General features: G+C 57.5%; 1 protein-coding gene across 1 annotated transcript; it reads left to right on the forward strand.

Annotated features, from left to right (window-relative positions):
- The first annotated feature begins 2,860 nt into the window (after nucleotides 1–2,860).
- Nucleotides 2,861–112,183, forward strand: LOC119239464 (protein Daple-like). The gene is made up of 29 exons (XM_037504040.2): nucleotides 2,861–2,920; nucleotides 3,264–3,367; nucleotides 9,977–10,085; nucleotides 47,234–47,303; nucleotides 60,697–60,755; nucleotides 61,518–61,601; nucleotides 63,316–63,456; nucleotides 63,884–64,068; nucleotides 64,687–64,768; nucleotides 65,131–65,289; nucleotides 71,136–71,282; nucleotides 71,865–72,009; nucleotides 74,531–74,715; nucleotides 78,990–79,127; nucleotides 80,403–81,473; nucleotides 83,591–83,715; nucleotides 84,749–84,890; nucleotides 85,709–85,897; nucleotides 87,110–87,271; nucleotides 88,477–88,754; nucleotides 89,826–89,969; nucleotides 90,519–90,705; nucleotides 92,389–92,534; nucleotides 95,005–95,094; nucleotides 96,309–96,541; nucleotides 101,503–101,691; nucleotides 103,987–104,055; nucleotides 108,541–108,830; nucleotides 110,097–112,183. The coding sequence occupies exons 1-29, from the start codon at nucleotides 2,861–2,863 to the stop codon at nucleotides 111,057–111,059; spliced, it is 5,946 nt and encodes a 1,981-aa protein (XP_037359937.1). The 3' UTR covers nucleotides 111,060–112,183.
- Nucleotides 112,184–138,979: the final 26,796 nt, after the last annotated feature.

Consider the following 138,979-nt stretch of genomic DNA (forward strand, 5'->3'; position numbering starts at 1 on the left):
GAACATACTAGTGCATCTAGGACGTCTCACCAGACTTCTCAGCAGAAAAGCAGAGTGGAATGACATGTTTAAAATACTCACAGATAAAAACTGCCTGCTAAGAATACCTGGTCCTGCAAAACTTCGCTTCGGATATGCGAGAAAAATAAGAACTTTTCCAGACAGAAGCTGAAAAAATTTTCAACGAGGCATCCCTTACAAAAAAACATTGAAGGGGGCCTCCCTTGTGGCACAGGAGTTACGTTTCAGCTCTGTGAGGCGATCCGCAGCCACCGCGGCGTGAGTTGGAGGCCGGGCCAGGGAGCTACCCACAGGGCGCGGCAGACCTCTCCTGTCTCCCCGCTGCTCCCCTCGGCAGTGGGTTTCAGTCAGTTGCCTGTTTTGTCCCCCACTCTGTCTCTGGTGAATCCTCTCACTCCCTACCCCTGTGGCCTGTTCTTGTATGCATAGATTGATAAATCTTAAAAAAGAAAAATATGTTTGTTTGAGCTTCCTGGTTTTCAATGTAATCTTTCGACTTCAGCTTTGGTAACTATAGTGAATTGTTTTCTGTTCTCTGAAAAAAAATTCTTTTTCTTTGAAATAGTTTGTTGAAACATCTCCCAACGTGGCATTCTGCCATGCGTGAAGAACAGGTGGGAACACTCTCTTGTGCATTAAATCCCAAAGCACCCCATGTTCATTATTTTATTCCTGAATTTGACAATATTATTTTTTTGAGAATGTTCCGAAATGTTAGATCTGTGATGGAATATAAAATTATCAGAGAATATAATTTCTGCTCCATGTGTTTATATTTTATTATTTTATACTGATTTATGTGGAAATATATTCTTAAAGGGCTGTATTTAAATTAAACCTTTAAAATTCAAAGGGAGGCACAAAGTTAAATTCCACTGAGAACTGACCACTTAAAGAGCCTATGTGACAAACCCCGCAGGAATATTCGACATATATTTTTCAAGATCAAGTTTTTGTGTTTTTTTTACGATTTTCTTTATTTATGTATACAAGAAGGGGGGTGTAGACCAGAAGTGGGGTGTGTGTATGAGGGGATTCACCAGAGGCAGTGGGGAGCAGCACAGGGGGATCTACTGAATACACTGCTGAGGGGCGCAGTGGGCAAGACGGGTCTGCTGTGCCCTGTGGGTTGTTGGCTCCCTAGCCGGGGATCGAACTCATGTTGCCGTGGCTGGCCGTAGCTTGACAGTGCTGTGTCTTCAACCCCTGGGCTACCAGGGAGGCGCATCAAAAGGAATAAAATACTTGGGAATTAACCAAAGGGGTGAAAAAAGACTTGAAAACAACAAAATATTCTTGAAAGAAATTAAAGAAGACATAGTAAGAGGGAACACGTAACACATCCAAGTGATGTGTTAAAAATATTCATATTGGGGCCTCCCTGGCGGCGCAAGCCCTTGAGCGCAGCGCTGTGAAGCCGTCCGCGGCCTCTGCAGCGCGGGTTCAATCCCCGCCGCGGGGGAGGGTCCCGCATGGTGCCGCAGACCCCTCCTGTCTCCCCGCTGCTCCCCTCAGCGGTGTCCTTCTGTCCTTCTGCCTGTTCTGCTCCCCGCTCTGGCTCTGGTGACTCCTCGCACCCTCCCGCGCATCTGGCCTGTACCCAGCTCTTACATAAAAAGAAATAAATCTTTAAAAAAAATTTAAAAATATATATTAATATTGGGCCTCCCTGGTGGCGCAACGGGTTAAGCACCTCACTGTGAAGCTGCCCGCAGCCTCTGCAGCGCCGGTTCGATCCCCAGCTGCCGGGCGAGGGTCCCGCATGGCGCGCAGACCTCTCCTGCCGCCCGCTGCTCCCCTCAGCAGTGTCCTTCGGTCCTTCTGCCTGCTCTGCTCCCCGCTCTGGCTCTGGTGGATCCTCTCGCCCCCCTGTGCCCCTGGCCTGCACCCCGGTTCTTATAAATCTTTAAAAAAAAAAAAAAAAAAGCGCGTCTGGAAGTGCCCTGCACAGACGCATGGAGTCGCCCGACCCCGAGCCACGCGTCCCGGGTTCCCGGCCGGCGCCTTCCCCGCGCGGCCGCCCAGGCCCCGCCACGCCCCGCCCGGAGCCCGCAGCCTCTCCCGGCGGGGAAGCCGCCGCCGCGGGGCGCGTGTCCCCGGCCTTTCGGGGCGAGAGGACGCGGCTCTCAGCGGGGCCCCCCTGTTTCTCTCGCCCGCCCGGGGCGCCGCGGGGGAGCCCGCGAGTTTCTGGGGCCCGGGAAGCCGCCGGCGCGGGGTGTCAGCCCGGCCTCCCCCTCCCCGCCCGCCGCCCCGGCGCCCGGGGAGCCCCAACGCCCGCTCAGCTCGGGGCCCCGGGGCGCGCGGGCTGCACCTGCCGGGTCTCGGGGGCTCCGGGCGCCCCGGGCGCCCCAGCGCGGCGGCGGCCGGGCGGGCGGGGGCGCAGGTCGCCCGGAGGCGCGCGGAGAGCCACGTGCCGGGGCGCGCGGGGGCGGGGCGCGCGGGGGGCGAGGGGCCGCGGGAGGGGGCGCGCGGGGGGCGGGGGGCCGCGGGAAGGGGGGGAGCGGGGGGCGGGGGCCGCGGGAGGGGGCGCGCGGGGAGCGGGGGGCCGCGGGAGGGGGCGCGCGGGGAGCGGGGGGCGGGGGCCGCGGGAGGGGGCGCGCGGGGAGCGGGGGGCCGCGGGAGGGGGCGCCGCGGGGCTCGGGCCGCCGGGGGCCTCGGGGCGGGGCCGCGCGCCGATCCGCCCCGAGCGCCGCCCCTCGGGCCCGGGCGGGGCGCCGGCTCCCCGCCGCCGGGAGGCCGGGCCCCGCCTTTGTCTGGGCGCCGCCGCGGCCGCCGGGGCCGCTTTGTGCCGCGCGGGGCGCCGGGCGGGCGGGCGCGGAGCCGGCGGGGCGCGGGCGGGATGGACGCGACGGTGTCGGAGCTCCTGGAGCTCTTCCTGCAGAGCCCGCTGGTGGCCTGGGTGAGCCCCGCCCCGCGCCCCGCGCCCCGCGCCCCGCGCCCCCGCGCCCCCCGCGCCCCGCGCCCCTCCGGGCCGGGCGCTGCACCTGCTCCCGGGGCGGCGGGCGGGACTCGGGGGGCCGCGCCCCGGCCCTCCCGCCGCGGCTGCACCCCGAGACGGGCGCCGGGGGCGGGGCGGGGGGGCGCGCGGGCGGGGGCGCGGCGCTCCCCGGCGTCCCGGGACGGGGGCACGGGCAGGCTCGCCCAGGGGCCGCGGGGCGGCGAGGGGGCCCCCGCGCCCCGGACCCCCCGCGCGGGCCGCCCGGGGACGCGGCCGGCCGGGTGACCCCGCGCCTCCCCCGCAGGTGAGAACTTTCGGGCCCCTCGGCGGCGGCGGCCCCGCGGACAAGCTGGCCGCCTTCATGGACCTGGCGGACGGCGTCGTCCTGAACCAGATCATGCTGCAGATGTGAGTCGGGGGGCCCGGGGCGCTGCACGCGGGGTCGTGGCACGTGGGCCGGGCCGGGCCGGGCGTCTCCTGCCGCCCTGGGCCGGGCGTGGGGTTCCCCGAGGAGGGCCTGGGGTCGCGGGCTGCTCGGAGCTTCCGAGTCAGGAAGAGAAAAGCCGCCTTGGGGCGAGGCGGCGTCCGGGCAGGAAGCTGGGGGGCCCCGGGCACCTGTGGGCGCCCTCGGGTCTCTCCAGCCCCTTCCTCCGTCCTCACCCCCCGGGCGCTCCAGGCGGCTGGTTGGGAGCTTTCCCAGGAAGCGGATCCAAACCCACCCCCTCGGGGAGTGGGGGCAGGCGGGGCGGGCGCCCCGGGCCCTCTGTCTGGGGAGCCGAGCAGGGCCCGGGGCCGCTGCAGCTGCTCGCGGGTGACCACATCCTCCCGCGCGTGTCCCCACAGCCCGCCTGCGCCTCCGGGCCGCCGGAGCCGCCCGGGGGAGCTTCACGGGCACCTGCAGCAGTGCGCGTCCTGGGGCTCCGGGCCAGCCCCCCTGAGCTCACCTGCCCCGGCCCAGGCCGCTTGCCACCCGCGAGCCCGAACCCCCGGCCTAAGGAGGCGCTTCCTCTGGGGCGGGGAGGAGCAGCAGCCCTTGGCTCGGGCCTAGTCAGAAAGTGGTTCAAACAGACGCCCCTCCGCGGGGCTGCTGCAGAATCCCCCAGAACGCAGCTCCTTGTGGTCCCCCGAAGTCCTGCGGCGCGGCGCTGTGGGGGGACGCTGGGTCTTCATCTCGTTGCCGGCACCCGCCTGCCCCAGCCCGGTGCTGGATCAGCTTCTCCCTGGACACACCTGCCTCCGGTCCGGGCCTGGGGGAACCAGGTTCCCGGGGCGCACGAGGGCACAGTCCGTTCTGGCCACCCCCCCCCATTCTGTTAGACCCCAGGATTCCTGGACTCCTCTGACCGGGGAGCCGTCCACCTGTCCTCTCCCAAGCCCAGGACTGTTTAATTAAAAAGCCCAGCAGCGTCCCAGCCTTTCATGCAGCGCTTCCACCCAGGCAGAGGGGAACAAAAGCTTGGGGCTCTTTCTCTTTCTCCCCTGACCTTTGGAATTCCTCGGGCCTTTGCCACTTGCCTGTAAATCAGGGGAGCCTGGTGGCTGCTCCTGTGAGAAATGCCAGCTCATGCCGCTCGCCTTGGCCAGGGGCTGAGCCGTCCCAGGGCCCCTCTCCTCCCCGTGGCAATTTGTTATTTTCTCCGGGTGACAGGCCAAGGTCGTCCTGCCCAAGTGGAACCAGATAAGTTTGCAGCTCTAAGGCCTCCAGCTGGGCTTCTGTGTCCTTCTGGGGGGTCAGAGGAAGTGGCTCCCCGGGGGGCTTTCCAGGTGGAAGAGGAAGGAGCCAGGTGCTGGAGCAGCCTGGCTGGGGGTAGAGTCAGGTGGTGGTTGCCTGTGTGTGTTTGGGGAGCGGGGAGCTGCCTCTTCATGGGGGCAGAGGATCTGCAGGTGGTGGGAATGTTCTAGAACTTGACAGGGAGGTTTCATTTTTCAAAACCCATTCAGCTGTAACTTCAAATCTATCATTTCACTCTAGAAATGACCTCAATTAGGAGAATTCAAAAAAAAGAGCTCCCGGGCCTCCCCGGTGGCGCAGGCGGTTGAGCGCGCCGCGCTGTGAAGCTGTGGGCAGCCTCTGCAGCGCAGGTTCGATTCCGGTCGGTCGGCTAGGGGGAGTCCCACGTGGGGGGGCAGACCTCTCCTGGGCCTCTGGTACCAGCCCCCGTCTGCAGTGGCAAGTGGAGAAGCTCCCTGAAGAGAGGGTTGTGCGGACAGGACGGGCCTCTCACTTGCCTGGTGTCTGTTTGGGGTGTGCCCCCTCAGCCAGAAGGGACTGGAGGCACCCCAGTAGGTGTTTCTCCCCCCCAGTCTAACAGTCTCCCCCATTCTTAATCTCCTGGGTTTCTGTGTGAACCTTAGCCCTCTCCCCTTCCCTCGGTCTAGGGGCTCCCGGACCCAAGCCCCGGCTCCCCCAACACTGAGTTCAGCCCGTTTTCACTGGTGCGCACTGGAGAGATGGCAGGCCGACTAGGGTCCTGGGAGATCGCGCCGTCCGCCTTATCTCGAGAAGTTCTGTGTGCTGTGGGCCTCTCTGATAAATTCCCCCCAACTGGTTGAACCTGAGAAAATTGCAGGGAGCAGAAAGCTGGCCAGGCGTGCAGATAAAAGGCGCGTTACCTGACACTTCAGCGCCATATGGAAACTGGCTGGCGGTCACGTGACTATACCTGGGCCATTGTCTGGCACCTGAGGAAGGCTGCAGGGCCCGTCTGTCCCGCTGACATCAGTGCCTGGCAGCAGTAAAGCCCAGTGGGCTCAGCTTTCCGGGGAGGCCCAGGTCTAGAATTCCCGAATGAAAGTGAGGCCTTGAGTGGCGTGCATGAGGCTGCCTGGGGAAATGTGCTGGGAAGTCCTCTGTGCACCCCGGGTCTCCGCGTGTCTGCTGGTAGGGACTCGGGGAAAACAAGGTCTCTGAGTCACTCTGGACACATGTCGCCGTCTGGCAGGGCGGTCATGGCAGCGCGATGACTCTGGCATCAGGCGGACGAGTTCAGATCCTCTCTCTGCCACTTACTGGCCCTGTTACCTCGGGCAAGTTACTTAAACTCTCTAAGCCTCAATTTCCTGATCTGTAATAAGGGGATGGGTTTTTTAATAGACTTGGAGGATTAAACCAGATTACGCCTGTGGAAAACGCCCAACCGACGTCAGTCATCAGCATCGTTGGAGGGAGCCGGGCGCTGGGCGTCCGTGTGCTGGCGTCGTCCATCTGTGAGCGTGGACACTTTCTGACTGGCTGTGACAACTGTGGGGTGCAGCCGGGGACGTGGGGAGGGAGCCGAGAGCTGTGCGCACTTACGGCTCCCTGAAAACCCAGAGCTGTTTGCTTCGTCCAGGCCCCCTCCTAGCCCCTGCACTGCTGCAAAATCCTGGAAAGCCTAGTCACTATCCAGCAGGGGAGCTCCGAGCTTCTGAAGTCGGTTGAAGGGCAGTTTCTCCGCAGCGTGTGCGGGAGGAATTGTTTCCATTCTGCACGTGTCAGAGTTGAGGATAATAAGGGCGAATAATTGTTAGTTGAATGGGAGTGTGTGGACACAGAATGTTTGGAGCCAGAAAGATTTTATTTGGCAACTTCGGTGGTTGCCTTTTTTGATCGCGGCCCGTTTTTTTGATTGTGACGGTTTTTTTAAGGATTTATTTGTTCGTTGCATAGAAGAATTGGGGTGTAGGCCAGAGACAGAGCGGGGAACAGAACAGGCAGACTGACTGAAACCCACTGCTGAGGGGAGCAGCGGGGAGCCAGGGGAGGTCTGCCGCGCCGTGTGGGGAGCTCCCTGGCCAGGGATTGAACTCAGGCCGTAGAGGTGATAGCACCGAGACTTAACCCCTGTATCACCAGGGACACTCTTTCTGGGTGTCATAGAGATGAGAGAAATATATATCACTGTAGTCTGATGGTGTAGAGGTGGCTATGCTGATATTCTGGGGCCTTCCGGATGTTGCTGATGGTCTCCATGATACTGTATGTTCCTAATGTGGTTTTCTACGAACGGCACCCCATGCTGCAGCTTTTGAACGTCTTTCTTTATCGACTTCTGGTACTATAGACACCCCCTTTATCTGTGTTAGTACGTAGTTTCTGGATTCAGTTTTAACTTTAAGAAGTCTTTGGAACAGGATTGAAAACTTGGGGACTGGCCTGCTTGGCATAAGCCGAAATTATAACTTTTGCTTTAAAAGTTCTAGGAAGGGTTGAGCGCCTGCTGTCTAGTTAGACACTTTTATGGGAAGGAAGCCCGAGGGGCCCCACACTTTGGGCTTGGGTCTCTGAGTTGGGACAAGCCACCAGATGCCCGTCCCTGTGTGTCTGCTGTGCCAGCAGCCTGCTGCGGGACTGGAGCTTTTGTGTTCCGGGGCTAATTGTGAAGAAGGTCCTTGTGAATGACGGCTCGGGGGGGACACAGTTGTACTTGGTCATAACGATGTCCTCTTCCTGGAGTACTGGGCCAAGCAGAGCCCAAGCTGGCCAGTGCAGACCTGGCCTTTTAGGGCTGGGAGGGTCCTGTGGTCCTTTTGCAGAAGAGCACACTGGAGTCCAGAAAGCCTGGGCCAGTACCGGAACCCCTGTCTCCTGTCCAGCTTCCTGGAGAGGTGGGGAGCCCATGGTGCGGGCCACAGCGGGGCAGCCCGTCCTTCACACACTTGGCTTTTGCTTCAATTTGTTTCCGAACAACCTGTCTTTACTATGAGAGCCTTAGCGACAGAAAGGAGCGTAGTAAATGGTGAGGCTCTCGGGAGTATCGTTCCTGCTGGCTTATTGCTGCCCCGAACTGGGGAGGAGCAGAGGCAGGGCCTTCGGAGGCTCCCCTGCTGTCTCTGGGATGCCCAGGACCGGGCGCTGGGTGTGTGCTGGGCCTTGGCACGTGCAGGGAGTCCCCCGGCTGTGCCCAGGCCCCCTGGCTCCCGGCGGCCCTGGGGTGGTCCCACCTGGCTGAGCGGGAGCTGGGGCTGTGACCACAACAACGACGCGGAACAAGCCTTGCTTGTTCTCTAAGTTCTGCTGCTTGAAGACGCGCATGGGCCACTTACTGAAAGTGCTGCTCGTCTGTTAAGGTGGCTGTAGTGCGGGGAGAGAACTGCGTCTTTCAGATAAATTGTTTTGTTGTGCGGCTTGGTGCGATCTGTAGCTTAAAAATGCCTTTGCAGTTTAGCCACCGAATGCCGCCTCTGTTCCTAAATTAATTTCCACTGAACTCTTAACCTTTATTTTCTCAGGGATGAATGGCTCCAAGAGCAACATGTAACGTGCAGATGGCTTGGCCAGGCTCCATTACCGTGTGGGGACAATAAGAAATGTTGGCACGTGACAACTGAAAAGGGTCCTCTGGTCGTGCCAAAGTACCTGTGCGCCTGTTGAGGGGTGGATGCAGGGTGACTGTGTTATAGAGCAACCCCGATATTAAACGGGTTCCTGGCTGTGGGTCCTCACCCGCGCGCTTTAACGGGACTTATGAATACTCTACTACAGACACACGCCAAAGGGTTAATAAAAGGTTTATTTACAAGAGAAAAGGAAATAAGGAAAATGGACAACTCAGGGAGAAAATAGGGAAATAAAGTCTTTCATGCGTCCTCCCCGATCCGCCGACCTGGAAACCCAAAGTCACTCTCAGAGCTGGCCGGACGCTGCGAGCTGGCCGAGAGCCAAAATGGGGGACCCCCAAAGCCCACGTGTCTGCCTTTTGTATCCACCTGGCTGCTGAACCCCACCCTCAGGTCCCAGCCCCCTTCCCTTGGGTGGGGATGGGATGTGGAGTTCCCAGTGTCTTTGGCTTTGGCCTGGGGTGGGGGTGGAGTCCACAAAGCCTATATGGAATTTGCTTTGGGACAGCCTTTTCCCCCTAACAACTGGAGAAAATTCATGGCCGATTATTGAATGTAAAGCATAGAGGGGTTTGCAGACACAACGCAACGGAGGGACTCTGCGTCGTCATCCAATATTTATTTAATGGTTGACTTTTAAATAACGTGTGTTTCCAAAAATGAGAATTGTCCTAGTACATTTGCAGTGGTCTCTCATTTGGCAGTTGTGCGTTCTTCGTTGGCTTTGGATGAGCCAGCGCTGGGATTGCATTCCGCTCCCCAGGCTCACCCCTGCGCTCTCCCTCCGGGAACTTCGTGACTGTCTCCCCTCCTCCAGCCCTGGCGGCTCAGCACCCCAGGGCTCAGCTGACAGATGAAACCCTGCAGGCAGGTCCTCATTTGAATTCCTTCACGAGACAGGGAAGGAGAGCTTTGATGTGAAAAGCATCATTGTGCACGAGGAGGTGGGATTTGAGCTAAATCCGTCTGTTCTCTTCAAGTGGGAAACAGTTTTTGGCAGAGAATTTCAAAAAATGTCCTGATGAGTGACATTATGCATCACTTCATTCAGATTGCGAGTTTCATCTCAGCCGGTCCTGACTTTTGCCTGAGATTGGAAAATAAATGATACTTTGGGGGTTTCCCACATGAATTATTTGTGTCTTTACTCGTAGCATTTTTTCGAGGGTGCATTGTGCGCCCTGTGGTGTCAGACTGATGATGTCGGGTTGTCAGGATTGCATTGTGCCCCTGGAATGTAAATTGCAGGCAGGACCAGCAATTTGGTGACAGGAGGGGGGTGCTGCGAAATGGAACCTTTTCATCTTGCTTGTTTATTACACCAGCGAGTGCACCTTCCCTCTCCACTCTCTAGCTTGACATTTCACATGCTTTGGTTTGTTCAGCTTTTCATCCTGGCATGTTTTGGGGGGAGGTTAGTGATCTCTTTATATAATGTAACTTTCGGGGTCTGCTGTGACATGGTGGTGGTTGGCAGGTGCTGCTAACAGTAGGAATGGACTTAGCACTGATCATGGGCTTGGGGGCGTGGCGGGGGAGCAGGAGGTGCGGTGGCTGAATTAGGATTTGACTTCACCCACACTGGGCCCAGCCTCATGGGAGTCTGGACTCAGAGAACTAAAGGCTCCATCACAGCTGGGGGAGGAGGTGGGCAGGTTCGGGGAGATGTAATTTTCACTGTGGTGTTTCTTCCCCTAGAGACCCCAGGCCGACAAACCAGCGCATCAACAAGCATGTGAACAATGACGTGAACCTTCGCATTCAGAACCTGACCATCTTGGTGAGAAACATTAAGACCTACTACCAGGTAAGGACAGATCTCGGCTCCCCAGGAGCGGGGCTCTGCGTCTGGCCGGTGGCCCTCGGATGATTTCACCACAGGGAGCCCAGAGGGAGTGGTCAGGGCCTCTGCCTGCTGGTGCTTGGCGTGTGCTCACTTGAGTCTGTTTTGGGGGCACCAGAGAACGGTCAGATGTTGGGTGGCTTTGTCCTGCGGCTGTTCTTGGGCTGGAGCAAGGCATGGTGTAGTGCCTTGGGGCCCCGGAGAGGTGCCTCGATTTGCAATTGGGGCCCCAAGCCTGCATTCCGTTGGAGACTTGCTGGACGGGCTCCTGGAAGAGGGGCGTCCTGTGGGGGTGCTGCCTGCAGCTCAGTGCCTCTGTCCACGTGTCGTGCCAGGACAGGGACATAGCAGGTTCTCTCTGATCCGAGCAGACGGTGAAGGAGAGTCCTAGAGCCCTCGGCGGCTCTCTCAGGCTTTTATTGAGCTTTTACATATAGTGCAGTAACCAGGTACACGCCAGGCAGGGGTGCCCCGGGGGCCAGGAGGCTGGCAGGCCTCCCAGCCCCTGGCGAACCTTCACTCTTTACTGGGCTGGCTCTCCTCCTGCCTTTTTCTCTCACCTGCCTCTGCTTCTCCGGGCGAATATATCAATACTGCTGCCAGGGCCCACAGAAGTAAACAACACAACTGTCGGCAATGTGACAAATGCAGGCAGGGCAATCCTAAGGGCAGGAGGGCAGAAAAGCCTGACAACCATTTACCCTACACTAGGCCAATCTTAGGCACCACAGAAGGGCTGTCTCTGGGCTGAGAACATCGTCAGAGGGCCCCTGCCTGCAGGCGGGAGCATGGGGGCCGCGGGTGGCATGAGGACTGGCCATGCCTCAGAGCGGGGCGGGCCCGCAGGCCTGCAGGGAAGGCCTGCTAAATCCGCGTGCCAGCCTTGGGGGTTCTGCCGAGAGCCCGCGTGGTCGTGATCTTTGTCGGCCCCGCTCTGATGGGAAATGCACTGAAGCTGGGCGCCTCAAAGTGCGGCTCGGAGTCCTGGTTTTCAGGCTTTTTCTTAGCAGTGACACTGTTTCAGTGAACGTGTGCATTTCCTGAGACCCCTGGTGGAGGCCCAGTGACTGACTGGCTTGGTGGTGGAGGGACCCTCTTGTCCTCTGCTCCCTCCAGATCTGGGTTCCCAGGACCCCAGGGAACACCGCTGGAGAACCGCTGCTCTTCCTCTCATGCCGGGCATTCACCTTGGCCAGACTCTGTCTCAGCGCCCTGGGTTTAATCTTGGTTCTGGGATTCGGGGCATCTCCAGGGTCCCGAGCTCCCTGCAGGTGGACGGAAGCCCTGGGGGTGGCCGCCATGGCCCGCGCTCTGCCTCGGGGCGGTCTCCTGGGGGCAGTGCCCGATGGGCTGCCGGCGGCGTCTGCGCTTTGCCGCCGGGCTGCGTGCAGGACCAGCTTCTGCCCAGGGCCGCGGTCTCTGCTCCTGTCCTGATTCCACAGGCATTTGGGAGAGGATGGGACAGGGAGGAGACACGGCCGGGTTTTCTGAGATGGCGGCTTCCATCCTCCTGCTGTTGGGGTCAGGTTGCTTGGGAGGGTTTTAGGGTTGGGGGTGCTTTGCCCGCGTGCTCGTTCAGTGAGCGGCCCGTGGATGGTTGGTGGCCCACACCGGGAGCTCTTGAAGCAGAGCCTCTGGGAGGCTGAGAGCAAGCCCCAGCCCGTGAGTGACCAGTGCCCACTGCACCGAGGACCGGGGTCCGCGGGAGGCTGCGAGGGCTGGATCGTGGGGCTGTGACTTTGTTTCCTTGTCCCGGCCGGACAAGCTGTAGGCACCTGGTTTCTGCAAGGGCTTCCCTCGCAACAGCTACAGGCCCGGAAGCGGGTGAGGGTGGCATTGCTGCCCACTGGGGTCTGAGCGTGGAGGGGCTGCTGGTGGCTGTGCAGCGGGTGCTCGGCCCTGTCTGTAGGCACCTTGTGTGCTAACCAGCGGGTGTGTGCCCAGGACCAGGGGGAGCGGGTGGTGCTGACGGGTCAGACACAAGTTGCCCAATCCAGTCTGCGGGGGGGGGTGGGGGGGTGGGAAGGCTTCTTGGAGGAGGTGACACCTGAGTGGGGCTTTGGTGAGCAACTGAATTTCCAAATGTGAGGGCCGTGGGGAGGAGCAGAGGTGGAGGCTGAGCGCTGTGCTCCGTCTGCCCGGGTAGCGTCTCCACGCCTGCTGGGATGCGGGTCTGCGTCACCAGGGTACAGACGAGTCAAGGCCAGGAGGCGAGAACACCAGCCCGAGAGTGGCAGGAATCACAGGGGCCGCGCAGGGCCAGGGCAGGCAGCACTAACGCCAGCAGGGGTGGCTGAGAGCTGGTGTCCTCTGAGGCCGCGGTGAGGTCCGGGGCGGGGATCTGCAGCTCGGCGTGAGCAGCCCGGGGCACCGGCTTGGGTCGCTTGACCTCACACGTGCCCGCCTGTCCTGCGGGCTGTGGGCCAGTGGGGACCCGCACCTCTGATGGCTCCTGTCTAGGCCGGGCAGCAGGGCCTCACCATCCCCTTTGGACTGTCGCCTTGGGGCTGGTTTGCTGCTCTTGGGGCGCTCGGTATCGTTCCAGAAGGTGGGAAGCCTTGTGGGGAGGAAAGGCGGACCCCCAGGCCGAAGGGGAGCTACCCCTTGTTTCTGCTGCACTGTCAGCCCTTGAGGGCGGGGCAGGCCCCACAAGCACCGGCGGCCTTGGCCCCCACCCCGCCCCCCATCGGTGTCCCCAGAGGCCCAGCCGCTCCGGCCCCGTCGCGGGGCCAGTGGGCCGCCTCCGGTAGGTGTGGGCCACGTTCCGCTGTGTATTTTTTCCTTCCGATTTATTGTCACGTCCAGTTAAGTTCTCGCCTCCTTACTCAGCGCTCTTTCCGTGCAGCTTGGGAAACAAACATGCAGCGAGAAAAGAAAGAAACACCCTCGTCCCAGCGCCCAGAGACAATCCCTTAAATGCGTTCCGTGCTTCCTTCCGGGTGTTGCGTGCACAGTTTTTGTTTGGCGCCCTGTGGTGCTGCCCTGCATACAGCCGCACATCCTGCCTTTTTGCCTCCCACCTGACGTTGTGGCGTGAACACAATTGTTGTTATTGTAAAGAGACACTCAAGAGAGTTCTCCAAGAGAAGGGCCACGGGGCAGCGAGGCCGCTGGCCTTTCTTACTTGGATGGGGGTGACTGCCCCCCACCCAGTGAGTGGGACTCCCTCTTACTCAAGGCTTTCCATAGACAGGGTTTGGCTGGTCCCCCCGACCGGCCCCCGTGGGGCAGGCTCAGCTGGGAAGGACAGAGACCTTCTTGGATAGCGGGGCTCAGCTCACCAGGAGCTCACGTTTTGCCTCCAAAAACCCATGGAGTCGAAGGCTCCTTGACCTTTTCCGGGCAGAGGGCGGGCAGTGGGCACACACCTGGCCAGGTCGAGTCTGACACCACGTACCTAAGCCAGACACGTGGGGTTCCTCCCCGAGCTGCTGCAGGGACTCTTCTGGAATCGGCATTTTCAAGTTTCCGGTGCGTGGGCTGGAGCAGGGGTGGTTCTCAGTGTCCGCCCCAGCCCAGCAGCAGCTCCGGCCTCCAGAGACCATGTCAGAATCAGCTCGTGTCCCCCGGCCCCAAATTGGCTGGTGAGAGGCTGGGGCTCCTCCAGCCCTCCAGGTGATCCTGATGGGGGAACCCCCAGAACGTAACTCGTGATGTCTGCAATGGACCTTCAGCCAGGCACAGAGCCCCATCCTTACCAGGGCACCCCTCCCCACCACTGCTGCATCCGTCACACAGGTCATCTGCCCTGCGACCGGAAGGCCGGGCCTGGCAGCCTTCCAGAACGAGGGTGCAAGGATGAGAAGGTGACCAGAGGCCGGGTGCAGAGGGCGGGGTGTCAGTGAGTGGACAGGTCTCGGGGAGAAAGCGTGTGGACCACACACTGATCAACTCGAGGTTGGGGCACCAGCTCCGGGACAAGCACCCCCAAGGGGGACATCTGCTGAGAGAGGCTGGACCAGAGCTGCAAGCTGCCTGGGGCTGCCCTGCCGGTCCGTGCTGCCTGCGCAACGCCAGCTCTCGGTCACCCGAGTCTTGCTTGGAACGAGACGTTGGGTTTCTTCAGTGCTTCATCTTTACCCAGTGCCTCACCTTCCACATGCAGAGCCTGGAGTATCTGCACTAAGTGCATTTTCCTTTGCTGGTGGGGCTCATAGAGCAGAAACACACACACACATGCCCGCTGCCCCCGGCAGCGAATAGCTGGTGCTGTTTATTCTTGGGGCTCGCGCATGGCGCCCCCCGGCTGCTGCTCCCCGTGAAGGCCTGCTTGCCCTGTGACCTTCCTGAGGCTTCTCTAGCTTGAGCTGCTGGGAAGTCCTTCAGGCGGCCGCCTGGGTGAGGCCAGTGTGTGCCGTGGGGATGCCTGTCTGCTGTCCAGTGCACAGGCCGTGTCCTCAGAAATCAGGGCCCTTCGGGGGCTGCCCGCGGGGCCTCTGTGAGGTGGGGAGTTGGCCTAGTTTCCTTGAGTGTCTCTCAGCCTTCTCCCCGCCCTGGCTGTGCCCTCTGCTGGGTCTCCCCTTCTCTGGGCTCCTGAGCTTCCCTCTGTCAAGAGCAAAGACCCCTCTGGGTCTGAAATTTCCAGTCCAGTGATGATCTGAGAAGACTGAGAATTAGAGTTTAAGATCAATGGGAGAAAGATTTTTTTTTTTTCAAGATTTATTTATTTGTGCATACCGGAGCTGGGGTACAGGCCAGAGGTGTGGGGGGGTGAGAGGACTCACCAGAGACAGAGCGGGGAACAGAACAGGCGGACTGACGAAATCCACTGCTGCGGGGAGACAGGAGGGGTCTGCTGCACCATGTGGGCAGCTCCCTGGCCGGGGATTGAACTCGTGCCGCAGTGGCTGAGAATAGCTTCATAGTGGCCCAGTGTTGGGCGTTTCTAAGTGTGACTCATCGCGCCCTCAGAGGCTGCTTCTGGCTCAGTGCTGAGCACCCCCACGTCTCTAAATAATTCCCCTTCACTCTATGCATTTGCGTGTCCTCAAGGCATCTCCCCTCCGGCTCTACCACTGTGGTTGATGCTTATTTTTGTCTCAAAATTATAAATAATCCCAACACAAACAGACGAGTATGTAAATCTTTCAGCAGATGTTTTTATTTCCTTAGGATAAATTCCTAGCGCGCAGTTCCTGGGTCGAAGGGCAGGAATACTTGGAGGACTCTCGCCTTCATGGCCAAGGAGGCCTTTGCAGGCTCCTGTTTTCCTTTGCTGAGCTGCCCGGCCGCGCAGCGTGGAGAGGTTGGTGCGAGGCCGAGTCCGCCGGTGCTGCAGGTCTGTGTCTTCGCCACGTGGCTGGAGTTCCAGGTTATTCCTGCTCCGCCTCCTTGCCTTGGAGAATCGCGGGGGCTGACGTGGAAGCTCAGGCAGACCAGCTTGCAGGCTTGTTGTGTTGAGAGAACAAGGCGGGGAGCCCCCTGCACCCCATCTCCCCTGTCAGTAGTGGGAACCCCGTGTCTGCCAGCGGCCTTGATCCAGGAGCCTCCCGGCTTCCCTGTGAACGCCGCTGTCAGCCAGGGCTCAGAGAGAACCTTCCAGACTGTTGGGAAGTGAGCCCGAGGGAGGCGGGTGTCGGTGTGGACCCCGCCTTTTCGCTTTCCTTCCTCTGGCTTCCTGTCCCCCGTCCCCTCTGCTGTGGAGAGTGACCTGTGGGAGGAGGAAGCTGGTGACCCAGAGGAAGGGCGTGACTCTGGGGGGTCACCCAGATCTCTTTCAGTTCTGAAGCTGGGCAGGGAGCTCAACTGGCGGGGAAGGGGGCCTGGGGGCGTCCTGGGGTGCGCCTGCAGAGCGTAGACAGAACAGCCTGAGCACAGGCCTCCAGCGGCTGGAGCTTGGGGTGTCTGGGAGTGGTGGTAGGCGGCGCTGGACAGGCGGGTGGGCGCGCCCATGAGCTTGGACTTCACCCTGAAGGACGAAGGGGGGAGTTTGAAAAGGGAAAGTTAAAACAAGGAAACTGACACCCGCGTGGCGTCAGGACAGGGTGGGGAGTCGCGCTCCTGGGGGCCTGCACCTCACAGGCCGGTGCGGGGGGGGGGGGGGGGGCTTGCGAGAGACACTCGTGGCATATTGGTGGGTGGCGGCGGCTGGCTGGGTGCCCCCCAGGAACTGGCAGCTGAGGGAGGGTCAGGAGGGTAAGCCGAGCTCCGCGGCAGGCCTGCCCCTGCCAGCCTCCAGGGCCGGGGCTCCCGGTCAGCGGGCCGCACCCGGAGGGACCTGCAGGAGAGCCGGGACTTTGACTCGGGGCCCGGAGAGCTCCCCTTCCCCTCTCTTAACAAGAAGGCGCTGCTGCTGCCCCGCGACCCTCCCTGCCTGCTGGCCCTGGCCGCGCTCCTGGGGCCACGCTTCTGCAGGACCCGAGGCCCCCCAGCTGCTCTGCGCCTCTTTCTCCTGGTTGTTTCCACCTGGAGGAAGCACGTGGAGGGGAGCAGCCGAGGAAGGCCCGGGGCCCTGGGGCGGCTCTGGGCGGGGCGGAAAGGTTGGGGAAAGGAGGATGGGAGGAGGCGGCCTTGACGGGGCGCCCGCTGGGCCCCAGGCACTGGCTGGCAGCTTCTGGCCTTATCACGGTCAGGAAGAAATTGCCGCCCCATTTTACAGTTTAGGGGCGAGGCTCAGAGAGTAAGATAAGGAGCTGGCCCCAGAGAACTGCCAGTTTACCTGGTCACCGGCTGCCCAGGGCAGTGTCTGTCTCAAATTCGAGTTCTCTATGCCGCTGGGCAGGGCCACGGCCCGCCGCGGGCAGACTGGCAGCAGTGGGCAGTGGGCGGAGCCGTCCGCAGCTGCACCCCCGCAGCAGGCCGGGGATCCTGGGCCAGAGGCCTCATGCGTGGGCCAGGCCCGGAGGGCGCTGCCCAGGTCTCTGCGTGGGCACTCCCTTGTTAACCAGATTTCACACCAGCCGGGGACAGTGGAAGGGACTGGATTGCTTCAGGCACCTCTGAAACCCGCTCTTCCGGGCTGGGGGTGGGGAGCACAGAGGAGCAGCTGGAGGCAGACCTGGTCCCCAACCCCCAGCGCAGCAGGAAGCAGAGAATGGGGCTAATTGGGGCGGGGAGGGGTGAAAGGTGGGTCTGATGTAATTAGTGGAGCTGGCATTCAGCCAGGCCTGCGGGCTGAAGGGGAGGGCAGGGCCGGGCGGGGGAGAGAGTAGATTCTTCTGGTCTCTCTGGGCTCCTCCCAGCTGTTGACTTGCTGGGGTTTCCCTTCCACCCCTGGAACTGTCTCACTCTCCTGGGGACGCCAGCAGCTCTTGCTCCAGGGTCTCACCTTCTGCTCCCAGGTGCTCGGGTCGATGAGCCTGGCACGCAGCCCAAAGCCCCTCACACAGGTGGCCCAGAGCCCCTCTCACATCCTGACATTTACAAATCTGGGCGCCTCTGGGCGCCTCTCCTCCCTCGGATGGCATTTCTCTGCAGCGACGTTCTGAGGTGTCTTCAAGTCCCGCTGTCCATTTACTTTTCCATCTTTTGCTCAAGTTTTCTCTGAACTCAGGGCCACGCTGGAAGGCTGAGCACTTGAGTGCGGGAAGCGCGGCTGTGAGCTAACAGCGCTGCTGGGCAGCTGGCGCAAGGTCCGAATTTGTGCTTCTAGCAGAATTACAGCAAAAGTCAGAACCGTGACGCCTCCAATGCCCAGAGTCCGCTCCCAACGTGAGGCCAGGTCTCAAAGGACAGGCTTCACTTCAGACTCGGGCCGCTCCCCGATAAGCATGTGACGGGAATAGGTTTTTCCTGGGGAGAATCCACATCACGGTGTGAGCGGACAGTTCTTTTTCTTTTTTAAGGTGTGTTTATGCATACAAGAGCTGGGGTGCAGGCCAGAGGTGTGGGGGTGGGGGTGTGTGTGACAGGATTCACCAGAGACAGAGTGGGGAGCAGAACAGGCAGACTGACTGAAAGACCAGCGGGCGAGGCAGGAGAGGTCTGCCGCACCATGTGGGTTCCTCCCTGGCTGGGGATTGAACTCCTGCTGCAGTGGCTGCGGAGAGCTTCATGGTGCTGAGACTTAACCCCTTGCGCCACCAGGGAGGCCCTAAGCATATAGTTCTGCTGGCAGCAGAGGCAGAGGGATCCCAACCACAAGACTTGCCAGGAATGCCCCTTTTGGTATCAGCTTGTGGGGCAGGGCAGGGCAGGGCTGCTTCTGGGCAGAGCCTCTGGTGGCAAATTCCAGACCTGGAGAAGCCTCCAGCGACCAGGGCGTGCGGTCCTGATGCCCCTGATGGAGCTTCTGACCCAGCCCCTGGGGTGGTGCTGCTCTCGGGCGTGAACGAGGGTTTGGGCCTGTGCACTCAGCTCTGTCCTCACCACGCGCCTGTGTCTCCATCTCTTCACGAACAAGTGGCTGCGTCTTAACTGGAAGCTGAAGTCACTTCGCAGTGGCCCCACCTCTGGACCTGCGGGGCCTCGGTGGTGCGGCTGCAGCTGGCCCGGCTGTGCTGCTTCGGAAGGTGCTCCTGGGCCTCGTTTTCAGTCAGGCCTTGTCCTCCCATTCAGAGCCGAGCATCTGGGCTTGAGCCTCAGGGGTGGTGGGTGTCGAGGGTCAGCAGCACAGCTTACCTCCTAGTACCCCAATACCAAGAAGCGGGGAGCCCTGATTGCTGCCAGCTCCTTTTGTGAGAGAAAGAAGAGAAGTGGATTTCTCGAGTTTTTGAAAAGGGAAAATGTCCCTCCTTGGCCTTGGGTTTTGGTGTTAAATGCCAAGCTCAGGGTGTTTGATGTTATAACTGGTTTGTCAGAAGGCGCCTGAGCAGAACTTGCCCGGGCAGGCTGTGCCCTCGCCCCGCGGCGGCCTGGCCCCCGCCCAGGGCTAATCACCATTCTCGTTACTCAGCTGTTCCTTTTGGAAAGGCAGTTTCCTGCCGCTTTGCTCCGGTGTTCAGGGCCTCGGACCTTCATGAGACGATTTCAGTCTTTATTTTTCTAGCAGCGAAGGGAAGAGCTGAGCGGTGCGGGGAGGAAAAATGTTTGTCTACACTGGTGGGTTCAGCCCGGACCCCGGTGCTGTGGAGGCCACACCCCGAACCCCCCATTCTGGCTTTGTTGGCGATATTTGTGGGGGGAGGCGGGCGTTTCAGAAAGGTGAAGAACGGCCAGCTTGCTCCCCAAGGGTTCCCTTGGTCTGGGTGTGAGCAGGCTGAGGGGACAGGGTGGTGTTTTCTATAGAGCCTCCCTCTCTGAGAAGAGTTGGCTGCAGTGCGGCTTGGGGGCGAAGCCTCCCTGGCTTGTCAGCTGCCCGCTGGCCCTGGTGTGGGCTGTGCGGGGAGCAGCTGGTTGGCATTCTCGGTGGGGGGTAGGCGCGCAGCCTTGCCCATTGGAAGTGCCAAAGCCAGCTCCGCTCTGTGGGGTGGCTTCTCAGAAGGCCTGGAAGGTGGAGCACAGACTAGGAGGTGGGAGGGCAGGGTCATGGGGCGCTCCCCCACTTTGTCTGGGGCCCTGAATGCTTTCAAGGGTCTGACCTTCACCTATAAACTACAGGTGGTGCTGAGCGTGCCACAGGCTGTGGTGAGACACAGATGAACCATGCAGTTCAGATCCCCGCTCCCGTGACTTCGCAGGGACTGCACTGGAGTCTGTGCAGCAGCGGGAGGGGCCCAGGACTCGGGCACAGGAGACACAGCGCTGTGCCAGGAAAGGTGGTGCAGGCTGTGCAGAGGCCAGGGCGTGGGCTCCGTGGCTCACCGTGCACAGGGGCGGCCGTGGGCGAGTGGCTTCCTTTGGATCTTATCTGGAAAGCCAGGATATTAATAGTCCTGCTTTGAGGACTGTCCAGGGGTTGGCTCAGGGCAGTGTGTGGGTACCGGGGGACGGTCTGGCAGAGGTGGTTCCAGGTTGCTTTGCTCACCAGCGAGCAGTCTTGATCCAGTGGGTGTGCACACGTTTTTCTCTGTATGATCTTTCTGTCCTAAGCTGTGAGCTGACAGTGTCCCGAGTGTCTTACGTGTTATTTCTCGGGTGTCTGGCGATTTTATCTCCCACCAGCAAGGAAGCTCCTTGAAATGGGCACCGATCTGTCTCCTGTCAGGGCCCCGCAGTGGAGACTCCAGGATCGAGTGTTTGTGGCAAGGTGCCAGACAGCAGAAGCCATGACTCAGTGAGGTAGTTCTGGGGATCTCTCATTCCCTTTGGGGAGCATGTCAGGGTCTGGGTCTGGGCTGAAATGCCCCTGTGAGGATCCCGATGGGTCCGTCTGCGGAGGACAGGGCTCTGCCTTGAGGGCCTCACAGGCATCAGCAGCTCAGGACCCGGCTGTTCAGAAAGTCTCTGAGGCAAAGCAGGGTGGAGAGGCCGTGCTGTGGGGTGGGGCCCGGTGGAGAGGCCGTGCTGTGGGGTGGGGCCCTGGAGCTTTGAATCCCGCTCTTTCAGGGGTCCCCCGCTGCTTTCACACCGACCTGCAGGCTTTTCATGTGGCGTCTGCTTTGTTGATGGCCATGCCATATGTCAGGTGCCGCCTGCATCCCTGGGGGTGGAAATTAAATTGATTGTTTTCAACTTTGTCTGGGCAGCCTGGCTCTCCTGAGCTTTCTCACGTTTAGGCTTAACTTGAAAGGTGACAAATAAGTGCTCACCAGAGAGGCTCCTTTTCCTCCTGGATTGTGGAGTTGTGGCTACTTCAGGGGCAGAAGCTCGGAAATGGTTTTGATGCTTTTTGTGCTCGGTTGGTCTTCAAGCCTCCATGCCCGCGGTCCTCGCCCGCTGCCCGTTTTTGGGGTGATTTTGTGACGCTGGAAGCGTAGAGCATGGAGCTTACAAAGAAGGGTCTTCCAGATCCGCTGAGCTCAGTGGCCGCTGTGCCCGTCCCGAGCTCGAGACGCCAAAGAAAGAGGAGCTGGTGGCTTCTGATGCCTCGAGGCCTCCTGGGCACTGAATCCAGAGCAGCTCGTCCAGACACCCCGGAGAGCAGAAGGGGGCCGAGGGGCGTGTCACCTTTGGGGGGGCAGGTGCTTGGACCTGGTGTCTCTCATCACCTGCCGTTCCCCTGCTTTCCTCTTCGGGGAGGTGATCTCTCCGCTGCCTGTCCCTTGCGGGCATCCCGGGGAGCACCCTGGGGCTTCAGGACCCCGTCCGCCTCCATCCCACACTCAGCTGCCTTTTGCCCACGCTCAGGCTCCTGTTTTCCTGTACACATTGGAAGCCCCGACACTGGTGTGGCCTGGGGCAAACACTGGACCCCTCCAAGCCTGCCTGTCCTTTTTTCTGCTGGCAGCAATAACAGCCGGACGCCACGCGCTGCGACGTGACCGTGCAGGCGAAGGAGTGTGCGGGACGTGCCCCCAGGCCGCCGGGGTGGAGCACGGTTGCCCTCTGGCCTGCGCCCTGGTCTCTACACTCAGACCTGCCTTGTGCTTTGTCCTGCCCACGGCCTGCCCCTGTGAAGCCTCTGCAGATCCTCTGACCCTAGTCTAATTCTTTCCATGATCACCCCGTCACCTGCTGTCTCTGCCGCACCCCGTCTGCGGGCTTTCTTGGGGACGGAGCTCCGGCCGCCGTGGCCTGGCTGTTTGAGTCTCGGTGCACAGTAATTCATGGCTGAAGATTTCCTCTGCCTTCCCGGGCTGTGGTGGCGCGAACTGTCTGAGAGAGCTGGCCAGGCCCTGCCTCCTGGCCGGGGGCTGGGCAGCCTGGAGCGCTCCCCGGGCCGGCGCGGAGCTCTCGGAATGTCCCTGCCTTCACCGCATCGCCTGTGTTGAGACTCCGGGCCTCTGTCGGCCAGGAGGCTCCAGAGGTGGGATGCTGCATGGATTTCTAAAGGCAGAGCCACCTTGACAAGCCTTTCAGTCTCGTCCTTTTGCACTGCAGCAGCCTGTCTACGCCCGGCAGAGGGACCAAGGCAGCCTTCCTCCGCCCCTGCCCGTGGAGAGGGCCTTGCTCCTCTGGCCCCCGCGGGGCGCCCTTCCCTGCTCTGGGAGGTTGAAGTCAGGACCTCAAGGTCCGTGTCCATAACCATCTCCACCTCCAGATTTCCTGGGCTGTGCTTTTTGGGGGGAGGGGGAGAAGCACGTGGTAGGAAGGAGGGATCAGATGCCAGAGTTCATCGGTCATGTTAACTCCCTGGTCTCTTTGAATTCCTCCTCCACACTCACGAGGGGAGAGCGTCAGCCCTTAGAGGGGGCCGGGTCTGCACAAGCAAGGTCAAGTGGGAGCAGCTTGGAAGTGTGGGTGGCTGCCCCCCGATAGGCAGGCCCTGGAGGGTTGGACGCAGCCAGATGGAGCCAGGAGGTGAACTTACTTGACTTTGAAGTTCAAGTGCGTGTTCAGACTTGGTTAGAAGGAGCTTAGAAAGTGTGAGGGGAGCAGGCCCAGTGGCCCCGTTGGTTGGCGTGGCGCTTATGAGAGTGTGTGAGGGACAACTAGAACGAGGTAAATAGACCAAAAAATTATTTTAAAAAGGAATATCATGGGCCCTCCCCAGGGGGTGCAGCGGTTGAGCGCTGGGCTGTGAGGCTGCCTGCAGCCTCTGCAGCGCTGGTTCGTTCCCCAGCCACCGGCGAGGGTCCCACCAAAAAAAAAAAAAAGGAATATTATGTGCTCAGGAAATTTAACTCTTAGTCTTTCAGGATGCTGCCTGATCATACAGTCACCTTTGATTGGAACCTTGTCCAGGCAGAGGACAGTCATCTCCCTGTGGGCCTCAGTTTTCCCCGGGTATGATGCTGGTCTGGCATCCACACCCGTGTTCCTGGCAGCACTGTTTACGAAAACTGAACCCCAAGGGCCCATCAGTGAGTGACTAGAAAAACAAAATGCACTATGCCCCGCAGTGGAATATTACTCAGCCCTAAAGAGGAAGGTAATTCTGACCTAGGCCATAACGTGAATGAATCCTGAGGATATTATGTTAAATGACATGAACCAATCACAAGGACCAACTCTGTATGGGTCCCCTCACATGGGGCTCCCAGAGGAGTCAGAATCATAGAGACAGAACGGTAGGTGTCAGGGGCTGGGGGGTGTGAGGGGGACAAATAGGGGTTATTGTTTGACGGGCACAGCGTCTTGGTATTGTAAGATCAATCTAGAGATTGGTACAACATTGAGATTGTAAGTAATGTAACAGGGGGGTCCCCAGGAAAGGAGGAGGTTCCAGGTTCCCTGCCCCACCCAAGGGAGGGTGGAGCTGAGCAGGGAGAGAAGCTGCAGAGGAGACGGAGGAAGGAAGGAAGCAGGATGGAGCCAGAAGGAGACCTGGGTGGGGCACATGGGGCCGAGAGACGCGTGAAGAAACTGCACTTGCCTTTTGGTCGTGGACGGGGTGACACAGATGTGGGTGAGACCCGTGGGGAGGTGACAGTGGCAGCTTTTATCTTGATGTTGATGTTGCTCTTTTCCTCCCAGACTCGGCTGTTGTTTCTGACCCTCTTCTGTGGGTCCCGCTGGAAGGTGCTTTAGACTGTGGCAGCTTTGGGGCCTTGCTCTGGGCCAGTCCTGCTTGGGTGGACTTTTACCCACGAGGGGGCGGGTGACTCTGGGTGCTTGATTTAGAAACTAGATCCTGTGTCTTTCCTGTCTTGTTTCCTAGTTGTATTCAAGTTCCTTCCCATTAAAGTCTCATATGTTCGGTGCTGGTGCGGCGGATGGCAGAGCCCATTTAGAGCAGGCAGGTTTGTGGGTCTGGGCTGCCCCCCTCCCTGCCCTGTAACAGTTACTTCTGAACTATACCCTTAAAGGTGGTTAAGAAGGTCGAGGCCTCCCCTGGTGGCACACGGTTGAGCGCTGTGCTGTGAAGCTGCCTGCGGCCTCTGCAGCAACGGTTGGATCCCGGCTGGCCAGTGAGGGTCCCACATGGCGCGCAGACCTCTCCTGCCGCCCGCTGCTCCCCTCAGCAGTGTACTTGGGTCCTTCTGCCTGCTCTGCTCCCCGCTCTGGCTCTGGCGAATCCTCTCACCCTCCCGAGCATCTGGCCTGTACCCCGGTTCTTGTATAAATAAATAAATAAATCTATTTTAAAAATTTTAAAAATTAAAAAAGAAAAACCCATGGTTAAGGTGATCAGCATCCGTGTATAACATGTGGCCTCATGATGTGTGCATTTTACAAAGGATTATGTTGCTTTGCAGTAAGTGCAGTAAACACGGCTGGGGCAGTGCCTCCATGGAGCTGCTGGTGAGCTGACAGAGCTGGGCCGCGTCCCGGTCCAGTGTGAAGCCCAGCACCCAGTTGCTAATGACTGGCCTGGCTTGAGGCTTCCAGAACTCTCCAGGTTGTGACTGCTGCTGTCTTAGCTGCTGGATATTGGAGGCACTGGCGTTAGGGGGTGCTTCTGGGGGCCCTCACGTGTCTTCCCTTCTTCACCTTCACAGGTGGCATTTTTTCCATCTCAAAACCCAGGGAAAACTCGGGGCACCTTGTCACAAAGCCCAAGGCCTTACAACAGTGAATGCAAAGCCTGGGGGCTGGGCCCCGTCCTTCTGCCTGTTACTCCTCACTCAGCAGGGAGCACGCTGGGGTGTTGGCTGAGGTGGGTGGGTCCCGCCCTCTCTAATTTGGTGATGAGGTGGAGCTGCTGGAAGCAGGAGGGGTAGGAGGTTTTTACGGAGCATGTGGCTGTGTGTGCCTGGTGCCAGCCTCAGAGAGTTTTTGAAGGGATGGAGTGGGCACGAAATAGGAGTGTACGTGGTGTGAGTCACAGAGGGCTTGTGTCCCCTGCCCCAACCACGCTCAGCAGCTCCAGGCCCCCGGGGCTCCCTGAGCAGCATCCACTAGCCTTTTCTTCCCCCTCCCCCTTTTCTTGTTTGTTTTTTGTTTTTAAGATTTATTTATATTTATTTATGCAAACAAGAGCTGGGGTGTAGGCTAGAGGTGCTGGGGGGGTGAGAGGATTCCCCAGAGACAGAGTGGGGAGCAGAACAGGGGATCTACTGAAATGCACTGCTGAGGGGAGCAGCGGGGAGACGGGAGAGGTCTGCTGTGCCCTGTGGGTAGCTCCCTGGCCGGGGATCGAACTCAGGCTGCAGAGGCTGTTGATAGCGTGACTGTGCTGAGACTTTAATCCCTGCACCCCGGGGGAGGCCCCTTCTTGTGTGTTTTAAATGAAAAGTCTTTCACATGGAGTCAGCGTAGGGCTTTTCCTACATCGAAGCCATTAATCTTCCCTCTCTGCAGCCGGGGTAGTCCGGTGGCTGATGGATAGTTGTAGGATAGGAAGCCTTCTTAGAAGTTCTGCTTAAATCAGACCGGAATTAAACTGTCAGACCAAAGCCTCCCTTTTCCCTTGAAGCCTTGGGTCGAGGTCAGTGACTTCAGCTTTGAACTTGGAGCGACTTTCCCTGAAGGAGCCGGAAGGGGAGGGCGAGGGTGGCCCCAGCGGTCAGGGTGTGCTGTCCCCCGCCCTCCTTCAGTGGGGAGGGCCATGCAGCCGCCTCTGCCCTCTCACCTCACCTGCCTCTGCCTGTCCTGTGGGGGCCCCGCTGCATTTGGTTGATGCTGCTGGGGCCTTAGAGGCCAGTGAGGCCTTAAACGATGCCTTCATATGAGCTGATCGGACCCTGGTCCTGGTGGAGGTCAGGCTTGCTCCCGTGGGCCTCGGTTCCCCTCGATCTGGGCTGGTCTGGCACCCGCACTCACATCCTACCTCGGGCTGGTGGACAGTTAGTTGCTGCGGGGAGAGGCCCTTCTCCAGCCGCCCACCCCAGGAGACCACTGCCCCCAGTGGGGAGCAGGAGCCCGGATGGTTGCTTTGTGCTTCCAGCCAAAGGGAGGCGTGGAAATAAAACTGAACGTGACGAGAGAGACGCAACTCCTCAGCCTCCGTCCTGCCGCCTCGGCAAGTTCAAGTGGCTCAGAGCTCGTGAGCGTCCCGTCCCGCGGCCCCTCCCTGGGAGGGAATCTGTGGCTTTCATGGGGACAGCTGTGGGCTATTAATACCAGAGAGGACGTCCTTGGGGCCGCGGGGCAGGCCTGAGGCCGCTCCCCACCGCTTCTGCAGCCAGCGCCGTGGGGACAGATCTCCAGAGCGCCCTCTTCATTTGGTTGAGATGTCACGTGTTGGAATATTGGGATCCTTTTTTAGTCCTTTTCTTGCCATGTGTGTTTTGTTTACCGCTCACTTAGCTGAGCGGGAGGGTGGGTGGGCCTAAGTAGCACGCCCGGTCACGGTCTGGCCTTGGAGGGCTCTGCAGCTCCTGTAGCCCAGGAAGGCGGGATCTTGAGCAGGAGTCATGGCAGCGGGAAGAATACCTTAGCCTGGGGCAGTCCAGAGCCAGCGCCCCTTGGGCCTACCTTGACCTCTCAGTGCCTAAGGCCCGGCGGTCGAGGGCTCCACAGCCCAGGCCCTCACTGTCCCAGGAGGCGGGCTGGGCGGGAATGGGGATGTGGTGGGGGGCTTCGCAGCTGCCGCACAGTTTGAGCAGCGTTGGGGCTCAGTTTCCAACCCCTCCTCCCCGCCTGCCGGGACATCCCTGGGGCTTGATGAATGTGCGAGTTGTGAAGGCTCAGGTGATCTCAATGAGGGGTCATTTCAGAACAAGTCCTGACAGGGTGCTGCTGGGAGAATGGCACCTGGAAGGTACAGACCACAAAGTCAGGAGATGATCCAGGCCATCAGCAGGGCCTCTAGATGCTCATCTGGTCAACATGGGGTCTCTGCACTTGGCTGGCTCCTCCAGGGCCCCCACGGAAGGGCCAGGAAACCCACACCTGTGTTAGAGACCTGGGCGGCCTTTGGTTGCCACCTGGTGTCATTGTCTTGTTCTGAGGCTCAGCCACCCAGAGAGGAAGTTCCAGAGATCACATGCGGCTGCTCCTGTTGGACCCCTTCCCCGCCGGAGGCCTGGATGCTCCTGCGCTCCAGCCCCCACTCAGCTGCAGGTGTTAGGGGGAAAAGGATGTCTGGCTGCGTCTCAGCAGGCCCGCCCTCCTCGAGCACCCGCTGTGTGCCCGGCGCCCTTCCGGATGGGCCCGAGGGGCTCGGTAACATAACTCAGCCGAGGAAACCCCTTCACCAGATCAGCCCCCCAACTGTCTGAGGGCAGCTCCACGACCAGGCCTGTGGCCTCTGCCTCCCCACGTGTCTGGGACCCCGAGCTGCACGTCCTTTTCTTTCTTTTTTTTTTTTTTTTTTAGTTTATTTTTTTTAAAAGAGGCATGAATTTTTATTTATTTATTTATTTGTTTGTTTTGTTTGTACATGCACTGGTACAAGTCAGAAGCGCGGGAGGGTGAGAGAATTCACCAGGGCCAGAGCGGGGAGCAGAGCAGGCAGAAGGACCGAAGGACACTGCTGAGGGGAGCAGCGGGCATGGCAGGAGAGGTCTGCGCGCCATGCGGGACCCTCCTCCGGTGGCCGGGGAGCAGCCGGGGATTGAACCCGCGCTGCAGAGGCTGCGGGCAGCTTCGCAACCCAGCGCTCAACCGCTGCGCCACCGGGGAGGCCCTGCACGTCCTATTCTAACACGAGTCCTTGTGTGACGGGCCACGCACTTTTGGCGTGAACTGTTGCCCGACGCTGATGCAGGTCGGACCAGATCCCCCTAATTCTTTGCTCCTCGGCTCCCTCATTGAGAAAATGGAATCTCCGCGGCTGGGCTGAGGCGAATAGTCAATACGTCGGAAATCCTCGGCGCGGTGCCTGGACACGCCTTCTCTGGCTGAGGCGCCATAGTGGGTTCCAAGCCCCTGGCGAGGGTTGGGACGCCAGCCTGGCTCCCTGGGTCATGTGGGCGCGGGGCCTGAGGCAGAGGGTGCCAGCCTGGCCTTTGAAGCCATGCCCCCCGAGGGTGTGGGTGCGGGCATCATGGAAACTGCGGTGTGGACAGCAGGCCGCGGGGTAGAAAACACTGAGAGTGGCCTCTGGGCCGGAAATTCTGGAGCCGGGGCAAGGGGTGAGCATGCCGGGGCGGGGGGTGGGGGGGGACGGGGGTGGGCGCCGTGCACAGATGCCGCGGCTCGGTGGCTTGGCGTGTGTGCCAGCTGCGTTGACATTTAATTGTAGGTTCGTAGAGAGCGGGGATTCAGTCATCAGGCTGTGGAGAAGGTGTGCGGTGGGTGCATCAGGGGCCATTACCCTGTTTTGCAGATGAGAATGGGAGGCCCCGGGTGCCGAGTGGCTTGCTCGCGCCGCACACCCCTCGTGGGCGTCACACTCCAGACTGCGCTGGAGCCCGGGCCTTTGCCCCCACGCGGCGTTTTCCTCTGTGCTGAGTGGCCTCGGGAATAAAAATGCCCGTGGCTAGTTTGCTAGCCGAGGAAGAGGGTGGACATGTGCCCTGAGCAGTGGGCCCTGCCCCCCAGTTAGGACACACGGACCTTCAAACCCCAGGCTTCCTGGCGCCCCTGTTTGGCGCCCCTGGTCCACCTGGCAAGGGCACCAGCCTCTGGCTTCAAAGCCTGGCCCAGGGGTGTGCCGAGGCCCACCTCCAAATCCAGGCTGGCTTCCCTGTGAGCCAAGAAGGGGGAACCCGCCCGGGGGACTGGGCAAGTTGCTCGTTCCCACCTGTTGACTCCCTTTCTCGTTGAGACTGAGGGAGACTCTCACGTCCACGGTGCTGCCCCGGCACCAGGGTCAGAACTGGAGGTCACGGGATGATGAGGAGAGCGGCCGAGTACAGCCATGGGTGGGGGGCGTTTCTGGTGTTGAGAGTCCTGGTTTCAGTGGTACAGAACTCGGGGTGGGGTGGGAAGGCCTGGCGGGCCCCGACTGGTTGGACGGTGTTCGCAGTGGGGGCTTTTCCAGGGGTGCTGGAACTGCCCGGTCCTGTCGGTGAGTCCTGGCCGCCCGGCTGCACTTTGGTCCTGGGGTCCTGATGCTTTGGGGCGCTGCAGAATTGATCGCCAAAGCAACACCAGCCTCAGCCACTGTGCTCCTTAGGGACTTTGTGTCATCACAGAAATGGGGGATTTGTGGGTGCCGCGATCACCGGGCACCACACTGTGGGGGATTGATGAGATCACGTTGCCCGGCTTTATGGGAGACGGTACTTTGGAAGAAAACAAGACAGACAGTTGCTGCATTTAGAGAGGAGGGTCCGTCTTGTCCTGTGATGCTGGATGGAGGCGACCTGCGCGCCCCCCACCCCCGCGCTATGACTTCAGGGGGCAGGTGCAGCGCTGTCCTCTCCTGGGCTTCTCGGGTGATGGAGGACGCGCGGCAGACCGGGACCCACCTGAGGCTGCCTGTGACCAGGTGCGCGCACTCTGGCTCCTGGGCTCGCCAGCTGGCCCTCGGAGCAGCCACAGGTGGGGGAGGGTAGCTGGTGGGGCCTGAGGTGTGCAGTAGGGCTCAGCGGGCCCCCCTTGCCTGGGGGTCCGTGCACTGCTCACCGCCCAGCAGGGAGAATCGGGGTCTTCCCAGCTGAGAAATTCGGTCACTCTCCTGGCTTGGGTTCTGGTGCGCGGCTCCCAGGTGTGCAGTTGCCCTTTCTCGGGGCGTGAGGGATGGCGCCTCCCTGCAGGTTGCTTGCGGGGAAAGTGCATGCAGATCCGTGTGGCCTGTCTCCCTGCGCCTCCTGCGCCTCCTGCAGCCGCAGGCACATGCCTCGCGTCCCCCTCCCCGCAGGGACGGACTCCGGGACCTCGCTGCGCTGACAGGGCTTGTAACCTGTGTCTCTTCTCAGTGCCTCATCTCCCCAGAACGGCCCTGTTCCCAGGGGTGTCTGGTTTCCCCCGCCATTCATCCAACCCCACACCGTCCTTAAGCAGCAAAAACTGGTTTTGCAAAGTAAACCGAGACTCTGCGGCGTCCTGGGCAAGTGAGGATGGGGCAGGCGACTTAATAAGTTACCAGCAGGCCTCTGCGGCGCCTAATGACCCGGCCGTCCTCTGCCTCCCGCCCCCTTTTCCTCGGCTCCTTAACACTCCAGTGGGCAGGCAGAATGGGGGAGGGCCTTCCCCTTCCAGCAGACAAAGCCCGTCTTGCCTTGGGCCCCTCCTGGCCAGACCCCCAGCTGGAGGAGGGCAGGCCTGGGCTTTGAGCTGGCTCCTCTGGGAGATGAGCCTCCTGCCCAGCTGACCCTCTGGGCACAGGGTCCTGGCAGAGCCTGGGCAGCGGGGTGAATCTTTTGTTCTTGCCCCGACTCTGCAGCTGATGGTGGGACCCGTGGGCTTCCGTGAGGCTCCCGTGGGCTGTTGAAAACGTGCTTGCTTTGGCAGGAGCTTGCGTTTGGCAGGAAGGCCCGGGGCTGGGTAGCCTCTCCCTGACCCTGAGACTGGCGAGTGTCTGAGGAGCACAGGGCAGGAGGACAGAGCAGCTCCCCGTGCCCCAGCTTGGTAAAGAGGCTGGTAAGATAATGCCGTGTCCCCCCCGTGGGCAGCCCTTGGGGCTCCCCGCGCTGAAGGCGTTCTCAGCGTAGGAGACCTTAGCACGCGGCGGCCAAGGCCAAGCTGGGGCTCGGCAGCTTTGTAAGGGCATTGCTTCGAGGGGTCCCTCAGAGCCTGCTATTCCACAGAGAAGGCCAGTTGGAAGGATGACTTGTCCCCACTGTCGCCGTGCTGGGGGCCCCACGATATTTAGTGTCCTTAGGAGCCCTCTAGTCCGGGGGGAGGCAGACAGGTCTCACCCCTCGGTGCAGGTAGGAGGACTGTGGCTGCCAGCGTCCAGCGCTGAGAGCCGCGGAGGCCCGGCCCACACCCGGGAAGGATGCTGGGATCCAGCGGCTTGCCTGCAGCGGGGGGGCTGGGGTGGGGGGGGGACACAGGAGCTTTCCCTGCAGTAGTTGTCATCCCTGCTCTCACAGATGAGGAAACTGAGGCCCACGGAAGTTGAGACTCGCCTCTGTGCGTGACGGTGGGTGTCAGATTAGAATCCAAAGCCCGGAATCCCAGCCGACCTTGACCCCAGGCTGCGAGAGGGGCCGGACACGCAGCTGTGCGCCATGAGGGGGAAGTAGCAGGCGGGCCGACCCGACCCGGTGGGCCCTTGAGAAAATGCACCAGATTTTGGCCAGACCTGGGGAGGAAGCAGGGAGGCGGCTTGGACTGGAGGGAGGAGAGAGCGGGGTCTGGCGGGAGAGGCCCGTGTGGACTGGCCGGGGGACAGGCCTGCTCCTCCCTGGACCTGCCTTCGCACCTGAGCAGAAGGCGTGGGATACACCTGCCCCCGGCTCTCTCTTTCCATGCCGGGTTTTAAAGCACTTTCCTTCAGTGGCGGGACAAATGTGTGACGTCACTGCACAGCTATAAGGTCAGGAACAGGACCCAGGGCAGGTTCTCTGATCCAGCAGACCGGGTAAAGGAGGAGTCAGAGTCCTCAGTGGTTTTGCAGGTTTTTATTGGGGTTCAGCGGGTACGTGGCAGGCAGGGGTGCTGGGGGGCCGGGAGGCTGGCAGGCCTCCCAGCCCCCAGCAGGTCTTCACCCTATTGCTCTCCGGCCTTCTCTCGGCTTCTCTTTCGGCTTCTCGGCTTCTGCTTCGGCTTCTTCTGGCGTCCCCGTGACGCCGCCCTTAAAAGCACAGTCTTAGCGCAGGTGGACCCACTCCAGGTGCCGCCGTCAGGCATGCATTCAGGATCACAGGGCTCCCTCATCTATCCTGATGGCGGGAGGGCAGAAAAGCCGGATTTTTTACCTTACCCTACAATAGCGAACAGGAGAAGATAAAATCCCAAACCCCAAAGAGCCCTCCAGGGCTTGCCCGCTGCCTGGCGCATGTGCTGCTCCGCCCCCAGCATCCAGCTGCTGGTGTTTCTAGGGGCTGCTCTCCACGTGCCCCCTGGGGGCCTGCCTTGGGTCTGGTGGGTCACAGGCCCCTTCAGAAGACGGGCTGGGGCTTGGGAGAGGCGGGCCCTCCGGGGAGAACGCCTGCGCCTGTGGGTCCTTCCCGTGAGGCTCTTCTCTGGGGTCATGGCGTGAAGCAGATGAGACGCTGTAGGGCAGGACCGGGCACTGTGCCGGTTTTCTGATCCCATGCAGACCGGGTAAAGGAGGAGTCAGAGTCCTCAGTGGGTTTTTGCAGGTCTTTTATTGGGGTTCACCAGGCATATGGCAGGCAGGGGTGCTGGCTGGGGGGCCGGGAGGCTGGCAGGCCTCCCAGCCCCCAGCAAGTCTTTACTCTATCTGGGCTCTCTGGCGTTCGTTCTGCTGCTTCTCGGCTTCTCTTTCGGCTTCGGCTTCTACTGCTGCTGCTGCTGCTGGCGTCCCCGTGACGCCGCCCTTAAAAAAGCACAGTCTTAGCTCAGCTGAATCCCATCTACCTAGGCCCACACCCTATTCCAGGTGCCCGCCATCAGGCATGCACTCAGGACAAGGATCCATCATCTATCCTGATGGCGGAAGGGCAGAGAAGCCTGACATTTTCTTTACCCTACAGACGCTTTCCAGGCAGGGAGCAGCCGCTCTCCCCAGGTGAGCACAGGGCGGGTGTAGACAAGTCCAGAGTCATGTCCCGGTTTTTAGCTCATGTTCTGTCCGGGAGGGGACGTCAGTTTGGCGCTGCAGCGGCAGCTTGGCCAGCCGTGTCACTGTCCCCGGCGTGTCCTTGGCCGGTGGTTCCAGCAGTGTGGGGACAAACCTGCTCGGGGCATGGTCATCGGACGGTCCCTGGCGTCCCGGCAGGTCTCACCGCAGGGATCCACGCCCCCTCTCTCACGCCCACTCCTAGCCTGCTCTCCCCCCACCCCCCGCGGCCTCCAGAAACAGCGAGCTTCGCTTTAAGAGGCACGTGGGGAAGAATTTCCCCGAGCATGTAGCTGTGGTTGTGCAGGAGAAGGCCAGTGCTCTGCTGGGGCGCGTCCGGGTGGAGGCGCAGGGCGAGGCGATGCCGGGGATGGCCCTGGCGCGGTTTCATGGCCAGGGGAGGAGAGCCGGCCCGCCCCTTCCTTGCTCTCTGTCAAGTGCAGCGGCGGGTGTGCGGGGCCTCCTCTGTTGCTGGCTCCCCTTCGGCTGGCATTTGAAATCTTGCACATTCAAGCACAAGAATGTCTGAAAGCGATCGGGGTTTTCCTGGAAAATGCTTTGTCTTGCACCTACTGCTTGGGGCGCTGCCGGCAACCTGGCCCGCCTGGGCGGGGAGGCCTGGGGCTCATCCTCCAGCACTTTGTTCTCGGGGCTCGCCCCCCACCTCCTGTTGGCACTGGGGCGCTGCTTTATGGCTTATCAGTGTGACCCGATCTCGAGCCTGCTGCCAAGGCGCTCGGATGCCCTCGTCTAAATAGGGGCAGGAGTTTTGTTCTCACCACACACTTGCTGAGCGTCTCCCTGGGACACGACGAGTGGGAGGCGTGTGTGGTGTGGGGAGGAGCCCTGTCATTCTGAGGATCCTGCACCCGAAGCTGGGGTCCCACCCCACAGCACGGTGGGCCGGCACAGAACCCCAACATCTCGCCCTGTTTGGGGAGCCCGTCCTTAACGCCTGTGTTCGACCCCACGCCCCTGCCTTCGCCCACCCTTTCTTATCCTGCTGTCGGGCTGGACCCTTTCTCGGTAGATAACGCTTGAGAGCGGAGCCGGGGGGCAGGATTTTCGCGCTGGTTTCAAGCAGGCCCTGCTGGTGTTCGAGGGACTCAGGCTCGGGGGGGGGGGGCCGCCCCAGCGTGGGTGCCGGACCTGGCCCTGGAGCCACAGAGGAGAGGAGGTGCTGGAAGGGCGAGGACGGAACTCTCCTGCCGGAGTCCACTTGGCGCCGTTGGCCGCCTGCTCTCCGGGGCCGCTGCTGCGAAGAGGCGCTGGCATGGGGTGGCAGGTGCTGGGGTGGGAAAACACTGGCCCGGCGAGACCCGCCAGGCCTCACGGCTCTGGCTCCGGGGGTGAGGGCATTCCTGTGGGCTGGTGACAAAGGCTGCTCCGCAGACTGGCCTGGGGGTGTCGGTGGCCCTGAGCGTGACCCTGTTGAGGCGTCCTCCTGGATGTAACCCCTGGCCCCCGTGTCATCCTCGCCCTGGCAGCCTTTGCCCTCCGGCAGGAGGAGCCAAGTTGAGTGGGAGGCCGCTTGAGTCAGGCTTAGAGTCAGGTTGCCAGGGGCAGGACGTGGCTCTTCCACACAGACGTTGTGGTGCAGGAAGGGGAAGTTGGGAAGATCTGTGCTCGGGGCCCTCGACTATGTCGCAAGTGTCGTGTTTCTGTGCCGCCCAGTCTGGTCAGGCTCCTTGGAAAACCGGCGCGAACACCTGAGCTCAGCGCCCCTGCCCTCGGGCCCAGCTGCCTTCGTGCCTAGGTGTGCAACGGACAGAAACCCCTGTGCTGGACGCAGGGGGCTGCTTCCAGAGCATTCTGTTCACAACAGTGGAGACCTGGAAAGGGCCCAGATGCCGCCAGGGGTGGGTGAATGGGCCGGGAGACCCCGCGGTGGACTGTTACGCAGCTGTCCAGGCACATCAGCTACAACGCGCGGCCGTGCGCATGCGTTCGGCAGCGTCACAGACCTGATGTTTATCGTGTAACGTGGTGTGTCTGACCGTGTAAAAGCGTTTGCTCCCAAGGTGAGTACCAGCCCAGCTGCTTTTCTTGCGAGGCTAAGAGAACACATGAACGCAGCCTGCAGGAATAGACAGACACAGCGCTTCGTTTCAGGCCGACTGTTTCTGGGACTGGAGGAGGTGGGGGGGTGCCATGGGGGTGCCATCTGGCTAGATGGAGGCTATTGTCAAGGCCCTGGGCTTGGGGCGGCGGGTGTGCAGGTCACATCGTAAGCAGTAACTCATCGTAAGCAGTTGCGCCGAGAGTGCTGATCAATAATTAACCCAGTTCTGTGTGTCTCAGGCCCAGCTCCCCCCACACCGCACCCCCAGGTTAGTTTTAGCCAAGGCTGGGGTGGCCCAGATTGCTGGGGCCGGGCTCCAGCCCGCTTTCCCCTGGCTGCCCTCTGGCCCTGGCCTCCCGTCAGCCGCCTGCCGCAGCAGAGACCTCCTGGCTCGGCCACTCGTTTCCCGCCCGTGTCACACACCAGCGCCTGGCTCTGGCGGCCTCGCCCTGGCCCCTTCCACACGCGTGCGTCCGCCCGACGAGATGGTGTTCCCAGGCAGCCAGGGGTCTTGTTTCATCTGCTCATGTTCGGCAGAGGACTCCCCAGCTCCTGTTCACTCACCCTTCCTTCGTGACAGCCCCAGCCTCCCCTCCAGCGGGCCTTGGCCTCGTGGCTGCTTCTGGGAAGACTTTGGGGGGGCCTGCCTGCTCCCCCTCCCCGGGCCCTGACGCGGGGCAGCGGCATGGGCTCTCCTGCCCACCCGTCTTCTAGTAATTGAGCTGTGCGTCTCGAGGTTTCAGGTTCACAGGTGACGGCACACTCGGGGATACAGCATGGGCCCCCCATTGTCACTACCACCACCCCAGGCTCTGCACTGGAGGGACATGGTGGTTGCATCAGGCGTTTTGTGCACTAGAAAAGTCGGCAGGGCTTGGAATCCTCGGGACCAGCTGCCTGAGGCAGGAGATCCGGGCCCCAGGGAGCTGGCTTTGGGTCCTGTGTCCACCCATCCACAGAGGACCCAGCCGAGACACAGCTGAGGTTGGGGAGGTAGCCCCGAAGACCCCACCCACCCACCTCCCACCGCGCCAGGGGTGCGGGCTCAGGGCGAGAAGTGGGTGGTGTTTAAGGATAGTGCTCCTCGGGCATCAGCCTGATTGCTTGGGGTCCTCCCTGGCCTCTGGGCCTGTGGGGACCCCTCCATGCTGTGGACTGCCCAGATTGCAAGGTTTCGATTCCAGCCCCCGCCTGGTCATCGCTGGTGACCTGGGTTTGGCCTCGCCATGTACATCTCAATTTATCTCCGTGTAAAGTGGGCACAGCCCAAGCCCTGAGCACAGCTCATGTACGGGCTGCAGCGTGCCCTTCACACCTGCCCCCTCGCGCCTGAGCGCTCACACACAGTAGGTGCTCAGCTAATGGACACCATTGGGTCTTTCTTCTTCTTCTTCTTGGCTGGCGCTGGGAGGGTCCCCCTGCCAGGGTGGCGGGAGGGGCACAGATGTCCTCCTGCCGGGTTTGGGCTCGGGGACGGCTGGTGAGTGTGGGCTCTCAGCTCGCCCTGTGTGGGCCGGAGCAGCGGCTGCCCTGTGCCGGGTGCTGGGGCGCGTCTCGTGTCCGCCTCCTGTCCTGCCTCCGAATGGCCTTGGTTCTGGTGGACCTGACGCCGCTTTCTGCTTTTTCCTGCCATCAGAGCCCCTCACGGTAGGAGCTTGCTGGAAGCAGCTTTTCTGACCCTGCCCCTGAAGATCCACATTCATCAGCTTTGACAAGTGCCGAGAAGCCCCTCCTGTGCCAGGCCCTGGGGCTCTGGGGGCCGGGACAGCAGTCCGGGCCCCCACAGCCCAGTGGAGAGACGTGGAAGGCGGAGTTGGTTTAGCAGAGGAAGCTCAGAGGTCCTGTAACTAGAGACTCGCTGCTGACAGGAGGCTTCTTGATCCCGTCCCCGGCATGTTAGGCCCATAGTGCTGCAGCGCTTACCACGCTGGCTCACGAGAGAGCGGGCACCGCGTCTTAGCTCCTGGCCTAGACAGATGCCACCTGTGATCCCGGCACTCTCCTCCGAGCCTCAGACTCCCGGACACGGCGCGTCCCACAGCCCCCCCAGCGTCCTGCGCCCGGCGCCCGCCCTCCCTGTAAGGGCACGGTGCCCCCCGGGGCTTCGCCGCAGGAGCTGCGGGGCGGGTGGACGTGACTCAGAGGCCAGACTGGGGACCCCGGCCCTCGTCTCCCGCGGGCTCACGCGCTCTCTCCATGGTCATGTCCTCCGCGGCCCCCGAGCACCGGGCGGCTCTGCTCTCCTCCACTGCCGGCCGCCCTGCCCCTCTTGCTTCTCTCGGGCTTAGCGTCTCCAGCACAGACACGTGCCTTTCCGTCTTGCCGCCTCCTCCCTGGCTTACCTCAGCGTCCCAGCTCGCGGGAGTGCTTGGGGGTTACCCGGGCCTTGCGTGGGCGCACAGCGGCCAGTGGGCAGTACCGCCTGCCGGTGAGGGTTAAATGAGATCCCGCACCCAGGCCCCCAGGCAGGGGAAAGTGCTCCCTGGGGAGGGCGTGTTCGGGGCGACCTCTGTTCCCGGCAGCCGCCCCGCCGTGCCCCGCCTCCGCCGCGTGGTCAGCCGGGCAGCAGCTGGCGAGCACCTGCTGTGGGCAGCGGCCAGGGTGGGGCTGGCGGCAGGTGAGCGTGCACCTGTCCCCCGAGATTCTGAGGTTCCCCTTCACCTCGGAGGCCAAGTGTGCGGGCCGGGGCTAGGGGAGGGCAGGGGACTAGACAAGAAGGGATTATTTCCAGTTGGGGTGATGGGGAGGTGGTGGCAATGGGCGTTGGGTGGGGGGGTGATTGTAGCAGGTGTTGGGGCAGGTCAGGCCACCCCTGCCCCCCACTGTGGACAGCTGCCCTTGCTGTGATACCATCTGTTGAGATTTTCACTTCCTGCTGAGATATTAGTCGTTGCAAACTTGTCATTTCTTAACCTTCCTCCACCCCAGTTTTCAACGTGTCCTCCATCGCCTGCTCCCCTCCCCCGTTTCCTGCTAGAGACTAAACTCTCGGTGGTAGAATAAAAGAACCCGCCAGAGTTTCTTGCTCTCTAGATGAGTCTGGTCATTTGGTGGAAACTCCAAGGGGCAGGCCCAGCCCTAGGCCCCACCCTGGGTGCCCTCCTGCTCCCTGTAGGTTTTGTTGAGCTTGCCTGTCCCTTCACGGTTCCACGGTTCCTCCATTAGATCAAGTGGGTCTTATCTTTGTAACTCCCCTGCCCCCGCCCTCCCGCACCTCCCCAGCACACCCTGACACCCTGCATTGGTGTCCAGGAGATACTGGTGCAAATAGGAAGGTGCACACCCAGCCACCAGCCTCCTGCCCTGGGGCGATGATCTGGAGACCTGGCTGACTCTGCCTGGCTGGCCACCACCTGCTGGGGGCTCCCCGCACACTCTGCGCCTGCTTGTACCCCAGGAGTGACAGAGCTGGTGCCTCTCTGGCCCGCCATGGGAGAGGGCTGCCTGTGGGTGCCCTGTGACCTGGGGTGAGGGCTGGGGTGGAGTGGAGCAGAGTGGGTCCCGGTGGATGGGGGTGTAGATGCCACATTCCCCCCAACGCAGCTACTTGCTAGGAAGCGGGGAGGCCCTGCCTCTCCCAAGGAGCACTGTGCGCATGCCCAGGGCAGAGGATGCCGGGAAGACCAGCCTCCACCGCCCCACCTGCCTGGAGGGTGTGGGGAAGTAGTTGGGGGCCCACAGACCTGGGGGTGTTAGCGCCTTCTCCAGCACCCGCCCTCTGCGGACACCCCCCGCCCCTGCGGTCTGCCAGCAGGCTGTGCACACTCCCTGGCCTGCCCCCCAGCAGCCTGTTGACTTTCCCAAGAAAGGAACTCTGCAGTGCTGAGTCACAGTCGTGTGGCCCTCGCTGCCGTGAAATGTGGCTCCTCGCATCCACCCCAGGGCAGGCGCTGAGGGTGAGGACAGGGCCACCCCTCCTGGGACTCGCCCTCTGAGTCCTCCCTAACCCTGCCCCGCTGAGGCCCCACCCCAGTCCCTCCCCCAGCAGGGTCGGCCTCAGTGGACTCTGTCAGATGCACATGAGCTCCTTGGTGTTCCGGGCCCAAGCGCAGGCAGCCCGGGTGTCCCGACCCGATGTGAAGTGGCTCCCTGCGGTTTTCTCCTCCCGGCCTCCCTCGGTTTCCTGCTCTCTGAGGAGTGTCTAAGGCGCTTCTGAATCGAAAGTGCTGAGTGCCGGGCTGTGTGCACGGGGTTGGCCCGGCTCCCTCCCGCACCTGTGGTTGCTCTTTGTCCCTGGAGCCCAGCTTCGGCTGCCTGCGGCCAGGCCTCTATTCGCCACGTGAAGTGGGTCCTGAAGTGCCTTGGCGGGGTGCCCTGCCTGAGCTTCGGGGGATAGGGGCTGCCCCACGGCTGCCCACCAACGGTCTTGGCTCAGTAGGGGACTTCCTAGCATCAGATAAGCCGACTCCGCCCCCAGAGCAGCCCCAGACTGCACAGCAGCCCTCAAGGGAGGGTGCAGCGCTCTGGGCACCCTGCGCTGTGCTCAGCCCCCCTCCTGTTGGGGTTCCCCAAGCGCCTCCAGGATGTGTCCCGCTGGCCATGCTGTGCTCCCTGCCCCAGCACCTCGTCTCCTTTGCCAGACTCCCCCCATTGCGAAGGAGCCAGGGTCCTTACAGGCTGCCCTGGTCCTATTGCAGGAGAGCAGTGGCTCAGAGAGGGCCGTGGCCTGCCTGAGGTCGCAGGGCAGCCGCTCGGCCGTCTCCTCTGCTCTGGGGGTGTCGGGTTTCCAGGTGCCCCTTCCCACTGGTCTCCTTGGGCAGCTCAAAGGAAATATTTGTTTTCCTCTCCGTGAACAGAGAATGGAGTCATGCTTGTTGCTGTGAACAAGGCCAGGAGGACAGGCGGTGGGGAGTCTTGGGGAGGGCCCTCTCTGGTCATGCGGCTGCCTCATTAGGGGAGCCGGGGCTCCCGGGCTTGCGCAGATCTGCGCTGGCTTTGGCCCTGGGGACCCCAGGATTAATTGAAATGAGGTGGAACAGATGGATTGAATCTCTCCGCAGCTTTATGTGACAGCCTCTTGACATAAAAACACTTCATTACCCACTCGTTTTGCCAGTGCTCCTGCCCCAGGCCCGGGCGCAGGGGGAGCGGGGGGAGCTGGGAGCCCCGTCCAGATGGAACTACAAGCTCGTGGCCCATGGGCCTGGGCTTTGAACAGGCGGCCGAGGATAAATCATCAGGCTAACATCCCCTTTCAGCAGCTAAATTAGGAGGTCGTGTTCCTGGCCTTCACATCCCAGAGAGTGGGCTGTGGCGCTTGCTTTTGGGGTCAAGTCCCTGCTGCTCTCAGATGGTAACAATGTGGGAGGCGTGATTGTTGGGGCGGGCAGGAACCACGGACTATAAACACCCCAGCCTGGAAGGCCTGAGGCAGGCATCCCTGCAGAACTTGGCCCGGTTAGGGCCACAGAGGAGTGGGCGAGGCCTGCGGGCAGCTCAGCAGACCAGAAGCTCCGACTCCCATCCATACCCCGATCCCACCAGGCAGCCCCATGAGCAGCGCTGGGCGAAGACCCCTGAGATTGGGAATTTCAGCCATTCTTGCCTTGACCACCTCACCTGGGCATGGGGAGGAGTGACAGGACCTCCTGGTGTGTGTTTGCCATGCCAGGTTGTCGGGCGGTTTTTTGGAAAGATTTATTTATTTATACAAGACCTGGGGTACAGGCCAGAGGTGTGGGAAGGTGAGAGAATTCACCAGAGACAGAGCGGGGAGCAGAACAGGCAGACAACCAAAAACACTCCTCAGGGGAGCAGGGCGAGACAGGGGAGGTCTGCTGTGCCATGTGGGTCTCTCCCTTGCGGGGCTGGGAATCGAACCCGCGCTGCACTCAACCCGCTGTGCCACCAGGGAGGCGTAGGCGGTTTGTATATGGGGCCAAGAGGTTGTTGAGGGCATTTGGAAATCTCTCTTGCCCACATCCAGCTGGGAGGCTTTGCGGGGTGTCCCAGGAGCAGTGCTGGCTGAGGCTGGAGACAAACTCCAGGAGGTGGCAGAGCACCCCAATCTCCTTTGTCTCTCTGAGGAGCTGTGGGGCTGTGTCTTGCCACCTCCTGGGGTGCCGGGGTGGGTGCTAGGACCGTTTCTGGGAGACCTGCCAGGCCTGAAGTCCCTTCTGTGGCTTAGGACTTAAGATGACCCTTGTCTTGCTTCGCTTGCTTACACAGCTCTCACATTAGGGGTCTTCCAGGCAGAGGGCGGGTGTGCGCCACCCAGCACTGGGGATCGAGGTGCTCTTAACTTTGGTTAACATCTACAGGCTCTGAACTCTTAAGGCATATGGGGCCGATACTGCCAAGTTTTAAGGCGTCTAGGAAGGAACTCAGCAGAGGAAACAGCTGTCCTGTGGTGTGGAGCAGAGACTTGATTCCCAAGGGGGCAGAGGGAGAGACTCCTCCAAGAAAGAGATGCTTTTGAAAACCTTACTCAATTTAAAATTCGAGGCGTTTTCTGCTGCCTCTGAGTAGGGGTTGATTGGCAAGTCAAAGTGTAAAAGTGCCCCAGAAGTGGGCAGATGGGGCATCAGGCGTTCAGGAGAAAGAAAATTTTATGTTTAAGGGCATCAAGGGTGGCTGCCTGGAGGAGGGGGCGTTCTCGCTGCATTTTGGAAGACGAGTAGGGTGGTGGTCTATAATCTCTGTCAGAGCTGGCGATGCGTGAGGAAGCGAGCTGAGGTGACAGGGTAAACGGAGGTCTGATGTGCTGTTCCCTGCCCCTCCCCCATCTCTACCTCTCCCTGCCTCAGAACCCTGGGACTTGAAAGCATTCTTCAGGGCCCAGCCCAGAAGCTGCCTTCTCTGGGAATCCTTCCTAGGCTCGCGTAGGCAGGGTTGGACTGTCCACCTCCCTGCTGTCCCAGCCAGGCCCAGGGCTCTCTGCTCACAGCTGGGTGCTCGGCCTGTGTTTTGAATATCTGAGCCTCAGACCTGAAAGCACTGCTGGGTGTCACGCCTGCTTCGCAGTCCTGACTTGGGCGCAGCCCCAGCCGTCTTCGTCTTCGCTTCTCCACGTGCTAAGCGGTTTTTGCTGTCTCGGCGTGCCCTGTCTCCTTGGCAACCGTGAGCGTCTTCATCTTCCAGCCTCTGCTGGGAGTTTGTCTTAACTTTTCTGGCATTTTCCTTCAGTGACTTGCACTGACAGCTCCTACTCAGGCTCCCAAGGAGCGGCATTGCATGGACCTGAGGCAAAAGTTCGCCTTTAGCAAGTTTTTTTTTTTTTCCTTCCTGGCAAAAGGTCAAGCCAGCAAATTCAGTTTCATCTGCAGCAAGAAAAAGATTTCTTCCTGCTTTTGTGAAATCATTGTCTTGATCCAACAAACCCAGGGTTTCCAGTGGAAACTGAAGATAACATCTCTCTCTCTCTCTCTCTCTCTCTCACACACACGTGCAAACACTTCCTTGTTTGCACCCTCGGGGAAGATGACCTTTCTGTTTGTGCAGGCAGAGGTCCAGAGAGGCCCTGGGGCCTTATTCTGTGAGGACCTCCTTGCCTCTGGTGGTGCTTTCTGGGATCCCTGAGTGTCTTCAAGGGTCTGGTCTCTGGGCGCCCACCCTTCCCTCAGGCCTCCTGCCTCAGCTGCCCCCGCCCAGCGCGTCCCCTGCTGGCCACCTGGCGTGTCCTGGCCGGCAGCTCCTCTTCCAGAGCAGCAGAGCTGCATGCTTCTTGATTGGGGGGTGGGGGGTTGTTTGGGAGAGAGGGGTTAAAAATGGTTGTGCACATCACGTCTCTTCTTGGATACGTGACTTTGCCACAGATGAGAGGGTAACTTGTTTTAAAATGGACATTTTTCAGTGCTCCATTCACCACAGTTCAGGATCTGGTAAACAGGTTACCGAGAAGCTGCACCAGGAGGATTAAAACTTCTGATTGAAAGTGATTTGATCACATCGCTGAATCTCTAGAAAATGCTGGGAAACCTGCTCTTTCTCATCACTCCAATACAGTTGTCTGGGTACATTTCCTCCTCTTCCCCCACCCCCGAAATGAACCACACTTGGGTGTCCTTTTATTCATTCTTAAGCACGTCTTGTCTTCCTGCCCGTGCTCCAGTATCCACTGCACCTGGAGCGTGAGGCTGCCCTTCCCTCCGCACCACCCGTGCGCTCGGATTTGTATTTTGAGGTCTCGTTGGGAGCGTTTTCAGCTTCCAGCCAGCCAGTCCATATGCTGCTGCTCATGGTCCCCCCTTCTGCTGTTGACAGTTTGACTGTGAAACGTGCAGCTTACTGAGAGTTTGGGGTCCACACCCTTGTTCTCAGAAGTGAGTTCAGGGATCGTTTTAAGGGGCCTGCCCCGAGTCCCTCGGTGGCCAATTCATGGGCGAAGCCCACGCTCATTGGAATCCAGCGCAGGCTCATTGGAATCCAGGTTGAGCGGGAGAGAGACTGGCTGAAGGGGAGCTGCACGCGCGTCCCCGAAGGCCCTGCCAGCTTAGTGGAGGCGACTGGACAAAACGCAGAAGATGAGCTTCACAGGCAGCTGACCCCTGAACTGTGCGGGCCACTGGCCCTCGTCCTCCTTGTAAACAGATTGTGCAAACCTGCAGGATCTGCGCTGGGCGAATTCTTTTCTCTTCCATGTTTGTTTCTTACAATGTGTTTTTTCTTCTGCTGAATTTATGAGAATAGACATGACAGAAAAAAGTGTTCACCGACTGTTGCGACTCTTTGGGGTGGCCTGCGCAAAGGCCGGGGGACGGGAGAGGGGCACGAGGGCGTGGGGTGAGCCCCTGGAACCAGCCTGGGGATGGCATCTTGGGATCCGTGAAGCCAGGGCCCGGGCAGCGGCCTTCTTCCCTGTGGGGCGACTAAGAGGCCCCAGTGTCCACCCGGCTGGCCGCTCCCTCTGCAGTGGTCAGGAGCGTGCTGCGCATGGCCAGGTGCCCCTGGAGCCTGCTTGTCGCCCTCTCCGTGGTCCGCGCCCCGCGCCGTCACCAGTGGGGCTGTGGACGGCAGGGGCTCCCACCCTGTCCTGGGTTTTCCGGCCTGGAGCCTACGAGGGCTCTAACGGGACGACGGAGTTTTCCTTCCACCGGGCTTCCTGGCTCTGCTCTAGAACTGCGCGCTCGGCGGCCTTGAGAACCCACGCCGCAGACCTTGAGACCGGCCGCCCGGACTCCCCCGGTCACCCACCTGGAAACTGGGACCCCCAGGGCTGCTGGCCGGACTTGCTGACACAGATGCAGCCCCCGGGACCCGCCAGCTGGGGTGACAGACGCTTCCTGGACCGTGTCCTCTGGCTGCCCCGCCTCCCGGTGTGGGGCGCCTTCCACCCCGCCGCTCTGGGGGGAGGTTCTTGTCGATAAGATCTTGTCTTCGGGGTTTGCAGCCATGTGTGTCGGGGTTCTCTCCCCTTTGCGCGGAGGCCTTTCCTGCCCCAATGCTGACACCCGAGTACTCCGACCCGCTGCAGACAGATTTTTTTGCAGCTCTTTTGGTTTGTTTAGAGCCGTTGCCAGCGGGATCCTTCTGGGGTGCGGTTAGTGCTGTTCGTGAGTGAAAAGGCAAATCTGGATCTGAGAGCAAAGCTGCAGGGGAGGAGGGGACGGGGCTTCAGAGCCCCCCTGCGTCCAGGTTTCCCACCCCGTCTCTGCCCTCCAGAACACAGGCCCTGGAGTCACTGCAGCTTTTGCTTCTGCTTTTGCAAAAGACCAAATGGCAAGGGGTGGGGGCTGCTCAGGCCACCCCGCGGGCTTGTGCGCTCCAGGCTTGTTGGGACACACCTCACACAGCCCCAGGGTGACCAGGCGCCCACCAGCAGGCTGGTGCTAGCTGCGCCTCCACAGGGGCTTTCTGTTCCGAGTGCCAGGCAGGAGGTCCCCTCATCTGCAGCCTCCTCACGTCCCCTCTAGACTGAGGGCCTGGCCTGCTGCCCCGGAGGCCCCGCTACCTTGAGATTCGACTTTCCTCTGGGAGGGCCGAGCCCTGAGGCGACTGGCAGCTGTGTAAGGAGCAGCCACCAGCCCACGCGCAGCAAGTGTGAGCAAGGAAGCGAATTTTTTATTTTAATGAAGATTTAAAACCTACTCCCATTCAGTTTCCAGGAACCCTTAGTGCGTCTGGAACGACTTGCGTGTGCAGGCCTGCTTTTTAAGGTCAGGTCCATCCAGTGAAAAATGAGCACCTGAATGGATGTGCTGGGTCAGCCACATCTGGGTTTCAGAGCTGGGTGTGAAGGCAGAGTGGGGGGGAAGCTCCTTCATGATGCCATGTCGCTTATGTGGTGAAATGATAGCTGGGTGCACTGGCTTCATGGAAGTGTATGTAGTGTTGTTGCTTTTTTTTTTGCATAGAAGAGCTGGGGTGTAGGCCAGAGGTGTGGGGGGTGAGAGGACTCACCAGAGACAGAGCGGGGAGCAGAACAGGTGGATCCACTGAAACCCACCGCTGAGGGTTGCAGCGGGGAGACAGGAGAGGCCTGCTGCATCATGGGGTAGCTCCCTGGCCAGGGATCGAACTCATCCTGCAGTGGTGATAGCACTGAGACTTAACCCCTAGGGCTCCAGGGAGGGCCTCATTAAAGTATATTATTAGACTGTTTCCACCTGTTTCTTTTTACGTCCACTAAGGTAGCTACTAGAAAATCGGAGCTTTTCCTGCCTCGCCTTCCCTTTCTCCTGGAGAGCTGTGGCCACACTCCTGCCGCCGAGCCTGCTTTTGCTGGAAACGTGATGGATGGTCCTTTAGGGGGATGCTTAATGGCTCAGAAGTGTCCTGAGCCATCGAATTAGGTCTTAGGAGAACTGTGGTGTTTTGAAAGGAACAACTTAAGAGAAAAGCCCTGCTCATAAAACAGACACAGTACTTCATCGCACATGACACGTGTCTCCTGTGGGAAATGCGAGAGTCCTGAACTGATGAAATTAAACATCCTGTTTCGGAAGGAGAATTACATGGGTTTTCTGGCAATAATTTCTAGCATTGTTTCTAGTAATCTCTTGCTTAGAATTATCATTAGTACAAAAATGCTGCTTTGCATGATTGCAGAGGCTTTCCATATGGTCCCACATTCCCCTTTATGAAACTTGTGCACCCTGAGAAAGGGGCTGAGTCGCCCAGATGCCTCACTGCTGGCCCAGACCCCGGGAGACTTGTGAAGGTCAGTGGCTGGCTGGGCAGCGGGGCCCTGGGGTTAGTGCTGAGGCAGGTTTGGGACCTGAAGAAGGGCTCGTCTGGCTGGGAGGCCTTCCCTTTGCTGAATGGTGGGTTTTGCTGATTTTCCTGGTGGTGTGTGTTCTGGCCTGGGCAGCCCTGAGGAATCCATGGCTGAGGCCGCCATTGAGAACCAGTGTGTGGGGTTGACTCTTCCTGAACTCTGAGAGAGGGCGGAGGCTGTGTTGCAGCTCAGAGTTAATTCCCACACTCACATACGTTCCGCCCACTGAGATGCATTTGAGAAACATTTGCCATCTCTCTTAGGGTGACATGCCCGCACTGGACAGAGACCTAATCCAACATGCAACAGAGAGGTGGCTGGGGTGTTTGGGGCCAGGTATACCTCATGGCTTGGCATCTTCTTCCCCCAGTTTCTGGTGTGGACAGGAGCCTTAGAAAGCCTTTGGTGTGCACAGGAAGGAGGCTGGTAGCTTTCCTGGGCTACCCTTCTGAGCTGGTGGCTCTGGGGAGGCCTGCGGTGTGCAGACCTGTGGGGTTAGCCCATCTTGTGATGCCTTTGCCTCTCGGCTCTAGTGCTGAATACAGAGTCCTCACTTGGGCCATCGGGTGACCCCTGAAAAAAGATGGGTGCCAATGGAAATTTAAAAAAGGGCGTCAGGGGCCTCCCCTGGTGGCGCAGCGGTTGAGCGCTGGTTTGCAAGGCTGCCCGCAGCCTCTGCAGCACCAGTTTGATCCCCGGCCACCGGCGAGGGTCCCACAAAAAAAAAAAAAAAAAAAAAAAGCATCAGTGGGGCGCTGCTGGTGAGGAATTTCTATAGTGGCCACTTTGTAAGACCAGAAATACGTAAGCAACTTCCCTCCTTGGTTGTCTTCCATAAAATGTAATTTTTATCTTCTGATTTGTGGAAAAATGAGACCCGTCCAGGCAGGGAAGACCCGCGTGCCTGAGAAGGGCTCCAGGACTTGGTGGTGGGGCTGATCGGCACCTCCCAGAGTCGGTGACAGACGCCCGACAGGGCCCTGACGCCTGGCTGGTGCCTGGGCTGGTTTCAAAGCCCCTGGTGTGAGGGCCAGAAGGCAGCTCGTTCCTGCGGCCACCTCGGCGACGGTGCGATCAGCCGTGATTTATCCCTCTCCCCGGGAAGTCGCCGCTGGCCGTGAGAGCCGTCTCCTCAGTCACAGCGTGGCCCAAAGACCCGCCATGCCGCGGGCCCTGAATCATCAGGCTCGAAAGACTCCGTGGCATCTCTTTAATCTTTATTCTGCTTGTTTTTTTTAATCGCACAGCCAGCCATACAATAGAAATAATCAAGAACATCCTTTTCAGAGAAACTCCTGGTCCTGCGTATCCGTGCATTTCCCGCATCTGTTTATTCCCGGGGTCAGCGCGTGGACGGGACGTGAGGTTTGTTTGGTGGTGATGACCCAGGCAGTGCAGACAGCCTCCGACTTACGTCTCTTTCCGTCCTAAAGGCCCCTGCTGTGGCACGGTGTCTTCAGCGCTCCCTTGGGTGGCCGTGTGCTCATCCAGTGCCTGGTTAAGCTGAAACTTGCTGAATCATTATTTTTGTTTCCTGTTCTTAAGGTGTCTTTCCCCCTTTGTTTCTGTAGGAAGTTCTCCAGCAGCTGATCGTCATGAATTTGCCCAATGTTTTGCAGATTGGCAAGGACCCGCTGTCTGGTAAGTACCCCCCCCCAACCCCCACGTCCCGCGGCGCCTGGGCAGTGCCCGCAGCTGTGGGCACCGAGCTCTGACTGCCAGCTTGGAGCCGGCCCAGTGAGAACACGTGGTTACCTTGGGGAGATTTGAAAGGGTGGGTTTATTACCCAAAGGCATCAGACCAAGAGCGAGTGTCTCCCCACCCTCCGGGCCAGAGCAGAGGCGGGCAGACGAGGCCCCGGCGTCCCCGGGCACCAAGGAGCCCGCGTCAATGGCGTCTCTCCTCGGTGAATGCGGCATCAGTGACTCTGTGTGTGGTACCTGTTGGCAGGAAAGTCAGACTCTCACGTGGAAGCTCACATCTGTCTCCTGCTGGGACCTGGGACGCTGTGCCCCCCGGGGCAGGCCTCGGGGTTGGCCCTTGGGACTCTCCTCCCCTCTCCTGCTGGCCTTCGGGGCCTGAGTCCTGGTCTCGGACACTTGGTGTGACTTGCAAAGACCAAATGAGTTGTCCTGCTGGACATTTTCCAGAAAGTTGGGGCTTAATTCTGATGCCAAACTCAAGGGCTGAGCTCACCGGGCAAGGGGCCTCACCCCCTCCAGCTCCGGGCCCCTCCCTGCACGGCGTTTCTGGGTCTGGGGCCTCCTGGCAAGGGCAAGGGCTCCCTAAAGGGAGGCGGTCACGAGGTGTCTCCTCAACGCTCTCCCGGGGCCTGGCCGCCCTTGATCTTGTCTGCAGCTGCGGAGGCTGATGTTGCCTTGAGACGCAAGGGCGCGTGTCCCAGTGACCAGCCGAGGCCATCTCGGGAGGAGCGGCTCCCGTTCGGTGCTGTGCCCGGACAGCAGCAGCTTCTGGGGCGCCGGGCCAGGTGTGCTGCGTGGACGCACCGGGCTCCCGCGGGAGGGGAGGCAGCTGGCCAGCGAGCGCCCGTGTCTGCGAGGGCCAGCAGGACGAGATGCCCTTGACCTCCCCTGTCTTCACACGCCGGCCCTTGACCACCCGCAGCCCTGACCTGGTTTGCAGAGTCCACCCTCCTGGCGGCTCTTGGCAGCGATCACCCCCCTGCCTGGACTCTGTGCACCAGTAACAGGGACTGTTGGGTTCACCACCACCACCCCCCACCCCGGCCCTCCTTTTGGGGCGTGTGTTTCCTGGCTTGATGTCACTGTTCCCCCAGTAGAGCGTGTCAGATGCTCCAGGGCCAGCCGCAGCCCTGCGCCCCGCGGGCAGTCAGGATCCCCGTGATTTCTATGGTAACTTCTGGAAAGCGGGGGTCTGCTTTGCTGAGCAGCTGTATTGTCTGTCCTGACTATTTGGGGGGCTGGTGTTAAGGGGGGAGAGGAGAGATGCCTGAGTGGCTGGGGCTTCGGGCTTTGTTCTGTTCCCTCTGCTCTGGAGGCGGCTGTGAGCACGCAGAGGGCCGGGGAGGGGGGAGCTCCCGGAGCCCTGACTCCACCGCGTGCGGGTGTCACGCGTGCGTTCAGAAGTCGAGGTGACCTGGGTATTTATCTGAGGAATGTGCCGCCGCTGCTTGAGAAGGTGTCTGCTCCCCGCTGCTCCTCGAAGCACAGTGTACGGCGGGAGGTGGGGGGGGCGGTGGATAGAGGAGACGCACGTGTGTGCAGGGGGTGTGTGCAGGGGGTGTGTGCAGGGGGTGTGCTCCGCTTGGCGGTGCTGGAGGTGAGCGCTTGCCCATTGTGACAACATGAGGCCTGAGGGAGTGATGCTAAGTGAGATAAGTCAGAAGAAGAAAGACAGAAACCGATAATTTTAGTCATTTGTGAAAAACTACCAAAGCAAACAAATAAGCCCCTAAACTGACTATAGAATGGGGGTGCCTGAGGGGAGGGGGGAGGGGTGGCACTGGCAGAGGAGTCCGTGCGTGGACTTCGTTGGGGGTGGTGGGTGTGGTGTGAGACACACAGTTGTCCAGGGGAGAAGCTGGAGTGTTGCGCCCCATGGAGTGTTGTGAACCTGTATTACTTAAAAAAAAAAGTAGATCTGGGGCTCCCTGGGGGCGCAGGGGTAAAGTCTCAGCACTGTGGAGTTATCAGCAGCCTCTGCAGGACGAGTTCTATGCCCGGCCAGGGAGCTACCCGCAGGGCGCGGCAGACCTCTCCTGTCTTCCCGCTGCTCCCCTCAGCAGTGGGTTTCAGTAGATCTGCCTGTTCTGCTCCCCACTCTGTCTCTGTTGGATCCTCTCACCCCCCACACCTCTGGCCTGTACCCCAGCTCTTGTATGCATAAATAAATAACTCTTTTTTTAAAAAAGGATATCTGAAAATGTGCTTTTGGGAGTTGTAGTTGTGTTGCCCCCACCCAGGTGAGAGTGGAGACTCCTGGTTTAAGGGACAAGCTCTCAGGCACTCCTCCCATAGGCAGGGGGCCCCCCATCTCAGGCACAGCCTGCCAGCCCTGGCCCGTGCTCTGCCTCCTCACCTGCCACGGCAGCGGCAAGTGGCTCGGCTGAACCCAAAATACACCCTTTCCCCCCACCCAACCACCCCCCGCCTCATCATCTGTCCTTGTCCTGCGTCTCTCTCCCCCCGCCCATGTCAGTGTCCCCCATCCGGCTGCATCTGGAGACGCCCCTTGTTGGTCAGGCACCCCACGGCCGAGGGCTCCAGCCTCTTTCTGAACCGCGTGGGGTGCGAGACTGCCTAGGGAGAGGACAGGTCCCCACGTCTGGTACCAAACAGAGACATCAGCAGAGGTGTAGATGCTGATTTTTTTGTAAACAGCTTTACGGAGGGGTGATTTCCAGGCCGTGAGGTGCTCCCACCCTCAGCCTGCAGCGCGTGATTTGCCCCCATAAATGTACAGAACCGTGCGGCCGCCGCAGTAGCTTCAGAACCTACGACTGTGCCCTGTGACGCGAGCGTCCCCGGCGCCCAGTGGGGTGCGCTGGGAGAGGGCGGGAGAGTCCATCCAGCCCCGAGACCCCCAGGCCAGGCCCCCATGGCCGCGGCTGCAACAGGCTGCCCCGAGAGCGGAGGGGGTGGGGGGGCTGCCTCGCCCCCAGGTCGGCCCGAGGGATGAGCCTTGGGCCGGTGCGTGGAGGTCTGGCAGGGGTCCCGGAGCCTTGGAGACCGGGGCGGGGGGCGCGCCACCAGCATGAAGTCGCCCACACGCGCGCCAGAGGCGGGGAGCCTTAGTTATGGGAGTGTTTTTCTCTTTTTAAGTTTTAAAAATAGATGTGCGGAGCATTTGGGTTTCTTTCTAAATAAAGAACAAAGCCGGTTTCTTCTCTGTGCCTGCCTGGAAGGCTGGGGGCGGCTTTTCTTCTTTTTCGCTAACTGCGCACACCTCTCGGGAGCTCGCCCTGGTGCTCCCCGTGGCCGATGCTGACGCTGCGCTGTTAGTTAAAACGTGTCACGGTTTGGGGAGATCTTTTGGTTTCGGCCAGTGCACCAGGGTGGACGCAGGTGCCAGGGACAGGACAGACCCCGGCAGGGGAGCTAGTCCCGCCCCCCGCGCCCAGCTCACAGACAGGGACCCTGAAAGATCCCGGGACTCCCCCTTCCTCTGACCTAGAAAAGGAGGTGCCGCGGCTCGAACTGCCGGGAGAGCGTGTGCCTCTAACTCTCCTCCTGGGCCACGGGACCGTGTGTTCTTCTGCCCCGGGTGGGATCCGGGTCAGCTCAGCGAATGGAGAAAGCACGCCGTGCGCTTTAAATCGCTTCCCGATCTCTCCCGGGGTCTGCCCCTTCCGGCCCAGAGCCCGCAGGCTCAGATTTCCTGTTTTGTGCCTCGAATCTCGGGATTTCCTCTCTGACTGTCCGTGGTTTTCAACTGTCTCCCCTGGTCACCCCCTCCCTGGGAAAGCACTGGGGACTCTGGGTCTTGGGCAGACTACGCCCCGCTTTCCTGTGTAGTGCTTGGAGGAAAGGTCTTCCCTTGGCCGGGCCTTTTGGACGCCCAGGACTGGGTGCTGCGGGATCCTGCCCGTCTGTCTGGTCTCACGCATGCTGGCCCGGCGGGGACCCGGGTTCCACCTGTGGACACCAGAGCGCGTCTCCCCCGCGTCCTCCCTGGCTCCTGCCACGCCACGCTTGCCTGGACGGCAGACCACCGCCTGGGGACCGGCTGCTGCTCCGGCTCTCCCCTGCAGGCTGGTCTCACCCCGGCAGCAGGGCCTCGTAGTCTGTCACTCTTCTGCTCCAGCCCTGCTGGCACTAGGGCTGCGCGCTGGCTGTTCCCTCTGCCCAGAATGATTTCCCTAGATATTCAAGCACAGCTCCTTCAAGGTTTGCTCAAATGCCGCCTTAGTGCAGCCCCCCGACCTCCCTGAGGACAGTGGACGCCCTGCTCTGCCAGTTTTCATAACTTGTATCACCTGATAGACTATATATTTTTTCATGTCTCTTGCATGGCTTATTTCTCCCGCTCTAGGATGTAACTTCCCATGAGAGCCGGAATCTTTGGGGTTTTGTTGTTGTTGATAACGTCGCAGTCTCTAGAACAGGGTCTAGCACCTGGTCGCCGCTTTCTGTCTCCTCTGCCCACTTCCCCACTCCTTGCTGGTCAGTGGTCGGGGCCGAATCAGAGTGGTTCCCACCCACCATCACACGTATGGCTCCCCCAGGCTGGAGGGGAGGTCCTGAAAACTGCCCTCACCCCACCATCTTGCCGGTGAAGCATCCATTAAACATATGGTTTATCAAAGAGAAAAACCCACCAGAAGTTGTCTGAGCGCCAGGGCATCACGGCCGCTGCGTCTGTGAAAGAATGGGCCAGAACTGGGCCAGCGCCAGGCCCCCTTCAGGCTCTGGTTTCTTAGCAGCAGGCCTGTCTCTGTCTCTCTCTCTCTCTGTCTCTCTCTCTCTCTCTCTCTCACACACACACACACACACACACACACACACACACACACAATTTGTCTGACAGGGTGTTAGCAAATTAATTTTTGTGATGCGCCCTAGCAGACCCATGATGGAAGGGAGCAGTGATTTTCTCCTGAGGTTTGCACGTCCAAGCCTGGAATCGTTTTCAAATGTGTAAGTTGCTGACCCCACCTCGGTTGTTGAGAAGGAAGAGAGGAGCCACAGGTACTGAGACTCAGCCCAGCGAGGGCTGGAAACCCCCTCAGAGGTGCACAGCTGGGGCCCGTAGGAAAGATACATTTATCACCATAAACTGCACAGAGGGTCCTTTGTGTGGACCACCGGCTTCCACTGTTACCTGCCCCACTGTTTCCTGGATTCCTTTTTTTTTTTTTTTTGTGGGACCCTCGCCGGCGGCTGGGGAACGAACCAGCGCTGCAGAGGCTGCGGGCAGCCTCACAACCCAGCGCTCAACTGCTGCGCCACCAGGGGAGGCCTTGTTTCCTGTATTCTAAATCCCAGGCCAGATTCCTGGGTCCCGGAGGGCCGGACCCCACATCCACTCTGCACAGTCCAGTCTGTGGAGACAGCTGGAGCCTTTGAGAATGGTTGGGATTTTGTTGATTGCTATTCAGTGGCCTGGCCCTCTGCCCTCAGTTTCTCCCTTTATGCTGGTTACGGGAGGGGCCTCCAGGGCACCTGTGAGTGTCCTCAGACACTTACATGGAGGACATGCCCAGGCCTGTCCTCCAGCTCTCATGCCCACGATGCTGGGCCTGGGGATGAACAGGCTGTCTCTGTTCACGCAGCCCCCACTCTGTGGTGGGCCAGGGAGGGCCGGAAAGCAACGTGCATGTGTCTGTTGCAGGGTGTGAGCGAGCTTCCCACAGAGTGCAGAGCTGGGAATGAGTTCTGCCGAGGCAGGTCAGGAAGACTTCCTGGAGGAGGCAGTATGTGGACCGGCCCTCGACAGAACATCAGAGGGGAGGAGTCCTGGTGGGACAGGCTCTGAGGAGTGGAAACATGTGGGGTCATGAGCAAAGCCCAGGGCTTGGGGAGACTGTCTTCTGCATCAGCTGGAATTCAAGTTTCAAGGCCAGAGGGAAGCAGAACTCCAAACGCCTTCAAATGTAATATTTAACCCTCTGTTTATTTGTTCTCTCGTCAAGGGCGCCCTTGTAGTGCTTTTTGTGGAAATGTTCCCCATAGCGTGCCATGTACGGCTTTGCCTTTTTTTTTTTTTTTTTTTTTTTAAATATAGAGGCATGTCTTATTTATTTATTTGTTTGTTTGTTTATTCATACAAGCTCTGGGTACAGTCAGAAGCGCAGGAGGGTGAGAGAATTCACCAGAGCCAGAGCGGGGAGCAGAGCAGGCAGAAGGACCGAAGGACACTGCTGAGGGGAGCAGCGGGCGGCAGGAGAGGTCTGCGCGCCATGTGGGACCCTCCTCCGGTGGCCGGGGAGCAGCCGGGGATCGAACCGGCGCCGCAGAGGCCGCGGGCAGCTTCGCAACCCAGCGCTCAACCGCTGCGCCACCGGGGAGGCCCCGGCTTTGCCTTTTGATGGCTCTCTGGGATGCTGTGAGGGCTGGTGCTCCTCTCTTCCGCCCCCCAGCCCTCCAGGGCAGCCGGAAGAGGGTGGAATCTGGTTCAGTGGGAGTGCTCTTCCTGCCGCTGGCCACGTTGTTTTTAAGAAGCCAAGGGGCCATCCTTGGTACGCCCTCCCCCGTACCCCCTTGGGGGTGGACAGCCTCCCGCCCAGGGTCAGTGTGTGAGTCCTGTGTCCTCCCCAACCCTCACTTGAGTTCTCCTGGACCCTCTGATCTCGTTTATATGCTCATAAACAAGAAATACATCCGTTTTTAAGTTTGCATTGGCAAATACCCACGGCCTTTTAAATAAGGCGGGAGGAAGGCAAGGAAACCCACCTGTGGGCCCTCGCCCCTGTCACGTTGCCTGTTGCAGCTTGAAGGAGCAGGCTGAGAAAAGCTTCCGCTCCTCTGAGTGGCTTCCATCCTGCCCCCTTGCTCTGGGCTGCTTGCTGGGTTCAGAAATGGGTTTTCCAGGTCACCCAGAATGTGTGTGCCTCGGGGGGCGGAGGGGGCTGCTGGGCGCTGGAGCTGAAAGCCAGCACTTTGCTGTTCGAGGACCGTGAAGGGCTTGGTTAACGCTCGGCGCCGGCCGTGTTAAGCACAGCCAGATGCCGGCCTTGCCGACAGCCCGGGGATCTGCCTGGAGACCAGACTTTGTTTGGTAAACTTCTTAGCGATGGTCTGTACACAGAGAAAATGCTCCCTGGCTCCAGCCCGCCATGGCGTCTTCCGGCAGGAGCAGCCTCTGCGGCCGCGGCCGTCCGAGGAGGAGGGAGCAGATGTTACTTGTCCAAGGTCTTTGTGCTCCCCCATCCTAGCTGCGCTTTGGCTTTCCTGCCTGGGGGTTGGGGGGGCCCTTCTCAGATACCTCCTGCTGGGGTCACCGCTTGGCCTCCACCCCAGGGCAGACTCCGGGACTCAGTTGCGTTCCCGCGGCGGGGCCTCCCTTTCTCATACTCAGTTTGGCGCTCGGAAGGGGCCGGGCTCCCGACGCCCGGGAGTGGGCTGGGCCGGCGGGCCCGGGACTTGGGTATGGTGGGCGTGCTGTGTGGGGGGCTGTGTGAGGGGCTGGGTGGGCTGTTTCACGTTGTTCGGGCCCACCTGGGCGTGGCCGCCTTGCTGTCCGGCAGAGCTGCTTGTCTGTGCACGGTGGCGTTGGGAGGTTTGGGGTGGAGGGGCCACCTGCAATGATGTAGAGGTGCTGGGCCGAGGGGACCGTGGTCAGGGTGCAGTCTGGAGACCCACGCGCCCTTGTGCCCACAGACCTGTAAATTAAGCTCAAGTCCACATTTGATGAATGTTTGTCGAATGACAAAGTGAACAGATGGGGCGTGCCTGGCTCTGCTGATGCCTTGTGGGGCCACACGTGCAGCGTTCCGGGTAGAGAGCTCGGGGAGGGTTTCCCAGGACTGGCTCCCCGGACTGTGTGGTGGCGCCTGCTTTGGCCTCTGCGGCCATGGGGTCCCAGTGTGCCCACCCATGAGGAGCTTCCTGTCCCCACTGTCCTCGGCGGTGCCCATGGAACCTGAGGTGTCCCTGATACTCGGCTCACTTAGTGTGAGCAGAACCCCAGGGGGGCCCACCAAGCTGTGCCCACGTGGTGAGTCTTAGGGCGTCATCACACCAGGGAGACATGTGCACCTCGGCGCCATTGTCACATTGGCAAGACGCCCCATCGTCGCCCTCAGAGGAATGACTGGCTTTGGAATAACAAACTGGGAGAGCACGGTGAGCGGGAGGCTCTAGCCTGAAACTCGGAGGAGAGCAGCGTGTCGGGTGATGAAGAGCATCTCTGTCTGTTTCTCTCTCCTGCCCAACGAGAAGGGGAGCAAACTGTTCTCTTTGTTCTTGGACGGAGACGTGCTGATGGTTGGCATCGCTCGCGGGGCCCACGCAGATGGAGACCTACTCTGGGCACAGGTGATGGCAGCTCTGGGGCTGGAGGTGCGGCAGGTCGGGGAAGGCCGACCCAGCCCCACGTCGGAGCCGTGACCCCACCTGCCTGAGCCCCTTGTTGGTTGGAGAAGGGGGGTTATACTGTGCTTTTGGGGTTTCTTTGGGATTAAATCAGATGATGGCATGTTGTGTTCAGGTGCCCGCAGGGGGCCTTGGGCTGCAGGAGCGAGGGGTGGGGTGGTATTAACTACCAAGCTGAGTCTGCATTTCCCTCTACTCCCACCCGGCCGCCAGCGGGTCCCGGGACCCTGAGGCTGTGGAGCCACCAGAGGTGGCTGTTTTTCTCCCCTCCCTTCCCTGCAGGTAAATCCCTCAAACGACCTCAGCCAGGCAGTGTGTGCTGCCCCGCCTTTGCCCCCTGTGTCCCCAGGCGATCATGTGTTAGTGACAGGACTGACTTTCTATATCCGGGGACCAAGAAGTGGGGACATTCAGATTTCTGCGTTTTAGAGAATCCAAGAGCAGAGCCCCAAGAGGCCCTAGAGTCACCCACCGGCATGGGGAGGCCCCTTGTCTCACGTGCCAGCTTCCTTTGCGTGGCCATGGCTGTCAGTGCTGGTGCAGAAGGGTCCTGAGGCCTCGCTGCAGGCTCTGTGGGAAGGAGCTGGGACTCGCTCCCCGTGTCTGTCACTCGTGAGATTAGGAAGCCGGGCCCTTGTCCAGTCCCGATGGAATCCAACCCCCACATTTTCACCATCGATGTACCCCACCCACCTTCCAGCATGTGTCACCACAGAGAGTTGTTTCTGTTTTAGGTGAGACTGTGAACTCTGCACCTGTCAGCGCAGCTCCCATCAGCCCAATGCCTGAGGCCATTGCCGCGGGGGAGGCTGGCCGGGGTGGCTGTCAGGGCTCCGGGAAGCAGGGAGTGAGGTTTCTGTGACTCAGCCCTTAGCTGGGCTTAGCTTGGGATTCCCCCTGGGGTTATGGGGTTGGGGGTAGACACGGGGTATCTGATGATTTTGACCCTCCCCCAGCTAATTGCTGGCTGGTGACTCTCTGTACAGAAATCCCCCTCGCTTCATACCCACCCCCACCTGCCCATCCCGCAGCTCTCACTCTGGAAACAACCACAAACTGTTTGTAATCGAACAGACACCACGTTCTCTTCCCTGTGGGCCTCGGCACAGGCTGTCCTCTGCGCCCGGACGCTCTCACCGGCCTCCCCCTGCATCTCTCCTCGCGCTCTCAGAAGCCTTAGGGGATGCTCCCTGCAAATCTTAGGGGATGCTTCCTGCAAATCGGATGTCCCTCCTCCAGGTTCCCATCCTGATCAACTTGCTGGGTTTGCCCGAATACCAAGAGATGTGCGCTCGCCTGTGGTCCCAGCCTCTCTGGTCCCGGTGGTCAGGTCGTGGATCCATCCTCTGTGCCCGGTGACGGACACACAGATTAACAAATGTGTCAGGTCCAGTCAGGGGAATCCTGCTGTTTAAAAAGATGAAAATTCTATCTTTGGGGACAAAATGATGGACCTTGAGGTGATTTTGTGAAAAGTGAAATAAACGCAAAAGCAAAAGGTGGTGACATGATGGTCTCCACTCATTTCTGGAGTGTAAAGCACCAGAGAAGACAAGCTGGCAGAACAACAAGAATAATCCTTAGGTTTTATGAAAAATACGCTGGTTTCCAGAGGGGTGGGTGCAGGAAGGCAGGCGCTCCTAGGCAGGTGGGAAGCTGTGCCCCAAAGTTCATAGTTCTAGCAACTGGTGGCAAATCAGTAACACTTGAGAAAAATTAATTCCTGGTGTCCTTGGGCTGAGCTCAGAGGACCCTGTTCTTAGCACGAAGAAGTTTCTGGGAGGACGTCATCGCTGGGGTTTCTTGCCAGCTGAACTGTGTCACCGAGCCAGCCTCGCTGGCAGGGGCCCCGCAGAGAGGCTTCGGATATGTTTTGAAACTATTCAAAACCCAGTCTGGTAGGTTTATGAAAATGGCTGTTCTTCTTACTCCTGACATCCCGAGAGAAACTGGGAATCAGCTTCCAGTGAGAAATGAGGAGCTGTTGCTTTTCTCTCTTTTGCACGGTTTCGTTAGAATCTTTGTAGGGATAAAAAATCATGAGCTGCATTTGCTATAGCAGGTGTCGTCATTCACCGAGCCCGGTGAGAGGGAGCGCAGCGCGGGTGCAGCGGGGTGAGGGGGGCCGCATTTCCCAGGGCCCTGTCGTCATCCGGCAGTTTCGTTTAAGGCATTTTTTCTCATGAAAAAGATTGTTTGGATCCCCACCCTATCACCCCCAAGGCCTCGCTCCCAGTCCCAAACCAGCCTAACAGTGCTCCGTGCTAGTGTTTTCTTGCTGACGGACGGACGGGTGCGTGGGGATGAACGGTGCGTGAGTGCCCGGTGCAGTTGTCCTGCGTGACCCCGCGTGATGCAGGGGCTGGGCAGCCGGGCCCTTTGCTCTTCCCAGAGCAGCCTCGGGGGCTTCTTGTGAGCAGGCTTCTGGGCTCTTCCTCGCTATCGGATCACCGGCGGATGCTTTTGCCACGACCGGCTCTTGTTCCCACTTGTAATTTGCTCTTTTCTTCTGCGGTGGGCAGGGAAAATGGACTGTGAGCGCCTAAATGATTCTAGAGTATGACATAATTGGGTCCTCGGGGGCCTCTCTCTGAACAGCGCACACAAAGGCTTTCTAGGTTCAACTGAATGAGGGTTGATCGACCGTGAGGGCTGATCTGAGGCCCTGAAACGCTGTCTTCCTGTGTCGCTCCGTGCTGGTGACAGCTCTGGGGCATGATCTGGGACAGGCGAAGCCTGCAGGGGGGTGGCAGCAGCGGGGAAGGGCCGATACCTGGCTGAGGGGACAGAGGCGCGCGGCCGAGTGGGCTGGCTGGGAGCTCTGTGCCTGGGAGAGCCAGGCAGGCTGCGGAGGCTCATAACAGTCAGGGGGCCCTGCCGTTCCAGGCAAAACCAAAATTAAGTGGCTGATCGATAGCAGCTCCGCACTATGGAGCAGCGAGTCACTGCGGTGATGTTGTTATGCCTGGATTGGGCCTCTGGGGCGCAGTTGAAGGCCTCTGTGGAGAAGGTCGTGGCCAGCCACGGATGATGACCTTCCCTCACTGGCAAAGAGAAGGGTCTCGCTGCGTCGATTGGTAGGAGCGGGGGCTCAGATGCTCCCCAAGGACCTCGTGATCCCGCCACCCACACATCCCACCCTCTTCAGACTGGGGGTGCCCCAGTTCTGACATTCAGCCGTTAGTGGCGTCTCCTCTCTGGAAAGGCCGTTTCTCAATGGAGAGGCGTTAGGACGAGGTGCCTGGTACCCAGCACACGCCCACACCCGGGGCCAGGGGTGAACCACAGCACCAGTCCTCGGACGCGACTTGGTATCTTATCCCGGGGCCGTCGGTGACACTTCGGGTCGTGCCAGCAGCGTGAGAGCGGGTGCTGGCGAGTGTTTCGAGAAAGCAGTGCTGCTCCCAGCACACCCTCCGCCCCCAGGCAGAGCACGAGGCGGGAATGCAGGCAACGTTGAATTTTTCACCTGAAAGTAACCCTGCGCGTCACCCAGGACGGCAGCTTCCATTTCATAGATGTGGACACCGCGGCTGAGAGGCGGGGGTGGGGTGGGGGGCCTTGTTGGCTCACCCGCTCCCGTGAGCTCGCAGACAGGCGTCCGGGTCTCTGCTTTTGTGGGACCCGCGCTGCGCCTTCTGCCTTCCGACCCCAATCAGGAGGGAGTGTGCGGCGTTGGGGGGATTGGCGGGGCAGGAAGGGCCCAGTCGGGACCCAGGGAGTCCAGCTCTGGTTAAGTGATTGAACTGATAAACAGGTGAAGACGCGTCCGGCTTCAGGCAGGACAGAGACTGTCTGCTTTTTTTGGCCCATCTGATTGGCAAAGCTAAGCACAAGTGGGAAGGCAGCGTTGGTCTGGGGTGAGAAAGTGGAGCTGGGACAGGCTGGTAGTGAGAGGGCATGGGGCTCATGGCTTCCTGCCCGGCGCTTTGGCGAGGGGGACACGCCCAAGACGAGTTCATCCTAGAGAAGTAAATAGGAGGTGCGGGAGGAATTCACCGCGAAGACGCTTTTTGTGGCACCATTTAGATTAAAATAGTAAGTGAGCTGCTCCGAGGGCACGGGCTGAATTCCAGTGCACCAAGTACGAATGGGCCCATCGAGAAGGATGTGCACATGTTGTCTGGGGTTTGCTTTCGAATAATCCAGCGGAATCAAGAAGATGTGGTCCATAGACAGCATGGACTATTACTCAGCAGTCAAAAAAGATAAACCCGTGCCATTTGCAGCAACATGGATGGCGCTGGAAGGGATCAGGCTCAGCAAAATAAGCCAGAAAGAAAAAGAAAAATACCAGATGGTCTCACTCATAGCAGGAATCTAGAAAACCTAAATAAGGGACCAGGAAAAAGACTAATTATAATAAAGTAGAAATCAACAAGCAACTATAAACTGGAGACACACTATGGAGTTGGGGGGGCGGATTGTAAGGGGACTATAGCCAAGATGAAAATGCATACATTGTGCAAAAATGAAAAATGATGTAAAAAATATATAAAATTAAAAAAAAAAAAGAAAAATCCAGCTGAACGGCGAAACTGAGAGTGGGGGGCAGGGGGCGTGGGGCGGGCCAGGCGTTGACAGCGTGGAGCTGAGTGGTGAGTAGGGGGCTTGGCGCCCCGTACCCCGCGTCTGTGTGAGGTTTCACATGCTGGAAAGAAGTTGGATACGGCCTCGTTTTCGAGTCGACAGTGATACTGATCATCTCCCATATTTTGCTTATCACACCCTAAAAAGAGGTGCCAACGTTGCAGTTCATTGACTGTCACGGAAGGTATTTCCGGTGCGTGTGAATGGAACACGGCCACAAATAGTTTTGTACAAAATTGTCACTTGGTTTAAAAAACAAATACGCCCGCATGGAGAAAACAGATGGAGCGCGAACACCTAAGCGGTGCTGCTGGGTAGAGAGTATTTTTTTTAGATTCTCTGATTTTCTCCCTTCCCAACAGCAGACATGAATCACAGTGAAGCTGCATTAACAGTTGAGCTTAATCCAGTGTGTTCTCTCTTGATTTAGGGAAGAGTATGGAGGAGATTAAGAAGGTGCTGCTGCTGGTGCTGGGCTGTGCGGTGCAGGTAGAGATGGGGGGGCCAGGTTTGGATCTGGGGGGATAGAACAGCCCCTCAGGTTGGGTAAGACGGGTGCTGCTCTCAGCCCCGCATGGCAGAAGGGCACTGCGCTCCCGGAGAGCGTGACCACCATCTAAGGTACCTTTCTGGTACCTGGGCACCTTGGGCACCAGGCTGGGAGGGGCGTTCTCTGAGGCCAAAGTACCATTAGCAAGTTGTCCCCAGTAGAGGGACATCTGGGGCAAAGATCCATGAGGTGCTCCCCCTGGGTCAAGTTTGACCAGTCACCTATTTTTTATTTTTGTAAATAAAGTTTTTTTGGAACATGATCTTTTTTTTTTTTCCCTCCATATTACCTGTGACTTTTCTGCGGAGCTGAGACCAAATGAACCCCCCAAATCTAAAATTTTTATTGTCTGCCCTTTATGGATGGAGTTTGTTCCATGCCCAGCCCCACCCTTCACCACCACCACCACCAGCCTGGCCTAAACCAGGTGTTCTCCATCCTCACCTGTTTTAGAATCACCTGGAGAGTGCGGTTAAGTGCACATTTCTGTCTTATTGCCTATGTTTGATGTAGCTGGTCTAAGCAGCTTCTAGAGAAACCTTAGTATAGGTCTGGTCGGAGGGCAAGGATTTTCTTGGTTATAAAGGAGACCAGCAGGGCTGGGGCAGGGTGGTCCACTCACTCAGCTGTGTTTGTGGCCCTGGTGGTCCATGGGTGCCCTCACTTGCAAAACTCCCCATTAACACTGTACCCCTCCGCAGTGTGAGAGGAAAGAGGAGTTTATTGAAAGAATCAAGCAGCTGGACATCGAGACCCAAGCAGGGATCGTGGCGCACATCCAGGAGGTAGGTGTGGGGCTCAGCTGTGGACACTGCTGCCTGGGAACCAGGCGACAGGCTTGCTCCACCCGGGAGAAGTTTGAAGAATACGTCACCCATTAACGATTTGCTAATTTTAGGTTGCAGACAAATTGATCCTATTTGGAAAGGTAGCCCTCAGCCAGCTAAAATAAAATTGGGGGGTGGGGGGTAAAAAAAAAATTAAAAAAAAAAAACCACCTCAATCAAGTCTTTTGCCTTCTCTTCTTGCCTAATATGGACTCAGACTATTTTTAAGAGCTGCCGAGTGGTTTAGGCTCAGAATTTGATTTACAAGCCTGAAAATGTATTCTGGCAAATGTCACTGGGCCTCGGTGGCTGATCTTTCTAGAGATTCTCTGCCTGTCAGGGACGGGGCAGAGAGCTAGCTGCCACCACTCAGGAGTCAAAACCCCAGGAGGGCCTTCTCTAGAAACCTGACCCCTGTGGTGGGGTCGGTGCGCTGAGGGCAGCCCCTCTGCCATGACCTTGGCAGAGGTGGCGTCAGCTGAGAAGGTGGTCTCCCTGGAAACCGAGTCTGTGGGGGCGACCCCCACCTGCATCCTCCCTCCAGAATAGCCGTGTGTGTTTTTATTAGCAGATATGCCTCACCCTCCCGTCTGATTGGACAGGTGAGATAAATGCATGATAAAGACACGCGCAGGGGAGTAGCAGCAGAGGCGGCTGAGCACCCAGACAGGCTGCTGCTGGGCTTGGTACCCTTGGGTGGGGTGGGGAGTCGTGAGCTGGGGTTGGAAGCAGGAGCGGAGGCAGACTGGAGGCGGCATCAGGGAGAAGGCAGGCATAGTAAATGTTCCCAGGAAGCGGGGTCAGACTGGCCACTTGTTAATTAGGCCCGGAGCTAGTCAAATTCAGTGTTGGGCTGTGGGGACTGGGCTCTGGAAGTAGTTCCCTGAAATATCCTGGTGCCCGGACCTCCCAGAAGACCCACTGACCCTCAGGGGAGGAACCTCTCACTGGAAGTTCCACCTGGAAACACCAGGTGGTCCTACGTGGCCTATGGGAATGAGATGCAGGCTTACCTGAGGCGTGCTTTACATTACAGAATGTTTCCCAAAAAATAACACAACTGTTTTATGTACCCAACATTTTGGCATAAGATTTTAACCTTTTGTCATGGTCACTTTAGATTTTATTATAAATAAGTCCTTGCTCTCCTGTCCACCACCGTCCTTACTTTTTTTCATGTTTTTTATAAAGATTTATTCATATAAGAACTGAGGTCTAGGCCAGAGGTGCAGGTGGTGAGAGGATTCACCAGAGACAGAGTGGGGAGCAGAACAGGCAGACTGACTGAAATCCACTGCTGAGGGGGGCAGCTCCCTGGCCGGGGATCAGACTCCTGCCACAGTGGCTGGCGATAGCTTGATAGCGCTGAGGCTTTAACCCCTGCACCACCGGGGAGTCCCTTTTTGTCATGTTTTAAATTGATCTTCCTTCAGTTAAAATACTGGAGGACAGTCTAGTCAGGGAAAAGCTTCTCAAAAGGAGCGCTCAGTGTCCTCGCTGAACCAGCGTTCAAACAGCAGAAGTGGTTGCTGTCACCTGCGCTGGAATGAAGACTTTGCACTTGGGACCCACAGAACATTTGTCCAAGAGGAGTTAACAGTGTCAATGCAATGAGTGAGCTTGGGGGGAGGGGCCTGCCCAGCCGTTCCAGGACATGCCCTTGTTCCTCCAGGTGACCCACAACCAGGAGAACGTGTTTGACCTGCAGTGGTTGGAGCTCCCGGATGTGGCCCCGGAGGAGCTGGAAGCCCTGTCGAGGAACATGGTGTTCCACCTCCGAAGGCTCATAGATGAGCGGGATGAGTGCACAGAGGTGCGTCTGCAGGCGCTCCACCTGCCTTCGGGGGCTGAGGGCAGGCTGGGGAGGGACCCTCATGACACAGACGGTTCTTCCTGTCTCCTCCCAAGCCCCTGTGTCCCCCCGATCCTCCCTGTCCGGCTGCAGGGGTGGGTGTGAGCCATTTTCCCTGGAGCAGATGCGCCAGCTGAGATGGGAGGAGACGTCCAACCGCGGGGCCAGCTTGGAGCCCTGTGCTGGTGCACATGCGCTCTCTGGTCTCAGGAAAGAGTCCGTTATATCCATTTTCCCTGCTTCCATCCAGGTCCTCCGTCTTCCTTGACATCTCTTTTCTTCTGCTCTCGTCTTTCATCCCCTTCCCCCCAAGTTCGGGTGCCAGCGCTCTGCTGGGCACAGGCGCGTCAGGTGAGACCCCGCCTGCTTCCCCTCTCTGTGCCTCTAGCTGATCGTGGACCTCACTCAGGAACGGGACTACCTGCAGGCGCAGCACCCGCCCAGCCCCCTCAAGTCCTCCAGCGCCGAGTCCACCCCTAGCCCCACCAGCAGTTTGTCCAGCGAGGACAAGCAGCACCTGGCCGTGGAGCTGGCGGACACCAAGGCCAGGCTGCGCCGCGTCAGGCAAGAGCTGTAAGTCTGCAGGGACTCTGGCTGCTGTTTCTGCCTTTCCTAGTGTGGGTCTCTCCACCGCAGCAAACAGGAGAGTCCCGGGTCAGGTGGGCTCCATGCTGGGCTCAGTCGCTGCCCGAGCTGGGTGACTGACCGGGAACCAGTCCCCGCTCCCCGGGCCAGTGTGTGTGCCCTGCGGGGCTCCTGCCGTGAGAAGCCACAGGTCGTCTGCACAAGCAGTGGGCCGGCCTCACGCTGGATGTCTTCCTGGCTGGCGGGAGGCTGTAGCCCCCCCATCGGGTGACCCTGCTCCCCGTTTCCTGCCGCTGGCACATGTCACTTTGCTGTCACCCGGAGCTGCCTGCCTCCACCTCCCCACCGCATCCTGGCCGTGAACTGGCGCGACTGTCTCCTCACCCTCGCGGGCAACCCGTGTCTGCTTGATGTAGTTCGAGGGCAGACGCTAGAAAGGGAGCAGAATTTTGAGTCAACCATTTTTGCAAGCCCCACATGCAGTATTTCTCTCCTTGCCCCCCCAGAGCCCCGCTCTCTACTTTCCCGTTGTGGTCTCAGTGTTGGGGCCCCCAGACGCTTGTTCTGGAAACCCTCTTACTGTGCTTCCTGCTAATCACCCCCCAGGGAGGAGAAGACAGAGCAGCTCGTGGACACCAGGCATGAGGTGGACCAGCTAGTGCTGGAGCTGCAGAAAGTCAAGCAGGAGGTGAGCTGGAAGGCATGTGGGCGTGGATGTGTGTGCGTGTGCCTATGTGTTGGGGGTGGCATGGCTGGAGACTCCCCAGTAACTGTGGCTTAGAGCTGTGGAATTGCAACATCGGGCGCTCCCAGCAAAGGCCTCTGTCTCCTCGGAGCCGAGCTGTCTGTGAGCCGGTTGTCCCAGAGCTGCATGGGGATGACTCTGTCTGAGTAGCACTGGGGGGCCCCATGGGATGCCTGCACAAGTGCCACTCAGGCCACCAGGCGTGGGATTTCCCAAGGGTGTCCTGGAAACTGCAGGGGCTTGGCCCTCCTTCCCTCCCCGGAGGGGAGCCCTAAGCTTGGTCCCCTGCTTTCACCGCCTCCCAGAACATCCAGCTGGGGGTGGACGCCAGGTCGGCCCGTGCCTACCGCGATGAGCTGGATTCCCTGCGGGAGAAGGCGAGCCGCGTGGAGAGGCTGGAGATGGAGCTGGTGCGCTGCAGGGAGAAGCTGCACGACGTGGACTTCTACAAGGCCCGCATGGAGGTGAGCGCTGAGGAGCGGGTGCTCCTCTGAGGTTCTGCTTTCTGTGTGGGCACGTTTGTTGTCAGCCCCCGTCCTGGAGTCTGCTCCCGCTCACAGGTACGTGAGGGGTCATGACCCACCTGGGGTCTTGGATGCTCTGACCACTCACCCCCGCGTCCCTGAGTCAGCAGCCAGGTCTGGGATTCTCTTCTGAGAATGTGGGCATTTGCCCCCCGGGGCCGGTCCTGGGGGCTGGAGGTAGTTGCAATGCATTGGGTGAGCTGAAGGCCGCATGTACCGAGCCAGCGTGTTTGATGGGAAGAATCACCAGCTCTCCTTGCTGCCAGCAGGCTGTCGAGGGGGCTGAATACAGATCTGGGGAGCACATGTTGCCCCCTTCCTGCGGGGGCCTCGTGCTGCTGGCGGTGAGCTGGGGTGAGGACAAAGACCTCGCCACACCCTCATGCCTGTGACAGGACCTGGACTGGGGGAGGCTGTGGCCTGGGGTCCTGTTTGTCCCTCCAGCCTCCCGGAGTGTTGGTGACAACACGATGGCTCCTACTGCTGCAGGGAAGGCGCCCTGGGTGCTGTGGGAAGCAGCCTGGTCAGGGCGGGGCCGGGGGTGGGGGATGACACTCAGCTCAGCGTTGTCCTGGAAATGGCCCCCAGCCTGCTACTCAGGAAAGGCGTAAGGCCCGGCGCTGGCGGGTGCTTGGGTGTGGGCGCCCGTGCTTTCCACCGCCAACTGGAAATGCCCCGGTTGGGAGGATTGTTACGGCCAGCTTTTCCCAGACCGCAGCCTCAGGGCCCTCCTGCACGTTGGGGACCTTTGCTGTTCCCGCCTGTCACCCCTCACCCTGTCCCGTACGGGCCTGGGCTTCAGCTCCGTGTTCATTCTTGGCCTTGTCTAAGCAGGCGGCGGGTGAGGCAGACAAGGTGACAGGCCCGTGAGCCAGGAGCAAGAGACACGACATGTTTCCTGCGCGCAGGAAGCTTCCCACCTCTTCGAGGGGTTTCCCACCGGGTCCCCCTCTTTTCCATATTCTCACACTCATGCCTCTGTATCGTGACCGCAGTATTGCCCGTACTGAGCAGTAATTTTCAGTTTTGCACTAATTTTATTCCTCACCAGAGAAAGGGTGTCTGCACGAGATGTTTACTCAGGGGAGGCTGCGACCCCTGTGGGTTTGCCGGAATTGTCGGCTGATGAATTGGGCCTGGCCCACGAGTCCAGGCCGAGACAGGCTGAGTGGGGCGCTTCCTGATGGCCAGGGTATCGGGGCTCACGCAGATCGCAGTGGGGAACCAGAGTGTTTGTGCCCTCACCCTTAGATAGGAACAGCTACGCCAGCCCTACAGGGACTTGGGTCGCCGCTGCCAGCTGTCTGAAGCCGGTCTGCGAGAGGTGTGGCTGTGCTTCAGAAGATTCTGGCGGCCATGTTGGTACCGGACTGGAAGGTGTGTCGGGAAGCCAGGAGGACCTCAGCCCCTCAGCCTGGCTGGGCCCACACGCCATCGGCCTGGCTGCCGGTCCCTGCTGCAGGGCCAGGAGCCACGGAGTCCTAAAGCGCCTACTGTGTGCCAGCCCTCATTGCGTGCAGCAGCCCTGCCGGGCAGAGGATGAGTCAGGAGGTAGAGTGAAGGTCATGGGTTTGCCCGGCCTCCCCTGCGGCCCCGGTCTGTCTGGTGAGCAAGGAGATCTCGCTTTGTTCTGCTGCATCCCCAGATCCTGCAGAGTAGGCGCCCCCAGGACAGGGGTTTGGTTTGCTTTGTTCACAGATAAATCCCCAGCCTGTAGAACAGGGCCTGGCCCAATACCTGGAGCTGTTGGGTAAACGCTTGTTGCAGAATCGGATCTGGGGTTTCCTTTGGGCCGCGTCACTGGGCTGGCCGCTGCTGTACCGAGCGGAGGCCCCGCTGTCTCAGATGCCTGCAGAGGCCGTGGCCAGGAGCACACGCCGCCTCCTCCCAGCTGCCCACCTGAGCACTCAGGGGTGTGATGCAGCTCAGAGACCTCAAGACAGGTCCTTTTGGGACGAGAGCCAGGCGGTTGGACCTGCAGACATTGAGATGGGAGGGCCTTGAGCCCAGGCCGGTCAGGCCCTCTGGCGCTGAAGGGGCTCCAGGTGTGGCAAGGGCGGCTCTCCTCCATGCACAGGTCACTTTGCATTTTTGTGTTTCACCAAATGCACACATTTTTGTGAAAAACAGATTTTCTGGGGTATGGCAATGCATGTTTCCAAGGGATTCACTGATTCCGGGACTATCCTGAAAATAAGTTTCTAAGCAAACGTGCCCAGTGCCACTCGGATAGGAGTACAGTTGAGGCTGGCCTCACGTGATATCACCTTAGGTTAAAAAAGATCCAAGTGTGGCACGTATGCATGCGAGAAGCAAAATAGAGGCTGGGTAGTGCGCCTCCCCGGGGGCCTACGGTGAGGTTTCAGTGCTATCACCGCTGCGTCCTGTGTTCGATCCCAGGCAGGTGACCATCCAGGGGATCCCTATGAACCAGGGAGACCTGTTTCCACCTGGGACTTTGAGTTTCTCAACAGCTTGTAGGGAGCTTAGATCAAATTCAGAACATAGAGGACACACCCGATGTGTGGTTGACGGTTCAGGCCTCCAGTCCTGGAGTCAGGGCTTCCGCGACGACCAAGGGACTGTGGGAGCCAGGGGTGTTCTCGAGAGTGCGGAGGGGTTTACCTGCCGAGTCGAATGGCCCAGAGTCTCCTTTCTGGGGGCACTGCTGGGCGCGACACCTTCGGAATCCTTGGACACCTTAGGAATCCTTGGACACCTTAGGAATCCTTGGACACCTTAGGAATCCTTGGACACCTTAGGAATCCCAAGCTCCAGGCAGGAACCATCTGTCTCTCTCCCCTTTTTTCACCCTGCCCCCTGCTGCAGGGTTTGGTACTTGCTGGGTCAGGGGACACCCCTGGAAGCGTTGCTGCTTGGTGGGTGCTGGACTAAAGTGCCCTCGAGGTGTGAAGTGGGTGATGATGGCAGCCGCCTGCTTCCAGGGCCTGAGGCACCACGCACAGAATCGGTCACGGGCCTTGAGCTTTGACTCATGAGATCCCACTCAGCCCTCGTTCCCTGCCCACTGTGGAAGGCAGAGGTCCGCGCCGGAGGGACCTGTGCTCGCGTCAGGTCTCGCTGCCTGGTCGCTGCTGCCCTGTGGCTGGGCGCATCAGCAGCAACAATTCTCGCACCTCGTGGGGCGCTGCTGCCAGGCCTGGGCTGGGACCGGTGAGCGTGGCCCCTCAGCTGTTCACCGGCTGCGTCGGGGCTTTAAATAGCCTCCCAGTTCAGCTGGGGTCGGGGCCTCGGTGTGGGGGCTGGGGGTGGGACAGGCTGGCTTGGCCGCTGCCAGAGGTGTGGACGCTGCTGCTCCCTTGGCTCCAGGAGCTTGGGCACGGCTTTGTGCCGATCTGGTTTCTCGCTTCTGAGTTCGCGGGGTGGGCCCACAAGCTGAGATCTTGCTCTTGCCTAATACGTGTTGGAGGGTGACACCACCAGAAAATTAAGATACGCTTGAATCGTTGTTGAAAGCTTCCTTATTGCCTGCTGTGTTCTACTCCTGGATACTCTGGTTCCCCCCGCCCGTCCGAAGTCTCCGAGTCCTTGGGGCTCGCTCTGCAGGCCGCCCCACAACCCCTGCTCATGGTGTGGTTCAGCCAGTGAGTGTTACTGAATCCTTAACCTGAAGCCCACGAGAGCATAAGTGGACAGTCCTGCTCCGAGAAGTTCACAGTCTGGGGGAACAGCACAGGCCAGCTCCCCACTGCCTCCCAGTGTGTCCAGGGCACACTCACAGCCCAAGTACCTGGTCTGTAGGCAGGCTGGAGTGGCTGTGCAGAGCCTCAGGGGGCAGCTCTGTTTTTTTTTTTTTTTTTTTTTTTAAGATTTTATTTTGCATAGAACGGGGGTACAGGCAAGAGGTGCCCGGGGTAAGAACATTCACCGGAGACAGAGCGGGGAACAGAACAGGCAGACTGACTGAAATCCACGGCTGAGGGGAGCAGCGGGGAGTCAGGAGAGGTCTGCTGCGCCATGTGGGTAGCTCCCTGGCCAGGGATTGAACTCAGGCCATTGCAGTGGACCTTTGTGGTGTTAGCCCTGAGACTTAATCCCTAGGCCACCAGGGAGGTCCTCCAGCTGGGTTCTGAAGGCTGAATAGGAGTTGGTTGTGAGGGACAGCCTGCACTGGGGGAGCTCAGGGCCTGGGGGGTCCTGGGAGTGCTGGGGGTGGAATGGCTGCAGTGCTGGCTGAGGGCAGTTGAGGGCAGCTCTAAAAGAGAGAGGGTCAGCGCCTCCCTGGTGGCACAGCGGGTTGAGTGCTGCGCTATGAAGCTGTCCCCAGCCTCTGCCGTGCGGGTTTGATTCCCGGCCGGCCGGGGAGATTCCCACATGGCAAGGCAGACCTCTGCTGTCTCGCCCGCTGCTCCCCTCAGCAGTGTACTTCGGTCCTTCTGCCTGTTCTGCTCCCCGCTCTGTCTCTGGTGAATCCTCTCACCCTCCCACACCTCTGGCCTGTACCCCAGCTCTTGTATAAATAAAAAATAAAAAATCTTAAAAATAAAAGAGAGAGGGTCGGGCTGTCTCGCTCCCATCAGTAAATAGTGATCTGGCCTCCCCCACAAAAGCCCCTCATGACGACTGAGGACTGTGGAGAAGACATGGGGTCTGGAGTTCGAGCACCTCGGTCACCACGGAGTGAGAAAGTCCATTTGGCCCAGCCTGCTGGGGTTGGTACTGACCAGTGGTGATGACACATCCCTGGACACAGCCTTGTCTCTAGTGTGAGGGGGGCTGGAAGTTTAGGCCCTGGCTTTTCCCCTCGTGGGCTTTAGGCTTCGGCTCCTTCCTTAACTTGCCCGAGGCAGCCCCTTCACCTGAGGGAAGAGGCTGTGAAGAGTGAGTGGGGCGGGGCCAGGCTCACCTGGGTCTCTTCTCTCCTGGGGACAGGCAGAGAGGGGCCCCCAGGCAAATCGGGACTCCCAGTGACCTGCTGTCGCTTTGATCAGAGCCGTGTCCACTGACTGGAAGTCACGTGGTTCCCCTACCAGGATCGTGGGGTTCTGGCTCGTGCGGGGAGCACGGCCACCTGCTGGATAAGCAGGAGCTGCTGGCCCTGCTCCCCGTTGTTAGACCCGTGAGGGGTAAACTCTGCCGACCAGGAGGAGCAAACACGTCCCCCGTGTGCACATTTGTAACCAGGGAAGTGTTCAGGGCAGACTTAGCCCCCCAGGCCCCTAAGATGCCGAGGGGGGCTGGAAGGACTCCAGGAGAAGAGCAACCACGAAGCTCCCCAGTGAGGGGCAGCAGTGATGAGGTGGGCGCTCCGATACCCCCTGGTGTGTGGGGTGGGCCGTATGCCTGCCCACCAGGGGTCCCCTCAGGGCGCACGGTTGTCTGTGACTCCACTGACTCCCCGAGAACTTCCCTTTCCGGGGCGTGGTACAAAGTGCTCAGACAGGAGCTGCGTTGAGTAGTCGCGCATGTCAGCACCCTCCGCCACGGTGTGGACGCTGCGTGGGGACAAATAGACTCAGCCCTTGAACCCCCCGGGGGCTCCCTGGGGCCCACGTGTCTGACCAGGCGCCCTCACACCACGGCCGGCCTGAAGGAGACACTGGGGGAGTGTTTCCTTGATTCATGATTTTTTCTTTTAGTAGAGAAAGTCCACTCTGCCCGGCCTGCTGGAGGAGGTGCCGGTCAGTGGCCGTGGCATTTCCCTGGACTCAGCCTTAGCTGGGGCGTTCGTCCTGCTCCGGATGCCTGGCCGGATCGGGCCTTGGGCTCGGTGCTCGTGAACCGGGGCCTTCATCCCAGGGTTCTCGTGTGTGTTTGCTGACCAGGAGCTGAGAGAAGATAATATCATCCTAATCGAAACGAAGGCCATGCTGGAGGAGCAGCTGACCGCGGCCCGGGCCCGGGGTGACAAAGTCCACGAGCTGGAGAAGGAGAACCTGCAGCTGAAATCGAAGCTTCACGACCTGGAATTGGTATTGCAAGCCGCTGTCTCCGCATTGCGACCGGTTGGGGAAAGTTTGGGGCTCATGCTGTGTCCTTCCACGAGGTTGCAGTGCTGGGTTGGGGGCTGCCACCGCAGCGAATGCTTGGCTATGGGGTGTACCCTGCTGAGCTCTGGGCTCGGCGGCACCACCTAACGCCTGTGAGCCAGAGCTCGGCCGCTGTGCTGTTCTCTTGGAGGGTGAGGCACACGCGTCCTGCAGGCAGGGGCTCCGCTGTTGTCGTGCTGTGGGCCCAGCAGGGATGCGTGTGCGAATCTCCCCACAGTGTCTAAGGTGTGCCAGGCCCGCCTGGGAGCCGTGAGGCTGCCCGTCACTTAGTCGTTGCTGGAAAGCAAGTGTCGCTTTGCTCAGACAGCAGATCAGAGACCGGAGGTCTTTGCGTCATCTCATGGCAGGCCAGGGCGTCTTTTTGCTCTCAGCTGGCGATGGATGTGCACAGCTGTGTTACGTGACATGAGCAGGTGCACGGAACCTCTTTGTCCGTGGGAGGCAAGCGTGGAGGGACAGAGGGTCCCCCCTCTTATCCTCACCCCTGCCCTCTTCGGGCACTAGGACCGGGACACAGACAAGAAGCGAATTGAGGAGCTGCTGGAGGAGAACATGGTCCTGGAGATCGCACAGAAGCAGAGCATGAACGAGTCGGCGCACCTGGGCTGGGAGCTGGAGCAGCTGTCCAAGAACGCAGACCTGTCTGACGGTAGGTGGCTGCCTCCTCCCCCAGGGAGCTGAGCCCTGGGCTCTGAACCCTCGGTGTCCGCCCATCCTGCCACCCCGGGAAGGAGGATTTCCTTCCAGGGTCGCTGGGACTGTTTGATCTTTATTCTCCCCATGGAGAGCAGGAGGGAGTGGCGGTCTCGATGTCAGGATGTGAAATGCAGAATCAGTGGCACCAGGTCTCTCCGTTGCCATCTGAACAGTCCCTGGGGCTTCCAGCTGACAGGCCAGAGCACATCTCGGGCCTCTCCGTGACTGACGGCAGCCGTGGCAGGTGGAGACGGCCCCTGCGGCCCCTCCTCCCGCTCGAGCGCCCCCAGTGCCCCAGTTCCCCTCTTTTGCATAATTGGACAAGATGGATGCCGCCGCTCGGTCTCCCTGGGTAGGGGCTGCTGAATCGCTGCTCTCAGGGGACCCGGGTGTCTTCCTCTCTGGGGCCCGTGCCCAGCCCCCAGACGAGGTGTCGGCCAGGGGAGAGGCTGCGGCAGCCGGCAGCTCTGGCAGGAAGCCTCCCCGCCGGCAAACAATAGCCAGTTCCTGCGCTGGAAATAGCACACGTGCACCTGTGAGGCGTCCCCTTCCCTGAGCCTGGCAGCGCCCGTGGGGCTGGGCTGCGTGCAGGGGGCACTTTCCAGCTCCCACGACTGTGCCGGGATAAGAGAAAGGTCTTTGGAAGCAGTTAAATACCCCTTCTCTCCCAGGGTCCTGCTGGCGCCCAACCTAAACTCAGCTGACCGAGCTCCCCGTCCCGTGGGAAGCCAGTGTGCTCTGTGCTCTGGCGCCTGGACCTGCTGGGATCGCTCAGGCCGCGGCTCTGGCGCGAGGGTCCACCGGGGAGCACGGCTGCCCCCTGGCGGGGCAGGGCAGGCCTGCGGGCTGCCCGGGAGGCTGGCGGCTGGGCGGGAAGCGTCCGCTGCTCAGTAGACTTGAGGAGCCCCTCCAGCTCAGTGGCCCCCCACTGGTGCTTGGTGGCGTGGCCACCTCCTCGTGCTTGCTGGGGAGCTGGTGAAGGTGGGTGTGAAATGATGGTGTTCGTGTGGGGAAAAGCCTGCCTGTGCTGTTGCACGTACTGGCTAGTGGCTTCTTGAGCCAGAAAGACCTGACTTTAAAATCCAGGCTCCTCGTCTGGCTAGGAGGTGAACTCATTTCTTTCTTCCCAGCGGTCACGGGAGTGATTGCCTTTGTTGAAAACAGCCATCTGTGTGGTGTAACACAGTGTCTGGTGAATGTGTGTTAAATCACCACCATTAACCCAGACCAGAAAACTGGACAACCATCCTGAGCTTCCAGAGGTCAGGGTGAATTAGCTGGGTACTGCGGCTGGGACTAAGTGACCTCTTTTCAACCCCAGTTTCTTACCTTCCAAATAGGGTGATGACGATGCCCGTGGGAGGGGCGGGGAAGTCCTTAGGGTCATGCCCATTTCCAGCTTGATGTGCTTGCTGTGAAAGCACCCCTAAACCCTGAGCCCCTGAGTGATGAGCAGGAAGCAGTGGGGTGCAGCCTCTAAGCAGTACTGTATGACGGGGCTCCCAGAGCAAGTTCGTGGCATGTGGAGCTGGTGTGGGTCAAAGCTGCCATGGCCCCGGCCTTCAGGGACTTACCATGTGCATTCCCCCGCCCCAGGCCTCATACCTGCCGGTGGCCAGGTGAGCTGAGCTCCATCCCCAGCGCAGGTCTGTGCTCCATTCTCTGTTTTATTCCAACTGTTTTCAGAGCAGACGATCTGCCTTCTATCTTTAGCTTGTATTTCCAGCTCGCTCAGAATTTTTTTTTAATTTTTTTTAAAGATTTATTTATACAAGAACTGGGGTACAGTCAGAGGCGAGCCAGGGTGAGAGAATTCACCAGAGACAGAGAAGGGAGCAGAACAGGCAGACAGACCGAAATACACTGCTGAGGGGAGCAGCGGGCGGCAGGAGAGGTCTGCCGCGCCATGTGGGTGTCTCCCTGGCCAGCCGGGAATCGAACCCGCACTGCAGAGACTATGGACAACAGGCCAGGGAGGCCCCTCACTTGGAATTTTTAAAGCCATTTACATACTATCTCATTTTGTAAATGTAGTAAAATTGCAAAGTGAAATCTCTCCTAAGCACCTTAGGGTGCCTATGGCAGGTACTCAGGTGTGCGCCCACCTAGCCACCTTCCATCATGCCTCTCCTGAGGAGCTGCGCAGTCTCCCTCTGCTCTCAGAACTGGCACAAAACATGGCCTGTTTGCTCCCTGTTCGTCTCTAAACCCCTTGAGCTGTACTGTCAGGTTGGCTGCTTGGGGAACAAATGGTGCCTGGAGTCGCACGCAGTCCTTAGCATCTGCCTTGGCTTCTCCACTGCAGACCGCTTTCTTCTTAAGCTTTGAGTTGTTCTTATATGAGACCCCAGCAGAGGGTCCCCAAGGCCTGCGGGACCCTCAATGCCAGGACAGCACCGTGGGAGATGGGATGGGGCAGCGGCCGGACGCAGAGGCGCCTGGGGCCTGGGCTCTGACCAGCCACTGTTCTTCAGCCTCCAGGAAGTCGTTTGTGTGCGAGCTGAACGAGTGCGCCTCCAGCCGCATCCTGAAGCTGGAGAAGGAGAACCAGAGCCTCCAGAGCACCATCCAGGGGCTGCGGGACGCGTCCCTGGCTCTGGAGGGGAGCAGCCTCAAGTGCGGGGAGCTAGAGAAGGAGAACCAGCAGCTCAGCAAGAAGGTAACCTGCGGGGCGCAGGCGGCGCGCCCTCCTGGCCCAGGTGCCACATACAAGCAAGGGGTGGCGGGAGCACTCAGGTGCGGGTGAGGGAGCACCCCAGAAGCATCACAGACCGCAGTGTAGTTGCAGGCCATCACTATAGAGGAGCAAGGGAGTCATCCGGGGGAGCCTTCTGCACTGGGGGTGCCTCTAGGGTGTCCAAATGGGGTTAACGAGGAAGCCAGTTGGTGTTGTCAGAGTTCTGAGTCCGTGTGCGTTAAGTGTCCGACTTCATGCGGAGAGAAGTGCATGTTAGAGGCATAAGGGGGGAGCCTGGGGAGTGGGAACAGTAGTGTGGGGCCATGAGTGTGGCCCTTGACAGCTGCTTTCGGGCTGGTGGTAAAACAGGAGTGGCCGGGCACTCCCTCGCGGCTCGCGGGTGTGGTGGGCGAGAGGTACGTGGCAGCGCCGGGCTGCCGGTGGAGGCAGCTGCGTGTCTCCCAGTGGCACAGTAGAACCCAGACGCCCGGGAGAACAGACAGGCTCACAGACCTGTCTTCGTGCTAGTTTCGGGGACCCCTGTTCACACAGGGGCTGTGCTCTCAGGCCAAGAGGTGCCATTGAGTTGCAGTTGCCGTGGTGCCCTTGCTGGCTGCAGGCTGGGGCACAGCGCCCCTGATACGCGTCGTCAGCAAGGCTGCCCACAGGCTCTCAGCCCTCGGCTGCCGCCCCAGCTGGGGCCGGGCAGCGCACTCTTGCGGGCTGGCACCGCGCAAGGCTGGAGCTTCGGGGGCCCGGGGGCCGGCCTGACCTGCTCGTGAGTCCTGCCAGTGTGGTTTGCTGTGGCCGCCCTGGTGGCGGGTTGACCTGGGATGCGGCAGGAAACCTGGCTCTGCTCTGACTCAGTGATACTGTCTCTGCGCCACCCCCTCCTGCGAAATGGTCTCGAGCCCCCGCAGGGAGGGCCCTCAGCGCGGTGACTCACTCTTGACGCCTTTGAAGCATTGTGGGCCTTGCAGCATTTCAGCTGCCACATGCTTTGTCCTTCCTTCGTGGGACAGGAGGGCACACCCCGTCCAGGCCGTCTTGTCAGAGTGGCGTGGGGAAAGCACGTTTGGTTGGTTCTGTCCGGGCTGCTCTGTGCACGCCAGCCAGCGCAGGAAGAGTCTGTGCGCATGGCCCTCCGGCCTCCGCCGAGATGAGACAGAATTGACCTTTAGAGAGACGAGACCCTCGGGCTGGCAGGCCCCTGCGGGTCTGCGGCAGAAAGCCTGTGATGTCATCGTGCTGATGGTGCGGGCCCGGCTCCCGCAGGCCTCAGAAGTGATGGCTCAGCCTCACCCCCGGCCAGTCTGCCCCCACCCCCCCCGCACACACAGGACAGTGGGTGCTGCCGACCTGAGTATCTCCTCTGACCCCTTCTCATAGGTCCCACCCTCCTGCTTCCTCTCTGCGCGGTTCCCTGTGGGACACCAGCCCACTCTTGCCGCAGCGCTTGGGAGGCCAGGGCTTGGTGGGAGGGGCGTCTCAGCTCCCAGACCAGCGCTGTCCTGTGTCCAGGGCCCGGAGCCAGGCCGGAGGCAGGAGGGCCTCTCCCCATCCTGCTTAGCCTGCCCCAGGCCTGGCTGCAGTCCGCCCTGGCCAGCAGGCCCCCCACAGAGCTGGGCCCGTCAGAGGTGCCTCCTGGCATTGGCCGGGTGAGCACCTCATCACCCAGCTCAGCTGTCTTGAGTTCCTTTCTCTGTCCTCAGCTCACCCGCTGTCCTCTCCTCCTCCCTTCGTGTCGTGTCAGCCACCGGCTGGCCTTTCTTAGTCACTAGGTGAACCCCAAGCCCTGCTGAACCCCACTCTGACCCAGACCCCAACACTGACTTTCCTTGGGGCAAGTCCAGGCGACATAGCCGTTTTGGGATGAGTTCTGGGAAGGAGGACAAGGGTCAGCCAGGACACGAGGCGGGTGGGGAGGCCCTGACAGCCTGTGCCAGCCTCACGCTAGCCTCATCCCAAGCCCGGTCCAGTCAGCGAGGTTGCTTAGCTCTGAAATCTCTGGAAACCGTAGTCGCCTGAAGCTAATGTCCTTCCCTCTAACTGGAGACCCTTCCATGGGCCTCATAGAAGCTGCCTCCCTCCCGAGCCTGTAACTTGGTGTCGATATTGTAAGAGCTCATCCCTTGAGCCGAGAAGTAAAGAGACATTATCTTCAGAAGAGGAGGAGCTTTGGGAGCTTTTGGGGGCCTGTCATGAGAACGAAGAGCAGCCTATGGGCAGGTTTCTGGCACCACCCGCTGAGCCCAGAGCTGCCCCCAGCCCAGCCCAGAGGGTCACCCCCAGGACACCAAGCTCCTTCAGGGATGAACCGAGTCCAGGGCTCCAACTCGGAGCCCCGGACAGTACAGGAACCACAAAAGGAGACAGGTGGGGGGTGGCATCCAGCATGGGTGGGACGTGGGGAAACCACATCCTCAGAACAGTCAGAACACAAAGGTTGGCACCACAGTCCTTCCTCCGGGAGAGACGGCACAAGAATAAAGTAGTAACAGGTTGGGGGTGAGCCTTGGCCCAGGAAACGGGTTGGCAGCCCATCGCAGGCCCTGACCTAGGCAAGGGGTCACCCGTCTAGGTGTCCCAGCTCTGCTTCACCCTCGCGGTAAGGACTTGGGATTTGTGTCTCACCAGCAGCGCAGGCATGGCCAGCACGGACGGGATCCTGGTGCCCCGCTGAGCGCTGGGCAGCGAGGCCGAGAAAAGGGAGGATGAGAAAGCTGCTCTTGCTTTTGAGAAAGACCCAGACACTTGGCACTTACAGTGCATTTTCCCATCAGGCCCTGTGTGGATGGGGCTCACCCCTCCTGGGGTCCCCGGGTCAGGTAGGGGGGCTGGCAGTGTGACTGAAGATCCAAGCCTGAGCCCTGCCCGGCCCAGCTCTCCCCACTGGTGGGGGAAGACGCTCGCCTGCTGCGTTTCCTGGAGGCTTGAGATAGGGCCCAGACCTGTGGGGCAGGACTGCATGGGGTACCCCCACCCCAGAAGTGGAGGTTGCCTGGAGAGGCGGTCCTCCCATCCTTCCAGGAGCTTTGTCACCCTGTCAGGCCCGACCAGCCGAATTTGAGCAGATGCCCCGTCCTGGGTGCAGGCCGGGATCCCTGGGAATCTCCAGGTCCTGCCCCTCCAAAGATTCAAAGTGGCAGCCTGACAGGATCTTGCAAAGCTTTGAGGACCATCTGATCAGTTGTCCTGAACCAGTAGCGCCCGGGTCACTTAGGACCAACCAAAATGCAGAGTCCTGGGCCGACTGGAAGTGGGGCTGGGGGAGCTGGGGGGAGGGAGATCACGCCCAGCAGGCAGGTCAGCTGAGACCATGCAGCTGCTGCCTGCTGCCTGTGCGTTGAGATTTCACCCTAACAACCCGAGATACCAGCCCCAGGGGTCACATCACTGGTAGGGAAGGACCAAACTCAGGCCTGTCCCTCTGACACCGCAGTCAGTGCCCCGTTCCCTGCACTGGCAGGAAGGGTCAGCAGAGGCCTTGCGGTGGGCCCTGCCCTCGCCCTCTGCCGCCAGAACCCGCGTTCCTGAGTTCCTGGTGTTGGCAGGATCAGGCATGAGAAGCCCCACACTAGGTGGGCTGTGCCTCAGGAAGCGCAGATGCTGGTGATTCCAGCAGAAGAGCCTTTGGTGGTGGGGGCAGGGAGGGCGGTCATCGGGCAGGTGTCCAGACGGGAGGCAGTGCGGGCTGGCCTGGGCAGGGAGTGGGGACGAGGGCGGGAGCAGCCTGGGTGGGGAGGTCAGGGCGTGGGGATGGGCTTACTTGGATGGTGAAGGAGTGTCAGGGGGCCATGCTGAGCAGCTGGGTGAATGGACCGTCAAGGAGGAGACGGTCAGGAGGTGGGTGAAGTCCCCGGGGGTGTCAAGCAGGGATGGCCGGTGCCACCCCCGTCCCACTCCCGCTCACCCCCTCACCCTGGGTCTGTGGTCTGACACTTAGGACAGCGGACGGGGCCGGAGATGGAGACTGAACCCTCCCGGGAGGCTTGAACTCCTGGCAGTATGTGGCGAGGAAAGGTGGGCTGGGAGGGAGGTGGACCAAAGGGTGCCCTTGACCTCCCTCCCTTTAATCCGTGGGCTGAGAATTGGTGGTCGAGGGTGTGGACGGTCACAGCAGAGCAATGCCAAGACATTTCTCCTTGAGAAAAGACCTGTTCAAGTTTCCTGTGGGACTGGCAGTGTTCTGATTGGTTAAAACGCCCCTCACTGGGTGAAACTGACTTACACGGGACTGGCCTTGGACTCTGCAGATTGAGAAGCTACAGAGCCAGCTGGAGAGAGAGAAGCAGAGCAACCAGGACTTGGAGACCCTCAGCGAGGAGCTGATCAGAGAGAAGGAGCAGCTGCAGGGGGACATGGAGACACTGAAGGCTGACCGAGCCAGGCAGGTAGGCGCCTGCAGCAGAGGCTTCTGGAACCTCTCCCGTGAGAGTCCGGGCCTGCAGCCATTCCTGGCGATGTATCTGAGGCACGTGGGTTACCACATCCCTCACTTAGCTGCCACTGACACTAGCCCTTCTCAGCAGGTGGGGCGGGCAGGGAGTGAGTGCAGTTTGCCTCCCAGAGACATTGGCATTTGTGATTGTCACAACCTGGGGGAGAAGGGCAAGGAGCGGTCCCGGCATGTGGTGGGTAGAGGCCAGGGGCGCTGCTGACCACCCTGCAAACCCCAGAACAGCCCCCACATGACAGAGTGATCCGAGTCCAGACACCTGTAGAGGCACGCGGGCCTCTGGCCACCCTCCAGACCACCTGGCTTTGCGGTGCGTGAAGTCCAGGATCAGTCCCTTGCTGCTCAGTGGCTCAGTGATGCCACCCAGGAGCCAGGCTTCTCGCTCCCTGCAGTGCCGGGCTCAGCGGGGGCTGCTGCACATTCCCTGGAAGGGCAGGAAGTAGGCGGCCAGCGAAGGGGTGGAGCGAAGCCTCCCTAGGATTTTGCCAACAAAATTTGCGAGCTTGGCCAGACTGGTCTTTGGCCAGACCCGCTGCATGACCACCCCCGGCTGCGAGGGAGGCCGATGTGTCCAGCATTTGAGTTTGTTGGCTTCTGTAGCGGACCTGGGATGGTGCTGGGTGTGGTGCAGAGACAGCCGTCCCCTGTGCCCATGTGGCTCGGAGTCTAGAAGCCAGTGACAGCCCTGACAGTGACTGTGTGTGTGGCGATTTCAGCTGTGAGCTTTAAGGGATTAAACATGGTGCCAGGGAGAGAATCCTGCTGGGCATGGGATGCTGTGGAGTTGAGGTGCGGGGCGTCCTTGAGGAGCTGACTCTCATGCAGAGCCCGGGAGGACGAGAAGCAGCCAGTGCTTCTTCTAGCAGGAAAGGGCTGGAGATAGCAAACGGGAGGGACGGGAAGGGAAGGTCACAGGTGGGCAGGTCCAGGTCGCAGGGGTCCTGCGGGCAGTCTTGGGGGGCGAGGTGGTCTCTCTACACCACCTGCTTGTCCATCATCCTGCTGCTCTGTGGATGTTTTGACTCGAGCAGTTTAAGGAGTGACTGCACGCCCTTCACTGAGTGTCCACGTGAAGCCTCTGGGCAATGCGGGCACAGCGTTAGGGTGCACAGCAGATGGTCTTTCAAGGCCTACGCTTTAGTCCCTGTTTGGATCCAAATTCCTGAAACGCGTGCCCTAATCCGTGTCATTCTGCGGTGTCTTCCTACAGATCAAGGACCTTGAGCAAGAAAAGGACCATCTCAACCAAACAGTGTGGTCCCTGCGGGAGAGGTCACACGTCAGCAGCGAGGCCCGCACCAAAGACATCGAGAAGGAGAACAAGGCCCTCCACCGGACGGTGACGGAGACCAGCAGCCAGCTCAGCAAGCTGGAATTCGAGAAGCAGCAGCTGCACAGGGACCTGGAACAGGTGAAGGAGAAGGTGGAGCGGGTGGAGGCGCTAGAGAAGGAGCGGCACCGGCTGGAGAAGGAGAACCACGAGCTGACCAGGAAGGTGGCCTCCCTGGCGACGGCCGCCGAGAAGGTGGACGCCCTGGAGTGCGAGAGCCAGGGCCTGGCGCTGGAGAACCGCAAGCTGCGCAAGTCCCTGGACACCCTCCAGAACGTGTCGGTGCAGCTCGAGGGCCTGGAGCGTGACAACAAGCAGCTGGACGCGGAGAACCTGGAGCTGCGCAGGACGGTGGAGGCCATGCGCTTCACCGGCGCCAAGATGGCGCAGATCGAGCGGGAGAACCAGGAGCTGGAGCGGGAGAAGGAGGAGCTGAGGAAGAACGTGGAGCTGCTGAAGGCGCTGAGCAAGAAGTCGGAGCGCCTGGAGCTCAGCTACCAGAGCGTGAGCGCCGAGAACCTCCGGCTGCAGCAGAGCCTGGAGAGCAGGGGCCAGAAGTCGCAGGCCCTGGAGCGAGAGCTCGGGGAGCTGGAGGCGGAAAACCAGGCCCTGCAGCGGGACCTGGAGGCCCTCCGGCTCTCCACCAAGCAGCTGGAGAGGTCGGAGAAGGACAAGAAGGCCCTGGAGCAGGAGGTGGCCCAGCTGGAGAAGGACAAGAAGCTGCTGGAGAAGGAGACCAGGCGGCTGTGGCAGCAGGTGGAGCTCAAGGACGCGGTCCTGGACGACAGCACGGCCAAGCTCTCGGCCGCCGAGAAGGAGAGCCGCGCCCTGGACAAGGAGCTGGCCCGCTGCAGGGACGCCGCCAGCAAGCTGAAGGAACTGGAGAAGGACAACAGGGACCTCACCAAGCAGGTCACCATGCACACGAGGACGCTGACGACCCTGAGGGAGGTGAGCCGGGGGCAGGCGGCCCCTGGAGGGGTTGGGGACCCGCGTGTCTGCGTGGACGCCGGATGCCGGAGTCGACTGGGGCTGGGTGAGCCTTAAGTGTCTTCCCTGGTGCTGAACAGAGTGACACCGAGAGGCACCGGGAACCCAGTGGGTGTCACCCCTTAGGGTCTTACCCAGAGGCAGCTGCTGCTGTCCTGGCTTATTCTATTTCATCACTTACCCGTGTGTGTGTCTGTGCAAACATGTGGTCCCCTGCTTTCTACCCTAACCCCGCTTTTTACTGATGATGCCTTTTGTTATTACAGTAGTTTTCAAAACTACAATTTCTTTTTTTTTTTTTTAAGATGTATTTATTTATGCAGACAAGAGCTGGGGTACAGGCCAGAGACGCAGGGGGTGGGAGGACTCACCAGAGACAGAGTGGGAAGCAGAACAGGCAGATTGACTGAAATCCACTGCTGAGGGGAGCAGCGGGGAGACAGGAGAGGTCTGCTGCTCCATGTGGGTTGCTCCCTGGCCAGGGATTGAACTCATGCTGCAGAGGCTGCGGACGGCTTCATAGTGTGGTGCTCAACCTCTTGCACCACCAGGGAGGCCCCAAAGCTACAATTTCTAATGACTGCCAAGTAGCAACACTATAAAGCGATGTGATTTTTTTTTTTTTTTTTTTTTTTTTTTTGACATTTGGGTGGTTCCAAGTTTTTTCCTGCCGTTTGAAGTAGCACTGGCCATCCTAGCACACACATGCTTTCATGAATAGCTGTTTTCTTAGGAGATAGTTCTAGGCATGGAATTCCTGGATGAAAGGATCTGGACATTTCCAAGTTTCTTGCTAAAGAGGTGTCCTCCGTTTTCCCTGGTGTCTTCCTGGGGTGCTGGCCACGCCTGGGCATGGAGTGGCTGCTCCAGGGAGCCCCTCGGGGTCTGAGTGGCCCCCCTTGGAGGCTGAGTCTCTCCTGTGTAGACTCGTGGAGGGGTGGGGGCTGGCACTGAGATTCAGGCTCCTGCTCCTCCTCATGGCTCGGCCGTCCCGTCCCGGGGTGGTCCTGCCCTGCCTGTGGCAGTAGATGAGGGAGCGGGAGAAGGATCACGCTTCATGGGACAGAACTCATCCCGCGGCTGCACCTTGCTGCAAGGGAGGCTGGGGAGCCCTGTGTGCCAGTGTAGAAAAGAAAAGCAGTTTGGGGGCACACAGGGTGGTCTCCGCTAAAAAGGAGCATGGCTCTGGGAGCAGGCAGTCTGCGCGCTGTGGGGCCGAGGGCAGATACGCCTGGCACACAGCCCCTTTCTCTGTCAGCAGTTCAGGCCTTGACCCACGAGAGCCAGGTGTCTGCCCGGGAGCCCGTCCTCTGCTGTGACTCAGTGGTCTCGGCTGCTGTGCCCTTAGGGCCGCCGCAGCAGGAGGTTGGTGGTTGCTGCGTTGGAGCCGTCTGAAGGGCACATGCCGGCCCTTCTAGCCTCCTCCATAGCCTGTTAGTCCCACCTGCTCACTTGGCTGGACAGTGGGGGCGGGGTGTACAGGTGGAATGTCAGTGAGCCCCGCTCTGCCCCAGCCTGTCTGGGCCTCGGGATTTGGAGGACAGGACACTCACACGTGCCCCAGCCTGGCGGGAACCAGCAGCTGCCTGCAGGGTCACCAAGAGGCGAGGAAGTTAGGGGACCCGTCTAAATGAGAGCGACACCCACCTGTGAAAAGTAAACCATAACTGGGGCAAAATCTTTCTCTTTTTACTTTTTTGAGCCTGTTCCAAATCCTCTGCAGTCAGCGTTTAATCACATGACTGCGGGGGAAAAGCAGCCTCGTTGGCAGAAATCAGACCCTCTCCTCTGAGGCCGGCGTGAGTGGCGCCGCGGGCACGGTCTGCATGTGTGTGGAGCGTGTTAGGGCATCGTGGACATGCAGCCGGCTGGGCTCTGGTCTCGGCCCGGGGGCCGGGAAAGCGTGTTCATCCATCCGTTGAGAAGCGCATCCTGGGTAGCCCCACCTGCTCCGTCCTAGAGCCCTGGGTCCGCCTGGACCAGGGGATCATCGCTCAGCCTGTGAAAGGGCCTGTGCCCGGCCCCCCCACGCCTCCCTGGACCCCCCTCCCATGCTTGTCCCCTCGCTATCCTTGCAGGACCTGGTGCTGGAGAAGCTGAAGAGCCAGCAGCTGTCCAGTGAGCTGGACAAACTGAGCCAGGAGCTGGAGAAGGCCGGCGTGCCCAAGGAGCTGCTGCTGCGGGATGACAACAGCGGTGACACGTGAGGGCACCCCCCACCCCACCCTGGTGTGGTCCCTGCCCCAGGACCCGTCCTTCGTGGTTCCTTCCCACCCCATGTCTTCCTGGAGGTTCTTAGGGAGCGCGGAAGGAGACTTCTGTTCAACAAACAGGCTTCTTAAGGCTATTTTAGTGCAATTTTTATTTCACGGCAGAACTGAGGGGACAGTAGATTCCACACAAACCCACATGCGCAGCCCCCTGCCCCGCTGCCAGCAGCCCCCAGCAAAGGGGTGTGCTTGTGAAGTCAGTGTACCCGGGATTCACTCTCGTGGTGAAGAGTCTGTGGGTTTGGCCAGATGCACAGTGCCACGTGTCCAGCGTGAGGCTTCACACAGAACAGTCACTGCCCTAGAATCCCCTGCATTCCGTGCAGTCACCCTCTTCACTCGCCACCCGGCCCCTTCGGTTTTTAAATTTTATTTATATATACAGGACTGGGGTGTAGGCGAGAGGTGTGGGGCATGAGAGGACTCCCCAGAGACAGAGCGGGGAGCAGAACAGGCAGATCCACTGAAACCCACTGCTGAGGGGAGCAGCAGGCGAGACAGGAGAGGCCTGCTGCGCCATGTGGGGAGCTCCCTGGCTGGGGATTGAACTCACCCCATAGTGGCTGGTAATAGCTTGATGGCACTGACTTTAACCACTGCGCCACCAGCGAGGCCCAATATAACCCTTTTTGGTGACGAGGCCACACAGACTTGGCACTGTCTGGCTCTGTGACCTTGGGCAAGCTGCTTAGCGGTCCTGAGACTTGGTTTCCCCATTTGTGAAAGGGGCATAATAACACCCCCCCTAGATGATGGCTGTAAACACGCAGAGTGGAAGGTGCCTCTGGGGTGTCTGCGTGTGGTCCAGGAAGGACTCCAGACGGGCAGGCTTTGGACCTGCAGGTCTGCTGAGCCAGATGCTACAGGGCAGTGGAGGAAACCGCTTCCTGGGGAGGAAGGTGCCCGCAGCCAGGTTTGGGCGCCTGTAGGGGTACATAATGCCCACATCTTTTTTTCCTCCCCCAGAAAATACAAGCTTTTGGAAGGCAGAAATGAATCAGCATTAAAAACAACACTAGCCATGAAAGAAGACAAGATTGCGTTTCTGGAAGCGCAGATGGAAGAGAGAACCAGCCTGAATCACCAGCTGCAGAACGAGCTCCAGGTGGTAAGGGCCGGCTCTTTAGGGCAAGTGGCGGGTCCCTCCAGGTGCACGCCCCACCCTTGGCAGCCCCTCACCAGGTAGCAGCGGGCGGGGCGCTTTCCTGAGCAGGCGCGGCTGGGCCCCTGGGCATCGAGGCGGCACAGATGTGGAGCGTGGATCAGTGCTGGGGCGGGGAGCGGGGCAGTGAGGGGGAGGTGGCTCAGAGCGGCACTGTGTTTGCAGCGACACCGGGGGGACCCCCACGTGAAGCTGGGGTCATCGGGCTCCAAGCCGGCCCAAAGTCTCACGGCCCCTCACACGGGACAGACACGGGCGCACAGGGCCTTGTGAGGACACGCACACGTGTGCTCTGGGCGCGCACATGTTCCAGACACACACACATGTGGACACAGGTCCCCACACCGGTGCTCTGCCTGGTCTCAGTCCTGGGCACAGCTCTTGGCTGCGTGACTGGATGAGGAACCCAGAGCAGCGTGGGCCTGGAGCCGGAAGGGGCTTTCTCATGTCCTGTGCTCCAGCTTCCAGGCTGGCTCCGTGTTATAGGTAGAGGAGGCCCAGGGGAGGGCGAGGACGTGCCATCACGTGGCAGGACTGGGTCCCCGGCCACTGCCCTTTGTCCTCTGGAAGAAGGGGGTGTCACGTAGGAGGGAGGTTACATGCATCCCCCCAAAAAAGGAAAGCAGTGTCTGCTCACGTGCCAGTGCCCGTGAGGGGTGGGTGAGCTGAGAGATGGGTTGGGTGGGGGCCGCCCTCTGGCCGCTGGTATGGGCAGGGATCCTGGTCTCCTGCCCCAAGTCTGCTTTTGTGTCCCGTACCGGCAGCTGCAGAAGGAGCGCGAGGCCTTCAGACAGAGCCAGGAAGAAGGGAAAACCCTGCAGAACTCCTTGAGTCATCCCGGGGCAGCGCTGGTGCCGGGCCCCCAGGGGACGGAGACCTGGGAGGCCAGCCACAAGGAAGCCACGATGGAGCTGCTGCGCTTCAAGGACCGGGCCATCGAGCTGGAACGGAACGTGAGTGGGCTGCGAACGTGGTCGCGCAGAGGGCGGCCCCCCAGGCTGGTCCTTGTCAGGTGCCATCATTGTGAAGCAGGCAGGGTGTCCATCTGTTGACATCCCTTTGGTGTATAACATTTCACCTGCTCCCATGGGACACCCTGCCCGCCCCACCTGGCCTCTCGCTTCACTGTACCCGCAGGAGTGGGTACTTGATGCTCTGTGCAGGGGTTGGCAGCAGGCCTGTCACCTGCTTTTGTAATTGAGTTTTTGGTTGTTTGTTGTTTGTTTGTTTTTTTTTAAGATTTATTTATGCATACAAGAATTGGGGTACAGCCCAGAGGTATGGGGTGTGAGAGGACTCACCAGAGACAGAACGGGGAGCAGAACAGGCAGATCTACTGAAATCCACTGCTGAGGGGAGCAGCGGGGAGACAGGAGAGGTCTCCTGTGCCATGAGGGTCACCTCCCTGTCCGGCAGGGGAATTGAACTTGTGCTGCAGTGGCTGGCAATGGCTTGACAGCTCTGCCTTTAACCCCTGCGCCACCAGGGAGGCCGTGTCATTGACTTTTATTGGAACACAGATGCCCTCAGTTTGCCTGTGATGTGGGGCTGCCTCCCGTCTGTGGTAGCGGAGGGATAGGCTGGCAAACCCCAAAACATTTACTCTCTGGCTCTCAACAGGAGGTTTCCCCTTCCTGATTATATTGGATTCTCCCAAACAACCTTAGAAGTAGTGGCGATTCCCGTCATTTGACAGAAGGGAAAACTAGTCAGAGTTTGAGGGACTTGGCCTGGCCCAGGTGTGGCCTCGCGCTCCGGCTTTCTCCGCCCCGCATGACATGAACTGTCTCCTCTTCCTGCCCACGCGGAGCAGGGGGAGGCTGTGGCCGCAGCTCACACATGCACCCTCAGGGCATCCGGCCGAAAAAAGCCGTAAAGCGGCAAGGACCCACGGCTGTAACTCCGCTCCGGGGCCAGGCATCACTGGGCTCCAACCGGCAGCGCCTTTGTGTGTATTCCCTCCTGTCTCACAAGCACATGCCCGGACCCCAGCTCTTCGCCCCAGTGCCGTTGAATTGTCTCCCCTAAAAAGGAAAATGTGACTTCTCCCACCTGGTGTGAACCCTGACATCGGCCCCCAAAGCATCCGCTCTGGAGGGTCCTGGAGCACCACAGCCAGTGTTTCCCGAGCCGGTACCTGATGGGCCTTGTGCTTCCGCCCCCAGAACGCCGCCCTGCAGACTGAGAAGCAACTGCTCAAGGAGCAGCTGCAGCACCTGGAGACCCAGAACGTGGCCTTCAGCACGCAGATCCTGACGCTGCAGAAGCAGAGCGCCTTCCTGCAGGAGCATACGGCCACGCTGCAGACCCAGACGGCCCAGCTGCAGGTGAGGGCGGGGCACCCCGACTCCCAGGAGGCGGCAGGGCCAAGCATGGCAGAGTGTGGGGCTTGGGTGGATGTTATGTTTAGCAGGTTTATTGCAAACACTGGTTCCTACCCTTCGGGTCTGAAGGTGCTTTAGATCCCTGAGCCTGCGGCTACTGGGCTGAAAATGTCGTGCTCTGCTCTTACCTGCTGTCTTGTCTGACTGCCGAAGTCAGTTGCTAGAGCTGTTCTTAGGAGCGACTTGGAAAAGATGCTCTGGCATCAAGTCAGTTTGGCTCAGTAGGAGTTGATTTATATTGATGATGCACAGGCTGTGGGAAAAGGAATTCCCATGAATGCAGTTTCTGAGACAAGTTTGACAATATTAACTTAGGAGCCAGAGACAATAAACAGGAAACGTTGACAAAGTGCTCAGGGTTTGTTCTTTCTTTTTTTTTTTTTTTTAAAGATTTATTTATTTGTGCATACAAGAGCTGGGGTACAGGCCAGAGATGCGCAGGGTGAGAGGACTCACCAGGGACAGAGTGGGGAACAGAGCAGGCAGCCTGACTGAAATCCACTGCTGAGGGGAGCAGCAGGGAGACAGGAGAGGTCTGCGCGCCATGTGGGTTGCTCCCTGGCTGGGGGGATCGAACTCGTGCTGCAGAGGCTGCGGATGGCTTCACAGTGCAGTGCTTCACCCCTTGCACCACCAGGGAGGCCTGGGGGTTTGTTCTTTTAAAATAAGAACATGGGATATTGCTTTGTATTTTTGTTGTAGAAACATCTCGGGTGCTAAGTCAGGGTAATGGCAGCCTCAGAATGACCCGGGGATTCCCTTCTCTCTGGGTTTCTGATCTGGAGTGCTACGTGGGTGTTCTGCACCTGTCGATGGGTTACGTTGTTTGGTGATGATTCAGGAATGCACTCTCCTTTCGGATTTTCTGTCTCTTTGTTTTAAAGAATAGGTTTTTAAAAATTGTTAACGCAGGTACCCAGGGAGCTTAATAATTTACACAAAAAGCAGACGTTGTGAGGCCTCAGGACCACAGCACCTTCTTATCAGGGTCTTTCGGGCTTGGCCCCTTCCCAGAGCAGTTCCTTACTCTGCCCAGCTAGGTTTTCCTGCCCAGGGGGGTCGCTGTTCCGTGGGGCCCGCCTCCGTCCTCGAGCGGGGCTCCCTGGCCTGCCACGGTGGTGAGGCGCCGTCGCCCGCTCTTCCTCCAGGTGGAAAACTCTACCCTGAGCTCCCAGAGCGCCTCGCTCACCGCACAGTACACGCTGCTGCAGAGCCAGCAGACTGCCAAGGAGACGGAGAACGAGAACCTGCAGAAGCAGCAGGAGCGGCTGGCGGCGGCCTACGAGGCCCTGCTTCAGGACCACGAGCACCTGGGCACGCTGCACGAGCGCCAGTCCACCGAGTACGAGGCCCTGATCCGCCAGCACGGCTGCCTGAAGACGCTGCATCGGAACCTGGAGCTAGAGCACAAGGAGCTGGGGGACAGGTGCGGCCAGGCGGGGCTCCCGTCCACCCCACGCCCCATTTTCTGGGCTGCTTCTGTTCTCTGGGGCCCCTGAACTTGCCCAAAGGGAAGTAAATCAGAGGTCACGCTCGGGGATTTGGAATTTGTGCAGCTGGAGACTGAGCGGCGGGAGGGCCCCCGAGGGGGAAGGGTGCCGGGGCGCACTGTCCCTGCCTCCGGGACACCTCGGCGTTTGGGCCTCACTTCCCTAAGGAGCCTCCCCGCCCCTTCACGCCAGGCCTAACGAGGGTGCTCCCCGCTCCCTGGCGCGTGCCGCGCTCTGGCTTCCCGGGCCTTGTCTGTCTGGGCCGGGTCTGGGCTGCTTGCTTTCCTTTTTCTGACCTTTGATTTGGGAACTGGAGTACAGAGACGGCAGACGGCTCGGGGAAGCCCGTGGCCCGGCGCGCAGGCTTCCGCTGCTGGTGCTCACGCCTCTGCCGGCCTCTCCCATCGCCCCTTCCCACCCTCCCCTCCACACTTGTTTTTAGTTTTTTAAGTAAAATTTGCATACATTGAAATGCACACATCCCACTTCGTGTCCTTGACAAATCGGGGTCCAGGGTGTCGTAGGCTTCGTGGTGTTCAGTCAGCCAGGCCTCGGGGGCTGGGCCCCAGCAGATCCCAGGTGGCTCCAGGCCAGACCCAGAGACTGGGCAGACGTGTGAAGTGCTTGGGGCGCTAGCGCAGGAGAGAGGTGCACAGAGTGTGTCTAAGGAGAGGCTCCCGACCACGCGGGGCGCCGAGGAGGAAGTCCCTGCTGACACCGTCCCCTTTCTCCGCGTCAGCGAGGAGGACGGGCCACTATAGCGGGGACCTGGCGGGAACATGGAGACATGCCAGGGTGGAGGGGACCCCAGAGGCAGCTCTCCCCGCTGCCAGGCTCCTGTCCCATGCTGTCCTGCCTCTCCCTGCCCCTTTGCCCTGTCCTGCTCAGCTCTGCAGCGGGCACCAGGGAACCCCGTTCTCTCTGGGAGGCTTCTCGGTCTTCCGGTGTTACGTGTGGGCACCATGGGCCCGTGGCAAGCTCCCAGCAGGTGTGTTCCCCTCTGCCAGGCACGAAGCCATGCTGAAGCACAAGGCAGAGCTGGACGAGCTAGAGAAGGCCCTGCACTCCGAGCGGGAAGCGCTGCAGCAAGAGCAGAGGAGCAGCGCCGTGGCCGCGGGCGAGAACCAGAGGCTGCGGGGTGAGCTGGACAGGTGAGCCTGCGGCGGGCCCAGAGGCGGCCCCGTGGGTCCCGGTAACCGGAGCTCTCACAAGCCCTGCCGTGCTGGCCGCTGGCTGTGATCAGGGCGAAGGGGACTCATGGGTTGCTGGGGTGGGCGGATGCAGGTGACAGCTCCCCTGGTTCCCCCTGTGTGACACCCTTGTGTCCGGTGCAAGCACACCTATAACCCGCGCCGCAGAACCATCTCATAAGGGAGATGCACCCCATCCTCATCATTTCTGGACCCCTATCTGTGGATTCCCCTACATGCTGAAATTGATTTGTAACCCTAGATCAATACTCGTGACATTCTCGTGGTCATGGGTGATGGATGCTTCGGTCTCCCGGGCACATCTCCAGCTGATGCTGAATATTATTCTGTGGTATCGTCAAGCTGTGATCAGTCAACTTAAAAAAAAAAAAAAAAGCTACAGTCACGATGACAAAGAAAAAGGCCTGAGGCCCAGAGAAGGGGGTTTGGTCCAAGGTTGCCCAGCTGGGTGCCCTCTTCAGCCCTCTGCCCTGGGCTCTCCACCCGCAGGGTCACCTTCCTGCACCACCAGCTGAAGGGGGAGTATGAGGAGCTGCATGCCCACAACAAGGAGCTGAAGACCTCGCTGAACAACGCACAGCTGGAGCTGAACCGCTGGCAGGCCCGCTTTGACGACCTGAAGGAGCAGCACCAGACCATGGACATCTCGCTGACCAAGCTGGACAACCACTGTGAGGTGAAGCCTCGGGACACCAGCGAGTCCCCTGGGCTGACAGCCTTGGGCTCAGCAGGGTTATGACGGGTCTTCATGAGCATCTGCCTGGGAGGCTGTGTGGGAAGGTGGTGCGGAGGCACCTGGAAGGGGCACAGCCCACGATCGGTGGGGATGTCTTAGAAAATACCTTTGCTTTCTCAGGCAGTGGGGAGGGGCTGGGTACCGTTTTATTTCGGTCCTCTGGACTGTCTTTCCATCTCTTCTAGAGGAATGGTATCAATTTGCCCCTGTTCTTGGGTTTGTCTGACTGGGGCTCCAGATCCTGGGGCTCTGGGGATGGGCTTAGTCGGGAATCCCCCAGTTCCCAGATGGGCAGAGCCATCCCTGCCATTTAAATGATCTTAAATGGCCAAACCTCAGATGAAATTGTAAACAGATCCCAGAGCAAGTACAGTGGGCAGAGGAGCCCAGCCAGGCCCCACCCCAGCACCCCAGCCTCAAGACCCAGGAAAGCGGGCACCCCTGGGACATAGCCCCTTGGCTTCTGTGTGCCAGTTAACTGCCTTGCAGGGCATCACGGTTGAGGAAACGGGCTCAGGATGCCGCTGAGCTGCTTGAAGACCCCTCTGGGCTGTGGAGGGGGACTGAGACCCAGGCAGAGTAGAAGCCTGGCCCCCACGGCCTGCCCTGTGTGGGAGGAGACTTCAGGCCGACCCTGCAGTGTGGGTTGGAACCCAGATTGTGTGAAGCCAGAGTTGGTGATTTTTCTGGTGCACCAGCCGTGACAGTGAGAGCAGGCGCTGGCAACCTCAGCCCCTCATATCAGATCTGCCCACTCCCTGTTTCTGTGCAGCTGTAAACTTTATATGAATGGCTTTTACACTTTTTTAAAAGATTTATTTATTTATACAAGACCTGGGGTACAGACCAGATGTGCAGGAGGGTGAGAGGATTCACCAGAGACAGAGCGGGGAGCAGAACAGGCAGACTGACGAAATACACTGCTGAGTGGAGCAGCGGGTGAGGCAGGAGAGGTCTGCCGCACCATGTGGGTATCTCCCTGGCCAGCCGGGAATTGAACCAGCACTGCAGAGGCTGTGGACAGCTTCATAGCGTGGCACTCAACCCGCTGCGCCACCAGGGAGGCCTGCTTTTACACTTTCTAATGGTTGGGGGAAATCAAAAGAATTTGTGGCAAGTGAAAATAATAGGAAATTTACCCTTTGGTAAGTAACAGCTTATAGAAATGCAGCCATACCTGGGCGTATGTCTATCACCTGTGCATTTGCGTATCACCTGTGGCTGCTTTCCTGCTGCACCTGCAGGCATGAGCAGTTACAGCAGAGATGGTCTGGCTTGGGAAGCCTGACATGTTCACTCTCTGGCTCTTTCCAAAAGGTGTGCCCGCCCCTTCTAGAGGAGATCTGTCCAATAGAAGCTGGATGCCAGCCCTGCAGTAACTCCAATTTTCCCAGGAGTCCCATTAAAGAGGCCTCTTACGTGGCCAGGGGCTGGGGGACTGACACGTGGTCATAGAGGGAACTTGGTCCTTCCATGTCATTGACCCGATGGTCCCTCCAAGCTTTCACTCGCACAGATTATCCTGAGATGAATGTCTGTGCCCGAAGCCTGGCCCTTCTCTTGGAAACTAGGTTCCCAGCAGGGGACTCCTGGGGCCTGAGCCCTTGTTGACCTGTGTTTTAGCTGCTCTCCCGCCTCAAGGGGAATTTGGAGGAAGAAAACCATCACCTCCTGAGCCAGATCCAGCTGTTGAGCCAGCAGAACCAGATGCTTCTGGAGCAGAACATGGAGAACAAGGAGCAGTACCATGAGGAGCAGAAGCAGTACATGTAAGGGCGCCTGTTCCTCCACCATGGTGGGGGATGCTGCCCACAAAGGGGTCCCGGCTTCCCCTGCCGCCCACCACGACCTGTGGCGTTCTGGGTGGAGAACAGCGTGGACCGCCGGTGTCCTGAGGGCCGTGTCTTTGTTCCAGCACCTGCTTCTCTGGCTGCCGGGGGGGGGGGGGGGGCTGTAGGTTTCTGCAGGCAGTGATGGTTGCCATGAGTTTGCTTTACAAAGGCACGCCCACCGCCCAGAGCTGCTTAATCTGCTTTTGGATTTACATCCACTCCTAAAGGTGGGCAGGTGCTGTTGGAGCATCTCAGGGGAAGAACTGAACCTGAAGACCGAGCAGGGGTGCCCTGTCTCATGTTCCCGAGACTGCCTGGCTCCTGGGATGCTGCGCTTGTCCTCCCTTGGGCGGTGTCTCATGTGCCGGCTCTGGCCTAGGCCCCTCGGGGTGCACAGACCAGTCTCAATAGCTGGGGCCTGTCGGAGGCAGGAGGGTGAGCAGAGCTATGTCCACACGAGACAGATGTTGAGCAGCACGGAGGTGGGGGAGGCAGGAGGGGTGTGACACAGGACAGGGAGAAGGCCAGCCCGGGCGGGGGCGTGCAGGTGGAGGGCAGCCGTGTCTACGTGCAGGGCACAGGCAGGGCAGTCAGGAGCAATGGCCGGAGAAGGAAGCGGGGCTCGGCGGTGCAGGCTTCCGTGCCCAGCTAGCGAGTTTGGATTCCCTGGGAAGTGTTTGATGGGTGGTGACCTAGCAGGGCCTAGAAAACAGCCAGAAATAGAGGTCAAGAGCCCTGGTGCTAGAAGCCTCAAGGTTCCGAGGTGGAGTAATCCAAGATGCTTTGTGCATCCGGGTGTTTTCACTCCTCCATGTGGTGGGGAGCGGGGGCTGCCCTTCCCCGTGATAGGGATGGTGGCCATGTGGGGGCCAGCAGAGGCACTCTCCACGGGGCGGGGTGCCAGCAAGCCCCCACATGCCATCCCAGCCCCTTGTAGAGATGCACCTTCATTCACTGCTGCAGCCTCCTCTGTTCATCTTCAGGCACCCGTCACCTGCTAAAGGATGGGGTCCATTGAAAACCATTGCCCTTTGGGGTAGAAATGAGCATTGCCTGAAGTTGACCCTTTATAACGCAGCTAGTGAAAGTTCGCAGCAGGTGCTAACTTGAGGGGCCCGAGCCCAGGACCCAGGGGATGATCTCTTGATGGGCTTGCATTAGAAGGTGTCTGCAGAGACCCCGGAGCAGCCTCCAAGGGGAGCTGCCCCTGGGGGCGCGCGGGGCTGCTGCATCTGTGGGGCTAACCCCAGCCATGTCGGTGCTCAAAGCACAAGGCCAAGCTGCAGGCTGAGGACAGCGTAATGACTAGACCTAGAGCCCAGGGCACGGTGGGTGGCCAGCGGCCAGTGCGTGGTGAAGCCTTCACGTTGCTTGAGGTGCTCCCTTTATGGTGAAACCTTGGAACAGCCCTCAGTTTGGGGGTGACTTTGGCAGCTTCACCATGAAGGAGACTGAGAAGTTACCTCTGGTCCAGGGGTGTCCTTTTCAAAGAGGAAACCAGGGGTCCAAACAGTGACAAACACAGAGGTGACAGGAGCAGGCCAGCAGCGGTGAGCCTGGGGGCAGTGAGGTGTGGGGTGCATCACTGCCGCCCTCGGTGCCGAGATAAAAGCACACCCCCCTTTTAGGAAGACCATGGTCTTGTCCCCTAAGGCTGGCAGGGTTGAGAGGTTCTCTTTGATCCTTCCTATATATTTGAAATGATGAGCTGGTTTCCAGCATTTCAGAATCAGCAGATTTCGTTTCATAAACTGGGTTTTTGGATCCTTAGAAAACCAACGGGGAAGATCCCCCCACGGGGCCTGCGTTCATTCCCGCACAGCAGTGCGCTCCAACCTTGCCGCAGTCCCCACCACTCCCTCTGGTCTTTCTAGGCTGGCTTTGCTGCTTATCAAAAGCTTCCTGAACGCTTTTGAGTTTGTCCCTACAGAGGGGTTAACCAGAAACCTGGCATTGCAGCGGGTGTAGGTCACTAGTCTGACTTAGCTGAGCTGACTTTTTCCACCCTGACGTCCATGTAACTCCTTGAGGCAGACTTTTTCCCCTCTGCAGAGGTGAGCACCCCCAGGAGCTAGCCTTGTGTCTGACCCCATGTGCCCACTGTTCTGGCTGACCTGGCCGGAAAGTCCTTGGGGTTTCTGAGCTTGAACTCCAGGAGGTTAGCGGTTGCTCCCTGGGGTGCACTTACAGCCAGATGCTAGGGGCTCTGGCAAGTCTTCCCAGGCCTTTGGGCTTCCAGGACCTGCTTGGAATGACTCGTTATCACGTTCCCAGGGCAGCCATCATGATGTCTGAGTCCCAGACACACACTGGACGCCCTGGGGCAGGTCCCAGGCTGGAGCTATGAGTCAGTCCTTGTTTTATTGAAAACGGGATGGATAATTTTTCTCTGCCCCTCTATTCACAGAGACAAATTAAACGCTTTGCGAAGACACAAGGAAAAACTGGAAGAAAAAATCATGGATCAGTACAAGTTCTATGATCCTGCTCCAAAGAAGTGAGTTGAATAACATTGTCATGACTTAACGCCGCCCTGGAAGCTGTCCTCTTTCCTGAGGGAGCAGAAGCTGGCTGCCTGGAGCAGGCCCGTGTGGGGGGCTGGGGATTCCCATGGGGTGGGGGCCTCTAGGGGCAGGGTTTTGACTTGCTCTCAGCCCTACCCTCTGCTCCGGCTCCTCTGTGAGGGAGGTAGATACTGGCTGGCCTGGAGTATCACAGACGTGATTTAGCCACAAGCCCTATGGGGGCCAGAGGCGCCCTGAACACAGCACGGGAGGGTGGTCTTGTCAGAGTTCATCTGGGATTGAACAGGTCAGAGAAGGCCACGGTGTGCTTGTGTGGGGCTGGGTAGGACCCCTGGGCCAGCCGCTCGAGGTCTTCCAACCCAGGAGCCTTTTGACCTGACACGGTCTCCTCCGGCTTCTCCAACCGCGGGCAGCTCCCCAGACACACTGCCAGGTGTGGGCTGGCTCGCCCCAAGGAGCTGGCCCTTGGCGCGTCCTGTGCCTCCAACGGGAGGCAGGTCCCCATCCCTGCTTAGGCCTCTGTTGAAATCCCAGAACCACAGAATTGCAGAACCTCTGTCTAAATCGCCCACCAGGCAGAGGCCAAGGCCCAGGTGAGGAAGGGGAGCGGCTGGAGTAAACGCCGTGCTGTCAGCGCCACGCGGGCTCAGAGGGCCGTGCAGCCCTCCTCCTGCTCCCCTGGATTCCTGCCGCGAGCTGCCGCTCAGTCGCTCCTTAAATTCGCTGGTGTTGGCTCTGACGGCTGCTCTTCCCCTGCGCCCACTCCTCAGTGCCAGGCGTCGTCAGAGGATGTCAGTGTAGCTGACAATGAGTGGGGGTGGGGGGTGGCTCCACTCATGCATTTGGGCAGAAAGATTGTCCCGGAGCCGGCCGAGAGCAGCGCGGCGCCACTCCGTCCGTCCCACAGCCCGTCCAGAGCCCGAGGCCCGGCTCCCGGCACTGTGTTCCGGGCGGCTGTTGAAGGCCTCTGCCCTAAGGCATACTCCCTCATGCCCCCCAGAATCACATCCCACCCTCCGAGCCTCGGACGCCGTGTCCCTGGTGGTAGGGAGGCCGTCCTTCTGAGCCCCGAATGAATGGACAGCGCTGCCGGCTGCGATGGGAATCCCGGCCCCATGAGGGAACCAGCCCCTGCCGCAGGGCAGTGGGCCTACTTGGGGTCTTCTCAAATTCCTCTTCTAACCAGGAAAAACCACTGGATTGGAGCCAAAGCCTTAGTCAAACTCATCAAACCAAAGAAAGAGGGTTCCAGAGAACGTTTGAAGGCAACCACAGACAGCCCTCCCTCGCAGCCGGAGGCCCCAGACCCGGCCTCCCCACCTGCTCAGCCTCTCCGCTCTCAGCCAGAGAACCCCGAGACCTCATCTTGCCCAAACGGCACAGAAGAGCAGGACACCCACAACGGGCCTGTGGGGAAAGGTAGGTGAGGCCGACCGCCCGTGTGGGGTCAGGCAGGGTTGAGGTGGTCTCAAGGACTCCCCTGGGGGCAGAGCCAGAGGGGAGGAGGTGCACACGCAAGGGCAGGTGTGTCGGGGGGAGTGCAGGTCACCCGCACGGCTGCCTCCTTGGGCTCATTAATGAGCAAGGGGAAGCATAGATCCTCCACAGGGTTGCGGCCGTTCTGTCCTGTCACCATGTTGTTTTAAGAGAAGCCTCTCATGTGGAAGGGGGACTGGAGCGTGCAAAGCCTGTGTACACTCAGAGACGAGCCTGGGGTGTCGGCTTCAGGTGCCCTCACGTGTGTCCAGTGAGCTGTTGTGGTGGGGGGTCCCGGGGCACCTGACACATTGTCTGTGCATACAGGGTCTTCAACCAGCCCTCATGTGGCTTTTTTATCATTTTCTCGGGTGGAAAGGCAGGTGAGGTGTTCTCCTCCTGCCTAATCCGGCCTGGAGTCCTGCCAGCCCCGGGGAGGGTCTGGTGTGGAGTTTGCGGAGATCTGCAGGGGGTATAGTCGTGCGGGTGGCGCCTTATTGGCTCTGGCCTCGGGCATCCGCTGCACGTCACTTCACCACCGCCAGGGAGGAGACCGCAGCAGCCGAGGACGCAGAGCCTCGCCGCTGAGAGGTTTTACTTTACTCCTGTTGACGGAGCTCTCTTGAAAGACGTAGACATCTGTGCACACACAAAGGGAAAATAGCAGCCAAATAAATGGCCTGTGGCAGTGACAGTTTTGTCACAGCCGCCAGCTGGGCAGCAGGGACTGAGGCCATGGAGGTCACACCTGCTTTCAGAGACGTGAAGGTCCGGGAACTGGGGGCCTGTGCGTTTTAGACTCGGTTAAACAGCAGTGACCTTAAACACGTACATTTCCAAAGTTACTTTGAAATTGCGTCCGGTGGATTATGCCAAACTCGCCCCCCAGGAGCGCTTAAGTGTTTAAGAAGAACTTCCTGCACATCAGGGCTGTGCCTGAGGCTTGTGTGTTCGTGGGGCCCCATGTTGCCCACAACTGGTCACCCCAAGTGCACACGCCTGGGTAGGGGGGTGACATTTCAAATCCTGCCGTGTCACTTGAAACCCAAAAAGAGACGTGACCCCACACACCGTGTGGGGACTGGCATTCCAGGTCGTCAGGCTCTTGCAGGTGGAGTATGGACGTTATTGCTTGCTGCTGTCAGGAGGGGTTCTGGGCTTCAGCTTCCACGTTGGCGATGGTTTTAATTTTTCAATGTCTGTCACCTCAACTTGTTTAAGCTGATTCAGGAACTGTCACCAGCCTGCGCTAGGGAGACGTTCAGAGGAAGAAAGTTTCTGCCTGTCCAGACAGTTGAGCTGCGCCCTGAGTGAGCACATCAGCGGGAGGTCTTCATACCGGGGCCCACTCCGGCCCTCTCCCTGGACTCGGCCCCTTGTACTTCGTTTATGGGCTGCATTTGTCTCATTTGGCCCTAAGTATCCCGTAAGGTCGGCGTGGCCAGCATTCCTTTTCAAAGCTGAGAAAAGGAGCCTTTCCTGAGCATTTCCCACTCGGGCCACTGCCCCAGATGGAGCTCCCGGTGCCCCGGCGGGGAGTGGGCTGGAGCCCCGTCGTCGGGACCCCGTGGAGCCAGCGCCAGCCAGCAGGTGGCATTGGGGGGCCAGGCATAACTGAGGTGCTGGCGTGGACTTTAATTCTAAATCAGAAATTCTTAGATGAGTTACCGTGAGTGCGGCCACGTTGAGGAAGTTAGATGAGCTGTCTGCTCTGATGAGACTCTCACTTAAAGGCCATGGAGTGTCGGGCTGGAACTAGAAGAGTCTTAGGAAATCTCAAAGGAAACAATGACTCTTAGTGTTGAGGGCTTTTTGGTATGAAAAAGTTGTTTTTGTTTTTGTTTTTAAAGATTTATTTATTTATGCATACAAGAGCTGGGGTACAGGCGTGAGATGCGGGGGGGGGCGCGGTGAGAGGACTCACCAGAGACAGAGCGGGGAGCAGAACAGGCAGACGGACTGAAATCCACTGCTGAGGGGAGCAGCGGGCGAGACAGGAGAGGTCTGCCTCGCCACGTGGGTAGCTCCCTGGCCGGCCGGGGATGGAACTTGTGCTGCAGAGGCTGCGGATTGCTTCATAGTGCGGTGCTTAACCCCTTGCGCCACCAGGATGGCCCAGTTTTTGTTTTGTTTTTTTTAAAATACATCCTGCCAGCAGAGGTTATCTCAGATGTACAGAAATGATTGGGGGATTCTTCAAGCAGGCTTTCTGACTCAGCGGGCCGGAAACATCACTGTTTCCGAGCCCTTGGAAGAGGCATTGGAGCTGAGCTGTCAGGGAGCCTGTCAGTAAAATGGATGAGTGAGAAACGCCGGGTCCTCATCAATATAAGTTTTATTTAATTATTTAGCACACTGACATTGAGAAATAGCCTGAGCCACCGTCTCCCTGAACAATGTCTCATTCTCCGCGCATGCTGAGTAGCTGGAGCCTGGGCACCGCCGCGCCCTGCGCTCGTTACGGGCCGGGGTGCCAGGGACTCGGCCCCGCGCGGGGCTGGGTGGCGGGTGCTGCTCGCCTCCCCCGGGCGCTCGAGGTCTGCTGCCTAAGTGCCTGTAGCTCATGTAGACTCATTTAAGTCATTTGTTGGTGTTCATTCCATTCATTCGTTTGTTTGTTTTTTTTTCCTTCCTCTTTTGGGTTATCCGGGTGATAACATTTTAGCGACTCAGCGCAAAAAGAGTCCCTTTTTGAGAAGCAAAAGCAAGGACAAGGACAAGTCTCCGACAGCCCACCCAGCTCTCTCTAAACGCCTGCGGTTCTGGTCTTCCTCTGACATCCCATCCTCTCCTAACGAGCCTCTCCCTCTCTCAGAAATCGGAGATTTCTAATCCTTTTCCTCTGTCATGTCTTCATCGCGTACCCGTTCCCGCCACCGTTCCTGAAATTCAAACAAACCAAAAAAAAAAAAAAAAAGGCAAAACCAGTACCTAAAGGCCCGATGACCTTAGCGGACCCTCCTCCCGACCCCGTTGCAAAGCCGAGCTTAAAGTAGCCAGTGTGGACTCTGATTCCCAAAGAGAAGACGCGCGGCCTCGCCCTCCGGACGGGCCCTCCCGCGCAGCACCGTGGCAGGGGAGCCGGGGCCGGCGTGTCCGTGCTGAGTAAGTGCAGGGCCGGGGCCGCCCCGCGCCCGCCGCAGGCCCGCCCGGGAGCCCCTGCTCTGTTGCTCTGTGTCCTGCCCAGCGCGGCCTCTGCCGCCGGAGCGCTCTTGTGTTGACGCAGCTCAGTTTAAACCCGCTGCCTTTGTCTCTGTCCAGTGCCGAGTCGTTGGCTTTCGCTCGCGAGCCCCCCTCTTGACGCCTTCTCTGTTTGGAAGGATGTGTCGCTCCGTTCAAGCGTTTTCAATAATGGGATGGACGCTGCTGAGCCCGAGTCCAGGCCGGAGCGAAGCTACCGCTGTCGTGGTCTGACATCTCGGACACTGAAACTCAGCCAGCCGGGGACAGGAAGAATGTCCTGGCGGGCGCGCGGGTCCACGTGGCCTTTAGCTACTGCCGTTTCCACCCCCCTCGTCCTCGTCCCGCCCGACCACGCCCCGCCTCCCCGCTGTGTGCTTGGCCTGCCGTGGCGGTTGCCACTGAGCTCCATCAGAGAAGGGAAAATGATTATCGGTTCTGCCAGTGGAAAACCAGTGTCGCCCTAAAAATTAGTAATAGCCGCTAAGATGTGGCATCGGCGGGTGTGGCGCCGACCCCGGCCGAGCCTCGCCGCAGCCCCCCCCACCCCTGCATGCTGTGGGCGCCTGCTGTCCCCTGCCATCCTGTTAGTGTCGGTCCATCTGCTCCTCCTCACCTCACCTGCCGGAGTCTGTCCCCGGGCATCCCACCAGACTTGAATCTTGCTTCTCATCAAGGTTCTTTCCCAATCCAAATTTTCCCTTGATTTCAAGTTGTAAGATTTGGGCGCCTCCCAGGGCACTGTGCGTCCCGTCCAGGGTGCCGAATTTTGGCCACAGACCTGGCTCTGGGTCCTCAGGCGTCGGGACCGGGACTTTGTGCCCAGCGTGTCCCAATGCTCAGGCCCGCCCGCCACGGCGTTGTTAGGCTGTGCTTGAGGAAGGTTTGCTTTTTGTTTTTCATTCAATGTTGATGATGGCCACGTCCGTGGTAAACCATCCTGCGATTGCTGAAAAAGACAGGATGCCAGGCCAAGAGCCTCTCTCCCTGCAGAGATTGAGGCCCCTTAAATCATTGTGAGGACGCTGCTTCTCAAATCACAAGTGAGCCGGGTGGCAGGACGCACACCCTGGACATTCAGCCCCGGTGGCAGGTCCTGAGCAGGCCTCTGCCAGGAAACAGGACTTTGAGTGACAGGCATGGTACCTAGCAGGTATGTCTATCGTTACTGTGTTGGACTTTTTACCAACGTTTTGTTTTTTTGTTTTTTAAAGATTTATTTATTTATTCATACAAGCACTGGGTACAGTGAGGAGCGCAGGAGGGTGAGAGAATTCACCAGAGCCAGAGCAGGGAACAGAACAGGCAGACTGACGAAATACACTGCTGAGGGGAGCAGCGGGCGCGGCAGGAGAGGTCTGCACACCATGTGGGACTCTCGCCCGTGGCTGGGGATCGAACCGGCGCTGCAGAGGCTGCAGGCAGCTTCGCAGCCCAGCGCTCCACAACTGCTGTGCCACCAGGGGAGGCCCTACCAACATTTTGTTTTGCTTCTGGAGCTCCTTTTTCTCCCAGCCAGTATTAGAGCCAGGGCCAGCCCTTAGGGGCCTCCACCCAGGCTTGCAGCCCGGCCCCTCCTGTGTCCGCCCCAGCCGGAGGCGCGGCTGCCCAGCTTTACCCTGTGCTCCGTGTGCCCTGCTGCCCTGCCGCCAGGCCTCGGTGTGGTCTGTCAGCCTAACCCGGGATTTTGCAGCCCGATTTCTCCATGTCCTTCTCTGCCCCAGGCCCTGGGGACCTAAAGCCAAAGCAGGGGTCCCCGCACGGAGGCAGCCTCGACCGCACGGAGGCCTCAGCAGAGCCTGCTGCGAAGCCCTGGCCCCCCGACCTGGGCCCCCGGACCTGCGCCACCTCAGCCATCACTGTACCCCCTTCCAGCTCCACCCCCATCTCCCGGCACCCAGGCCGCGCCAGAGGTGAGTGGGGGGCCCTCCATCAAGAAGGACCAACATCTGGGGCCCAGGGTCTTTCCTAAAGACGCAGGCTCTCTGAGGAGGGGTCTCCTCTCGGCTAGAGGGCTGGTGGGCCGGGTGTTCGAGCTGTAGATGGGCTGTGGCATTGCACAGACCCGCTTCAGACATCGCTCTGCCTGCCTGCCTCTCCGGGCATGTCACCGGCCAGAGGTCTGACCTGACACCACTCGTGGGAAGCACCAGGGAGCTCCAGGGGACTGAGAACCAAAATCTGGGCCTAATATAGAGAACTGTCCCACCCCACCCCCTTGCAAGTCAGAAGCTTATTCTCCACAGAGAACAAGTGAGCGGGACTGTGAACTGGAGTGTCGGTAATGCGGGGAAGGAGAGGGTAGGCAGGCCAGGGCAGGGGTCCTGAACTGAAAACCAAGGGACTTATAGGGGTTTACAAACCCAAGGCCCCCAGGATGCAGGCACGAGTTGCAGTGTTCTTCCAGTTACCCGGTGAGCTCCAGAAATTCCAACTCAGCCCTCAGTGCAGTTCTGCCAGGGGAAGCCCGTGGAAGTTCAGGGGCCCTGGGGAGCCCTCAGCCACCAGAGACCAAAACCAAATCGCGAGGCAGTGGAGTAAACACACGTGGGGCGCAGAGGCGGAGTCTGAACACACTCAGGCTTGGCCCGCTGGAGTAGACCTCGCCATCCAGCAAGCCGCACACATTTTTGGGGTTCCCCAGCGCGTGTGAAAGTTCTGTTCACCCTGTGCCGCAGCCCAGTGTGTGCAGCAGCATTACGTCTCAAAAAGACAGCACAGGCGTCTTCCTTAAATGTCCCAGCCACGCAAAGTGAGCAGGTGCCCTGGGGACACGGCGCGGGGTGCTGCCCACGCGGGGCTGCACAGACCTTCCGTCTAAAAGCGCAGCCCCCGTGAGCTAAGGCGGAGACGTGCCTTGGTCAGCAAATGGGATGCTGCCACACCCAGGAAACACCCGAGATGGTCTCCCCTAAGAGGCAGTGAAATTTAACATCTGCAAATAGAAAGGAAAAGGCAAAGCTCACAGGGCAGAGACTTTCTGCTTCTAATATAGAGAGAGGGATGTAGTGGCTTCTGAGGTGTGAGACACTGGCGAGAACTGGAGAGGTGATTTTTTTCGTCATACCCCCCACTTCACTCTGGAGATGTGGGTGTCTGACCTTGGTGACCGGCAAAGGGAGGCCATCCCCTGCCCTCGGGGCTCCCGGGCCGGCTCAGTGACATGCATTGGCAGGACATGGCCCTGGGGATAGGATGTGCTGAGCAGACACCAGACACCCAGCCGTCCTGCTCCGCTCCTGGCCAGGCGTGGGAAGGGCCAGCTGCTTACGGTTGGACAGCAGGGGCTGCCCGGGTGCTGCCTCGAACGTGCAGTCTCTGAGCCAGTGTGGCCCGGGCGTCCATCATCAGCATCTCCCGAGGCTTGGGGTGCAGAAGCCCTCCCCGGGCTTGGTGGAGAGCTGGGAACTCCATTTCCCCTCATGCTCCTAGTGGTCAGTGTGCTCAGGGCCGGCCTCCAGGCCAAGCACAGACTGCCTCAGCTTGGACCCCGTGCCTGAGGCAGAACCGAAGCCCAGGACCTTCCCCAGCCACTCCTCCACCGGCAGAGCCTGCAGAAGGGCCAGCACTGCCCACTGCTTCGCCCCCATCCCAGTTCTGGGGCTCTGGTCCATTGCTCGTGGGTGTGGCCTTCCTTCAAGACAGGAAACCCTCTCACCCTCGTCACCAAGGTCTGTCGGGGGAACTGGCAGACTCGAGGCAGCGAACAGCTTCCTGTCCTCAGGGAAGGGCAGCCGGCTGGTGGCCCGTGGGCACAGCTCCGGTTCTCATCAGGAGCTGCTCATGCAGGGTTTGGTCTCCAGGGAGTCACCGGCTGCCCGCAGGTGGCGCGTCCTTTTCCTTCCTCCCACCTCCTGAAGACCATGTGGCCCCTGTCAGGAACTGCTTTCAGGGCCCCCTGCTTTGGGGGCGACTGGCCTTGCAGGTTGGAAGGGGCTCCCTGGTGGTAAACATCCTGCCCCTTTCGCTCTGTAATTGTCATCAGGCCCAAGCTCTGCTTTAGCCGCGTGTGGCCGTCACAGGCGAAGCGGGTTTAAAGGTCAGTGAGACGCAGTATGTGGGCTGGAGAAATAGGGGGGTGGGGAATAGAAGCAGCACATCCACATGCCCCCTCCCTCACCCTGGGTAGGAGGTGGCATCTAGCAAAGGAGCTGGTCTCCCTGTGGCTGTCGGTTGCCCCGGACTCATCAGCCTTCCTCGCCCCGCAGGCTACAATTCCGACGACAGCCTGTGCGGACAGTCGCTGGAGCTGGAGCTCGCCAACCACCGGCAGTTCGGTGAGTCGCCCGCGGCCTCCTCCTGGGGCCTGAGGCCTGCACCAGCAGTGCCTTTCCTTCTAGCTCGCCCTGTGCGGCCATCCAGCCGCAAAATAGCTGAAAGTGGAGTCGGTCGAAGTGAATCAGGGGACCCAGAGCTCCCTTGTCACCTTCCTGGAGATCTGAGCATGGGGTTTCCCTGCTCACGCGTCCAGTGATGCGAACCCACCTGGAAAGCGCCCAGAGGGTTTCCAGGCAATTCTGGTGACTCGCACAGGGAACGTTGTCTTCAGGAAGGCCCCTCTCTGTCCTCACTTGGACTTTAGGCATCCAGAAGGGCTCATTGTATTTAGTCTTAGAAGTTGTTGGAAGCACAAGCCAGTTAGCAGTTGTAAATTTCTGACAAAAACGGGGAATTAGGACAGCCTTCCCCCAAATAAAAAACTGCTTTGGGCTTCAATAATTTTTAAAAAACAAAAATCCTAGGGTCTCCCTGGTGGCACAAGCGGTTGAGCACAGCGCTGTGAAGCTGTCTGCAGCCTCTGCAGCGCTGGTTCCATCCCCGGCCGCAGGCGAGGGTCCCACAGGGCACGCAGACCTCTGCTGTCTCACCTGCTGCTCCCCTCAGCAGTGCATTTTGTCAGCCTGCCAGTTCTGCTCCCCGCTCTGTCTCTGGTGAATCCTCTCACCCTCCCACACATCTGGCCTGTACCCCGGTTCTTGTATAAATAAATAAATCTTAAAAAAAAAATCCTAGAAGAATGCGAAGGTCATTCTTTCCACAGATGCAAACTCGGTTTCCATGGCTTCAGCCTGATTCCGAAGTGGCAGTCGTCACTGTCCCCTGCCCCACCGTCTAGACACCTCTGGTGCTGCATTTGTACCCCCAGCAGTGCAGATGCAGTTGACACGGGGAGGCCCCTGCTGCGGTGGGAGTTTGAATCCGGGAGCCTCTGTCTTCACCTGAGCAGGACAACAGGACTGGAGCTTACGGGGGTTTCTTTGCCCACGTTCTAATGCCTGGAGTTGGGGTGGGGGGCGTGCATCTGGCCTGTCTCTGGCTCCTCAGAGCTTGAATAAACAAAAGTTTGAATAAACAAGTCAGTTGGACCTGCTTCCAGGTCCAACTGTTTTTGTTTTTTTTTTATTTCTTTTTTTTTTTTTTTTTTATTTTTTGTTTTGTTTTGTTTTTTTTTAAATATTAAATTTTATTTTTATATTCCCCCATACAATTGCAAACGCCCCATTCTGACCCCAATCCTTCCCCTCCCGCCCCCCACCCCCCAAAAAGTGTCTCTGGTTCATAGTTTTTTGTTGATTTTGATTTTCACTTTCTTATATTCATTTTCCTGGTCCCTTATTTAAGTTTTCTAGATTCCTGCTATGAGTGAGACCATCCGGTATTTTTCTTTTTCTTTTTGGCTTATTTCGCTGAGCATGATCCCTTCCAGTGCCATCCATGTTGCTGCAAATTGCATGTGTTTATCTTTTTTGAATGCTGAGTAATATTCCATGGTATATATGTACCACATCTTCTTGATCCAGTCATCTATTTTTGGGCATTTGGGTTGTTTCCAAAGCTTAGCTATTGTAAACAGTGCTGCTATAAACATAGGGGTGCAGGTGCTCTTTGGAATGGATGTTTCTGTGTCCTTTGGGTAAATACCTAGAAGTGGAATTGCTGGATCCTATGGAAGCTCTATGTTTAGTAGGTCCAGAAATCTCCACACAGCTCTCCATAGTGGTTGGACCAGTTTGCACTCCCACCAACAGTGCACAAGAGTTCCTTTTTCTCCACATCCTCGCCAACATTTGTTGTCAGGTCCAACTGTTTTGTATCACAATCCCCTTCCAGTGAAACATATGTCCCTTTTTTTTTTTTTTTAAGATTTATTTATTCATGCATACAAGAATCAGGGTACAGGCCAGAGGTGCGGGAGGGTGAGAGGATTCACCGGAGACAGTGCGGGGAACAGAACAGGCAGACGGACCTAAAGCACTGCTGAGGGGAGCAGTGGGCGAGATAGGCGAGGTCTGCCGCACCATGTGGGTATCTTGCTGGCCAGCCAGGATTGAACCAGCACTGCAGGGGTTGCTGACAGCCTCTGCAGCACTGCGCTCAACCCTCCGCGCCTCCAGGGGAGGCCCGAAATGTATGTCCTTTTTAACAAGAGATGTGTGTTCTTTTAATCTCAAATTTTCTTTCTCAGCAAAACGACTTACTTTGCTTTTATGCTATTTCACGAAAGCCAAGTGGTTTTCGTTGGTTTTTTTTTTTAAGGTTTATTTATTCATTTATGCAAGCACTGGGTACAGTCAGAAGCGCGGGAGGGTGAGAGAATTCACCAGAGCCAGAGCAGGATGCAGAGCAGGCAGAAGGACCGAAGCACACTGCTGAGGGGAGCAGCGGGCGGCAGGAGAGGTCTGCACGCCATGTGGGACCCTCGCCGGCGGCCGGGGATTGAACCGGCGCTGCAGAGGCTGAGGGCAGCTTCGCAGCTCAGCGCTCAACCGCTGCACCACCAGGGGAGGCCCACCAAGTGTTTTTTTAGCTCAGCCCCAGCCTCCTTTGCTGACCAGTGTCTTCTAAACAGTTGCTCTTTGTAGAACTCGCAGCATTGGGAAGTTGAGTGTCCTGTAGAGCTGTGCAAGGGCAAGCTCAGGGTGCGGGGTGTCAGTCCCCATTGTGACTCCTTTCATCTCCACACCAGCTGTTTGCTGGACGTGGGTGCAGAGGTGACACAAGCACAGGCCCTGTGCCCAGTGTTTCCTGGCCCAGCGGGACAATGGGGGCAGGCTGGCCAGGTAGGGAGACCGCGTGCTGCGGGGGGAGAGGACCCAGAGGGGTGGGCTTCTCCCTGTAAATGGAGAAGCCGGCGCAGCCACATTCAGGCAGGCACAGGGCAGCCAGGAGAGCTGGCTCCAGCTCATGTCACCAAAAAGGTTGACTTCCCCTGCAGGGGCGGGGGGCAGGTGTAAGCTTGAGAAGTGCAAGAACGGGAGGGACAGCAGACGCCCCCGCTCCTGCACACGAGCAAAGTGAAGCCACCACCCCCCCCCCACCCCATGTTGCAGCCCTTCTCCGGGCGCCTCCTTCCTGGCCCCTCCAGGGAGCCTGTCATGGCCCAGGCCGGGGTCTTCCTTGTGTGTTCAGGAGGCTTAGCAGCTGTCAGGGGGAGCAGCACCCCATTCATGTGATTTCTGGACTGGCGTGAGAGCCCTCTGCCAACAAGGTTGTTTGGATCCACGGCCCTCGACAGAATAAAAGCAGGTAGCGAGTGTTGCTGTCTAGGATGTGTGCGCGCTCGGCACTCGGCTGGTGAAGCCAGGCCCTCGGGGAGCCTAGAGAGAACCCCCCAGTCCGTCCTTTGCCACACGGGCTCCTTGGAGTAGGCGCTTTGGTCCCGCCACCCCTGGTCATGGGCCTGCAGGGTAAAGGCCGCCGTTGGCCGCACCGCCCTGGCTGGGCGGCTCAGAGAGCAGCAGAAACGCGGCCAGCGGCAGCTCCCCACTTCCCCTGACAGGTAAGGCGGCCTCTTCCCTCTAAGCCGCAGGGTGCATTGCATCTTTAATTCCAGGCTCAACTTGTTATTTAGTACAGTGACAAGACCCCCAAATGCAGGCAGCCCGGCTGCTCACGCCCGGGAGGGTGAGTGGATTTTGGTTCACCTTCCACCAGGCCTGCATCCAGGCCACGTCGCTCTCGAGTGGGGTTGCAGCCGTCCTCCTGCTTCCCCTTGGTCAGGACATAGCGGGTGGGGTTTTTTTGTTTGTCTGTTTTTTTAAAGATTTATTTATTTATGCGTACAAGAACTGGGGTGCAGGCCAGAGGTGTGGGGGTGAGAGGATCCACCAGAGACAGAGTGGGGAACAGACCAGGCAGACTGACTGAAATACACTGCTGAGGGGAGCAGTGGGGAGACAGGAGAGGTCTGCTGCTCCATGGGGGTAGCTCCGTGGCTGGGGATCCAACTCGTGCTGCAGAGGCTGCGGGCAGCTTCATAGGTTGCGTCTTACTTAACCCCTTGTGCCACCAGGGAAGCCCCATAGTGAATGGTTTTGACTCTTTTCCTTGTGGTGTTTTAGGGTGAAGGGTTCCCTGTGTTTGAGAAGCCGGTGGGTGCTCTCTCCAGGACCCTAAACTCTGAGGTGTTTTCAGAGATGTTCTTAGCCCTCCCTTTGAACACCTGGACGCAGCGGGTGCTAAATAAACCTTTAATATCCAAAAGGGTGGGCATCGTGAGCCTGGTGTCCTACAGCTCCAGCTTTTCACTTTTGCAGCCGAGCTTTTCCCTTTTATCTCAGGTTATTTTGTTTGTAAATGCCAGAGTGAAATTTTAAAGGGTTCTAAAATGTTCTTAATACCCAAGACCCCAGCCCAGAGAACCCGGCCCTGGGTTCCCAGATGGGTGCTCTCCAGTGGAGGGGAGCAGAGGCAGCCCGGAGCTGCCGGCCGCGGCAGGGAGACTAATGCGTGTTCCTCTCCGTCACCCACCCTGGCCCCAGGTTCGGCTGACCAGCTCCACGGCAGGTCTGAGAGCTTCAGCAGCGAGGACCTGATCCCCAGCAGGGACACAGCCACTCTGCCCCGGGATGCCAACACCCCAGGACGCAACACCTTCAGCCGCCATGAGTACCCCCCGCCCCGGAATGGGCCTCTCCCCCAGGAGGGCGTCCAGAAGAGGAGCGTGGCCCAGCCCCAGGCCGGCATGCGGCCCTGCTCAGCTTCCCCCAGCAGTGAGATGGTCACCCTGGAGGAGTTTCTGGAGGAGAGCAGCCGGGGCTCCCCCATCCCCGTGAGTGACCTGGTCATCAGGACTGTAGGTGGGACCCTGGCAGCAAAGTCCCAGCGGGAGGGCGATCCTCCTGGGCAGCCAGCCCCCTACCCCCACCCCCGCCAAGACTTCCCTCCACCTGTAAGTGAGGGGCAGACCCTTGTTCCACCGGGGTGAGGGTGCCGCGTGGCCAGCACACTGGCAGGGCAGGGTCGCACGCTGGGCTTCAGAGCAGAATCCCGAACCCACTGAAGCGCGCGCTCGCCAGCAGAGGTTTTTTTCCGTGAAGGGGCTGATGGCGGCCGTCTCTGGCATTCCCGACCACAGTCCCGTCCAGCTGCTTTGCCGTTTCATCGGGACCGCAAGGACCGTCTGCCAGCAGCTGGGCACGACTGTTCCAGAAAAGCTTTCGTGGCGGACACTGATGTTTAAATTTCATATAATTTCCACGTGCTACAAAAATTATTCTTGGAAAAAATTTTTTTTTAAATCATTCGAACATGTAAAGCAATTCTCTGCTCGCAGGCCATACAGAAACATGTGGCTCCGCCGGGATGGGCCCCGGCTTTCATCTGCTGACGTCTGCCCCGCCACACGGCCCCCAGACCCGGCCCGAGTGAGGACGCCCTACAGCGTCTCGGTTTAGCTTTGCCGAACCGCGTGAGGGTGTGTTCACACCTGTCCACATTCAGCCATTGTTTGGTTGTGGAACGGGTCTGTCTTGCAGTTGACACCTTTTAAGGACTCTTCACCCTTCGGTGATTGATTCTCATTCCCTTCGAGAACAGTTGAACTTTCTCCGGCCACGTAGTGAAGTCTGTGACCCGCATGAATAGGCCACGGCGACAGAGAACACAGAGTATTTGCTCACACAAAGTAGGTGTTCGCTGAGCACCTACTATGTGTCAGGCAGTGGGTGTGGTGCCTGCTCTCAGTCCAGCTCATCAGCAGGTTTCTCTCCCATCCTGCCATGTGGCTTATGGGGGCAGTCTGCACCCCTGGTCCCTGTGCAGCCACACCCTTCTGCAGGGCAGCCTCTTCCCACTGTCTCTTCCCTGTCTTGGATCAGAGAAGACTGTGGGCAGCTGTGAGGGGCCTGAATGTGGCCGGTTCTGGTTTTTCTTCCTCTCTGTGGCCCAAGACAAAGCCCTTGTGAAGTGTCAGGGCGTGGTGGAGGGACAAGGGAGAGAAGGTCCGGGCCTTCCAGTTCCCTGTTGCCTCCTGCTCTGCTTAGTGGGGACCCCCCAGCCTCACTCCCGAGGCTCACTACTTCTCTCCTCTCTGTAGGACACTCCCAGTTGCCGGGATGACCTGCTAAGTGACTACTTCAGAAAGGCTAACGAGGCCCTCACCACTGGGGGCCAGCCAGGACCGCCTTCCAGGAAAGAAGGGGCCAAGATGCCCACCAGCTTGGTCGCCCCCACCATCAAGATGGCTGTCAACACCTCTGAAGGAAAGCTGCTGAAGCCTGGGCAGTACGTGAAGCCAAATTTCAGGCACGCTGAGACTGAGGCCCTACCCAGTGCCCCTGCCAGGCAGACCCAGCCTCCCCAGAGCCTGTCTCTGGGCAGACCCCGGCAGGCCACCAGCCGGAACACGTCCCTGAGCCGGGCCTTCAGCCTGGCCTCGGCGGACCTTCTCCGGGCCAGCGGGCCAGAGACCTGCCAGCAGGAGTCCCCTTTGAAGCTAGGGGGTCCTGAGGTCTTGGGCAGCCGAGAACCTGGCAGCCACACTCTGCAAAGCCCCACACCGCCCAGCTTGGCCCGGGAGCGGACCCCACTTGTGGGAAAGGCTGGAGGCTCCTGTCAGGGCCCAGGCCCTCGCATCCGGCCGCTGGACATGAGGCGCTTCTCACTGGCTCCCCCCAAGGAGGAGAGGCTGGCCCCCCTGCAACAGTCCGCCACGGCCCCAGCCATTGCCACGGGAGGGAGTGGGGGCGGCAACCCCCAGCTCCAACCCTTTTCACCTGGCGTGGCCCCGGCTGCCAGAACTAAGCCCCAAACTCCCACGCACGTGGGCGAGGTGGCTACTGTCGCCCCCATCCGGGTGGGGCTCAGCCTGTCAGAGAGGGATGGGGCCCTGGGGCCGGGCCACACGGAGGGGCTCGCTGCCAAGAGCTTGGGGAGGTCCCCCGACATGGCGCCCCATGCGGGCCGGGCCCCTGAGGACTTCAGCCGGGGGAGCACACCAGCCTCCCCGGAGCCGGGCGCGGACCCACAGACCGTGTGGTACGAGTACGGCTGTGTGTGAGCAAGCGGCCCGGGCTGGGACTACGGACGCCTCTGACCACGCTGCCCGCCCGCCCTGCCCGCTTGTGGTGCCGGGAGAGGGGCTTGGGATGAGGAAAGGAGGGGTCCCCGCAGTCCTGCGGGTTTGTTCATGAAACACTGTGCCAAGCCCTCAGAGGATCACTCTCAGGAGTGTGCCATGTCTTCCTTGCCTGTAAGTAGCCTCCAGCAACTGTTCTCTTCAGAAACCCCACTTTCCAGCACATCTGGGGCCTCTGCGACCCCAAAGCAGACACTATCCGAGCGCGCCTGGTAGAACACTCGTGGGCAGCCTGCTGGCGTCCGGGCGTGTGCGTGCGTGTGCACGTGCGGCCCCCGCGCTCTCAGACTCTACTCCTCCCAAAAGCCAGGGAGCAGCCCAGACTGGCCAGCCCGCAAAGGTCTTGAGGGCCATGGTGGGCCCCAGAGTCAGACTGGCTGGCCGTTAAAACCCAGGAGTGTCGCCCCGACATTCCTGGCATCCCAAGCACTTCCCTGTACCCCCAGGGCCAAGGTTGCCTTCCGGCAGGTGGCCGTCGGCCGCGGCATTGGCCTCCCTCCAGCAGCTGGACTCTGGACGCTGTGGTGGGTTCTGGGGCCGCACGGCCGCCTGCCTTACCCTGGCCCGCTTGTCTACAAACACTGGATCTTCCGGGCCTGGGGGGGATGGTGGGAGGGGACAGGGAGGAGCCCCTGCCCCCCCCCCCCTCCTGGCTAGTGCACAGCCGGGACGTGTGTGCAAGAGTGAGGTGCAAACTCCATTTGTCACGTGGCTGCCGCTCCCGCCGCCCCGGCCTCAGGTGCGATGTCAGTTTGTTCACCGGTAGGAACCAACCCTCTCGGCACGCGCGCGCGGAATCGCGGTCCCCGCGGGGTCTGGTTGTGCTGCCCCGGGAGCCGGTCTCCGCTCCCCGGCATCGTGCTGCTGCTTGTTCTCGTCAGGCTCCTGACGCCCCGCGTCTCCTCAGTAAAGGTGCTCTTTCCGACCTGCCTGGACCTGGTGGTCTTGCTCGTGAGGTGTCTCTTCTTTCCTTTTCATCGAAAGTCGTGAGACAGCCTTGGGAGACCCCGCGTGTCGGCAAGGCCCGCTTGGGGGGGCTCTGGGTTGGGGAGTCCACGGCCATTGGTTCTGGAGCACGAGGTCGGGACTGCGGTGAAGTGGGGGGCTCGGAAGCGAGTCCCAGTCCTCACCGCGGTGACTGGGGGTGCGGGGGGGGTGCTCGGGGCTCCTGCTTCAGGGCCCGGAGGCCCCCTGGGTGGTGGAACCGGGGCCACCAGGTTCGTCTGGAGAACGAGGCCTCCCTGTTTTCCACAGTTGTTGTCCCCCAGATTTGCTCTTCCTGCCAAGCTGCCGCAGCCTGCGTCCCGCTGTGCGGGGGCTTCACGGGACCAGGGCTCGGCTCCGGGTGTTCCTCTGGCCTTCGGCCGGGCTCCTCCGGGAGCAGGGGCTGGATGCGGCGCCACGCCTGGAGCAGAGGCCGGCGGCAGGCGCGTCCATGCTCGAGCGGTTTTCCAGCGCCCGCCTCCGGGCCCCCACTTACCACGCTCTCCCCCCGGGTCTCTCCTCGCCCCCTCGGCTGCGGTCTTCCCAAGCCATCGTGCCCCCGACCGCCCGCAGTGCCGGCAGCAGACTTGACCCTGGCTCGTCGCTCCTTGAGACGGAGCCTCTGCCCAGGGACGCGCCGCGCAGGGCCAGGCCCCGGGGCCCACGCCGTCCAGCCCTCGCGCGAGCCTCCACGGACGCGCTGGAAGACGTCCTGGGTGCCGAGCCCAGCTTCCTCCTCTGAGAGGTCCCTCCCTCCATACACCCCGCCGAGGGTCGCCTCGGTCTCGGCCGCTCCTGACTCTTCTGCCCGCGTGACCCTTGCGGGATGCAGCCCTGAGCGCCTCACCCGGGGCTCCCGAGCTCATCCAACAGCAGCAGCTGCCCTGTGAGGCTGGCAGCTCCTCTCCCCCCACAACCCGAATTTCACGGAACTAGGAGGTTCTCCCGACCTGAGGAGTCTTGAAATCTGCCTGCCCCGCCCCGCCCCCGCGCGGGATCCCTCGCGCTCCCCGTTTTCAGACCTGGTGCCTCAGTGCCCAGAGTTCTTGCTGGTCAAGCTACAGTCAGGGGGCCTCTCGCCAAGGCAAAGGTCCTGGTAGGAGGAACACACTGGGGAGCCAATCTCTGCTGAAAAGAGCAGGCAGAAATAATACGCTTTGACTAGTGGGAACAATGGCGCCCCCCAGGCAATAGCCCCTGGTCACTCCACCCCAGCTTGCATGCCCTGTAAGCTCCCCCACTCCCTACACACTTGCCCCATCTTTGTGCTTGATTCTAATACGAGGTGCCTTTGGACTGGGGGTGCACATGACTGCCCTGTGTAGCCCCTCTAGGCCTCTCTGCTGCACGCGGGCTTTGATCTTTCCCTCACCCCGCGCTGCCCCCAACACGCCCCTCAGCGAGGCGACGGGCACGCATGGGCACGCGCACACCAGACTGGGTGGTAGCCAGGCCGCCAGTCTCAGCCCGGGTGACCTCCCTGGCCACACCAGCCTGTCCCCAGAGACTCCGTGCTCTGTGGCTCTCGAGGCAGGCCCAGCCCTCCTGTCCCTCCTCACTCCAGACAAGCTCCTACATGCCCACAACTGTAATGACCATCCTTTCCCGGGAGGCTCCAAACATCTCCAGCCGGGACCTCCAGGTCTGTTTGCTGCATGGACGGGTCACGCGGCTTGAACTCAAAATGCTCAGCACACAGCTCACCCTGCCCCCCAGCGCCCAGCAAAGCCCCCGTGTCCTGTTGGGTCAGACACTCCATCCTCTCCCCGTGTGCTATCCATTACTGCAGCAGCTGGTTCCCCCCAGCCTCATCCACAGCCGGCCCACGCAAGGGGAACCCTGGGCAGGTGCTTCCTCCCCTGGGGCCTGTAGCTGATGGGTCATCCCAAGTCATGCCCCTGCTGAGCTCCCTTTCTGCCCTGGTCTGGGAGGTGTGTGACCTGGTGTCTGGATGCCTGGGAGAATCCCCAAGTGGCCACTGGACAGTCGCACCTACAGCTTGGGGGTCAGGTCTGCGTCGAGAGACGGGATCATCTGAGGTGAGATGGGCTGACCCCGGGGAGAAGGTTCAAAGCCAGGACATCAGGAAGCACAGGACTAACCTGGGGCGCAGCCAGCCAGATGCTAGCAGCCAGCCTCAGGCGGGGGCAGTGCCTGACCACATGCAGGTGCTTGCTACGTAGCGGTGCTGACAGTGCCACAGAATTCACAAATAATAAAACAGCACTTTTTACTGTAAAATCCATACAGCCAAAGGGTTCTCTTAGAAAACTTGCCAAGCCTGTGTGTTTCATAGCCAACCTGTGCGCGCCACTGACGCATGTAGTTCTGGCATGACTGCTGGCTGACAGCCTTTCTGCGTTTACAAGGAAAGTGCAAACAAGCCAAAGATTGTCAGAGCTGACTCATTGGCCACCTGCTCCGTCAGGTAGCAGTTTTTTGAGTGTGGATGAATTTCCTCCACTTCTCATGCCTGTCCAGTCGTCACGGCCACAGACAGGGCACGCTTTAAAAAGAGGTAGCATATGCCTGCAGCCTCTGCAATGCCGGTTCGATCCCCAGCCACAGGGCGAGGGTCCCACATGGCGCGCAGACCTCTCCTGCCGCCCGCTGCTCCCCTCAGCAGTGTCCTTCGGTCCTTCTGCCTGCTCTGCTCCCCACTCTGGCTCTGGTGAATCCTCTCACCCTCCCGCGCTTCTGACTGTACCCAGTGCTCGTATAAATAAATAAATCTTTAAAAAAAAAATTTAAAAAGAGGCAGCATAATATTCACGCAAGCCCCACTTTGAAGCTTAATCTACACTTATTAACATATCTCCCTCACATTAAGTTTAGAGACTCCAGACACTGAAGAAAACATACAGCAAGCCGACTGGTAACATTTGTCAATTTTTTTTTTAAAGATTTATTTATGCATATAAGAGCTAGGGTACAGGCCAGAGGTGTGGGAGGTAAGAGGATTCACCAAAGACAGAGTGAGGAATAGAACAGGCAGACTGACTGAAATACACTGCTGAGGGGCACAGTGGGCGAGACAGGAGAGGTCTGCTGCGCCATGTGGGTAGCTCCCTGGCTGCCTGGGGATCAAACTCAGTGCTGCAGAGGCTGCAGATTGCTTCACAGTGCGGTGCTTAACCCCTTGCACCACCAGGGAGGCCCTAGATGGAGATTTTTATAAAACAGCACTAAATTCCCCAGAGTGATAACTCGAGGTTTTTAAAAGTAGATCTATTTACAGTGCTCAACGATGCTGACAGGACGATATTTTTCATTTAACCAAGTCTGAGGGTAAAAGAGAACCAAGATTGTAAATTACCTAAACAGTCTTTACTTATCATCTGGAAGTAGTAAAAGCAGTTTAAGAATACTTGAGTCTTGACGGCAGATGAAAAAGAAATTAAAGTGTGGTTTTACAGAAATACACCACGGATAATAAACTGCAGTATATTTAAAGCAAGTCATTCTAGCACATAGCATTTTTCTAAGATACCCCTCTCAGACCTTCAGCACTTTTTTTGTTGCCTTCCTATTTTGCACCTTTTTTTTTTTTTTAAAGACAGCCATTTTGTTTTCACGCTAAATTTTTCAGGACCTTTAGCATATCTGTTTTAAATACAATTCTTAACACACCTCACTTTATTTGCACTTAGAGTTAGGACATTGTACCTTTTGATTTTTAGATTATAAGACGGTTATGGCAGAATTTTGTCTTTGTTCATGCCCGCAGGCCTAGAAGAGATCTCTTTTCCAAAGTCTGAGCCCTGAGCCATGGGGTGACAGGGCATCCATCGCCCCAGCAGGGCCACATTCGCACCTTAAAGCAAGCAGGGGGTAGAGAAGCAGGAGACTTCCAAGAGCTCACCTGGTCATCTGGGGTGCACAAGTCAGGCTCCTGGCCAGAGAAAGTCCATCAGTCACACCCTGGAACTTGTAGTCCACCCCCAGACCTTGTCCCAACATAACTCCAGCTAATGAACAGGTCACAGTGGGCTGGGGCAGGGGGCACAGTGGGTCTGTTGCAGGCTCTGGGACTCCCAGCCTTTCACCGACAGCATCCACCGGAGCCAGACCCTAAAATATCTGCAAGTCAAGAAAACAACAAACGAGGTTGCTTGAATTTCTGGGAAAGATTATTTTTTTTAATCATTCTTAAAAATCCCCCTACCTGAAGCTGACATAAAAGCATGCCTAGGGGCCACCCTGGTAGTACAAGGGTTGAGCACAGCACTATGAAGCCATCCGCAGCCTCTGCAGCATGAGTTCGAGTTAGATCCCCAAAAGGAAAGGAAAGAAAGAAAAGATAAATCTTTAAAAAAAAGAGAGAGAAAAGAACACGCTGTGGGGTAAGTAGGTGGGAAAAGCTTCAGGCTCAGCCCCCCTCCCACTGCGCATACGCACTCGGCCAAACGGCATGGCGCGTGTGGCATGGCATGGGTGGTGCATGTGGCATGGCTGTGTGGGGGGCGTGGTGCAGTGCAGTGTGGTGCGGTGCTCAGGACTGGGGGCGGGCAGTGGCGTGGACGGAGTGGGCAGTGTGGCGGGGAGTGGCAGAGCATGGTGGCGTGGCCACAGAGCAGCGTTGAGTGTGAAGACGCCAGCAGGGCTGCCTCGACGGCAATGAACCTCCCAGTGTGAGACGGTTGCACAACACACACCCCTGCCAAGCTGCCGTTACAAACAGGGCTCAAACTGAGTTTCCTACCTTGGAATATGATGGAGGACAAGCGTGAAAAGCTGGAAGGGGGTGCCCCAAGACCACAACCTGACTCAAACAAGGAGGTTGGGTGGAGGGGGTAACGTGACCGCTAGCCCAGCTGTGGACATCGAGGCCTCAGGCGCAGCGCCTGGTCGCAAGGCAGAAGGCCCACGCGGGATCAGATGCTCTGGGGAGGGGCGCACAGGCCTGAGGGGAGAGACAGGGAGACTGGGCCTCCTTGGAACCTGTGGGCCCTTGCTAGTTTTGCCAAGTTTTCCCACACCAGCAGCAAACAGGCCACTCTGCAAGGAGTGACGCCTCCCAAAGAGAAAAGGACTGTCCCCGAGCAGTCTGTCCTGTGAGGGGCAGCCGTCCCTCTGCCCACCAGTGACCATGCGGTGCTTCCTGCCACCCACTGTCTCCCTCCGCAGGGCAGCAGAGGGAGTTGAAATGGCAGAGTTAACAAGTGAAACAATTTCATATACTAGAGGCTTGTTTGTTATTGTTGTTGTTGTTGTTGTTGTTGTTTTGGTCTAGGACAAGGGAAGGAAAAATCAATGAAGGTGCTGAACCTGGGGAACAAAGTTACTTATTTTAAGGGGAAGAAATAGCGGGTTAGTGTTTCAAAAACAATTTTATCAAAAAGCAGTCCATGTTGGTCCTCCCCGGTGGCGGCGCAGCAGGTTGAGTGCAGCACTGTGAAGCTGTCCACAGCCTCTGCAGTGACGGTTCGATTCCCAGCCGGCCAGGGAGATTCCCACATGGCGTGGCAGACCTCTCCTGTCTCGCCCGCTACTCCCCTCAGCAGTGTATTTCGGTCAGTCTGCCTATTCTGCTCCCCACTCTGTCTCTGGTAAATACTCTCACCCCCTCCCCCGCCCCCGCACCTCTGGCCTGTACCCGGGCTCTTGTATAAAAATAAATATTTTTTTAAGATTTATTTTATTTATACAAGAGCCCAGGTACAGACCAGATGCGCAGGAGGGTGAGAGGATTCACCAGAGACAGAGCAGGGAGCAGAACAGGCAGACTGATGAAGTACACTGCTGAGGGGAACAGCGGGCAAGACAGGTCTGCCCGCCATGTGGGCTGCTCCAAAGCTGGCGGGGATTGAACAGGCGCTGCAGAGGCTGTGGACAGCTTCACAGTGCTGAGCTCAACCGCCTGCACCACCAGGGAGGGAGGCCCTCAATAACTCTTTTTGACTACTCCGAGCTTTTCTTTTTGCTAGTTAAACACATTTAAACATATAAGAAAACTATTAACTCCCAATGTTAGGGGGAAAGGATGTCCTGAGCTAATCCCATACAGGCTTTGTGGACGCCACCCCCACTCCAGACTAAAGCCATCAAGACACTGGAAAAGACAAATCCCATCACCACCAAAGGGAAGGTTGCTGGGACCTAAGGATGGAGTTAAGCAGCCAGGTTTGGTATAGAAACCAGACATGTGGGCCTTGGGGTCTCTTGCTCGCCTCCTGGCTTCACGGCTCCTGGCTCGTGGCCAGCTCTCAGAGTGCCATTTGGGATTCCAGATCCGCCAATCGGGTAGGACGCATTTAAAACTTTATCTCCCGGGCCTCCCTGGTGGCGCAGCGGTTGAGCGCTGGCTTGCGAAGCTGCCCGCAGCCTCTACAGCGCTGGTTCGATCCCCGGCTGCTCCCCGGCCATCGGAGGAGGGTCCCGCATGGCGCGCAGACCTCTCCTGCCGCCCGCTGCTCCCCTCAGCAGTGTCCTTCGGTCCTTCTGCCTGCTCTGCTCCCCGCTCTGGCTCTGGTGAATCCTCTCACCCTCCCGCGCTTCTGACTGTACCCAATGCTTGTATAAATAAATAAATAAATAAATCTTTAAATAAATAAATAAAACTTTATCTCCCACTTTTCTCCCTGAGTTATACATTTTCCTCATTCCCCCTTCCCTTGTGAATAAATCTTTTATCAACCTTTTGTGTGCGCCTGCAGTGGAGTATTAAGTCCCTTTTAAGCGTGCAGGTGAGGACCCACAGTCAGGCAACCCGTTTTATATCGGGGCTGCCCCGTAAGACCAACATTATAGATTTAAGACATTTATGCTTTCATTAAACCATTACATTTTGTTTGCTTTTTAATTTTTTTTAAAGATTCATTTATTTCTATACAAGAATTGGGGTACAGGCCAGAGATGCAGGGGCGAGAGGATTCACCAGAGACAGAGCGGGGAACAGAACAGAAAGACGGGTGGAAGCACGCTGCTGAGGGGAGCAGTGGGCGAGACGGGACAGGTCTGTCCTGCCGTGTGGGTAGCTCCCTGGGCAGCTGGGATCGAACTCGTGCTGCAGAGGCTGCGGACAGCTTCACGGGTTGCGTCTTACCCCCTGCGCCACCAGGGAGGCCCTGCTTTTCCATTTTTTTTAAAGGTTTATTTATTTTTATACAAGAGCCGGGGTACAGGCCAGAGGTGCGGGGGTGCGAGGGAGTCACCAGAGACAGAGTGGGGAGCAGAACTGGCGGATGGACTGGAATCCACGGCTGAGGGGGGCAGCGGGGAGACCGGGGAGGTCTGCTGCGCCCTGGGGCTGCTCCTGGCCGGCGGGGGCTGGCCAGAGCTGGAGAGCGCCGTCTGGAACCCCCCGCCCCCCGACAGGCCCATGTTGTGACCTGAAACGGCCCCCAGTTCTCATGGGGAAGCTGGGCGCAACCCCAGCTGCAGGGAGATGCAACCCCAGCTGCAGGGAGACGGCGCTGCCTTCGGGATCACGATGGAGGGAGGGAGCTCAGGGCCCTGTCCTCCTGACCCCCAGCTCCCCCCTGCGCGGGCGCCCCAGCCAGGGCCTCCCCCGCACCCCACCCCGGCCAGGGCCTCCCCCCGCACCCCACCCCGGCCAGGGCCTCTCCGCGCCCGCCCTCCCACGGGCCGCCCCGCGCAAGGCCCCGAGCAGGGCGCAGCACCCGCCGGCCCCCCAGAAATCCAGCTGCGGCCTCACCGGGACTCGCCGAGCACCCCTGGCCCGCCCTCGCCCCTCTCCCCCTTTTTTACTCCCTTGTCTACAGCCCTGGCCCTGCGCCAGGCGGGGGAGCGGATACCAGGCAGCCCTGCTCGGAGCGCCCCGCGCGTCTGGGGGGGGGGGGTGGGGGGTGCTATTGTATTAAATTGTGGTGGTTCGTTTTTTAGGGTTAATGGTGTTTTTAATTTATTTATGTGGGATGTGAGTTGTGTTTGGTTATGCAGCGGCCATAGCCATGGAAGAGTATCCTGAGGTCCAGGGTTAAGTTTATTTGTGCTAGGTATGTATGTTAGCAGAACTGTTACTTGTTGCTTATTATATTCATGATGAAAAGTTAGAGATTGTATTAAACTTTAATGGGCAGGGAGATGGGTGATTTATGATACCGGGGATGCTGGGGTTTTTAGTGAGGAAGCCATGGGGATTGTGGCTTTACAGAGATAAGGTACTTGGTTGGTTATTGTTACCGCATAATCTCTAGTTATTGGAGTGCTGGCTGTTGTAGAGATTACTCGTGGAAATTAAATAATATCAGGTTGAGGACTAGAGTGGTTAAGAAGGATAGAGAGTCTAGTTTTACTAGTCCTTTTTGGTTCGGCACTAGTGTTGAGGTGGTTATCTGAAGGTGAGATACGGCTTGAGGAATAGCAGCTTCTATTCATGTAAGGTCTAGTAGTACTGAGCCTGATTTCTGGCTTAAGATTAAGTTTGTCACAGGTAGTAGTCGATGCATGATGATGGGGAAGAATCCTGGTTGGTTTGAGAATTTGTGAATGTTGTTTGTGTGTGGGAATTTTAGGTATTGTGTGATTGTATTTAGTTCTAGTGCTAATATAAATCCTAGGATTGTTACTATAAGGGCTGTCAATTTGAGGTACAGGGGTATTGTTATTTGAGGAATGGTTATTGGGACAAGATTATTTGACTTTATGAACCCTGCAAAGAAGCTTCCTATAAATAGACATTTAATAGGATTTATTGGGAGGGGGTTATTTTCATTAATTAGGATTATTGTGGAGAAACGTGGCTGTCCTAGAAGGGCAAAAAATATAATTCGGGTACTGTAGACAGCTGTTAGGGATGTTGTGATTAGTGTAATTAGTAGGGCTCAGGCGTTGGTGTACGATGTGTTGGCTGCTTCGATGATTAGGTCTTTGGAGTAGAATCCTGTAAGGAAAGGTGTGCATGTTAGTGCAAGGCTTCCTGTGATTAGGGTGGTCGTTGTGAATGGTATGGCTGTAAATAGGCCTCCTATTTTTCAAATGTCTTGCTCATCATTTAAGTTGTGCATGATGGATCCGGAGCATATAAATAATATAGCTTTGAAGAAAGCATGGGTACAGATGTGTAGGAATGCCAGGTGTGGCTGATTAATTTTGATTGTTACCATAATTAGGCCTAGATGGCTTGAGGTTGAGAATGCTACGGTTTTTTTTAATGTCGTTTTGTGTTAGAGCACAGGTAGCTGTAAACAGGGTGGTTATTGCTCCTAGGCATAGGGTTAGTGTTTGAACAGTACTGTTGTTTTCTATTAGGGGGTAGAATCGAATTGGTAAAAATACCCCTGCTACAACTATTGTGCTGGAGCATAGTAGTGCTGCCACTGGGGTTGGACTTTCTATGGCTAATGGGAGTCAGGGATATAGACCGAATTGGGCTGATTTTCCGGTTGCTGCTAGGAGTAGTCCTAGTAGTGGTAGGATGTTTTGCCCTGTCTCTGTTAGGAAGATTTGTTGTCGTTCTCAAGAATTTGAGTTAGGGCCTCCCGGTGGCACAGCGGTTGAGCGCTGGGTTGCGAAGCTGCCCGCAGCCTCTGCAGCGCCGGTTCAATCCCCGGCCACCAGGCTAGGGTCTCACATGGCGCGCAGACCTCTCCTGCAGCCCTCTGCTCCCCTCAGCAGTGTATTTCGTCAGTCTGCCTGCTCTGCTGTCCCCTCTGGCTCTGGTGAATTCTCTCACCCTCCCGCACTTCTGACCATACCCAGTGCTTGTATAAATAAATTAAAAAATTAAAAATAAATAAATAAATAAAATTAAGTTAAAAAAAGAATTTGAGTTAAATAGAAATCATGCTATGGAAAGTATAAATCCAATGTCTCCAATTAGATTATATAGGATTGCTTGTAAGGCTGCGGTGTTGGCATCCGCCCAGCCATATCACCATCCAATTAGGAGGAATGATATGATTCCTACGCCTTCTCAGCCAATAAAAAGTTGGAAAAGGTTGTTTGCTGTTACTAAGATTAGTATAGTGATTAAGAGTATTAGTAAATTAGGGCCTCCCCGGTGGCGCAGCGGTTGAACGCTGGGTTGTGAAGCTGACCGCAGCCTCTACAGCGCCGGTTCGATCCCCGGCTGCTCCCCGGCCACCGGAGGAGGGTCCCACATGGCGCGCAGACCTCTCCTGCCGCCCGCTGCTCCCCTCAGCAGTGTACTTCGGTCCCTCTGCCTGCTCTGCTCCCCGCTCTGGCTCTGGTGAATTCTCTCACCCTCCCGCGCTTCTGACTGTACCCAGTGCTTGTATAAATAAATAAATAAATATAAATAAATCTTTAATTAAAAAAAGAGTATTAGTAAATATTTGAAGAATCGGTTAATGTTCGGGTCTGAGTGTATATATCATATTGAAAATTCTATAATTGATCATGTGATAAATAACACTCCTAGTATGAACACCATAGAGAAGTAATCTAGTTTTACGCTAATGGAGAGTTTTACTGAGTTGATGGTTATTCAGTGTCAGTTTGAGATTATAGCTTCTTGGCCTGAGGAGATAAATAGGAGAGCAGGAATTATGCTGATTATAAAGGCTTGTGAGATGGTAGTTTTTACATAGGCTGGAAAGATATCTTTTTTGTAGATATCGGTTAAAATTGTTATGACAGAAAAGGTGAAGATTAGAAGTGATAGTAATAAAGAAGATGTTAGTAGGTTAATTACTTTTATTTGGAGTTGCACCAAATTTTTGGTTCCTGTAAACCAACGGATTACTACTAGCCTATAAAAGTGGCAAGGGAGCCATATGGTTATATATGGGGACATGAATTAACAGTTCTTGCCGTAACTCCCTCGGTAAATAAGGAGGCATAACTTCCTATTTTTAGATTCACAATCTAATGTTTTGGTTAAACTATATTTACAGTACATAGTCCCTAAAATAAATTTTGGGTTAAGTGTTAATAGTAGTGGGATTATGTGTAGTGCCATTAAGGCATGTTCTTGCGTGAACGACGGATTAATGTTGATGATGATGTGTGTGTTTGCCTCGTTGGGTTTGGATTAGCATGTATAAAGAATATAAGGCTGTGATTACTATGTTCAGTCCTATTAGGACAGTTGTTAGGTTTGATCATGAGAAGGATGAGAGTATTACAAGTAGTTCTCCAGTTAGATTAATTGTTGGGGGAAGGGCCAGGTTGGTTAGGGTTGCTATTAGTCATCATGATGCTATTAATGGTAGTAAGGTTTGTAGGCCGTGTGCTAAAATTATTGTTCGGCTGTGGATCCATTCGTAGTTTGAATTGGCTAGGCAGAATAGTATTGATGATGTCAGGCCATGTGCGATTATCAGGGCTGTTGCTCCTATGTGGCGCCATATTGTTTGGATTATAATAGCAATGATGACTAATGCCATGTGGCTCACTGAAGAGTAGGCAGTTGGTGATTTTATTTTATTTAAGATTTATTTATTTATTTATACAAGCACCAGGTACAGTCAGAAGCGCGGGAGGGTGAGAGAATTCACCAGAGCCAGAGCGGGGAACAAAACAGGCAGACTGACGAAATACACTGCTGAGGGGAGCAGCAGGCACGGCAGGAGAGGTCTGCGCGCCATGTGGGACCCTCGCCAGTGGCTGGGGATGGAACTGGCGCTGCAGAGTCTGCAAGCAGCTTCGCAGTTCAGTGCTCAACCGCTGCGCCACCAGGGGAGGCCCCAATTAGTGATTTTAGGTTTGTTTGTCGCAAGCAGGTGGAGCTTGTTATGATTATTCCTCATAGGGATAGGGCCAGGAATGGGTATGCTAGGAAGCTTGTATGTGGGGATAGGATTATTGTAATTCGTATCATGCCGTAGCCTCCTAGCTTGCATAGAATTGCTGCAAGCACTATTGATCCTGCAATGGGGGCTTCTGCATGTGCTTTTGGTAGTCATAGGTGTAGGACATATAGAGGTATTTTTACTATGAATGCTATGATGCATGCTAATCATGGTAGGACAGAAGATCATTCATTTGGTAGTGGTATAGAAAGTAATTATATGATTGAGGTTCAGTGATCCTATAGAATTTTGTAGGTAGGTAAGTGCCACTAATAGTGGTAGAGAACCTACTAGAGTATAAAATAGAAAGTATATGCCGGCGTTTAGTCATTCTGTTTGATTTCCCCATCGGGTAATGCTGATTAGAGTGGGTACTAGTGTGGCTTCAAATAAAATGTAAAATAGGATTAATTCTGTTGCTGTAAATGTTATTACTAAGAATACTTGTAGTAAGATTAATATGGAGATGGGACCTCCCCTGGTGGCGCAGTGGTTGAGTGCTGGGCTGTGAAGCTGCCTGCAGCCTCTGCAGCGCCGGTTTGATCCCTGGCCACCGGGAGGGTCCCACATGGCACACAGATCTCTCCTGCCGCCTGCTGCTCCCCTCAGTAGTGTACTTCATCAGTCTGCCTGTTCTGTTTCCCGCTCTGGCTCTGGTGAATTCTCTCACCCTCCCGCGCTTCTGACTGTACCCAGTGCTTATATAAATAAATAAATAAATCTTAAAAAAAAGATTAATATTGAGATGTATAGTTTTTTTGAGTAATATGTTCATTTGATAAATGAAATTGGCTGGCTGTAAGTATTAAGGGCAGTATTCATGTTGTTAATACTAGCAGTGGGGCGGATGGGGATCAGAAAAGAAGGTAAGGGAGAAGTTTATATTGTCATTGGGTTGATTTAGGTGTAGTAGACTTGATAAGCTGATTAATAGGCTATATGCTGTTGTGTTGATTCAGATTATGTTGTTTTTTGAAAGGCAGGTTAAGGGCAGTAATGTTATGGTTGGTATAATGATTTTTAACATTGTATGAGATTTAGGTTTTGTACGTAGTCTATGCCATACATATTTGATACTATTACAAGGAATGAGAGGCCAATAGCAGCTTCGCATGCGGCAAATGCTAGTAGGATAATTGGAGTTATGCTGGCTAAGGTGAAGTGGATATTTAGGATTATAATAGTGCCTAGGATGAATAGGGATAATATACCTTCTAAGCATAATAACGATGATATTAGGTGTGATCGATATATTAGCAAGCCTAGTAAAGAAATTGAGAATGCAATTTTATATATACTAAAGACATTTGATAATTACGGAAATAACCATAATCTAACGAGTCAAAATCATTTGTTTTGTTTAAACTAATTATCAATTCTGTTCACTCCAAGCCTTTTTGGGTTCATTCGTAGGCTAGGCTTAGTGCTAGCAGAGAGATTAGGATTAATGCTATTGTAAGAACTGTCTTTACGTCGTTTGTTTGAGATGCTCATGGTAGTGGCAGAAGTAGTGCGATTTCCAGGTCGAATAGTAGGAATGTAATTGCTACGAGGTAGAATTTTATTGAAAATGGAAGTCGGGTTGATCCCATTGGGTCAAATCCGCATTCGTAAGGGTTCGATTTTTCTATGTATGTATTTAGTTGGGGGAGTCAGAACGCAATGAGGACGTGGATGGAAGATAATGTGTTTACAATGATTGTTAGTATATTAATTATTCTTCCTCAGTCGGGCTATATTGAGACTAGTTGATTGGAAGTCAACCATACTGGTTAATACTAAAAGAATATGAGCCTCATCAGTAAATAGAGACGTATAGGAATAGTCACACTACATTGACAAAGTGTCAGTATCAAGCAGCTGCTTCAAATCCGACATGGTGTATGTGAAGTGGTATTTTAGTGGTATTTTGATGTGAAGTGGTATTTTAGCTGACGGTTGAAGCATACTGCTAGGAAAGTTGCTCCAATGATTACATGTAATCCGTGAAAGCCTGTTGCTATAAAGAATGTGGATCCATATACACCATCTGGGATGGTGAATGGTGCTTCATAATATTCTGCTGCTTGGAGGACTGTGAAGTATACTCCTAGGGCGATAGTGATAAATAATGCTTGGATTATGTGTTTTCAGTTGCCTTCTATTAGGCTGTGGTGGGCTCAGGTGATGGAGACTCCTGAGGCTAGTAGTACTGAGGTATTGAGTAGTGGAACTTCTAGCGGGTTTAAGGGGTGAATTCCGGCTGGTGGTCAGAATCCCCCTAGTTCGTGAGTAGGGGCTAGGCTAGAGTGGCAGAAAGCTCAGAAATATCTGGCGAAGAAAAATACTTCTGAAATAATAAATAGGATTATGCCGTATCGGAGTCCTTTTTGTACAATGGGGGTAAGATGTCCATGGAATGTGCCTTCTCGAACGTCTCGTCATCATTGGAATATAGTTAATGAGTTGTTGAGTTGAAGTGAAATCATATCACTAAACCGGAGGTTAACAATAGGGTGGATAAAGCTCCTGTGAGTGGTCATGGACTTGGGTTTACTATATGGTATGCATGTGTTTGGTGTGTCATTACGTGTTGTCATGTAGGTATAGGCTCACTAATAGCGTGAAAACATATGCTTGAATTAATGCTACAGTGAATTCTAGAATGGTTAGTAGGACTAGAATGATAAATGTGATTAGGCCTGTGGCCGTGCTAATGCTTATTAGAGCTAGTGTAGCTCCTCCAATTAGGTGAATTAATAGGTGACCTGCAGGAATGTTGGCGGTGAATCGTACGGCTAGTGCTATTGGTTGAATAAATAGGCTAAAAGTTTCGAGGATAATTAATATAGGAATTAGTGGGAGTGGGGTTCCTTGGGGTAGGAAGTGGGCTAAGGATGTTTTAGTTTTGTGTCGGAACCCAGTGACTATGGTTCCTGCTCATAGTGGAATAGCCATGCCAAGGTTTATTGAGAGCTGAGTAGTAGGGGTGAAAGAATGTGGTAAAAGTCCTAGTAAGTTTATTGATCCAATAAACAAGATAAGGGATATAAATATTAGAGGTCATGTTTGTCCTTTGGTATTGTGAATTGCTATTATTTGTTTTTGACAAATAATAGTTGGATTAGTCATTAATAGTTGGATTAGTCATTGTTGAAGAGATACTAATCGGTCATTAATTTGTCGGTTAGGTGTGGGGAATATGATGCTAGGGAACATAATAATTAGGATAATGATAGGTAGTCCTATTATTGTAAGGGCAATGAAAGAGGCGAATAAATTTTCGTTCACTTTGTTTCTCAAGGAGTGTTATGTTTTAGTGATTTTACAGACTTTAGTTCTGGGCTTGATGGGTCGATGCACTTTGAGATTTTTAATTGGAATAATACGAATAATGTCATAATAGTTGCTAGAATGGTAATAAATCATGTAGCTGTATCTAATTGTGGCATATCATTAAGGAGAGATCTGGGCTCTCATTCTTTAACTTAAAAGTTTAACGCTTAATTAGCTTCTTAATGACTTTATAGTATGGATAAGGATCACTTCTCAAAAAGTTTTAGAGGTACTATTTCAAGGATGATAGGTATGAAGCTATGGTTTGACTGATTTCTGAGCATTGCCCATAATAAAGGCCAGGTCAACTTGATAATAGTATTGTTTGGTTTAGTATCACGAGTCAGCTGAATACTTTTACTCCAGTAGGAATAGCAATAATTATAGTTGCTGATGTAAAGCATGCACATGTGTCTACGTCCAGTCCTACTGTGAACATGTGATGGGCTCATATGATAAAGCCTAAGAACCTGATTGATATTATAGCTCAGACTATTCCCATATATCCGAACGGTTCTTTTTTTCATGAGTAGTTGTAACGATGTGTGAAATAATCCCGAATCCTGGCAAGATCAGAATATATACTTCTAGGTGTCCGAAGAATCAAAATAGGAGTTGGTACAGGATTGGGTCACCACCCCCGGCAGGATCAAAGAATGTGTGTTTAAGTTTCGGTCTGTTAGTATGCCCGCTGCTAAGACTGGGAGGGATAATAGTAGTAGTACGGCAGTAATTAGGATTGATCATACAAATAGTGGAGTCTGGTATTGAGACATTGCTGGGGGCTTCATGTTGATAATAGTTGCAATGAAGTTAATTGTTCCTAAACTAGATGAAGCACCTGCTAAGTATAAAAAGAAAATAGCTAGGTCTACAGAAGCTCCGGCCTGGGCTAAATTTCCAGCTAGGGGAGGGTATACAGTCCATCCTATACCAGCCCCTGCTTCTACTGTAGAAGATGCTTGTAAGGGCAGGAATGGATGCGGTGCAGGTTTTCTGATCCCATGCAGACCGGGTAAAGGAGGAGTCAGAGTCCTTAGTAGTTTTGCAGGTTTTTTATTGGGGTTCACCAGGCATATGGCAGGCAGGGGTGCTGGCTGGGGGGCTGGGAGGCTGCCAGCAAGTCTTCACTCTATCTGGGCTCTCTAGCGTTTGTTCTGCTGCTTCTCGGCTTCTCTTTCGGCTTCTGCTTCGGCTTCTGCTGCTGCTGGCGTCCCCGTGACGCCGCCCTTAAAAAGCACAGTCTTAGCTCAGCTGAATCCCATCTACCTAGGCCCACACCCTATTCCAGGTGCCGCCATCAGGCATGCACTCAGGACAAGGATCCATCATCTATCCTGATGGCGGGAGGGCAGAAAAGCCTGACATTTTCTTTACCCTACAATGCTATTATTAGTAGGAATGAGGGTGGTGGAAGTCAGAAGCTTATGTTATTCATTCGTGGGAATGCCCTATCAGGCGCTCCAATTATTAGTGGGACTAGTCAGTTGCCGAATCCCCCTAGTGATTGGTATAACCATGAAGAAAATTATTGGGCCTCCCCGGTGGCGCAGCGGTTGAGCGCTGGGTTGCGAAGCTCCCCGCGGCCTCTGCGGCGCTGGTTCGATCCCCGGCTGCTCCCCGGCCACCAGAGGAGGGTCCCACGTGGCGCGCAGACCTCTCCTGCCGCCCGCTGCTCCCCTCAGCAGTGTGCTTCGGTCCTTCTGCCTGCTCTGCTCCCCGCTCTGGCTCTGGTGAATCCTCTCACCCTCCCGCGCTTCTGACTGTACCCAGTGCATGTATAAACAAACAAACAAATAAATAAATAAAATACGTGCCTCTTTAAAAAAAAAATTGTTTAAAAAAAAAAGAAAATTATTACGAAAGCGTGGGCTGTGACAATTACATTGTAGATTTGGTCGTCTCCTAAGAGAGTACCTGGTTGTCCTAATTCAGCACGAATTAAGACTCAGGGCTATCCAGCTATGCCGGCCCAGGCACCAAATAGGAAGGACAGTGTGCCGATGTCTTTGTGGTTTGTTGATAACTGTCAACGGTTGATGAACATAGGTAAAGTGGCTGGGTAGGCATTCCACTGTAAATCTGAGACAGAGGTGCAGGCCCTCTTTTTACCAAGCCTTGTGGTGAAATCTCATATTGAATTGCAAATTCAAAGCAGCAGCTTCCGTTCTGCCGGGGGCTTCTCCCGCCTCTTTCATTTTTTTCCAGGCGGGAGAAGTAGATGGAAGCCAGTTGATTAGGGTATTTAGCTGTTAACTAAAATTCCATGGGATCAAAGCCCTCCAATCTAGTAAGGATTTAGCTTCATTAAAGTGGTTGATTTGCATTCAGTTGATGTAGGATAGAGTCCTGCAACCCTTAGTTCTCAGGAGTTAAGTAAATTGTACTTGCTTAGGACTTTGAAGGTCCTTTATCTGATTGAACCTAAACTCCTATTCCAGTGCTGGAAGTATTGGTGTCAGTGGTAGAAGTATAGTTGGTAGAATTACTAGTGGTGGAAGTAGTGGTGTCTTTTTTATGTTTTCGAATTGTCATTTTATTTTTATGTTGTTTGTTGATGGGAACATAGTAAGCGATGGTGAATACATTAGTCGTATGTAGAAATAGTTTCGTAGTGCCGTGATTGCTGTGATTGTTGGTAGCATGATGCTGTTGTTTTTGCTAAGTTCGTTGATGATTATTCATTTTGGCATAAATCCGGATGGGGTAGTAGTCCACCTAGTGGTAGTATTGATAGTAGAATTAATGTTGATATTAGGGGCATTTTGTTTCATGAGTGGGTTAGTGAAAGTGCAGCTGTGGATGAGCTGATGCGTAGTAGCAGAAATACCGTGAGTGTTAGTATGATGTAAAGTATAGATTTAGGGTTGTCATGGTGGTGGTGTAGGTTCTGATAGCGGCCAGCCACCCTACGTGTGCGATAGGTGAATATTGGGGCGGGACTGGCCACAGGGCAGGTTTTCTAGGATCCAGCAGACCTGGTGAAGGAGGAGTCAGAGCCCTCAGTGGTTTTGCAGGTTTTATTGGGATTGACCAGGTACACGGCAGGCAGGGGCGCTGGGGGGGCCGGTAGGCTGGCAGGCCTCCCAGCCCCCAGCAGGTCTTCACTCTGGGCTCTCCGGCCTTCTCTCGGCTTCTCTTTGGCTTCTGCTTGGCTTCTACTGGCGTCCCCATGACGCCGCCCTTAAAAATCCCAGTCTTAGCCCAGGTGAATCCCATCTACCTAGGCCCACACCCCACTCCAGGTGCCGCAGTCAGGCATGCACTCAGGACCGCAGGATCCATCATCTATCCTGATGGCGGGAGGGCAGAAAAGCCTAACGTTTTTCCTTACCCTGACTATGCTATGATTTTTCGTAGTTGTGTTTGGTTTAATCCCCCTCATCCTCCCACGGCACTGGATAATATATTGCTGTTGTTAGTATCAGGTTTGTGTTGAGTGAGTAGGCGGTCAGTATTAGTACCGACAGTGAGGTGATTTTTTGTCACGTAAGTAAAATTATTCCTGATGTTAGGGGCACTCCTTGTGTTACTTCAGGTACTCAGAAGTGAAATGGGGCTATACCTACTTTTGTGATTAAGGCGATTGTTATTATTATGGAAGCGATATGGTTTCTTATCTTTATTGTAGTTCATTGGCCTGAGTATGTCAGATTAATGATGATGGCTAGCATTAATAGCATTCAGGCTTGTGTTAAGAAGTATTTTGTTGCTGCTTCTATTGAGCGTGGGTTGAATTTTTTTATTAGGATTGGGATAACTGCTAGTATATTTATTTCAAATCTGATTCAGATTATTAGTCAGTGGGCGTTAATTAGTACAATTATTGTACCTAGTACTATGGTGAATGAGATTAAGGAAAATACTAGTGGATTTATTAGTACAGGAAGGATATAAACCAGCATTTTCGGGGTATGGCTCGATAGCTTATTTAGCTAACCTTACTGTAGAATATGGTGTAATGTGGTAGCATGAAGATTTTTGAATTCTTAGGAGCAGGTTTAAGTCCTGCAATTCTAGAAATAAGAGGGCTTGAACCTCTATAATTTACTCTATCAAAGTAACTCTTTTATCAGACATATTTCTTATGTTTGTGGTGGGATTCCGGATAGGAGCGCTGGCAGGGATACATGTCCTATGCACAGTGCCAATGTTCATGGTAGGAAGTTTTTTCACAGCAGGTGCATTAGTTGGTCATATGGGAGTCATGGGTGTGAAACGCGCACCTACGGGAATGAGATGGTTGAATCAGTGCTTTGATTATGAAGTTAATTGAACATAGTTCTGGCATATATGGGTTGTGAAATGCTCCCAGAAATAAGACTGTGGTTAGGACATTCATTGTGATGTTTGTGTATTCTGCTAGGAAAAATAAAGCAAATGGGCCTGCTGCGTATGCTACGTTGAATCCTAACACTGATTCTGCTTCTCCTTCTGTTAGATCGAACGGGGCCCGGTTTGTTTCTGCTAGGGTTGAGATAAATCACATTATAGCTAGCGGGCATGATGAGAATAGGAGTCAGGTGTATTCTGGTGTGATAATTAGGTTTGATAGTGAAAAGGATCTGCTTATTAGTAGAACGGATAGTAGAACGATAGCTAGTGTTACTGCGTGTGAAATGGTTTGTGCTACTGCTCGCAGAGCGCCAATTAATGTGTATTTGGAGTTGGAGGCGCGACCTAACCATAGAATGGAGTATACGGCTGGGCTTGATCCTGCTGGTATGAACAGGACGCCTAGGTTCATGTTGATTTGTGGGTCTGGTATTGGGAGGGGGATCCGTATGGTTAGTGCTAATGTTAGGGCTAGGATTGGAGTGATAATAAATATGGAGATTGATGAGGTTAGTGGTCGTAGTGGTTCTTTAGTGAATAGTTTTACAGCATCGGTGATTGGTTGTAGTAATCCATATGGTCCTGCGATATTGGGGCCTTTTCATAGTTGTATATACCCTAACACTTCGTTCAATTAGTGTAAGGAATGCTACAGCAAGTAGGATTGGTACAATTAGGGTTAGGAGGTTAATTATGTACATGTTGTTAGGGAGAGGAATTGAACCTCTGAATATAAAGGTTTAAGTTTTACACAATAACCAGACTCTGCCACCCTAACGAAGCCCTTTTCTCGGGCAATGTTATTATAAATTACTAGATTAAGATGAAATCATCTATTAATTTTAAGGCTCTCATGTAGGGTTGGCCTTATTTCTCTTGTCCTTTCGTACTGGGATAAATAAGTAATAGAAACTGGGCCTCCCCAGTGGCGCAGCGGTTGAACGCTGAGTTGCGAGGCTGCCCGCGGCCTCTGCAGTGCTGGTTCGATCCCCAGCTGCTCCCCGGCCACCGGAGGAGGGTCCCACATGGTGCGCAGACCTCTCCTGCCGCCCGCTGCTCCCCTCAGCAGTGTCCTTCGGTCCTTCTGCCTGCTCTGCTTCCCACTCTGGCTCTGGTGAATTCTCTCACCCTCCCGCGCTTTTGACTGTACCCAGTGCTTGTATAAATAAATAAATAAATCTTTAAAAAAAAAAAATAAGTAATAGAAACTGACCTGGATTGCTCCAGTCTGAACTCAGATCACGTAGGACTTTAATCGTTGGACTAACGCACCATTAATAGCAGTTGCACCATTGGGATGTCCTGATCCAACATCAAGGTCGTCAACACTATTGTCAATATGGACTCTTAAATAGGATTGCGCTGTTATCCCTAGGGTAACTTGTTCTGTTGATCAAAATTTATTGGATCAGTTGTGATTTTTTTACAGGTTTTGACTTGTAGGTCTTAACTAAAATCTCTCGGAGCTTGTTTTATGTCCCAAGGTCACCCCAACCGAAATTGTTAACTCAGTTATAGTTGTGTTGTTGCCTGTCGGGTTATATTATTGTTTTCTTGAGTTAGTTAATTAAAGCTCCAAAGGGTCTTCTCGTCTTATTTTGTTATTCCCGCCTCTTCAAGGGAAGGTCCATTTCACTGATTGGAAGGAAGAGACAGTTAAACCCTCGTGTGTCCATTCATACAAGTCCTTCATTAAAGAACAGATGATTATGCTACCTTTGCACGGTCAGGATACCGCGGCCGTTTAACTTATGTCACTGGGCAGGCAGTGCCTCTGATACTATTAATGCCAGAGGTGATGTTTTTGGTAAACAGGCGGGGTTTGTGTTTGCCGAGTTCCTTTTTTTTTTTTATTAATATACTTTTTTTTATAGAGGCATGTTTTTATTTATTTGTTTGTTTGTTCATTTATACAAGCACTGGGTACAGTCAGAAGCGCGGGAGGGTGAGAGAATTCACCAGAGCCAGAGCGGGGAGCAGAGCAGGCAGAAGGACTGAAGTACACCGCTGAGGGGAGCAGCGGGCGGCAGGAGAGGTCTGCGCGCCATGTGGGACCCTCCTCCGGAGGCCGGGGAGCAGCCGCGGATCGAACCGGCGCCGTGGAGGCTGCGGGCAGCTTCGCAACCCAGCGCTCAACCGCTGCGCCACCAGGGAGGCCCTTGCCGAGTTCCTTTTACTTCTTTTAATCTTTCCTTTGGTTGTAGCACACCTGTGTTGGATTAACAATTTGTGTAATAAGTGTTTTATATATAAGTTATTAGTTTGTTAACTATCCGTGGGCTATCCGATCTGATACAGGTTTGTGCAGGGAGAAATAATTCTTGTTACTCATATTAACAGTATTTCTTCTATTTTGATATAGATTGGTCCAGTTGAAGTTTGGGAGTTAGTTATATTGTTGGAATTAAAGTATTTTTATTGCTGAGCTTGAACGCTTTCTTAATTGATGGCTGCTTTTAGGCCAACTATGACAATTTTTTATACTTACTGTTCATTGAAGGTTGTATCCTGTGTCTAAAGGGCTGTACCTCTTTAGGTTAACATTAAAATTTACAATTTTTAAAGGTTTGGGCCTCCCCTGGTGGTGCAACAGTTGAGCGCTGGGTTGCGAAGCTGCCCGCGGCCTCTGCAGCGCCGGTTCGATCCCCGGCCACGGGCGAGGGTCCCACATGGCGCGCAGACCTCTCCTGCCGCCCGCTGCTCCCCTCAGCAGTGTCCTTCGGTCCTTCTGCCTGCTCTGCTCCCCGCTCTGGCTCTGGTGAATTCTCTCACCCCCCCCCCCCGCGCTTCTGACTGTACCCAGTGCTTATATAAATAAATCTTTAAAAAAATATATTTTTAAGGGTTTTTTTGTATAAAGTTGAACTAATATTCTTTTCTGGACAACCAGCTAGCACCAGGCTCATAGGCTTTTCACCTCTACCTGAGAGTCTGCTCACTGTTTTGCCACATAAATGAGTTCCCTCTGATACGCTGCTCGCAGGTAGCTCGTCCGCTTTCGGGGCACTTAACATGTTCTCTTTGCTGAGATTTTCTAGTTAACTCATTATGCAAAAGGTAAAAGGGGTAAGCTTTGCTGTTCATTAATTTAAATTTTTTTCCACTCGTTCCTTTGCGGTACTTTTTCTATAGCGCCTTAAAAATATTTCTATCTCCTATACTTAAATTTTGATAAATGTTTTGTTTATGTGTTAGTTGTAACTGTAGTCTGTTCGTTGGGCTAGCTTGAGTTCAAAGTGGTCACTGTAATGAAATCTTCTGGGTGTAAGGCAGGTGCTATTGTTTAAGCTACACTTTGGTTAATCCAAGCACACTTTCGGGCCTCCCCGGTGGCGCAGCGGTTGAGCGCTGGGTTGCGAAGCTGCCCGCGGCCTCTGCGGCGCCGGTTCGATCCCCGGCTGCTTCCCGGCCACCGGCGGAGGATCCCACATGGCGCGCAGACCTCTCCTGCCGCCCGCTGCTCCCCTCAGCAGTGTACTTCGGTCCTTCTGCCTGCTCTGCTCCCCGCTCTGGCTCTGGTGAATTCTCTCACCCTCCCGCGCTTCTGACTGTACCCAGTGCATGTATAGACAAAACAAACAAACAAACAAAATAAATAAATAAAACATGCCTCTATAAAAAAAAAAAAAAAATCCAAGCACACTTTCCAGTAAGCTTACCTGGTTACTTGTCTCCTCTCGTTCTTATCACCTGTTAATTATTTATAGACAGTTGGCATTGGCACTTGAGGAGAAGGCTGTTATTGTGTCTGAGGTGTAGTGTATTGCCAGGAATAGTCCTGCGAGGATTTGAGGATTTGTCGGATTAGGCAGATTCCAAGCAGTGAGCCCAAGTTTCATCATGATGAGATGTTCGATGGTGCTGGTAGGTCGATGAGTGAGCTGTTGACGATTTTTATTAGTGGGTGTGTCTTTCAGATGTTTGTCATTAGAATTCTTGTAGTTGAATTAAGATGATTTCTCATGTCATTGTGTTAGGGGGAAAGGATGTCCTGAGCTAATCCCATACATGCTTTGTGGACGCCACCCCCACTCCAGACCAAAGCCATCAAGACATTGGGAAAGACAAATCCCATCACCACCAAAGGGAGGGTGGCTGGGACCTGAGGGTGGAGTTGGGCAGCCAGGTTGGATAAAAAAACCAAACACGTGGGCCTTGGGGTGGCTCGTGATCGCTCACCTCCTGGCTTCACCGCTCCTGGCTCATGGCCAGCTCTCAGAGCACCATTTTGGGATTCCTGATCGGCAGATCGGGTAGGACGCATTTAAAACTTTGTCTCCCACTTTTCTCCCTGAGCTGTGCATTTCCTCATTTCCCCTTCCCTTGTGAATAAACCTTTATTAACCTTTCGCGTGTGCCTGCAGTGGAGCATGGATAAGTCCTTTTAAGCGCGCGGGTGAGGACCCACAGTCAGGCACCCCGTTTTGTATCGGGGCTGCTCTACAACAGTTTGTCATGGTGAGAGTCCATGTGGGAATAACATTTATTATGTTTAAGTACTATTTTGGTGGTAAGGTTTGTTGGGTTTTCTTCAAAACCTTCTCCGATTTATGGCGGGTTGGGGTTGATTGTTAGTGGTGGGGTGGGGTCTACTGTTGTATTAAATTATGGTGGTTCATTTTTAGGGATAATGGTGTTTTTAATTTATTTATGTGGGATGTGAGTTGTGTTTGGTTATGCAGCGGCCATAGCCATGGAAGAGTATCCTGAGGTCCAGGGTTAAGTTTATTTGTGGTAGGTATGTTAGCAGAACTGTTACTTGTTGCTTATTGTATTCATGATGAAAAGTTAGAGATTGTATTAAATTTTAGTGGACGGGGGATGGGTGATTTATGATACCGGGGATGCTGGGGTTTTTTGTGAGCAAGCCGCGGGGATTGCGGCTTTACAGAGATAAGGTACTTGGTTGGTTATTTGGTACCGCATGATCTCTAGTTATTGGAGTGCTGGCTGTTGTAGAGATTACTCTACAACAAATTAATATCAAGTTGAGGACTAGAGCGGTTAAGGATAGAGAGTCTAGTCTTACTAGTCCTTTTTGGCTCTGCACCAGTGTTGAGGTGGTTATCTGAGGGTGAGATAGGCTTGAGGAATAGCAGCTTCTATTCATGTAAGGTCCAGTAGCATTGAGCCTTGTCTACCCCCTTGACCTGCTACCCCTGGACCCACTACCCCCTGGACCCGCTACCCCCTGGACCCTCTACCCCCAATCCCGGCACCTTATTTTCGCAGCGATGCTCTGGTTGCTCCGGTTGCTCCTCGGTGCTCCTTGCTCTCTAGGGCAGCCTGTATTTTCTCAGCCCGGCAGGTGTGCCGCATAAACAAGCCCTTCCCCCAGGTGCCCACCCTCAGGCGGGCCGACATGCTCCCCAAGGCCCCCAGTTTTCCTAGCTGCAGGTTTGCCACTAAGGCGTTGGGGGCAAACCCCAGAAGGATGCAATCTTCCCTGACCCCGCCATTTGCCGTCCCCGGACAGTCCCCCCGATTTCTCTGGGCCTCAGCCCCCTGCCCCGCGCGACCTCAGGACAGACCCCCGCGGACCCGCTCCTGCCAGCGGGCGACCCTCCCCGGGCCGCGGCCCCAGCGCCGGCCACCCCCACGCGCGGGTGCGCTGAGGCCTGGGACCCTCAGCTCCTGGGGGCCGCCCGGCCCCGGGGGTGCTCACTGTGCCCCCGGCTCCAGGTCTCATCGCCGCCGCCCGCGGCCCCCGCGCTCAGGCCGGCCTCGGCCCGGGGCCCCGCCCGGCCGGCCAGGGAGACCCGCTGCCCGCGGCCGCCCCGCCCCGCCCCGCCCGCCCGCGCCAGGCCCGGGTGCTGCCCCGCGGCCCCGCGCCCGAGCCGAGCCGCCGAGCGCGGCCTCTCCCCACAGACCCGCGCCCTGGCCCTGAGCCCCGCGGCGCGCCCGGGCCTGCTGGGGCCGCGGGGTCGCGGGTCTGGCGAGCTCGGGAGGGACCCGGAGACTCTCCCGCAGCCGGGGGCGCCCCCGGCTCGCAGCCCGCGCGCCCCGCTAGCCCCGCGCGTCTCCTCGCAGGCCTGCGCTCTGCGTGTAACCGAAATATCCCAGGGACCCAGCGCGTCGCCCCCCAGAATAAATCATCTCGGTTCCCATGTGGGGTCCCCCGGCGCGTTTCCACGGCCAAGCCCTGCCCCCCGGGGAGCGTCTGCTTCCACCCCTCGGCTCCTCGGGCGGCTGCTCCTGGCGCCTCCGTCCCGCGCCGCGATGGCTCGGTGCGCCCCGGCCGGCACCGCGGGGGCGGGGGCTCTTCTTTTTCCCCAGGAGTTACTTATCGTGCATGCAAGCCCTGGGTGCAGGCCAGAGCTGGGGCGGGGGAGAGGATGCGCCGGAGAGTGGGGCGCAGAGCGGGCGGGTCTACTGAAATTGCCTCGTGAGGGGAGCAGCGTGAGGGGAGCAGCGGGGAGACCGGAGAGGCCGGCCGGGCCGGTGCGCTGCGCCTGGCGGTGGGGTCCCTCTCTGGCTGCGGTGGCCGGGGAGAGCTGGCTGGCGCTTTCTCCAAGTCCTGTGCCCCCAGTGCAATTATTTATTTATTTATTTCCCTCATGGCCAGGCGGGTGCGGGCGCTGTTGCCAGGCTGCACCCTCCCTGGGGCTGCGGCTGGCAAGACCTGGGGTGTTCTGGAGCCTGGCGTAGGAGGACTAAATCCACCACGAGGGCCCCACACATGACTTGGCACCTCCCAGTGGGCCCACCTCCCAATACCATCAGCTTCGGGGGTGGGGATTCCACCAGGAACTCGGGGGTGTTTAGTCAGACCACCGCATCTCTCTGGTGGTGATGGAGTGAGCTGGCAGCATGCAGGACAGGGAGCTGCTTCGCTCCAGAGGCGGCCCAGGCACACCCTTCCTCACCTCGGGACCCTCCTGCAGGAGCAAGGAGGGGGACCACCCACAGCTGTTTTCTAATTAGTGACGTCTTTGTCAGGAACAGAGCATGTCACGAGTCCAGAGCATGTCAAAGACCCTCCTCTGACCTGCTGTTGTGCCTGGCCCTGGCTAAGTGCCTGTTCTCGCTGACCCCAAATTCCCCCGGCGGGCACCAGGCCCCAGCGCTGACCCGCCTTGGCCTGCTCTCCACCGCCACGCCAGCACGCACTGCCCCGCACCTGCAGGTGCACCCGCGGCCTCTGCTCGCCTCTCACTAGTCACCCGGCCACACCCGGCTGCAAAGAAGGTTCGACGCCTCCTTAACTGGCAGCCAAATGCCAGCCGAGTCTTAGATGAAGCAGAGAACAAATACCAAGGGCAACCGGCGGTGGCTGGCGCCGCCTCCAGAGGGGCCACTGCAGGGTGGGCCTGGAGGACCCAGCAGCTTGAAAGGGTGAGGGGTACGTGTTCTTGCTTACCCGCCACTCAGGGATGGCGGGGCCCAGCTGTGCCCCCCCCCACACCGTTGGTGGCCACACCAGAGAGGGCTCCAGGGGGGCCAGGCTTGCAGGGGGGCCGTCTGCTCACAGCTCAGGGCCAGAATCAGCCG

This window comes from Talpa occidentalis, unplaced genomic scaffold, assembly GCF_014898055.3.
Source record: "Talpa occidentalis isolate TD23 unplaced genomic scaffold, MPIMG_talOcc4v2.1 talOcc4.11, whole genome shotgun sequence".
Taxonomy (NCBI): Eukaryota; Metazoa; Chordata; class Mammalia; order Eulipotyphla; family Talpidae; genus Talpa; species Talpa occidentalis.

Bases quoted from the DNA above. Each gene is read 5' to 3' on its own strand.
- LOC119239464 (XM_037504040.2), top strand. From the start codon at position 2,861: ATGGACGCGACGGTGTCGGAGCTCCTGGAGCTCTTCCTGCAGAGCCCG. The intron at 3,368-9,976 runs GTGAGTCGGGGG...TTCTTCCCCTAG, and splicing joins AACCAGATCATGCTGCAGAT to AGACCCCAGGCCGACAAACC. The intron at 60,756-61,517 runs GTAGAGATGGGG...ACCCCTCCGCAG, and splicing joins TGCTGGGCTGTGCGGTGCAG to TGTGAGAGGAAAGAGGAGTT.